We start from the raw sequence: 130,443 nt of genomic DNA on the forward strand, positions 1-130,443 counted from the left end.
TTTTAATGGCATCCCACTGCTAATATCAACAGAAAAGTGCACTGATGTATGTTATAATGCTTTAATCTAACAGCATCTTCAGCACTACTTAGAAAACAGTGGCTCTTCTAGCACAAACTGGCCGCTGACAGCTCTGCGTTTTCTCCGCTCAAGGTGACGACTCTTGAGAACATAAAGGACTGTACAAATATAATCTGACTTCTCTTCAACTAAATTTCCTCCATGTTTTTACCAACCTCGGTTCATTTATCAGCCACTTTTACGACGGCGTTTGTGCTTGCAGACAATGAGACAATACAGACAATACATGTAGAAGAAGCGAGTTCAACGAACGAGTCAAACTCTGAAAAAAACAACAACGAGGAACGTATGTGACTGCACACCTACACATGTGAGCAACCATGAGAGCGGCGGCCGGGAAACGCTGGGTGAATGACAGACGGCAGGACTGCAGACAAAGAAATGAAAATGGCTGATGAGGTGGGAGTTAAGGTGGGCTGTAGGCGGTGCTGAAGGAACCGCTCAAGACTCTGATAGAAAATCTGCATTGCTGCTCGTCAGTTTAAAGGAATATTTACCACTCCTTGAATCTGCTGTAGTGGATAAACAAAGCCTGATTCTGTGGAGACAGTAGGATCAGAGGCTAATCAGATAGATAATGACTGATCAGTGAGGATCAGTCATCCTTTTCTCACTTTTTAAAGCATATATGTGGAAATTTGTACAATCAATAAAATACGGCACAAATACAATGAAAAGGCCAGAACACACAGTGAGTATGTCCTTGTGTGTATTTAAAGCCTTGTGTAGAAACAATTAAAAACACATCAGTGATGCTAGTTACATGTCAGTTCATTACCATAGACACACACACAGACGCTGTGGTTTACTTTAACTCGTCCTGCTGGTAGAAATACTCACTACAGCACCAACTGTGTATTAATCCACGGCTGGAAATAATCCCCAACAGACGCACTGTTTCCCTCTGTTTTAATAATATTTGCTAAGAAGCACAGAGGCCGGCTGTTTTAGGGGGATTACTGGGCCGTTAAAAAAATATGTTCTTGGAGCATGAAGAGGTCAGATTATACCCACAGGCAGACCACAGCACTGCTGGTTTACATGGTTTGCTGGCAATTTACAAATTAAAAATGAACAAGAAACAAAAAGCAACATTATGCCTCAAGTGTCCACAAAGACACAAAACATTTATAGTCACAGGTATCTGGAACTGAATGATATAGTATTTTACTTCATGATCAAAACAACCAAAGTCAGACAAAAAAGGACAAAATACTGCAAAAATGAGACACAAAATGACAAAAAAAAATGAGAAATGACACAAAACAAAACAAAAAAACTGAGAAAAATTAGACAAAAAAGCTATAAAGTGACAAAAATGGACGAATGAAACATGTGAGACAAAAAAAGACACAAAAACGAGACAAAAACAACGAATAAAGCAAAACACAAAATTATAGAAATAAGACAAAAACACAAGCAAGACAAAAAGGCAACACAAAAACGAGTAACAAAACGACAAAAACACGAGACAAACGACAAAAATCAGACAAAAAAACAAAAACAAGACAAAATATTACAAAAATGAGACACAAAACAACAAAAGAACAATGAGGAATCTAAAACTTCTCATGGTTTAGAAATGGTTTTAAATTTATAATTTGCAGTTAATGTCTTTCTGTAATTTTTACACTTTACAAAGTCGTGCCGATTGGACCCTGTGAAAAGCCGGTTTTAGCCCATGGGCTGCATGTTTGACACCCCTGTTCTATATTATAAAGAGCTGGTTTGTTGGCGGTGTCCTTCAAGCTGGACTTCTGATTAAAAACTGTTTTTCTGTTTTGGCTTTTACAGAAATTGCAGAACAAAGAATCGACCTCTCATTGGCTGCCATGAATCACCTACGGTGGCCCACGGGGGACAGCAGCGCTGTTCACAGCTAATAAGTTGTGAGCAAGGTGAAAAAAAACAGCTTTTTGAAGCTATCAGGGTATTTAGTCTGCATTTTTTTTAATAACTTTGTTGTTTGACGAATTTTAAAAAGACCTTCGCCTCCAGAGCAAATTCAAACGTTCCCTTTATGTGGTGACTCTTTATGCATCACCTGCTCTCATTTACTATGAGAAATAAAATGACCTCGCTAGCTGCCCGTACAGGCTGAAATTCCTAACAATACACAGGTTTGTAACAGAAAATACTAATACTTTCACTTTCACCAGCAGGTTAAAAATGAACTACAAATGGAAAGTTCTTTGAGAGTGATTCGTTTCAGAAAGGTTTATCACCCAGCATGAATAAGCTTTGCAAATTTAAAGCCATTCTGGTAGTTACCGTACATTACCAAATAAATTGCTTGCAAGTTTAGTATTTTGACCTAAATGCCCCATAGGAAAAGAAATGTGCTGTCCATAATGCAAGCTTAGTTCAATAGAGGAGCATGAATGCAAAAGTAAAAAGTTCAAAGCATTTCATTAGTCCTTCAGCGATACATTTGATAACATTTTTTGTATCGCACTGTTAAAGAAAAATGCTATACAAATGTAGAAAATTACTGTCACATTTGTATTAGCCCATGAGCATGCTCCAAATGACAGCACAGACATTAGTCTCTGTTGGACAAGTTTTACATGTATTCTTGATTCAATATATATGGGTCAGACTCAAAAATCAAGTCAAGGTTGTGTTGATTTTGTTTAGAAGTGGACGTTTCAGTGCAGGAAAGATCAGGCGTTTGAAAATGAAAATCCACAGTAAATTTTATAGGAACCTATCGGTCATTCGCTCTAAAGGTTTTACAAATTTTAGTTACATGGTGAAACTGGAGCAAATATTATGGCATCACTAAACTCTGCAGAATGTTGCTGCTTACTATCATCTTCAACAGATTAAACTAGAAAAGCACTCAGAGAGCTCAGTACTCCTCCAAGGCTGTTCATTCTCTCATGACGTTGTCAGAAATGCAGCTTTTGTTTATTTATTAGTTATTAATCGTCAGCAGGCAGCTTATGTAGTGCTCACTTGTTGTCATGGTTACAGTGACGCAGTGCCCCCATCTCATAATGACACAGATATCTTTACCAAACAGTGGATCCAGACTATAAGCTGCATCACTGCCAAAATCTAACCACTTGGTCCTTGTGTCATTTCTGACCTTCTCTGAAAATTTCATCCAAATCTGTTAGTCAGTTTCTGAGTAATGTTGCTCACAGACAGACGGACAGACAAACCAATGTCGATCGTCATATAACTTAAAAGACTTTATCATCTTGAACAAGCTGCTTGGTTATATGTGTAAAATCTTCTTCAGTGCTCTTAAAAATGACAGTGGGACGGTAAAACAAAGGAGATTTCCAACCGTTGATGGTTTTTGCATAAAACTATTGCTCTGATTTTTTAAACTGAGGGGAAAAATGCTGAAAGACTTTTTCGCTGATTACTTTGTTCATTTATCTGTGACAGGCCAAAGTGAGTCGAGACTCTAGTGAGAAAGTGTATTTATTTAATCGGGATAGTCTTGTTTCAAAACATATTTAGATTTTATTTATCATTAAAATGTCATTGCGAAGTATAACTGCACCGCGTTCCTTGGTGGACTTATGAGTGGCTGTCCTAATCACAGACAACAAAAGTAATTTTGTGTCACTGCGACACTGTGAGCTCAACACTGACAGAAGTCTTGGTCCAAACAGTCGGTGGCCTGAACAAGCAGCCTTGACCCGTTGACAAAGAGGTCAGTCTTCCTCTGGCGATGTGAGTCAGAACCCAACACTGCCTGCAGCTTCAGAAGCCGCCGTACGCAATGATCTTCTGTTGTGTTCTTCACACCAAGACTGCTGTGTGCTTTTAATGGCATCGTCAAGACCCCTTCTATCTCTGTTCAGCGTGTCCTGAAAATTCTGGGTTTGTAACACCACTCGATGACAACATTCAGGTTAAGGTTATCTTCAGAGATATTTAACCATTGAGAGGAAAGAAGGAACCGTACAGAGAGGAAAAGAGCCAAAGAACACAATGAGCCCACAATGAAATTAAACACAAAGTGAGAAGTCGGCGCTGCGAGGGAACGTCTGTGCTTCTCCCCAGTCTTTTTTCAGTCTCTTTCTCTCGAGCCTTTACTCTCTGTGTTCGCCTTGACAGGTTGTCAGACTTAGGAAGACCAAAAAAGCGCTCAAACAAAAGGTAAAGTGAGCATACGGTGCCAGGTCTGTCACATTCGTTTTGATTTTTACACTGCGAGACATTTAGCAAATGTTCTTATTCACAGAGACTCTGAGCAGGAGGTGAGTCTGACTGGAGCAAAAACACATCCATGGAGGGGAAACGAGATCCAACACACGACGATTTGTGTTTTCACAAGGTGACCGTGATGCATATTTCTGTGTCACTCTTTGGGTTTCTCCCCTGAATCCCACACACGTCTGTACATCTCAGCTTTCTGCTCTTATCTAGGCATTTTTAGGGGACTGCCCTTTGAAAGGCTTCAGAACAGTATCTCTTTCGAACATGGCTGTTAATAATTCTCCTGTTGAATTTGTTTACGTGAGGACTAATACACACACAGACCTCCTTCTACCTGTAAAATTTACAGTCTGAGTTGTTGATTAAAGGGCAATCACAGTCGGTTATATGGTGACTGAACAGGTTTACGAGGGTTCTGGTGCAAAAGGTTTACAGTATCTCTGTAGCAGACTGAACGTCAACACTTTAGGTGCTACCTCCTTTCAGCAGGTTCTATACTGTTTGAGTTATGTGACGATCGGCATTGGTTGGTTTGTCTGTTAGCAACATCACTCAAAAACAGACTAATGGATGTGGGTGACATTTTCAGGGAAGGTCAGAAATGACACAAGGACCACGTGATTAGATTTTGGCAGTGATGTGGCTTATCGTCTGGATCCAGAGATTTGCTAAAGATTTCTGCATCACTGCAAGATAGCAGCCTTGGCAGAGTACTGCGCTCTCTGAATGATTTTTTAGTTTATTCTGTGATTACTTTCCTTTACCTACTTGAACTCTGCAGGTTTAAAGAAAACAGATTTCATGAAAATCTGGATGGAATCTGGATGAATAACCAGGAATGTACAGAGAGTTTCGCCAAACATCACTGATCCACAGTAAATACATTTTCTGCAGTTTTGCTCATTTGTTTCGCTAAACTAATGTGTAAATTTATTATTGTTTCCTGAATATGATTCACCACAAATGCAATTTAATGTGAGACTTAGCTCAGCCAGTCTAGTGAAATTACAGGCACCAAATATGATCCTCCTTTGAATCTACACGTTTTCATAAAATTACTTCATTTTACCAAAACTGTATAACTGCATAGACATCTAAATATGTTTTTAATTGTTTATATTTGAAAGCTTTTCATTACACTAAAGTAGGGATCAACCAATTATTGGCAATCTGATCGGATATGTTTTTTTTTTTAACCCATTTCTACTTAACTAAATTAGTCTGAAGATGTGTTACTGTTGCTCTGATGCAGCCGCCTCTTTCTATCTGCAGTCACTCTGTGATCTTGAGCGACGTCCATCTATCTGATTGGTTACACTTCATGAGTAATAGTCCATCAACACCGAAGGATAAATGTTGAAAAGATCTGTTTTAATTAAACAGATGTGACACACAAACAAAATGAAGCTCTACGCTGAAGATTGCTATATTCTAAATTTTGATATTAAGGCTTTAATTTTTTTTACTGTAAATGTATATTTATTCAAAATACCGGTTATAAGTCCACTTAATCAGTATTAGCTCTGAGAAAATCTTTATCTGTCAGCCCCAATAATGAAGCTCATTTATCATCTGAGCACTAGTATTAAAGCTGCCCAACTACACTCGGCCTCAACATGTTCTAAGTCTTTTTATATAGAAATCTGTGACTTCAGCTACAGAAAAGGTTAATTGACTTTGATTCCTCCACAAATTAATGTAGATCTGATGAAAATAAAAGATACTGCTTTAAAGCCCACAGTGGTTCCAAAACACTATTTTCCTCTTTGAGTCAGCAGTGGAGGTTTTACCTGAGTCTCCGAGAGCAATCTCATGTCCAAGGCCAAATCATAATGAAGTCCCTTTCAGTCTTTGAATTGCAAATAATTGCCCATTGTTTCCGTGTCATTTGTTGTGCAAACCTCATCCGTCATGTGTCCTCTCAGGGTTTGTTGTATGAAAGCAGCATACTTTGCTGAACACTCCCTCCTCCTACCCTCTCCCTCACCGTCGCTTTATTGTTCCAACTCGACCATCTGTCTCTCTGTGAGGAACTGCATTTCCCAGGGTGCACCTGTGGGCGGCGGCTGCAGCGGCCTGGCGTGCTGCCAAGCCCGGTAGGTATGGAGTCTTTAAACGAACACGGCCACGTTAAACCGCACTTGAACGCGCACACGTAAACTACACTCTTACCTCAAGGCGCTGCTCAACAACAACTGATACACAGAACGCACAACCTAAGCAGGGTAGCTGTAATTAACACACTGTCAATTTGCATTTAATACGACGCCAAAGAACATGGCAGAGTTATGCGATGATCAGCCTTGGTGTGTCTGTCTGTCTGTCCATCTGTCTGTTAGCAACATTAATCAAAAACAGACTTGGATGGAATTTTCAGGGAAGCTCCGAAATGACACAAAAACCAAGTGATCAGATTTTGATAGTGATGCAGCTTATAGTCTGGATCCACGGATTTGTGAAAGATTTCCACATCATTGCGAGATAGCAGCACGGCGTCACTATAACTATGACAACAAGTGAACACGATGTCAGCTGCCTGCTGACTATCGCATGATTGCGATGCTACTACAAATCCACCGCTGTGGACTTATCTGGACCTCCACCTTGGAAATGATACAAGGACTGAACAGCCTTGGTGGAGTACTGCGCCCTCTTGAGTGCTTTTTAGTTTTTAACCTTTGACTCTTCAGAATGGTAAAAAAATAAGCCAAAGACGATTGATTTAGGAGTAAGACTAGAGTTGTGACTAACTATTCATCGAAGTAACAATCCCATCAGATTCATATTTTTATGGTTATTTGATTAATTGTTTAGGCTATAAAAGTGGTAAATTGAATGGCATTACCTTGTGTTTATTTTTCTCTTATGGAGTATTTCTGTTTTTGGGTTTTAATTCTGAGTAACATCAGTGATCTTAATGCAATGCAGTATTGTCAAATTCAGCGAGTACGATCTAGCAGGATGTCCTTTTCTGAAAAAAATCTGGAGTTGGCACACGGTCGTGGCTCTCCAAATGGGAAATAAATTTCAATCTCGCACACCGGATGACGGAGGGAAAGGGAGATGAGGAGGATGAAGGAGGCTGAGTAGAAGCTCGAAAGCTTTGGAACTACCTCCTCCAGTGACGCTCGTTTTCAATGGCTTTTGACGGCGCTTGATAGCATCGATATTTTTTTATTCCTCACAAATTGATTCTACAAGCTGTCCTGTCTGTCTTGTTCTTGTGTGTTGCATCTTTCTCGATTGTACCGATTGCTTTTCTGCACACATTTTTCTCGCTGCCCGTCTTACACACATGTAACGGCTGGTTTATTTTTTTCTCTCTTTCTTACTCTTCTCCACTTGCATTGCTGATATATTTAATGTTTTACACTGAATAATAAAACCAGCATTACTGTCACTCGCAGCCACAGAAGCTACTGTTCAGCAAAAACGTATCTAGCCTTGCATTAAGTTAATGAATTACTATTGTTTATCAAATTGAATGATAAGATTACCAATATTACCGTGGAATTGTTATCCTTAGTAGAAGGGATCCCAACTTTTATCTGATTTAATAAGTGCAGTAAATTCATTTCCCTTTGGTCAAATTCAAAACCAAATACGCAGGATTTTGCTGTATGTGAATAATTCTTTTAATACTCAGATATGTTTTCTTGATTAATACACTCCATATTTTCAAGATGCTGGCAAATAAAATCAGTACTCCCAAGGATTTTCAAATAATCTGTTCATGGTTACATCTGTAATAACAAGCAGTGTAATTAAAAGTGTAATTAAAAAATCTGTCAGCTTCTTTGTCTCGCATAAAATACTTTCCGTTGTGCCTGTAAACATCATTTCTTATCGCAGTAGAGGAGTCTGATTTGGAAGTAGTTTAGACATCAGGAAAAAACCTGCAAATTATTCCTTCAGTGACTCAGAGCAGACTGTCCCTTTAACTGTGAGCCATGACAGCTTACCACTGCTTAACCGACGGCTCAGCCCCATTATTATCTCATTAGCTGGTTCCTCTTGTTCACGAATACTGAGGTGCTACTTAATATTAATTAATTGTTAATGACAGTCAGAATGACACACTTTAATTCCATTAATGCTGAATTCTCAGGGAGAACATGAGATTTGAGACTCGGCTCATTAAAATAATAAGGCATTCCTGAGGCTTAATCAGCGCTGCTACGCCATTAACCCCGAGTCTTAACCCTCGCATGGCTCTTACAAGAGGTGAAGAACGAACAAAATGCCCTCACATTCCAAAAATGTCCTTAATTTCAAAGCTCAAGTTTGCTTTAAACAAAGCAGAGGTGCAGCGGTGCACACGCTTCGACTCCTCCGTGTCATTAATCAAATACCCTGAAAGGCAGATTGCTCAAATATGACCTTCTGCACAAAAGCATTGAAGAATGAAGAGGAATTCAGTAAAGGCGGGTCCAAGTAAACATTCCTGCTACTCTAAAGTCTCAACACCTCTCCCAAGTCCTGTGTGTGTGTGTGTGTGTGTGTGTGTGTGTGTGTGTGTGTGTGTGTGTGTGTGTGTGTGTGTGTGTGTGTGTGTGTGTGTGTGTACTTCAAACACAAACTCCAAACCGTGCATGAGCCCACATGGCGTCAGCTTCCAAAGAACTGTACCGAGGAGGTCAGGTAGCTCACATAACAAAAGCAACACACACACAATGGAACACTTACATAAATTTTTGGTGTCAGGGACGCCGTGTACAAAGTTTAAGGAAATGGAGGACTTTGGTCGCTGGTGAGACCAAAAGGAAGAAAAGAGACAAAGACAGGGAGCTTGTACGCGACCATACGAGCAGCATGGACCTTCAATAAAGGGGTAAACAATACGACAACACAGGGGAAGTGAAGATAAAATAAAACAAGAAAAGCACTGAGAGAGCGCAGAAGTTCACCAAGGCTGTTCAGTTCCCCATATGGCATTGTCAGAAATGCAGCATTTTATTAAATAAGAGAAATGTCCTTATTTTAAAAAGAAAAGCAATTTTTTCAATGTGGATAACATTAAATAAATCAGAAATCCAGTCCAGACATTGTTAATGTGGTAAATGACTATTCTAGCTGGAAACAGCTAAGTTTTAATGGAATATCTCCATAGAGGTACAGAGGAACATTTCCAGCAACCATCACTCCTGTGTTCTAATGCTACATTGTGTTAGCTAATGCTGTTGAAAGGCTCATTGATGACTAGAAAACCTTGTGCAGTTATGTTAGCACATGAATAAAAGTGTGAGTTTTCATGGAAAACATGAAATTATCTGGATGACCCCAAACTTTGAGCCATAGTGCTAATATCTAACTTCAGGTTGAAGATTCTTCTAAACATTCATTAGCGCATTATAAACCCTGTTTTTATCATTCATGTCTTTTTAAAATTAGCATTTTGATGTAAAGCGAATTTAAAAAATAAGGGCAAAGAATCAAAGAAAATGTTTTTCTTAATACAGGTTTCAGACGTTTAGAGACTTTCTGAACGGGAATGAAGGCCACAGGACTGAACTGCATCGAGCTGTTTTTCATAATGAACCAGCAAATGGAATCTTAAACTATCTGATCCTTGGATGTCTGAATGCAGCGCTGATGAATGTGACCGTGAACGGGGGAACTTGAGCTGCAGCCTGCAGGTACTTTCATTTGTGATTCATCTGCATCAAAAGCTCCAAGGCGACATTTTCAAACTGCTTCTTTGAGGAAAAAAAAAAATCTAAGAAAAATCTGTGAAAATTAACTTTTCAGAAACTGGAATCAGATAAATGACCGATTGTTTGCTCAAAACGTAGATGGAACCATTAACTGAATTAAACAAAATTGACAAATTGAGGATTTTAGCTCTAAATGAACCAATTTAAACAACAGAAAAGGACTGTTTAGGAGTTAATCCGATAGGCTGCACGGTTTTATCTAATTACCCACAGAGTACCCACAACAACAAGCCTTTCAGCCTCTTGTGCTGTTTTTAAGGAACAAACATTTCTGCTGAAGGTGGTCCAATGCAGATAATAATTAGCCTCTCCAGCATTACGTTATATTTTCATGCATAAGATCTCAGGGGAGCAAAACAACAGAGCAGTGATTTTATCTTTAGGATTAAAAAAAACAGAATAACATCCACACAAAATATGTTTGGTTTTTTTGGAAGTCAGCTGTCTTCCTCCTCTCCAGAGACTAAAAAATAGCTTAAAGCTGTCACATTTTCTAAATGCACTGCAAAACAAAAGCAAGATGAATAGTTTTGTCTTTAGATACAAATTCGGGCTGTCGGATAAAAAGAAGAAACCAGAATGACGGCAGTTTGAATCCTGCTGGCACTTCAGATTAATGTGTTTGAATGCGATGCTGGACGCACATCGCTCAGTGGACGTCTTCTGGATAAATAAAGGCTCTCACACACACATGCATACATGCCTTCTGTCGATGTTCACTTAGTGCCACTGGTGTATTTTGCTTTTCCACAGATTGCAGTCAACCCCCAACCCCAAAGAGAGGCTCCTGATTGGCATGGATCGGCCCCTGAGACCGCTTCACACACACATATTACTGCAGCAAAAGGTGTGTGTGTGTGTGTGTGTGTGTGTGTGTGGGTGTGTGTGTGTGTGTGTGTGTGTGTGTGTGTGTGTGCATGCATGTGTAATGAAGAGTGTATGGAGAGATTTACAGTGCTGGCATCCGGTCTGGTCAAACGGGTGGGATCGCTGCCACGCTCCACCACCAGCTCCAGATAAATGTGCCATGTTTTGTTTTCCTTTTCAGAAAGCCCATGAAAAGAATTAGCAAGATGAGAAAGTAGCAGGCAGATCTCTCGGGGCGTCCATCTGTCCATTACTGAAATAAAAGCTGTCTGCTCTGAGAGGGAGGCGTGATGGAGGGATGGAGGGATTTTGTCGACTTGATAAGACAAGGATTTGACACCGAGTACAGTGAGTAATCGAGGCACCAGATAGAGGAGCAGGCAGATAAATAGATAGACAGATAAATGGAAAGAAATCAGGAGGACCTGTTCATTTATTGACACATGAAACCAAAATTAACTAGAGATGCACTCAGAGAGCGCAGTACTCCGCCAAGGCTGCTCATTCCCCCATATGGCATTGTCAGAAATGCAGCATTTTCTAATTGAAATGCAGCTGTTGTTTCTTAGTTATTGATGTGCAGAAATCACAACAACATAGGATGTGGTCATTTAATATAGATATAGCCACAAACAAAATGGCCTAACACTGAAACACAGGCACGTGTACATTATGTATGGAAACTGAATCGCATGACCTAAATTTGTAGGTGGTGGAGAGAATTGATGGGACTCGGAAACACCCCCACAATTTAATCAGTTCTTCCTTATATCATTTTGGACGGATAAGTCCCAATTAGTCCGCAGCGGTGGATTTGTAGTAGGATCACAATCATGTGATCGTCAGCAGTTAACTGATGTCGTGTTCACTTGTTGTCATAGTTACGGTGACACCGTGTCACTATCTCACAATAATATAGAAATCTGTAAAAAAAATCCGTCGATCCAGACTACAAGTCGGAACACTGTCAAAATCTAATCAGTTGGTCCTTGTGTCATTTCTGACCTTCCCTGAAAATTTCATCCAAATTCGTTCATCTTTTTTTGAGTAATGTTGCTAACAGACAGACAGACAAACCAACAGCAATCATCAACAATCTTGCACATCATGCATTAACTGTAACCATAGGATATGTCTGCTGACTTTATAACCTATGCTGTCAAATCATCTCACAAAATCACCACAACTCCCTCCCCCCAACTCATCCATTAATCAGCAACAAACAAAAGGAAAGCGACTGGAAACGCACAGATCAAAGCACCAGCGCAACTAATCTTGTGACAGAGATAAGGCTTGCTAATTATAGAGCCGAAACAATTAGTCCATTATTGAATTAGTCAATCCACAGAATATTAATCAGCAACTACTTCACAAATGGATTCATTAAGAAAAAATGTTGTCAATGCAAATGTAAATCATTCTTATTCTTTCATTTTTGTCACACGTATATCTGTTTTTTCCATAATACTGACAGTTATTCTATTTGGTTGTGTTTTGTTTGTGCGCCTGATGCTGTGTTGATGTGGGTTTTGGGTAAAGCTTCCATCCTGGCCAGGTCACTCTTAAATAAAAAGAGGTTACTACCCTCTGACCAGCGATGACATGTTTAGCCGCATGTCGTCGTTTCGCCGCTGGTTGTCTATGTGGTGTCCATCAAACGACGTGGGCTTTATTGATAATTGGAGCTCTTTTTGGGGAAAACCTGGTCTGATTAGGAGAGACGGCATCCATCCCACTTTGGCTGGTGCAGCTCTCATTTCTAGGAATATGGCTGATTTTATTAGTACTCCTAAAGCATGACAACCCAGAGTTAAGACCAGGATGCAGAGCTGTAGTCTTACACACCTCTCTGCAGTTTCCTCACAGCTGTCACCCTCCAGTAATTCAGTTAATTTTATTGAGACTGTGTCTGTCCCCCGACCACCAAAATTCAATAAATTAATCAAATCAAAAATATACAAAAGAAATAGTAACCACAAAAATTTAATAAAAATTAATACCTCTATTTCAACAGAGCAAAGAGACAGGAAAATTAAATGTGGTCTGTTAAATATTAGATCTCTCTTGTCTAAATCTCTGCTAGTAAATGAGTTGATAACTGATCACCAGATTGATTTGTTCTGTTTGACTGAAACCTGGTTGCAGCAGGAAGAATTTGTTAGCCTAAACGAATCAACTCCCCCTAGTCATATTAACTGTCATATTCCTCGAATCACAGGCCGAGGAGGAGGAGTAGCAGCAATCTACCATTCTAGTTTAAAATTGAACCAGAGGCCTAAACCTGATTACAGCTCATTTGAAAATCTCACTCTTAGTCTCTCTCATCCAAATTTGAAAGCTCAGAAACCAGTTTTATTTGTTGTTATATATCGTCCTCCTGCTCCTTATTCTGAGTTTTTATCTCAATTCTCAGACTTTTTATCTGAATTAGTGCTCAGTTCAGACAAAGTTATTATTGTGGGTGACTTTAACATTCATGTTGACGTAGACAGTGACAGCCTTACAACAGCTTTTAATTCATTATTAGACTCAATTGGGTTTTCTCAACATGTAAATAAACCAACTCATAGTTTTAATCACACTCTTGACCTTGTCCTGACTTATGGCTTAGAAATTGAAGAGTTAACAGTATTTCCCCAGAACCCTCTTCTTTCTGACCATTTTATGATAACATTTCAATTTAAAGTAAAGGATTGTTTAGCAGCTGAGAACAAATATCATTACAGTAGGTGTTTGTCTGACAATTCAGTATCTAAATTTAAGGAAATAATACCCTCACTGTTTACTTCAGCAACATTTACTGATAAATCAGAAGGCAAATATTATTATTTTACCCCCACAGAAGTGGATTATTATGTTAATAATGCTTCAGCCTCACTGCGTACAACTCTTGATAGTGTTGCACCTGTAAAAAAGAAAGTTATATCTCAGAGAAGACTTGCTCCTTGGTATAATTCCCAGCTGCGGACTTTAAAGCAGGCATCCCGAAAGCTGGAAAGAAAGTGGTATTCCACTAATTCAGAGGTAGTGTATGTGGCTTGGAAAAATAGTCTAGTAATCTATAAAAAAGCTCTTCATAATGCCCGGACAACTTATTATTCATCTTTAATAGATGAGAACAAGAACAACCCTAGGTTTCTCTTTAGCACTGTAGCCAGGCTGACAAAGAGTCAGAGCTCTGTTGAACCTTGTATTCCTTTAGTTTTAACCAGTAACGACTTCATGAGCTTCTTTACACATAAAATAGTTATGATTAGAGATAAAATTAATCTGGCCCTTCCTACAAATGTCACAGATGCTTTTGAATTGGCTGTTAGACCTGATGAATCTTTAGAATTCTTCACTCCTATATGTCTCTCTGAACTAATTTCAACAGTTTCTACATCCAAACCATCAACATGTCTTTTAGATCCTATCCCAACTAGACTCTTCAAGGAGATTTTACCTTTAATTAATTCTTCAATGTTAGATCTGATTAATCTCTCTCTAGTAACAGGCTATGTACCACAGGCTTTTAAGGTTGCTGTCATCAAACCTTTGCTTAAAAAGCCCACTTTAGATCCAGATGTGTTAGCTAACTATAGACCGATATCCAACCTACCATTTCTCTCTAAAATTCTGGAAAGAACAGTTGCAAATCAATTGTGTGAACACCTACAAAGGAATAATTTGTTTGAAATGTTTCAGTCAGGCTTCAGAGTGCATCATAGCACAGAAACAGCTCTAGTGAAAGTTACTAATGACCTTCTCATAGCATCAGATAATGGACTAGTCTCTATACTTGTTTTGTTAGATCTTAGTGCAGCGTTTGACACAATCGACCACAAAATTTTATTACAGCGTCTAGAATATTCAATTGGCATTAAAGGGACAGCACTGGATTGGTTTAAATCCTACTTATCAGATAGGTTCCAGTTTGTGCATGTCAACAATAACTCTTCTGAGCAGACTAAAGTTAATCACGGAGTTCCTCAGGGTTCTGTCTTAGGACCGATACTTTTCACATTATACATGCTTCCTTTAGGCAATATTATTAGGAAGCATTGTATTAACTTCCATTGTTATGCAGATGACACACAATTGTATTTATCTATGAAGCCAGATGAAACTGATCAGTTAGCTAGACTGCAAGATTGTCTTAAGGACATTAAAACCTGGATGACTTTTAACTTCCTACTGCTAAATTCAGACAAAACTGAAGTCATTGTATTTGGCCCCAAACATCTTAGAAACTCGCTTTCAAAGCAAATAGTTACTCTGGATGGCATCACATTGGCCTCCAGTACTACTGTGAGGAATCTTGGAGTTATTTTTGACCAGGACATGTCCTTTAACTCACACATAAAGCAAGTCTGTAGGACTTCCTTTTTTCACCTGCGTAATATTGTAAAAATCAGGAACATTCTGTCTCAGAGTGATGCAGAAAAATTAGTTCATGCTTTTGTTACTTCCAGGCTTGACTATTGCAATTCCTTATTATCGGGTTGTCCAAATAGCTCTCTCAAACATCTACAGTTGATCCAAAACGCTGCTGCGAGAGTACTGACAGGAGTTAGCAAAAGAGATCATATTTCCCCTATACTTGCTTCTCTTCACTGGCTTCCTGTTAAATCCAGAATAGAATTTAAAATCCTTCTTCTGACATATAAAGCTCTTAATAACCAATCTCCATCATATCTTAAAGATCTGATAGTACCTTATTATCCTAGTAGAACTCTTCGCTCTCAAACTGCAGGCTTACTTGTTGTTCCTAGAATTTCTAAAAGTAGAATGGGAGGCAGAGCCTTCAGTTATCAGGCGCCTCTCCTGTGGAACCTGCTCCCAGTTTGGGTTCGGGAGGCAGACACCCTCTCTATTTTTAAGACCAGGCTTAAAGCGTTCCTTTTTGACAAATCTTATAGTTGGGGCTGACTGGGTGACCCACAGAGGTTCGGCTTGTGTCTTCATTGTACAGCTGACCCCCTCTTGGACGTCCCTTCGTTCTGCCCCTAGTCATGCTGCTATAGGCCTAGGCTGCTGGGGGACTTTTCTTGACGCACTGAGCCCTTCTCTATCTACCTTTACATTTAATATGTATACCGTTATTGCAGTACATTCACTCTGTTTCCCCCTGTGCTATTTCTCCGAGTGTCCCTGGTCCCAGAGCTGGATGCTTCAGATCTGCGGTCGATGTTCCACCAGCTGGTCCAGTCTCCACCATGTCCACTGTGGGATGCTGCTACTGACCTTCCACCAGCCCTCTGCTTCCAATTCCCTTTTTCCACGAGTCAACTCTGCATCGCCTTCAATATACTGTTATGCTAACTTACATACTGTTTGAATTTTACTGCTAGCTATATAAGGAGTATGTTTAATGTCAGAGCCGTACATCATAAGAGTAAACTATGAGTCAGTTTTCAATGTTAGCTTATACTTTGTCTGTGTCACATATCCTGTCATGCATGTATTCAAATGTGTGTTGTGTTTTCCTTGCTTTCTCACCCCTCCCTCTTCTCCCATCCCTCCCCCTTGCCCTCTTCTGTCCTTCTCAACCCGCCCGGCCAGCAGGCAGATGGGTCCCCCCTATTTAGAGCCGGGTTCTGCTCGAGGTTTCTTCCCTGTTAAAAGGGTGTTTTTCCTTGCCACTGTCGCCTTTGGGCTTGCTCTGGGGGTCAGGCATATGGGTTCTGTAAAGCGTCTTGAGACGATTTGACTGTAATTGACGCTATATAAATAAAATTGAATTGAATTGAATTGATTTATCTGGTGAAATAAAGGTTGAATCAATATTCTTTTGTGTTTTGTGTAACGTATTTCTGAAACTAGTTTGCAACAAGACAAAGCTAGACTCCGCACCACTGTCTGCTCAGCTACATGTGCTGCTTTGCTGGACAAACTGTGTGATGACAGTCTTTCTAAACTACCCCATTTTCTGTAACATGCTCTATGAAATCATTTGTTCATGCTTGTACGTGCCACACCAATATGCATGATATTGCAAAATCAATGACTGTTGACCAGTTTCTATTGTCTCATTGTACAGTACATGTGAGCAGCCCAACCCTGCCAGGGATCATTCTTAACCAGTGACTAACAACTTCAGATCAACAGGGCACCGTGTGCTTTATTTCCACCTCTCTAGATGAGCGTCGTATTCAAAACTTTACACGATGAATCTGCAGCTGACGAACTCAGGCAACAGCATTAGCGCTGCGTTTAGAGGAGTGCTGGAAGTAAAAAAGCAATCTGCTGCTCAGACTCACACCTCTCCCTCTGTCTCCATCGCAGTCTGTCTCTCTCCAGCACTGCCACAACCTTCCAGCAATCAAATTAGCTCCACTCTCTTGCCCAGAATACGTGCCAAAGGAATCAGCAGTTGGGCTATAATTGCTACCAACTAATAATGTTAACCTTTCTCTGGCATATAGGCCCTACTTTATTATCAGTGCAGCACAGGCCATGAGGATGAGGCTCACTGGGTCCACAAGGTCCATGCATGCACATCACTGTGAACTGTAATAAAGTGGAAAATGTCCATCTTTTTCACTCAACATTCTTCAACTAAATGTCACAAGCACGGTTAACGATATGTTCCAAATAACAGGTTGCCTGGTAAAGGCACGAATTTTCACGCCAGCACACGTTTGTTCTTACACTGTTGTCCTTTTTTTGGAGTTTGGAAGTTCTTTACCGTTATTGTAAGGAGACTGAATTAGAACTTGACCTTTCCAACTTTCACACACTAACGTTACCTAGCAACCTGAGCTATAGCGTGCCATACAGTCAGAAACAAAAGACAGATATAGTTGTTGACATTGTGGCTGAACACTGGAGGAGACACTGACATGAAGAGACTGCTCCACCAAGTCAACAAGATTAACTCAGTCTGAGCTTACCGGTGGTCAGCCCATCTATGGTAAGTTATCTCAGAACTCAGGACAGATGCTAGACGACACAAACATTTACAGGAATGGCCCCCTAATCTGCCCTTTCAGCCTTTTTCCATTGAAGTGTAGGATCCAAAGATTACCTCCGGGTGCACCAAAGCAACAACAAATCGTAGTTACTGGACTTAACCCTAGTTGTATCGCAAATTAAATAGAACAATGGAAGGTTTGTTATGTTTGCCTCTGTGGTAAATTTGACATTGTTGATGGTGATGATACAAAGGAGAAGAATGCAACTGGATGAGGGCATCAAGAGGTCCTCTCACTATTTGTCTTCTATGAGTTTAACCAATTAGCGCCAAGACCTGCAGAGTCAATCTGAAGTATCTACCCTGGTAGAATCCCTTTTCCCTCCAAAGGACAACCCAAAAAACGGTTCTACAGTGGCAGTTCTTGCAATCGAAGCCTGCACAAAGATTCAGACTGGAAACAAGTTTGTGCAGTCGAAAATGTTTAAAAGACATTTGATTATTGGATAAACTATAACAAATCCTGGTGTGTCTCAATGTCCACAAAATCCGTACAGTTTGGTGCTGTGTGCCACTCAGGGCGACCATCAGAATCCACAAAATAACTTTTGTGCCCTTAATATCTGTCATTTAACAAAAGTGACAAAAACATAGCAATCCTTAATCATTTAGCAGCCTTATCAATCCTTGCCCAAGTCTCTGTGTGGGTCAGTCAAGTCTTTCCAAAGCAAACTGGGTAAACTATGTCTTTGTGAACCTTCTTTTTTGCACTTACTTTCCCAAATTGTTGGCACAAGAGAAAACTGTGGTAGTGCTGCATGTGGTGCTAAGATTTATTCTAAGTGGAAGTGTGTAGATAATGTGGTGCGAAGATCAACATTAAAAACCATCCATCCATCATCGATACACCACTTAGTCCTCATTAGGGTCGTGGGGAGCTGTAGTCTATTCCTGCTGACTTTATGTGAAGGTAGAGGACACCTGGACAGGTCACCAGTCTATCACAGGGCTACATATGAAGACGGACAATCACCTTCACATTCACACCTACGGACAATTTAGAATCACCAATTCACCTCAGCATGTTTTTGGACCGGAGAACCCAGAGAAAATCCACACAGAAAGATCCTGGGAAGGTCGGGACGCGAACCGGGGGTCTTCAAGCTGCAAGGTGAAAGTGCTAACCACCAAGCCACTGTGTAGCCGGATCATCAATATATTAGAGTTTGTTTGTTTTTGTTTGACTCAGTAATTTGGAAGAAATTCTCCCACTTCAAATGTTCCAATTCTCACAGTTTCTTCCTTCAAACACACAAACATGTCGGCTTCAATCTGAGAGCTGATGGCCACCGCTGCGCTCGGCCCTAGAACTCGTCACGCATTGCAAACCAATGAATGTCAGCAACCAGTAATGAAGAAATATGCTGAACTAAAGACACACACACACACACACACACACACACACACACACACACACACACACACACACACACACACACACACACACACACACACACACACACACACACACACACACACACACACACACACACACAGAGCTAAAGCAAGCTGTAGCATCCAACTGTGAGTTCATTGTTGGGCTTTCTGGTGTTTGCATCCACCGTGGTTTCATTGTGAGCTCGCTATGTGGATTCTAGGCACACGTTAGCGAGCTTGCGTTGTGTTTATCATACTTAGGCCATCTCTGGCTAATTTACTGTCATTACTGTATCCCTGCAGGGACTTACGGTCGCAGTGAATGATCTGAACAACATTTTTTTCCAGCCGCATTACAGGTACCCTCCAAACTGTGTTACATTTTCAGGGAGGGGCCAATATCATCCTCTGCTGCTTTTAACTGGAACCCAGTGACCCACTAAATCATTTATACAGCACTAATTATACTATAAATATGGATGGAGGCAGAACCCAAAGCAGCAGCGCTATCATTACTAACATGTACAACTAGAGATTGAAGCTCACAAAACATATTTTTGAGCAAAAAGAAAAAGATAATTTAGATGTAGAACAAATGAAGGAAGGGGAGGATAAGCCTTGCCTTCTTTTGTGATGGTTTTATGCTCATCACATCAGCTGAAGGTCAGAGATGACCAACCTGTTCATTCCCATCCCTTCTCTCTCTCTTTTTTTTTTTTTTTCACTTTTTGCTTCACTAAAAAGCTCTGCTGGCTCTCTGGGAATCAGGCCATGTGAGTTATTATAATGCGGACGGATAGGTAAGTAGGTGACAGGTCAACGTGCAACATCTAGATGCATCCAAAAACAAGTGGAGCAGCAACACCCCGACCGACCAGTGCTGCTGCTGCTGCTGCTTCACACCGACGATTAAAGGCAGATTAGGAGGCCCGGCAGAGAGCCGAGGAAACCCGGGGAGGTTAGGAGATCAGAGGCGAAGAGTGGATGATAATCTTGCCATAACATCAGGATAGGTCGATGTAATCGGATTAAACTGAGCTAATGAAATACACCACAAATGGAGGGTTGCAGAGAGGGAGGGGGTGAAACAGATACATGGATGAGAAATCCAAAATAAAACACCAAGTAAATCAGGAAGAGGTGAACAGCTGATCCAGCCAGACAAAGACTGACACATGCCGCTGCAGGTAACTGTCCCTGCAGTGACGGATGCTTACATGTCTTTTTTCCCTTTTTTAAAAAAAAAAAATCTGAAATATGTTTTTAAATGCAAACAGCGGCAGGGCAAATCTCAAGAGTTCTCCGCAGCATCCTGGGGCGCAGTTTCAACAAGTACAGAACAGGACTTGGAGGCGAGCGGCGAGGTTTTTCTTTCCTCCCTACCTTCCCCCTAAAATACAAAAATGATTTCCACTGACATTTCCCCCAATGCAGCAAAGCGCGCTCCCAAAAGCCGATTTCCAGGGAAGAGGGAGGAGGAGGGGGCGTCATGTTTGGAGACAGAGAGCGCGCACTGCCCTCCCCCCATTAAAAAAAGAGGAAAAAAACTCAATCCGGAGGCGCGCACACGGGCACGGGCCGGCCTATAGCGGGGAAGCAGATTGGCCGATGCGCAGCTCCATCTGCACACGTGACCTGCCCTGCTTACAATAAATAAACAGCTATGGAATAATGTATAAAACAGCCCCGGTGGCAACAAACCAGCGACCCTGTGGATGAAACACTCCTCAACAGTCACACAGCTCACACACAAAAGTGCCCAGGTGAGAAACATTCCCGACACCGGAGCAGAAACTTGGAGCAGGAATTTTTTTTGGACACGTCCGGTGGGAGGCGGGCAGCGCCAGGCAACAGCCGTGCGCAACAAAAAAAAATGACAGCTTCACGGAGACCCTATAGGCGCTCCGGTGGACATTACAACCTCGGCTCTTTACACTTCCCAAAAACTGAGCGAAAACACGGCGTTACCGGCGCCCACCGGGCCCCCGCACCACGCCACACACACGCACACACACAATGCCAAGCGAGCTTACCTACACAGTGAATGAGTTTGTGCCTCCAAGAGTCAAGTTCCTGCCGAAAGCCGCGCCTCTCTATCGTGCATTGCTGCCTTTTGCACAGACTCGCCATTTTCTATCGGCCCCTCCCGTGGGCGCGCACATACTGCTGGGTGCTTCCCTGCGCGCACGTCACCGGTGGATTTTATTCTAGGGCTGGGTGGAGAGCGATATGAAGGGGACTGGGCTGCAGCATCCCCCTTTCTATAGCGCTCAGTTCGTCCCACCCACCAGAAGCAGCCCCCTCCCCTGCATTTCTCCCAGCATCTCCGAGGATGAGCCGTCATTGGTCGATTAATGGGATGTTTGTGTGTTTTAATGTTGTGTAGAAGTGCAGCGCGCATGGCGCCTGTGCTCCAAATTTACCATGGCTTAAAGCAGTGGTTCCCAATCTGGGGGGGGGGAGTTATGCCAGGGGGGGCTCAGTGACAAGATGGCCAGGTCTGTGTGTGTGTGTGCACATATGTACTGATCTGGAGTTTGGTATTGTTTAAGTAGAAATAAATGATCTCACTTAAATTGTGGATGTGTATTTATGTATATTATTGATACAATCTGGGCTGCACAGTGGGTAGTGGTTAGCACCTTTGCCTTGCAGCAAGAAGATCCCGGTTCAAATCCCGGGCTGGGCCTGGGATCTTTCTGCATGGAGTTTGCATGTTTTCTCTGTGCGTGCGTGGGTTTTCTCCGGGCACTCCGGCTTCCTCCCACAGTCCAAAAATATGCTGAGGTTAATTGATTACTCTAAATTGCCCGTAGGTGTGAATGTAAGAGTGTTTGTCTGTATATGTAGCCCTGCAACAGACTGGTGACCTGTCCAGGGTGTCCCTTGCCTTCACCCGAGTCAGCTGGGATAGGCTCCAGCCCCCCCCCCCCGACCCCAGTGAGGATAAAGCGGTGTATAGACAATGGATGGATGGATGATCTGAAATGGGAGGCTGTGTGGGGATCTGCACTGATGGGGCTCAGGCTATGTCTGGGAAACGTGGAGGGCTGCAAGTGTTCATCAGGCGCGTCTTCCCCAATGTGCAGTGGACACATTATGATACATCGAGAGGCGCTGGTGTCTAAACAGCTGAGTCCCGAGCTGAACGACGTAATGACAGACATCACTGCCACAGTGAACAACATCAAAACAAGACCCGTCAAAGCTCGGATTTTTGCAGCTCTCTGCGAGGAAATGGGATCCGACCATACAGCTGTTTTGTTTCACAGTGAGTCCCGATGGGTGTCACGTGGGAAGGTTCTTTCCAGGGTGTTTGAATTGCGCGATGAAATCAGAATCTTTTTGGAGGAGGAAGGTAATGAACTTGCTCACAAGTTTAGGAATAACAACTTCCTCACGAACTTTGCATACATCAGTGACATGTTTCAGAAACTCAATGAACTAAATCTCCAGATGCAGGGCACTAAAACACACCTTCCACAGCTGGCAGATAAAATCACATCGTTTACAAGAAAACTGGAGATGTGGGAGAAACGAGTGGAAAAAAAGGGAATGTAGACCCATTTGAGAGCCTGAAATCATTCATTGAGGACAACAAGCTGCAGAACACATTCATGACATGCATGATGAGCCACATCTCTGCCCTACAGAAACAGTTTGAGGGATTTCCCAGTGGAGGATCCTACTGAATATGACTGGATCCATGACCCCTTCAGTTCAGCACCAGCAGCTGACTTCAGCGCTGCAGAAGACCAACAGTTCATTGATGTCACCTCTGATTCAACAATGAGACTGCACTTTAACTCAAAGACACTGGCTGCATTTTGGATTAGAGTGAAAAAGGACTACTCACTGCTGGACAGGAGAGCCCTGACCACATTTCTTCCTTTTGCCACATCTTACCTGTGTGAGATAGGTTTCTCTGCAGTTGCCTCAATCAAGACAAAATACAGATCAAAGCTGGACATTGAAAATGAGCTAAGAGTGGCGGTCTCACAGCTGCCGCCTGGATTTGAGAAAATCTGCAGCACAAAGCAAGCCCACATCAGTCACTGAAAGGATTGTGGGACTTGAAGTGTGACTAGAAATGTTGTTTTTGCAGAGAATATTTGCAAGTTTTTGTTTATTACCAGAGAATTGTTAACGTGCCATTTTTGAGCAGAAAGTAAATTCTGAGTCTTGAAAGGAATTAATACTGACAGTAAAAATATGAGATTCATGTTCCAAAGTCACTGCTTCCATTCCAGTGACTTATTCGTTTATTTTTTTAGGAAGATGTCACATTTTTGCAGTTTTCTCTGTTAAGTTCAAATACAAAATTGAGATACGTTTGCTGCTAAGTCACTTTTAATGCTTCAGCTCTTAAAAATGATGTGTTCCTTTTAAGAGTTTTCAGTAAGAAGTCACAAACTAAACTTCACATAAATTCTACAGGAATTTTCAAGCAAAAAATGTGTCTGAGAGTGTGTTGACGTGGCTGCATACAGGCAGGTGGGGGGCAGAAAATATTTTTTTCTTCCAAAGGGGGGTCCTGCAGAAAAAGTTTGGGAACCACTGGCAGCTATGTTTGTCAAAGGGCGAGGGTGTGTCGGGGATTTAAAAATCCGCATAAAGACATTGCATTGTTTAAATCAACAGATGTGAACTGGGGCCCATATGTAAAGACGCACTGGGTCGTTCCAGAAGTGGAGGACATTTTACCCATCAAATTTCATGTACAAAATACAAAAACATGCAGTTGTGGCGTAAATGTACTTGTCCTGAGATCAATTCTGAAGAAAACTACTAGGAGGAAAGAATGTTTGAAGAGGTTTTAAAAAATACCAATTAAGTCTGGAGTTTCTCCTAAAATACCATTTTCACTTGTCTCACCTCCCTGATGACCAAATTGAATCTCAAAACAGTTAAAATGAAATTTGAATCTCCTTTTTTGGGAATATTTTTTTCCATTGATGTATCTTGTAATTGTGGAAACATTAAAAAAAATCAGCATAATATTTTCAATAATAATTATTATAAATGCTACCCTGTCAGCATAACCTTTTTAGATGGTAGAAGAAGAAGAAAACAGTGAATCACATGAAACGATGGAATTAACATCATCAGATTTAAAAAAAAATGTGTAGAGCAAAGTTATGTTCTTTCTTCTATTTTATTTTTTCATAACATTCTCAGCCTTGATTTGAATGTCTCACTCTACCTCATATTATCAGGATCAGACTAATTCTTTCTGACTGTTTTCCATCAGTCAGTTTGTCCTCTTGGTCAGCAGTAACAGCTAGCTAAATATCTAGCTTCTACTGCTGAGAAAAAGCTAACATTAGCATGGATTAGCAACCCTGTTACTGTGGTTAGAGCAGGGTTAGCAAACAACAAATAAAACATGGAATAAAAATTGATGTGTAAGCTGAGCCAATCAAGCTGTTGATAGTTTATTGCTTATTATTGATGAATATGGAGCAGAAAACTGTAAAAGAGAAGGGTTATTTCTGAAAGATTTTGAAGTCCAAATGTCCTCCAATTCTAAAACGGTAACTGTTAACAAAAACTGAGGAGTCATGAGAATAAAAGCAGCTGCTTAACAAAATAAGACTAGAGCTGAAAAATCCAGAGAATCACAATCAGAATCAGCTTTAATGGCCACACAACACACAAGGAATTTGGATTCGGCTGTTGGTGTCACTCTAGGGACAAGAAAAGAGAATGATAAAATAACTATAGAAAGAAGAAAATAAGAAGAGAGACAAATAACAATATTAGTAACAAATATAAAGATAGATATTTACACATAAAAAATGTATAAACACGGTAATGCAGAATGATAATTGCTACAGTGATAATACAGTGCAAAAAGCAGAGAATGCTAGCCTAGCCGCGCTACACAACCCACGGCAACGAATTTAATTCTCTGCCAGGGTGGGTCTAGTTACCCTCCATAAGGCTCGAGGCTGGATTCTCCTAAAACTGGCCGGACGAATCACCATGAAGTGTAGAGTCAGAAGGCGGGCGTAACTAAGTGACGATAGAGGCGCGACGATTCTGACAGAAACAACCAGAAACAACTAGCCTAGCCAGTGCTCTCCTTGCCGTGCTAGACAACCCACGGCAATGAATTTAATTCTCTGCCAGGGTTGACAACAAAAACGACAACAGTCGTTGAGCTCCATTAGCACCGACTCTGAATAATCTTTCTGTTAACTTGTCTGTAATATACTTGAGCTTCACCCATTGACTGTATAAATAAGGCTTCACTGAACTACCGCATCCTCTGATTTCCGGCGCTCTAGGAGCCTATTCGTTGCGCTGATTGGTTGTATACCTACCCAATTGCTGCAGAGGGATTTGATAGACAACCTTTTAGCCCGCCTCCCTCCCTGTCGAGCGTGCCTAGACCCTTGTGCCTTCAGAACATGGGTCTAGCGTGGCTAGGCTAAGAGAATGCTGTTCTTAGTGCAAAAACAACACACATATACAGTGGTATACTGTACAGGTGTAGAGGAATGGCTCAGCCGTCTATTAGGAAAGAAACTGTTTCTGTGAAAAGCAGTAAACTCTGACCCCGGTAATGTGCTCGTATTCTTTTTTTTAATTTAACCTTTATTCAACCGGTTAAGTTAGCTGTGAACTGATTCTCATTCTCATTAATGACCTGGCCAAGACGCTGCACACAAACAAGATAAATAACAAAACAGATTACATGTGCAGTAAATCACACGATATTACAAAACAAATTATGCAATGACTTGTAAAATAGAAAGGCTGAAAACAGGTGCAAGTTGTCCTGAAGTGTACTGACTTCACTTCTGCTTCTTCTTCACTGTTCTGACTGGATTCTCCTCTAAAATATTAGGTTGACTTTTATAATAATAACTTTATTTAAATAGCACCTTGAAGAACAGTGTTCACAAGGTGCTTTGACAGTTAAAACATGCAACACAGACAATCAAGCAAGACACAAGGAGACAAGGCAGAGCATCCAATTAAAATAAATAGAACAAATGATAATAAATGAATAATTAGCTAGATTAGCGCTCACATCAAACAAGGGAACTAGGCAGAATGAAGGTTAAATTTTAAAAATAAAAATAAATTAGAGAATTAAAGAATTGGAGAGATGACATTACATCAAAGAACCAGCTAAAATTAAAATAAAACAAGAGAGAACATCTAAACAGGACATAATACAGAATAAAACACTGAAACTAATTAAAGCTAAACGTAAACTTCACATAAAAGCAAGTCTATGAAAGTGGGTTTTAAGAAGTGATTTAAAGGAAGTTACTGACTCTGCAAGCCTCATCTCCTCAGGCAGGTCGTTCCAAAGTTGAGGTCCTGATGGAGAACGCTCGGTCACCCTTAGGTTTAAGGCTGAGGAGGGATCCAGAGACTTTTTTTACGGAGTGATTTCAAATGAATAAACACTCAGCTATCAGGCTATTTCCACCCATCCATTGTATCTTGAATCATTTGAACAGTCGTGTAGGTTCAGGGCTTCATTGTCCTGTTTCACTGTGTTAGCGCAGAAAAGTGTGTGAAACAGCAATCGCCTCATAACGTAGTGTGAGCGAACACGCTTGTCATTTACAGAACGCTTTAAACTCGTAATTATCTGGATATTGTGTGAACTATTCTTCGTGGGAAGTGTGAGGGCAAGTAGGTTGCATATGGAGAGTTTGGACTCAAGACCTCAGTGTTTGTAGAGGCTTTTCCATCAATGTTCCAAGACTGGTCACACTTGTTTTATGTGACCCTTTTAACAAAACGTTAATTACTCAGTTCACAGTCTTTTCATTAAGCCAATCTCATGACTCCATTTTGGTTTCTCGTGTGAAATGTAATACTTAACAGAAAATATACACAAAAACACAAACAAAGCAAACAAATGGTTTTCTTTCCTGACTGACCGCAGTGAAGTCTGGTGAGGCTTTAAAGCAGGGGTGTCAAACTCATCTAAGTTCAGGGGCCACATTCAGCCCAATTTGATCTCAAGTGACCAGTGAAATATCCTCAGTTTCTCATTTACACATTACAACTTACACACCACACAAAGGCACAAAACATTTAGTTATCTGTAACTGAACAATATAGTATTTTACGACTTTACAACATCTAGAAATTTCCACATCTTTGTAGCATTCCTGATCACATGAACTGACCCACCACACAAACTGAAGTGGGAACTCTTTAGAAAGAAGGTTAATTTATTCCCCTGCTTTATAAATGTATAAAATTTCTCTATATAAAAAAATGCATGAAAGTTGTGGCAGTGCATCAACAATAGGGTTCCACCAAACCAAACTCTGTCCCACTGAAGCTGCTAACTGACCTTATGGTTTGTGATCCAGTCAAGTTTCATTATGAAATGTAAACGGTAGACACGCTATCTACGGATCCACTCTCCATCTGAAAGCTATCATTTCTAATATAATCATCCTTGGTTGCTTCCTGTTGTCTTCTCTGCTGTAGAGATGCTCTGTGTAAATAATGTATACTTATGGGTCATTCGAAGATTGGGGGGCATTTGGGCTTCAATATTTTTGAAAAATAAACCTTCTCTTTTACAATTTTCTGCTCCATATTCATCAATAATAGGTAATAAACTATCCAAGGCATGACTAGCTCAGCTTACACATCAATGGTACCATTTTTATTCCATGTTTTATTTGTTGTTTGCTAACCCTACTACAATCACAGTAACAGGGTTGCTAATCCATGCTAATGTTAGCTTTTTCTCAGCAGTAGAAGCTAGATATTTAGCTAGCTGCTACTGCTGACCAAGAGGACAAACTGACTGATGGAAAACAGTAAAAAGAATGAGTGTGATCCTGATGACATGAGGTAGACTGAGACATTCAATGAAGGCTGACAATGTTGTGAAAATATGAAAGAAGGAGAGAGGACATAACTTTGCTCTATGCATTCTTTTGGAATTATTTGGGATTATGCAGATTTTTTTTTAAAAATGTTCCCACAATTACAAGATACATCAATGGAAAAAAAATAATCCCAAAAAAGAGATTCAAATTTCCTTTTAAGTGTTTTATTTGAGATTCAGTTTGGTCATCAGGGGGTGGGACAAGAGAAAAATGACATTTTAGGAGGAACTCCTGACTTATTTGGTATTTTAAAAAATATTTTCAAACATTCTTTTCTCTTAGGTTTTTTTTTTTTTAGATTTGGTCTCAGGACAAGTACATTCACACAACAACTGCATATTTTAGCATTTCATACATGGAGTTTTTGAAATTTGATGAATGGGATGTAAAATGTCCTCCAATTCTGGAATAACTCTCATTCACCTACCGTAAGGAGAATGGATAGACTTAATGAAATATTGCAAGCTGCCTTTATATTTTTGTCTTCGATATCTTGAAGGATTCAAATTTGTGGGCCTAGTCTTGTATTCTGTTGATCTATAACTGCTCCTCAGTTTTATTTGCAATAGCCTACCTATGTTCATTGTTGGCTATGGGTTTAATAGTATTCAAAGTTAGCTAGGCTATAGGTTAATCCCAGTCCCAGATTCCCTCCAGAGGAACAAAAATGAGGACAGCTGAGTTTTGTTTCATTTGGGTCACCTTGACAGTTTTCCCCCCACTTCTTAGCTTTTTACTGAATTAAAGCCTTATTCGCTCTGAATCCATATCACCTCATTTAACAAACCCTCAGCACCTCAGTACAGCTGTTTTAGCACATCAATCAAGTTCCATAAAACTCACCAAAACGCGGGTCTAATCACCAAATTGAAACATGAAATGACACAGAATCATTAAAAGGAACCTCGCTGCCATTTTATAATCCTGCAGAGACGGTGGGCAGCACATAAAAAAGGCAAGGGCAAATGCTTTAACGGAGGAGCACTCCGGTTAAGTCGTTGAACCCGTTGCCCTCGACAAAGATGTCTCCTGCGGGAGGGCTGGGCAGCCAATGGGAGGACGCGTTGAGCCGAGGTGGTGGAATTTGAGCCAATCGTGTTGCGCCGCTTTGGAGAGACGCTGAGGCAGCTCTGCCGGGATACTAACAGCTACGGAAAAAGGGCTAAATAGTCGCTGAGAGAAGAAGAAATCCTCCAACTGCCGTGTTGTTTTCAGCGATGTAGAGAAAAGGGACTGTAAGAAAGCAGGTAAAGCGTTTCTTTTGTTCCTCCGGGCCTGCTCTCCGGGTGTACGAGTGTGTTTTGGAGGCTGGCAGCGTCATGCCGGCAGGATGAAAGGGATTAGGGCGCCGTTACTGTGGCAACATTAGATGGAGGGATACACACTCCTCCTCCCGTCTAATCTGACAGTGTGCCTGATGGCATTTGAGCAATTATTCAGCCTGCTGAAAGGGCCTTGGATGTTTTCTGTCTTACTCAGTCGCCTAAATGCGTCTTTGATGCTTCTGTCGGCGGCTGTTTGTCTACAACCTCATTCTGAAACAAAAGAAAGAAGAAGACACACCACAGAGAGCCACAGTAAACACACCTGTTTAATATATAATATATTGGAATGGTGATAATATTTCTATGATAAGCACAGTCTGGAGGGAAATTACACTTGTCTTCACAACAAAGAAGCCAGAATAACAATAATGAAAAAAAAGAAACACTGGATTGCAATTAGCAAAGGTGAGGAGTCAAACAAACAGGCACTAATTAGTCACCTGTCTTCTCCAGTTTATGGTCAGAAGTCTGTTCACACCATTAGGGTTGGCTAACAATAAATAAAAAGGTCACGGGCTAATATATTTTTGGTGCAGCAGAGAGCAAAATAAATGCATAAAATACCATTTTTTAAATTTTACTTTGAAAAACAACATGGACCTTAGAGCTGCAACAGTCAAAATTTTAAATTTTTAATGTGGTAGTGTACGTCTGCTTTTCACCTGAATAGGAGAAAATTCCTGTGGCCAAATTCAAAAATCTGATGGAAATTCTGACTGCACAACAATGAGAGCTCATAAAGCAACAGATAAACACCCTCAGATTTGGAATGAGATGTTCGACAATCACATAAGAGTGTAACATTAGGGTGTCTACACGCTTTATGCCGTGTAGTATATTTCAGCTATCATCCGAGGCTGGTAGTGTGAAGTTTCACTGAAGCTCCTGGCCACATAATCTCAGCTTGATTGCTTTTCAGGCCAAAAGGGGTATTTAAAAACTAGTAATTAGCCCACAGTGGACTGAAAGGTGGGCGTTATTTAATGAACTCCTAGCTCCGTCTGTGTGTGTGTCAGAATGTCACCGCTACAGTTGAAAAGCTCTAGGATGTGACGATGGTTTTCATTCTGCAGGACCCATGACCCTGACACGAGGATCCTTCACCTACTCCAACGGCGAGGAGTACCACGGGGAATGGAAAGAAGGCAAGACTCACCTGCTCAGTCACCTGCCCATCCTCCATCACTGGCCACATTTGCATGAACAGCAGACGTGTTGTAATGTGATTAAGGCAATAATGCACAGGCGTAGCAGAGACGAAGCAAATGCCACATAATAATAGAATAATGCTCTTAAATGTAGGAAGTGTAATCTGCAGTAACATATGTGGAGTACTCAGACCTCATTTGAATCAGCATATATCAGTTTGAATATTTGTACAGCTTAGTGTGGACATTTTTTGATCCACCAAGGAACGCGGCGGAGTTATTTGGCGATCGGCGTTGGCTTGTCTGTTTGTCTGTCTGTGAGCAACATTATTCAAAAATGGACAAATGGTTTTGTATGAAATTTTCCGGGAAGCTCAGAAATGACGCAAGTCCAAGTGAGTAAATTTTGGCAGTGATGCAGCTTATAGTCTGGATCCACGGATTTGTTAAAGATTTCATCCGTCGGAAATCATACAAAGACTGACCAGCCTTGGCAGACTACTGCGCTCACTAAGCGTTTTTTTTTTTGTATTATGTACACTACCGTTCAAAAGTTTGGGGTCGCCCAGACAATTTCATGTTTTCCATGAAAACTCACACTTTTATTCATGTGCTAACATAACTACACAAGGGTTATTAGCTAACACAATGTAGCATTAGAACACAGGAGTGATGGTTGCTGGAAATATTTCTCTGTACCCCTATGGAGATATTCCATAAAAATCAGCCATTTCCAGCTAAAATAGTCATTTACGTAGAAAAGACATTTGCCTTTCTTTCAAAAATAAGGACATTTCTATGTGACCCTAAACTTTTGAACAGTGGTGCAGATGCTCAGCTCACTTCTCTGAGAGCTGGACTATCACCACTATCATTGTCATGGGAGTCAAGACTCAAGGCAATGCTGTAAGATATGAATATCTTCCACAGTCATGTTATAACATAGAATCCATGGAAATTGTTTGCTTATTTGACATACTGTATCTGGACAAACAAACATTAGATCGTCTTTGAAGCATAAAGGAGGTAAACTGAACAATGCTACAGGGAAAATTGTAATTTTCAATAAATATGAAAATATACTCTCATTCAGAAGTTTGCAGTCACTTAGAAATGTCCTTATTTTGAAAGAAAAACATGTTTTTCAATGAAAATAACATTACATGAATGTGAAATACAGTCTAGACATTGTTAATGTGGTAAATGACTATTCTAGCTGGAAACAACTGATTTTTATTGGAATATCTCCATAGGAGTACAGAGGAACATTTCCAGCAACCATCACTCCTGTGTTCTAATGCTACATTGTGTTAACTAATGGTGTTGAAAGGCTCATTGATGATTAGAAAACCCTTGTACAATTATGTTAGCACATGAATAAAGTGTGAATTTTCATGGAAAGCATGAAATTGTCTGGGTGACCCCAAACTTTGAGCAGTAGTGTAAATCTGATGTACCGTATTATTCTTCTGTGGAAAAAGTAAGTGCTAAACATGACTGCAAAAGTTAGCATTGCACCCTTTAGCAAGACTAAACTTTTCGAGCCACTGTGCATTATTGTCTACTACCCTCCAACATTGGCTTACTAAAATCTTTGATCACTCTTCAGGCAAAATTTCTTTGGCTGCAAGGTGTGTGAAGGTTTGCTTCCATGTACTGTTTCATATCCCCCTCCTCCACATCATTTCAATGGGGTTCAAACCTGAATATTTGAATCCATGCCATTTTTCTTTATGATTTATTTCAAAGCATTTGGAGATCTTTTAAAATCCTTTGCCAGACTCATGGGCATGCACAACCTTTTTACTGAAGGCCTCGGAGAGTTCATTAGATTTTGGCAAGATGACACCCAGCACTTCAATAGCAAAGACAGCAGCAGACCCTAGATGTTGGCTGTCTGAATAAGACAAGCTCCACCTGTCACTCCCTAACAAGGTTCTAATCTTTGGCACCTAATGTGGAACCCCTGCTTCTATCTCTATTTTAAGCTGTGATCAATGCCGGGATGGACTTATTTTTCCCACATGATCTTTGTTATTTTGTAATGAAAATATAAAAATTGACTAACAAATTTTTCATCTTACCTTATTTGCTTGGAAGTGTTTTGAAGAGGATCACATTTGCTGGTTCAAATACACCACTGTTTAAAAGTTTGAGGTCACCCAGACAATTTCATGTTTTCCATGAAAAGTCACACTTTTATTCATGTGCTAACATAACAGCACAAAGGTTTTCTAATCATCATTTAGCCTTTCAACACCATTAGCTAACACAATGTAGCATTAGAACATAGGAGTGATGGTTGCTGGAAATGTTCCTCTGCACTCCTATGTAGATATTCCATTAAAAATCGGCTGTTTCCAGCTAGAATAGTCATTTACCACATTAACAATGTCTAGACTGGATTTCTGATTCATTTAATGTTATCTTCATTGAAAAATACTGCTTTTCTTTCAAAAATAAGCACTTTTCAAAGTGACCCCAAACAGCAGTGTATGTTGAAAAAGCCGTCAGTTTCCATGTGGTGCACTTTATTATACATGTCCAAGCTTTATGCAAATGCAGACAGGGTGTATTTTTCAGAACATTTCATTTTTGGGTCAGCTGAATAAATAATATGTGGATATAACATAAATAAATCTGCATTAAATAATTAAGGGAAAGGTCAACTGCAGAGCACGCACGCAAAGGAAGGACTTAGAAATGATATTTTTCTTGCTGATGCACAGACTTGGATTTATTTTTTTCTTCAAAAATCACTAATGATGAGCTCTGATTGTCAGTAAAAACAACCATCCTGCCGTACATGTCCAAAGTTTAATGGTGTGTTGGAGCTTTTTCTCCAGTCAGCAGGCTTTCCCAGGAAAGTTGAGCAGTGTGATACTTAAATAATTGGAGAACACCCTCGGTTTTATGGTTTAAACTGAAAACTACTGTAGCATCTCTGGGCAACTCTCCACCCCTGGTGCTTTGAATTATCTCTGTGATGTCCTGCAGAGATACAGTACTGTGCCATTGTTTCAGAAGTTTCTAGAAGTTTAGATTCTTTTCCATCATGCAGTTAAAACTGCATAAAGCTTTCGTTCAATTCAGCTGTCTTTGTTCCATCATCGTTGTAGTTCACTGGGAAAATGTAGAGTTCCTGAACAGCAGACTTCAGTGACAGTGGAGAATCTTTCAGCTTGAGTTTATCTGTTAAAGACTCACAAGAAAATTCCACACATGCAGTGCCTCCCTTTGGTTGGTGTGTTTTAATCCATATAACAAAACTTTTCATTACAAATATGTGTACTGTTAGACCTGTAACTGCTAAGTATGTTACAAAGATGTGTTCAAATGTATATAAAGGAACTGGTGTTATTTCAGGGGCAGGAACAAATATTTATTTAGTTTTTTGTGTGTGTTTGCTGCACTGATTAATACAAACAGTAAATGGTATTATTTCACATTTACACAGGCAAGTGTTGATCAGATTTCATCATTACACCTAACACCTCTGAGCTGAACCCAAAGCCCCGCGGTCTAAACTCCTCTTCCTGGCCTGTATTCACCCACTCCCACAGATACCGGTCCACCGAAGGCTGTGAATCTCTCCATAATGATGGTGCTAGATTTAGGTGCTTTTCAGATATGGATGTGAGCACAATTGTTCTCACAGCAGGATAGCGATTTGTTTGTCAGACATTTTTCTGAAACCCGACTGATGCTAGTCCTATCATGAAGTGGGTGTTTGGCTTTTAAGTGGCAGACGGTGGTGATCGGTTGTTTCATTCACTTGAACGTAGCCAGTCTGGTGGCACAGCAGGGGTGCTAACACACAAGACAAAAAATGTGCTGTGTCGTACAACTAAAAAGCTCCTGGTGGATTACTTTGTGAACACCATATTAATGCAATTACTTTGCAATCAGTTCATGAGAACAACAAAACAAGAAAAGCACTCAGAGAGAGCTGTGTTCCACCAAAGCTGCTCATTCCCCCGTATGACACTGTCAGAAATGCAGCATTTCTTTAGAAAAGTTTATTTGTTGATGATGATCAAAAATCGCGGCAACATAGAATGTGTCCATTTAATGTACAAACAGAATGACCTTACACTGAGCACAGGCATGTGTTATGCATGTGTACGTTATGTATGGCTATCGAATCGCATGACTTAAATATGTAGCGGCAGGAATTGATGGGACTCAAACACCCCCACAATTTAATGACTTGTTCCTTGTATCATTTCTGAAGGAAAAGTCCCAAAAAGTCCACAGAGGTGGATTCAGTGTTTGGACTCTCTGGGAGCCATGGCACGTAAACAAATGACACTTGACTGCAGATTTAACTTGTACAACCTATTTATTGAATGGCCAGCTGAAAATAGCTTTTTAAAGGCCGAATGTAAAAAAAATAAACATATATATGTTTGAACAAGATAATCTGAAAACCCAGTCAGCAGGTACATCATAGAGTGTAGATATTAGCTTAATGCTATCAATAATTTACTCACATTAGTGATGCTGAGTTGGCACCGGGCCCAGTTAACTGAAGCTATTGATATGCTACATAACGTTAGCTGGCCATCAATATTTCGCAAATGTCTATTTAACTTGTAAAATATATATAATTATCTTAAGATTATAACTTTTCTCCAGTAAGTTGCTGCCCTATTTTCCAAGACAACACTCCCCTGACTCTCTGACCTGGTGCCTGGGTGGTTGACATGACGTCACTTTCAAGGCTGCGTTCTGGCAACACCAACGTCATATTATCCAGACAATTCAAAGAGTAGATACTGAACAAGATAGTTTTCTGTAGTTTACCTTAGTCCTCGTGAGTACCCAACACAGTGCAGGACTCTGGTGTGAAGGGGTAGACATGCAGCGGCGGTGGTATATTTGTGACATTAACAAAAAAAAATTTAAAAAATAAATTTTAAGGAGAGGCAGCTAGGATTTAGGAATGATGGCCCGCCGCTGCTGAATGAATGTAGAGGAAACACTGGGTGGATTTGTAGTAGGATCACAATCATGATCGTCAGCAGGCAGCTGATGTAGTGTTCACTTGTTGTCATAGTTACAGTGACACTGTGCTGCTATCTCACAGTGATACAGAAACCTTTAACAAATCTGTGGCATCACTGCCTAAATCTAGTCAGTTGGTCCTTGTGTCTTTTCTGACCTTCCATGAAAATTCCATCCAAATCCATTAGTCTGTTTTTTAGTAATGTTGCTGACAGACTGACAGACAAATGCCGATCTTCACATGAACTCCACCGTGTTCCTTGGCAGAGTAATAATGGTCTTATGATAATTTCTAAACTTATCTCTCTGAGTAATACCAACTATGCTGCACCTGTTCTGGTGTAGGATGCGCCTTTAAACACATTATTCTGTTGCTCCTTCTGGATTTCCTGGAGTGTATTTGATTGTCTCACTGGCACCTTTAACAACACCCCCACCACCACCGCTACTGCAGCACGCTATCTTGCTTTCATGCAGGGCTGTTTGCAAACTGAATCCTCACTTGAGGATACCTAGTAGGATAAATGGATAATGGGAACGCCGGTAAATATGATACAAGAAAGTTAACTCCGATGGCTTTTAATTAATGTGAGATTTCATGTCAGGAGAGAGGTGGGTGTACTGTAAATGATTTCCAGCAGCAAAAGTAGCTTTTAAATGAACATGCACTCTCATACAAACAGATTGTATTTAATAGGCAAATAATTAATTAAACACAGAAAAAGGTGTCAAACTGAAGTCTGTAACTACTCTAGACATGCATACGCGCACACAGACCATCTGGTGCCAGTGAGCCTGCTGAGACAGGATATCACACTACCTAAACCAGTATTTGCACTTTGACAAAAACACTTAGACAACCTTTAGGGCAAGGTTAAACAAAGAACAAAAGTCTGGCACAGAAGGGGGCGTGAGGCTGCGGAGAGAGGCATATGGTCTCTGCATGACTAGCAAAAAACTGTTAAACTGGTTTGGCTGTGATGCTCTGATACGCTCAGGTTTTACAACACAGCAGTGTGGGGATTTTTTTTTTCTCAGTGAGGAAAATTAGTCTATTAATACATGCAGCTTTGCGTTGGCTGTTTGGAACTGCCAGCATTTTTTTTCTGGCAGTTTGTTGTTTTTATCAAACTTATTTGCATTATCTTTTAAAATTTATTTAAAGATACACACATACTACCGTTCAAAAGTTTGGAGTCACTTACAAATGTGCTTGTTTTTGAAGAAAAACATTTTTTTCAAAGAGGATAACATTAAAATAATGAGAAATAAAGTCTAGACATTGTTAATGTGCTAAATGACTATTCTAGCTGGAAATGACTGATTTTTAATGGAATATCTCCATAGAGGTACAGAGGAACATTTCCAGCAACCATCACTCCTGTGTTCTAATGCTACATTGTGTTAGCTAATGGTGTTGAAAGGCTAATAGATGATTAGAAAACCCTTGTGCAGTTATGCTAGCACATGGATAAAAGTGTGAATTTTGGTGGAAAACATGAAATTGCATGGATGACCCTAAACTTTTAACGGTAGTCCATTCAACATAAATCTTCAAAACAGAGTAGATGTTGTGGATGTTTTGATCACTTCAGACAATCTACAGACAGACAGTGCAAAGTTCAATTGTGTACAGAATTGCTGTTCTTCACATTTATTGTTGACTTAACTTGATTTGTTTTCTTTTAGTCAGCTTTTGTCTCTAGCTCAAGACCCTTTCATCTGTCTAAGCAGAAAGACCGACAAATATAGTCGACCAATCCAACAAAAAGCAACAACCTTGAGTTTTAGCTCCTATAACACATCTTGAACAGTGTTAATTGTTCAAGGTGTACTTCTTACAATCTTAACCCTGCTGTTATCTTTGGGGTCAATTTGACCTCATTCAATGCTTAATGTCTCGAAATAAATGGCTGATATAATTTTTTTCTTCATATTTAATGACTTTTCTTAATTTAATGGGGACAACTGGGTAACAATCAAATAAATGTGATGTAGTACCAGAGTTCTTTGGGGTCAGTTTGACTCCAGGCTTTTATCTACAGAAAACACAAAATAAATATCCACATTTTACACAGTTTAGTTTTGGTTCTTTGGATGATATTGAGGCTATTATAACATGCAATTTTAGAATCTTCCAAAAACTTTAGGGCTCTAAACTTTTTGAAATTGTGTTTTTCTTGGGGTCAAATTGACCCCGAACATAATAAATGTTACGATACTATTCCTCATAACAGAAATTGGTTTTCATTATATGTTATAGAGAACAAAAATATGTACTTTGAAATAGTGTAAAGCCATTAAAGCAAAAAGATTTTTCTTTCTAATTTTAGGTCAGTCAGTGAGATTTTATTGTGATCTGCAAATTTCTGGTATTCTGGATGAATAAGGGGAGTGGATGGGAGTTTTTCTTTTCTTTTTTTTTAAAGGGCTACTTTGTCAACAAAAAGACATTATAGTACCTGACACATAAACCTGGGGAACAATTTCAATTATAATAATTTTCTGGAGGTTTAAATTCCTAGAGTCAAATTGACCCCATGGATAAAAGATGATTTGAATGTTATAGGAGGGTTAAAATGTGCCAGTTTTTACCACAGCAAAGATTTGTTTCTGCATCTACTGTGTCTACATATTAGATCTGTTCAGATACATTTCGATTTTCCTTCCCCACCTTTTACACTTTGACAGTTCCATGTGCAAACAGAGCTGAAGTACTGCAGGGAACTGTTGTGTAACACCTTTTTTTCTAAGACACCATCATTTTTTTTCCCAAAATATGTGTGATTACACATTCTGTTGAAGATTTGAGGTAACAGCTGCTGATTTGGTGAAGTAATGTGTAAGTGTGAGTGAGCGTGTTGTCATGAACACAGACTGATGCATGTCGTGCTTCGGGCCTCTGCGTCCATGCATGCAAAGTCACTGTTTGCACACAAACATGTAGGTGTGTGTCGGACAGAGGTCTACGGTGTCACATGAATAATTCAGCGGATCGCTGGTTGAAGACAGGCCCGGGGGCTATCATGTTACAGGAAGTAGGTTGGCTACATCCACAACAGCCCAAGGAACAGCCAGAAGCCATTTACTACTGTACTTTGCCCATGCGGTCATTTAACATCTATGCATTACCGCTATTGATTGACATAAAAGCCGGACAAATTCAGCTAAACCGTAATTAGTCAGAGACCGTGACCCGACACGTGATTGGAGAGAGGCGTTACAAAGAAGCTGAACGACAGATTAGAGTCTGTCTGGAGGGATCAAACCCAAGAGGACGGAGAGGAAATGACTGTCCCTCGCTGCAGCGGTCTGCTGATAATCCGTACCTTCAGTAAAAAGTACACTGTTAGCTTCACCACCATCTGTGAAATACTTCCACTGCTACATCTTGATTTAATTGTATTTAGTAACACTTTTAATGCACTTAAAAATGGTTGTGGGTCATTCCAGAATAGGAGGACATTTGGGCTTCAATTTTTTTGAAAAATAAACCTTCTCTTTTACAGTTTTCTGCTCCACATTCATCAATAATAGGTAATAAACTATCAAAGGCTTGATTGGCTCAGCTTACACATCAATGGTACCATTTTTATTCCATGTTTTATTTGTTGTTTGCTAACCCTACTCTAATCACAGTAACAGGGTTGCTAATCCATGCTAATGTTAGCTTTTTCTCAGCAGTAAAAGCTAGATATTTAGCTAGCTGTTACTGCTGACCAAGAGGACAAACTGACTGATGGAAAAAAATCAAGAAAAAAGGGAAAAAGAATTTGTCTGATCTTGATAATATGCATAACAGGGTCTAGCCAGTCTTCAGGAAAACTGTTTGATGATGTTAATTCCAGTATTTCATGTGATTCACTGTTTTCTTCTTCCTCTAAAAAGGTCTCGCTACCAGCGTTAAAACAAAAAAAAAGAGGTTTGAATTTAATTTTAACTGCTTTATTTGATATTCATTTTGTTCATCAAGGGGTGGGACAAGAGAAAAATGGCATTTTAGGGGGAACTCCAGACTTATTTGGTATTTTTTTAATGATATTTTTCAAACATTCTTTTCTCCTAGTTTTTTTTAGATTTGTTGTCAGGACAAGTAAATTCACACAACAACTGCATGTTTTAGTATTTTGTACATGGATTATTTGAAATGTGATGGTAAAATGTCCTCCTATTCTGGAGTGACTTGTAAAGTTTGGTGGAAGACGCTGCTTTTGGCCTTTGTTGCCTCTTTTGACACTTAACAGATTGCTACAGATCAGAGGCTAGTCCATGAAATTTGTGCCTCGGGCTGTTGCTTCCTTGTCAGGGCTGCTGCAGGCTAAAGAGTCGGATTTAAGCTGCCGTTGGCCCTCTTTTCTTTATGTACTCCTACACCCTTAATTGAGCTTGCACACATAAACACACATCAGCACATGTGGAAGAATCGACTTTGAAAATGGAATGCAGAGCTCCAGATTTAGTTTTGGCCAAATCTCCTCTCCAAATCTCATGTGAAAACCCTGCTGAGATTAGACAGAGAGCAGCACTTTAAGCAGCCCTGACAGATGGCCTGCCTAATTTACTTTGCCATGAGCCGGGAGCGAGGGACAACACTCACTAGCCCCACCCAGCCTCACCCCCTACCAAGCAACCCGTTTCCCCTCCAGTACATCCTCGCCTGCAAATCTCCCACTCTTCTCTCCACTCCAACAGTTTCATGGCACTTGGTGAGCATCCAGTAAATCCAATTCCTCTGCCACGAGGATAGCGGGACCTCTTCAGCCCGTGTTCAACTGTGCTTCACATCCACTTATTTTCCAATTTCCCGCCGGGCCCGCTAATAGAGGCTGGCAAGAAGAAGCGCTCACTTCTTTCCGTCCCTGTTTCTGTCGACTCCCATCCTCCTTATGCTAGAAATTAGTCGCAGAATTAGAGGGAAAACTGGGTCTCACCTCTCTGGCAGCCTTTGAAGAGGTGCAAAAAGAAAGAGAGCAGCACACATTTTGTTGTCAGCACTAATGAGCTAGATCTGAATTAAAATCTAAGAATATTGCACGTCTGACTTCTTCCTGGGCAAAATGACTTCTACTGTCCCCAGAAAATTTGCACACCCACCTATGAGGTTATAAAAATCTATAGCATGGCATAGTCTGCCTACCAGTTTGTCTTATTCAGTGCTATACTGGCTTGTTTTTGGATTAATAGTAGGTATCTTAACCCTAACCAAGTACCTTATGAACAACAGAAAACCATGAACACAGTATTTCCTTCACACATTCCTGAAGGCACATTTTATCATTTGCAGTTTACCTTTTCCCAACATCTTGTCAGTTGTTTTGAGCCCGAATATCCAATGTGACTGATTGCGACACTAATACTGTAATAATACATTTGCACATTTCTGTATCACTTTGTGGATTTTTTTCAATATCATGTTTTATACATTACCGTTCAAATGTTTGGGGTCACTTAAAAATGTCCATATTTTTGAAAGAAAAACGGGTTTTTTTTCTAATGTAATATCTCCATAGGGGTACAGAGGAACATTTCCAGCAACCATCACTCCTGTGTTCTAATGCTACATTGTGTTAGCTAATGGTGTTGAAAGGCTAACTGATGATTAGAAAACCCTTGTACAGTTATGTTAGCACATGAATAAAAGTGTGAGTTTTGGTTGAAAACATGACATTGTTTTGGTGACGCCAAACTTTTGAATGGTAGCATATATTTTATTTTATTTTATTTTAATTTACCTTCACTTCCTTTGTGTTGCTGTATTGTTTACCTCTCTATTGAATATCCATGCTGCTGTAACAACTTATTTTCCCTCCGGGAACTAATAAAATCATTTAAGTCTGGGCAGGTGGCATGGCTCAGTGGGTAGAGCGGCTGTCTTGCAACCGGAAGGTTGCTGGTTTGATCTTTGCCCTGAAGAACTCATGTCAAGATGTCCCTGCATGGCAGCTTCCACCATCAGTGTGTGAATGTGTGTGTGAATCATGTGACATGTAATGTAAAGCACTTTGGGTATCTTTCAGGTATAGTAAAGCGCTATATAAATACAGACCATTTAGCATTAAGTAGTAGTACATAGATTTATATAACATTGTTTTCATGTTTTGGTGTTTATACAGAGTGTTGAATCTTCAGAGGTTCAGTCTTTCTGGCAAAGGGAAGTCCAAAGAAACCTTAGAATCGTAGGATTTCTCTATAGCATCGATAATTGATCTCTGTGAAACTGATTTGAACAGAGCCAGAGCTCCTTTAGACTAGCAGTTTCTTCGCCTCTAGTCCTTGTGCTGAGGAATTTTATTCATCTTCTCAAGTCTCTCTTGGCAACAAAGCAGATTTCCCAAAATGTTGATTCTCCCCTACTGCCACACGTCGTGCCATTAACTTTATCTTTTTTGAAACAGATGTGTTTGCATTTAAAATGGCGATCTACCTCATCTAGAAAGTTTTCTTGTGCTTTTCATGTGAAAGTTCTGTATTCCAAAATTGGATGAAGGCTCAAGGCTGTCCATCATTAACATGAGGAAATGCCTAAATCATGACATCAGAAAGCAGCAAGCTTTGGATGCTGAAATGAGGGCTCTGCTATGCACTAATGTTGATCTGGATAAATATGTAGTTACACTGAGAAAGTGCCATTGCAGATGTAAAGCATTAACCCTCCTGTTAGGTTCATTTATCAGAATGTTACTGTGGCATGTTGAATTATTCAAAAATGTCAGAAACCAAAAAATCCCAATAAACATTGTTTGTATCTCATTGTTAACACCATTATTAACCATTTCTATCATAGATCATGGTTCGATGAGGATAATTCACAAAAATATATTGGAAAGATCAGCATATAAAATACAATAGTTTTTGATGACATTGTTTTTTAAATGTATTTTACATATTTTATTTTATTTTATCTTATTGACTTTTAAAATGGGTCAAATTGATCCACAGCAAAGCAGGAGGGTTGACGTCAAGCATGTAGCTTTTCAGGTGATATTAGGTCATGAAATTAGCCAAATTGTTCTGGAAACTGCTGCATATCCACATAATCTGACTCAAAGTCTTGATTTGTCAGTGGTTAAGCTTTGCAGACAGACGTTTCACTGATAAATGTCTCATTGACACCAATATATTTGCGTCTTTTAACAGCCAGAATTATGCAGTCAATAGAGGAAATGTGTGTTTCCTTACACAAAGCTCACATCATGTTTTGTCGGTATCCCTGTCTTCTATTGTTCCAGTTAATCTTGCCACAGAGGTGTCAACTTAACAATAAGAGAGAAAACAAGACAGAAGAAAAACATTGGATGTAATCGCTTCATGTAAACCATGTGAGAGAGAAGAAACTTCAAAATTGTCCCGTTTTCAAGGATTGAATTAACTGTGCTTTTATATATTGATGGACTTCACAAAGCATCTTATTCCAGCTCAGACGGTAACCTGTCATTTCTTACATTGAAGCAATACAACAATGGGAGCACAGACCCTGAGCATATCAGTTAACATGACATTGAATGCAACATCCTTATTTCTCCAATCTGATAGTGTCCTTGGGAAGTAAAACCACTGGCTGAAACCTTGTGTGTAACATAGAAACAGGATATTTTCAAACATCGTATCATCCATTCATATACAAACTGTAAGTTCTTAAAAGACCATAAAGACTTATTTATTTCCAAGGTTTCCATAATCTATTCAGTATTATTCTGTTTTTCAACAGAACTGCTTAGTGGAGATTCCATTTAGCCTTCTTTAATACACATTTGAGTCTTCAGATTCAGCACGGTAGCTGTTTGAATCTTTTTAATTCAGGAACAGACAAACAGCAACAGATGTACAACAGATTGCGGCGCAGCTCTGCTTCATGAGCCTTCTGATGGTGTGAAGTAGACGATCCTCACATCGGAAACCTTTACCAACAACCAGAGAAGATTTAAGATCCAATGCATTTGGACTAACACATAAACAAAAAAGCTCCACAACAGGTATCATTAAACTATCAAACTCCACAAGTATTGGGTTCAAGACTGAGTTTTAAACGCGTAAATAAAAATTCAGCTGTTAAACCAATAAAGGAGTGACATAAAGGTCAGTTTGGTGTAAATCTGATAGTAATCAATGGAAATTTCAAATTCTTTGTACCTGTTAGTGACAGACATGTTCAATTTGTACTTCTGTGTATTTTTTTTTAAATGTGTGTGATTTATTTGGTTTTTACTGGGATTACACCTTGACTATAATGTCTGAATGACTACATGACTAGAGAGAAGTTAGCGGCTCCTGCACACATTCCAGTTCAACCTAATACGATTAATGTTTTGTCTTCTAATAATTTTGTGACAGTCGGTATCACATACCCTCACAACTTGCTTTCTGTGCTGTCATCTTTTTGCTTTGGACCTTTTAATTCCATCAGAACTTTATGATATCATCGGGATGCTTGTTCCATTTTTCTTGTATCTTAGCTTTGAATCTCTCTGGAGCTGTTTCAATGATTTTACGAGCCTCTTGCTGCCGTTGCAGGTCTGCGTCATGGCCTCGGTCAGCTGACCTTCAGCGACGGGACGTGCTACACCGGACAGTTTGAGAACGGCCTCTTCAATGGCTGTGGGGTGCTGGTGTTTCCTGATGGCTCCAGGTTTGTACCTCCTTCCCTGCATACTTCAACTTTGAATTCTTGAAAGAGTCAGACAGTTTGGCCAGTTTGGAGACGTGTTGTTGCATCTGTTAATCGGCAGATTACTTTTTGTTGATGTCCCCAAATACATTTTTTTTTGTTCCAGTCGAACCCAAGTCTTTTAATATTTACTTTATCCCCCAACTAAGTCGTAATCAGATTTTTCTAGATAACACATGCACAAGTTTTTACAGATATTCTTAACAAATTACATACACTACCATTCAAAAGTTTGGGGTCACTTAGAAATGTCTTTATTTTTGAACAAAAAAATTAAAAAAAATTCTCCAATGAAGACAACATTAACTCCTTGACACCTGAATGTATTTACAATTAAAGAAAAAAAATTGTGTGTTTTTCCTTTCCAGCTGATGCTAAAATAAATGGAGATTGTTAGTTTGTTGGTTACACATAGAGCAGATATATAATAACAATAACAGAGCTACATAAAAATTGGGTCACACTCTGACCGGTCCTACGAGAAACCAGTGCTTGCAAAAGGTTCTGAGGAACGTATTGAATATGCACAAACCAGCACTGGGGGAATGGATACTCTATCTCGGCTGCAGTCTGAATGAGTGGTATGATGCAAATTCACAACAATAGGTGTCAAGGGATTAGATTAATCAGAAATCCAGGTTAGACATTGTTAATGTGGTAAATGACTATTCTAGCTTGTAACGGCTGATTTTTAATGGAATATCTACATAGGGGTACAGAGGAACATTTCCAGTGATGGTTGCAGAAGACATTTACTAAAAACAAGCAGAAACAATGCAGAGATTTGGAGGCAAACAGGGAGTAAGGCAAGGACCAAAGGAGAAAGAGTGAGATACGCTCATCTCATTTCCCTACTTTGAGCCTCCTCGTCTCCTCTATCCTCCTGCCTGTGACCCTACAATCTGATCTTAGTGAATCCAGAAGTATGTCTCATTTCCTGAAATGCTTCTTGAGGAGAGAGGAAGGCTGCTGGAGGAGCAGTCAGAAAGGAAGCACAGTTGTACATGAGATGTGATGTAGAAAAGAGGCATGACATCCAGTTGGAACATATAACCATGTCAAGAGCAGGCCTGACAGATGTGTGTCTACAATATACTGTATGTCTCTCTATCATCATATACAATGCAGTGAAAAAGTATTTGCTCCCTTCTTAAGCGTTAGTTTTTTTTTGCATATTTTCCTCACTTTAATGTATAAGATCATCAAAAAACGTAAAGGTGTGTTTACTTGGGTTACAAAGATAACCCAAGACAACACAAAATGCAGTTATTAAATGATGATTTCATTTATTAAGGAAAATAAAACTATTCAAAGCTAACTGGCCCTGTGTGAAAAAGTAATTGCCTCCGAAATCTAATATCTGGTTGGGCCACCCTCAGCAGCAACAACTGAAATCAAATGTTTTCTAAAACTGGCAATGAGTCTTTCACGTGTCTGTGGAGATATTTTGGTTCACTCTTCTTGCGGAATTGTTTTAAATCAGCAACACTGGAGGGTTTTCCAGCATGAACAGCCTTTTTAAGGTCACACCAGCATTTAAATCAGATTCAAGTCCAGACATTGACTGATCTTCATTTAGTTTTTTTTTAAAGCCGTTCAGGAGTCGAGATGCTGGTGTGTTTTGGAACGTTGTTCTGCTGCAAAACCCACATGTGTTTCAGTTTGAGGTCACAAACTGATGGCAGAACGTTCTCCTTCAGGATTTTCTGGGAGAGAGCAGAATTCATTAACCTGGCAATAGCCAGATTAATAATTGTGTAGTACTTGATAGTACTCCACAATATCAATCTGGGACCGCTCCATGTAAATCCGTTCAGAGGAAAGAGGCACGGATTGGACAATGCAACAGTATGTCCCGCCTCTGACAGGTTTGTTTTTAGCCAATCGCGGGATCTTCACAACGAGCGGAGCCAATTGGTAGATTAAACTCTTACCAAAACCCGTAGGTAAAAAAGCACAAACATCTTTACCATCCAGAAATGCGCAAAGCGCCTCTCGTTGTTCTTCCTCCTTAGGAGATTCGGCTAAAACTAACTTAATAGCAGCATCTACACGATCGTTGTCCTCCTGCCATGTTTGTTTTGATCTACTGGCGCTTGGTGTCGTCTTCACACCCGGATATCCCGCCCCACACACGAATACTGCTGCGTGATTGGCCCGTGCCAACTTGGCTCTGTACGAACAGTGAATGCGGGAGCGGTGCAAGATGGTTTCTTGAGAGACTTGTGAACTCACAAATATCGCGAGAAATCAACTTGCTGGCAAGGTTAAGAATTCATGGTTCCATCACTCACAGCTCGTCGTCCAGGTCCTGAAGCAGCAAAGCAGCCTAAGACCACACTATCACCACCATGCTTGACTGTTACTATGCTGTTCTTTTTACTGAAATACAGATGTAATGAGACACACACCTTCTAAAAGTTCAACTTTGGTCTCGTCAGTCCATAGAATATTATCTCAAAAGTCTTGGGGATCATTCAGATGTTTGACGAGCCTTTATGTTGTTTTTGGTCAGCAGTGGTTTTGACTTAGAACTCTGCCATGGATCCATTTCTGTCCAGTCTCTTCCTTATTGTTAAGTCATGAACACTGACCTTAACTGAGGCAAAGGAGGCCTGCAGTTCTTTAGATGTTGTCCTGGGTTCCTCTGTGACCTCCTGGATGAGTCGTTACTGTGCTCTTGGGGTAATTTTGATCGTTGGTCCACTCCTGGGAAGGTTCTCCACTGTTCCATGGTTTCTCCATTTGTGGATGATGGTCCTCACCATAAGGATTGTAAGCCTTTCCAGACTGATAGATGTCAGTGACTTTATTTCTCATCTCTTCTTGAATTTCTTTGGATCATTTTGTTGCAGCTTTTTGAGATCTTTTGGCCGACTTCATTTAGTTAGACGGATTCTATTTAAGTGATTTCTTGATTGAGGTCTGGATGTCATCAGGTTTGGGTGTGGTCAGTGAAATTAAACTTGCTTTCCAAAAAATATGATTAGCCACAGTTCTTGATTTAACAAGGGGGGCATTTACTTTTTCACACAGAGCCAGATAGGTTTGGATGGCTTTTTTCTCTTAAAACATTAAATCACCGTTTAAAAACTGCATTTTGTGTTTACTTTGGTTATCTTTGTCTAATATTTAAATTTGTTTGATGATTTTAAACATGTAGGTGGGGGAAACATTCAAGAAAATAAGAATTTGAGAAGGGGGTAAATACTTTTTCACGGCACTGTATTTGAAATCTCTGCACAAGAGTTTTCTCTTTCTTGCTCTCAGCCTTTTGTTAATTTGTGGCCGTTTGACACGTAAGTAATGGCGCTAATGCTGTGTGTTAGGAAGGCTGACATTCTGCACTTTGATTCACACCAAGCTCTTAACAAAGTTGTGAATACAACACAGTGCAGGTCTGTTTTCTGCTCTCAGTGAAATATTGTCTGGTTTGCTCACACACATACCGCCTGTATTGTACTGTTGCTATCACTGAATTATGTCTTTGTCTGGTTTTAATTTCTGTCTAAACATTTGTCTTCCCCACCGTTTCTTTCAACGCATTTTTTTAACAAGTAATATTTGTGATTCCAAAAACACAGAAAATAAAAACATGCATTTTTGATTCTTAGAAGAGACTGGTGTGAAACTATGCGCTGAATTTTTTTTATCACCTTTTTAAAGTTTAGATGATAAATGTTGAAGGAAAGCTTTTATACTTTTCACATTTAAATTTAAAGGTTTTTCCATCTGTCACATCTACACCCAAAGTCCCTAATCTTCAAGGCCGATTTTTCTACATTGTTACAGTCAAACATTTGTTTGTGTACCAAAAGAAAGATTCTTCTTCACTCTTTTTCTGTCAGTTCTTGCATTTTTTACATGAATTGCTGCAGAGTTCTGTTATTCCAAACTAAGAATGCACTTTTTCATGCTTGTAAATGTGTTTGTGTGTGAATGGTTTTTAGGTATGAGGGTGACTTTGTGCAGGGAAAGTTCCAAGGAGCCGGCGTCTTCACTCGCTTCGATGGCATGAGGTTTGAGGGCGAGTTTAAAGGCGGATGTGTGGACGGCTACGGTAAGACTTCAACTACTCAACACTATGGCATAGCTTTGACTGAACTGGGATGGATGTTTTAGTGCGCCAATATTTAAAAATGACTCGTGGTGGGTTGCCATAAAGAAAATAATCAAATTAATTAGAGGCTTTGCAATTAATAAATCGCGATTAATCACATTTTTGTCAAATAGCAATATTATGTATATACATTCCTCGTTTTTTTCAGTTTGTGACACATTTGCTGAACTTGCTTCTTCTACATGTATATTCCATTGTCTGCAAGCACAAGTGCGTCACTAAAGCGGCTGATAAATGAACCAAGGTTGGTAAAAACATAGAGAAAATTTAGATGAAGAGAAGAAAGATTTTCCCTCTACTCGCTTTTATGTTCTCAAGAGTCGTCACCTTAAAAGGAGAAAACACAGAGTTATCAGCGGCCAGTTTGTGCCTAAAAGAGCTACTGTTTTCTAAGTAGTGCTAAAGATGCTGTTAAAGTATTATAACATACATCAGTGCAGTTTTGATTTTATATTAGTGATGGGACACGATTAAAACAATGAATCCAATTAATTCAAGGCTTTGTAATTAATTCATCGTGACTAATGACATTTTTGACAATATTGGACACAATAAGTAAAGTTTTTCAGTTCAAATACAGTGCCTATCATAAGTATTCACCCCCTTTGATGGTTTACCCTTTTATTGCTTTCATAAATCAATCATGGTCAATAAAATTTAGCTTTTTTAACAAAAACTTTATTGGAAAAAACTCTTTAATGTCAAAGTGAAAACAGATTTCTATAAAGTAATGTTAATGAAAGAAAATTATATAAATGAAAATAATTGTTTGCATAATTATTCACCCCCTTCAAGTCAGTATTTAGTAGATGCACCTTTGGCTGCAATCACAGCAGTGAGTCTGTGTGGATAGGTCTCAGTCAGTCTTGCACATCTGCCCACTGCAATTTTGCTCCATTCTTCTTTGCAAAACTGCTCAAGCTCTGTCAGGTTGCGCGGGTATCGGGCATGAACAGCCCTTTTCAAGTCCAGCCACAAATTCTCTATAGGATTGAGGTCTGGGCTTTGACTCGGCCACTCCAGAACATTTACCTGGTTCTTTTTTTAACCATTCCTGTGTAGCTTTTGCAGTATGTTTTGGATCATTGTCTTGCTGGAAAATAAATCTTCTCCCAAGACGTAGTTCTCTTGCAGGCTGAAAAAGATTGTCCCCCAGGATTTCAGTGTATTTTGCAGCATTCATTCTGTCCTCTACCTTTACAAGCCTTCCAGGTCCAGTTGCTGAGAAACATCCCCACAGCATGATGCTGCCACCACCATGCTTCACAGTGGGGATGGTGTGTTTTTGGTGATGTGCAGTGTTTGGTTTCCGCCAAACATGACGTCTTGTCTGATGGCCAAAAAGCTCAGTTTTGGTCTCATCAGACCAAAGAATCTTCTTCCACTTGACCATGGAGTCTTCCACTTGCTTTTTGGCAAACTCTAGTCGAGATCTAATATGGCTTTTCTTCAACAGTGGCTTCCTCATTGCCACTCTCCCATAAAGCTTTGACCGCTGAAGAACCCAGGCAGCAGTTGCTACATGCACAGTCTCTCCCATCTCAGCAGCTGAAGCTTGTAACTCCTTCAGAGTAGTTGTAGGGGTCTTGGTGGCTTCTCTCACTAGTCTCCTACTTGCACGGTCACTCAGTTTACGAGGGCGGCCTGATCTAGGCAGATTCACGCAAGTGCCATATTCCTTCCATTTCTTGATAATTGATTTCACTGAACTCCGAGGGATGTTCAGTGCCTTGGAAATTTTTTTGTAACCATCCCCTGAATTGTACTTCTCAATAACCCTTTCCCTGAGTTGCTTAGAGTGTTCTTCTGTCTTCATGGTGTAATGGTAGCCAGGAATACTGATCAACCACTCTCTGGACCCTTCAGACAGGTGTTTTACAACTCAATCACTTGAAACACACCCACACCACTCAGGTGATCTTCATTTCACTAATTGTGAGACTACTGGCAACAATTTGATGGACCTCTATTGAATTAGACCATTAAATTAAAAAGGGGGTGAATAATTATGCAAACAATTATTTTCATTTATATAATTGTCTTTCATTAACATTACTTTATAGAAATCTGTTTTCACTTTGACATTAAAGAGTTTTTTCCAATTTTTTTGTTAAAAAATCAAAATTTTATTGACCATGATTGATTTATGAAAGCAATAAAAGGGTAAAACATCAAAGGGAGTGAATACTTATGATAGGCACTGTAAGTGTTGATTGACGACTGAATCGATGAATAGACATATGCATGAACTTATACAACCAAAATGTTTGTTTCATTTTTATTTATCTGCATTTTTCTTCTGTCTACTATATTCAGCATTTTAAGACTGTAAGTAAGTAAAATTGTTGTATCCTTTCATAGATACAAAATCACAAAGTGCTTTCCAACAATAATAAAGCGAGGATAAAAAGAAAAACAATCATGATAAAGGTAATAAAATGTTAAAACAGGGGAGCTACAGCTAAAGTACAGTGCATCAAAAACAATAAATAAAAAGAATTAAGCGGCTACAGGTCAACCAAAAGTCTGTCTGAAGAAAAAAGAGTTCAGCTGCTTCATACAAGTATAAAAGCCACGGGATTTATACTTGGTTTGAGGGACAACAAGTCATTTTTGTTGGTCTGACCTGAGAACTTTTTTCAGGACTTCAGGGTGAAGCCTTAAACGTTAGCACCAGTATTTTAAAATGAACACGAGAACTGATTAGGATCCAGTGAAGAGAGGGCGGGACTGGGGTGATGTAGGATCATGAGTTGTAAATTTAAGCACTTCCTGTGTCTTCTAAAGTGATGTCTACACCGTTTGCTGTTACCAGGACTGTCGTAGCTAACGTTAGCTCTGGTGCTAACAGCAACATGTTTTACATTGAAGTGATACCGTCAGCTTGAAGTGCTGCTGTGATCAGAAAACTCTTTGTTGCACAGTTGGCTCACAACCACACTGTTATCCAAGCTGACATCAGGAAGATTTTAAAAGAAAACTTTCCGCCCAACAAGCTCAATTCTTCACACCAGGGAAGAAACCTTAGAGGAGTTCTTGCCTCAGTAGTGTTTGAATGGAACTTCTTGCTTCGTCTCCTCGTTTTTGTGATTTGGTGTCTTGTTTTTCTTGTCTTTTGCTTTTTTTTCCTCATCTAGTCTACATTCCAGACACAAAGAAAACCTTCTTTACTTGAACACCACTGATGAAGTCGACATAAAACGCTATTTTTGTACTGCTTTGTTTAGAAAAAGCACCAGAAACTCCAGCTTTTTGTCTTGTTTGTGTTTTGCTTTATTTGTTGTTTTGTTTATCATTTTGCCGTTTCATGTTTTTCTTGTCTCATTTGCGTTGTTTGTCTGTTATTTTGTTGTTTTGTTTCTCGCTTTAGTACATTTTTTGTCTGATTTGTGTCATTTCTTTACTTTTTTGCCCCGTTTTGTCATCTCTCCATTTTTTTTGTCGCTTTGTCACTTTTTTGCCTAATTTTTGGTCTCTTGTTTTTGTTTGGTTTTGCATCGTTTGTCTCTGTTTTCACCATTTTGTTGTTTCTCATTTTTGTCTTGTTTTTGTTGTTTTTATCTTTTTTTACAGTCCGGACATGAAAAAAAACATTCTTTACTTGAACAGTACTGATAAAATCAACATAAAACTCTATTTTTGTACCATTTTGTTCAGAAAAAGCATCAGAAACACTAGCCAAAATGGAGTCCCAAGTGCATCAGAACTACCACCACGGCCATCAACTGGTTGGTCAGCATGGCGATGTTTGCGTCTTGCATCACCAAACTTACTTGTGCGCTGACAGTACGTCCTGTGCATCTTCTTCACGGTGGCAAACAGACTTTAGGGTCATTACTGCCACCTACTGGGCTGGAGTTTGCATCAATTTAACCGGTGTGGCAGAAATTAGGGAACTGAGAAAGGTGTAATTAAATGCGATTTTTTTAACGTGTTATTTTTTCTGTAATTAATTCATTGAAATTAACACGTTAAAGTTACATTAATCCTCTATAATCTTGTTACTGAAAGTAAACATTAAAAGGTTTAACATTGTGATGTGACTTGTGTTACTTGCTAAGCTTCCTGCTGTAAAGTCTAACCTGCTAATTTTTATTTTTACATAAGACTAAATACCCGACTGGTTAGCTACTGTATCTCTCTGTGCTCTTTGTTTTGTTTCCAAAAGTAGTTTTTAATTATATTAAACTGTGAAATGTGCTAATTGTCTGGTCTGAAGCTCCTGTGAGTCTGGCCTCAGAGTCTCTGGAGGCAATCAACACGTTTTTCATTTGAAGGCTGCTGGGTGGAGAGGGCGGATCAATGTGTCGCCGTGACAACTGGCTGATTTTTGTGCTCATACAAATAGAGATGGAGCACAAATATTAACCATAGTTAAGGTAGCGGTTATGGGGGTGGGCCAAATATTCGGGTACCAAAATTAATATCTGGATACCGCCGTAGCGAACGAATATTCGGATATTCGGGTCCAGCCCAACACACTCAGTCTCTTGTTTAGCCACTGAGAGTGTAACAAAAGGAAAACTCAGGCTGCTGCCAAAGGAAACAAAAATCTACCCACCAACACCTTTAAGAGCCCAAGCTAACTCTTTCTATCTTGTTTGTTAAATATGTACAAAGTGCATTGTTTTAAGGAGCCTTATGGCAGAGGAACCTGTTGATTAATTTCCTCTTGTTGCCGCGCAACTTGTCCTAAAGATGTGTATGCAGCCTTCACTGTGTACATCAGGGGTGTCAAACATGCGGCCTGCGGGCCAAAATCGGCCCTTCAGAGGGTCCGATCCGACCCGTGGGACAACTTTGTAAAGTGTAAAAATTACAGAGAAGACATTAACTGCAATTTGTAAAATTGTAAATTTAAAATAATTTCTAGACTGTGACAAGTTGTTTTGATCATAAAGTAAAATACTGCATCATTCACTTCCAGATAGCTGTGACTAAATGTTTTGTCCCCTGTACACACTCTGTGACCTGTAAGTTGTAATGAGTAAATGATAAACTGAGGCAGAATGTTGTTGAAATGTAACTTATTTTTCTTAAGAAATTTTAGGTTGTTCATGATGTGTTGTAAAAAGATAATTCTTGAAATGTGAACATTTTCAGAGTTCTACTTTTTTTGCACTAAATCAAAGGAAATAACTGAAGTTGTGGTTATTTATAGGTTAGTATGTTCTGATTTTACTGGTCCGTTCCACTCAAGATCAAATTGGGCCCCTGAACTAACATGAGTTTGACACCCGTGGTGTACATGAACCATCCAGTCTTTCTCCCTCTGCCTTCTGTGAACAACATCACACAATGCAGACAGCAATTACAGTTACTTTTGAGGTGAGAAAATTCAGGTAACTCGGTTACAAACCATCAATAACTGCAGCCCTCCTTTGCACGACACAATATGTGTCCTTGTGTTTGATGGAGTGCGTCGCGGTGTGAACGTGTCTTTTAGTCACGTTACTGTGTCGCTGTTTTCTTTGATGAAACCTGTGATGAGCCGTCTGTCTGGTGCAGGAGTGCTGATGTTTGTGGACGGCGGCCCCGGAGGAGGAAGAGGAGGAAGAGGAGGAGGAGGAGGAGGAGGAGGAGGAGGAGGAGGAGGAGGAGGAGGAGGAGGAGGAGGAGGAGGAGGAGGAGGAGGAGGAGGAGGAGGAGGAGGAGGAGGAGGAGGCAGCCATGAGGGCCTGTTTGAGACCAACCAGCTGATGAGGAGAGAGAGCAGCCAGGGAGCCGTGCAGAGGGCCCAGGCAGCTGCCACCAAAGCCCGAGCCCTGGCCATGTGACCTGGACTACATCACCCCCAGAGCCCCAGTACCAGGATCACCCTCCCACCATCCTGCTCTTGGTTTGAGCTGCTGACGATGTTATCTTCTCATCGAGTCTCCTTGACTGCTGTAGTTTAACATTTTTGTTCTTTTACATCTACACTACCGTTCAAAAGGGTTAGGGTCACTTAGAAATGTCCTTATTTTTGAAAGAATGAGTGAAGATAACATTAAATGAATCAGAAATCCAGTCTAGACATTGTTAATGTGGTAAATGACTATTCTAGCTGGAAACGGCTGATTTCAATGGAATATCTCCACAGGGGTACAGAGGAACATTTCCAGCAACCATCACTCCTGTGTTCTAATGCTACATTGTGTTAGCTAATGGTGTTGAAAGGCTAACTGATGATTAGAAAACCCTTGTGCAGTTATGTTAGCACATGAATAAAAGTGTGGGCTTTCATGGAAAACATGAAATTGTCTGAGTGACCCCAAACTTTTGAACGGTGGTGTATTTTTCCTTTCCTTTTCTCATACCCGCAGCTTGCCGTATTCTACAGTAAGCTAATGTGCGCTAACACGACCACTGATTCAGGATCGGCTGAGCCAAACACAGATTTCAGCCAACAAACTGGTGCTAAATCTGCTTCAGGTTCAGCTAACTTGACGAAACTCTGGATTCAAAAGTGCATCTGGAAAACACTGATTTGGTGATTTTCATGTCAAAGAACAACTGGACTAGATGTGGATTTCAAATGGGATAGATTTAGTTTAAAAGTTTGTTAGAAATCTAAGTAAGTGTTTTTATAAAATCAGACTCTTGTTATTGCTGCTCATCAAATCCAGTCAAACTCCTCATTGGATCCATTAGTGAATCCGATCCATTTCAGTTCAAAGCAGCTAAAAGAAATGAATTACAGAAGAGTAAAGCAGAGAACACAAACCATCTTGTTGGACCATAAAATCAGTCCAGTGGTGACTGGAGTGATGCCCGGTAGCTTCCCTCTGGCCTACAGAGAGCAGATTTAGCAGACAAAGTGAGATTTTTGGGCCTTTATTGATAGTTTATTTCTCCGCCAAGGAAGAGTTATGTGATGTTCAGCGTTGGTTTGTCTGTCTGTCTGTTAGCAACATTATTCAAAACCGGACTAACGGATTTAGATCAATTTTTTAGGGAAGGTCAGAAATGACACAAAGACCAAGTAATTAGATTTTGGCAGTGATGCAGCTTATAGTCTGAATTCACAGATTTGTTAAAGATTTCTGTATCATGGTGAGATAGCGACACAGCGCCACTGTAACTATGACAACAAGTGAACAGTACATCAGCTGCCTGCTGATGATCAAATGATTGCGATGCTACTACAAAACCACAACTGTGGACTCATTGGGACTCATCTGTTGGAAATGATACGACTGAGCAGCCTCGGCAGAGTACTGCGCTCTCTGACTACTTTTCTAGTTGAATTAATGTTTTAGCTCAGTGCTGGCAATGAATGATACGACAGCTAATGTCACCTGAATGATTTGTACACAGAAAACAGAATATAGTGGCTATTATAATGCATATAGTAAATGGAATGCAAGCAGGAAGCAGCCTCCAAAATGGGACCAACATTCAGTATCCAAACTCTGGACATGGATGTTTCATATTAAAATATATTCTTTAAATTGCTGTTAAAACAAAATGTATAAGAACTGTTGGAAACAATTTACAGGTCCATAATAAGATCCTGATCATTTCCAAGGTAGTTTTCCACAAAGAACTATGTCATTTGGTACTAATTATACAGAACATGGAGACCGTGCTGAAGTGGAACACCTTCAGTTAATTCATTCCAATGAACTAGTTAATTGCTTTAGACAGTGCAGCAGAGGTCAGCTGATACTGCAGAAATGTAAAATTTGTCCACATGCAAGTGTACAATTCAACATATGGTCTGTGGCAATTAGATTTCCACTAATTACTGAATGATGAAAAAAATGTAATTGTCCTGTTTTTTTGAGAAAAATCCTCCAGAAATCTGCTTAAAAACTCGGCCCAGTTTAGCTCTAATTAAAATACCTGAAGTAGCAATGATTTGCCTTCACTGTTCCTGTATCTTGAAACAATAAATATAGGAAAAACACCTCTTTTCCACTACATTTGAACTAAATCCCAGTTTTAATTTACACATCAACACATACTTTGATCATCAAATCACCAAATCAGGGTTTCCATCCTTCCCTTTAAGATACGCGCTTGTTGTGACTTCTTAGTGGTGCTCTAATCAGAATATAAATTGTTTACTGTTAGTTAGAAATGTAAGAAGGATGTACTGTCGGTCTTGGCTGAAGAAAATGTGAGCAATTTTATCTTTTCACTCAGTGCCGTTACAGCTCAGTCTGATTTCCAATCAGCGGGAACATCCTCCTCAGTGCCAACCACACAGTGCCAACAGGCTGCAGCTGATCCAGAGTCAGTGGCTCTCCATCACAGAAGGGTGGACGGTGGGGGATGAGCAGCAGAAGGGAATAGAAGTGGCCGTCATTGTGGCAGGCGGCAGTAATGAGTGCAATTTCTGTTTTGGAGGTGCAATTTGATAATAGCGTGCAATTTCTGCCTGATAGCAAGATTTCCCTTCCACCGGCTTTTACATTACGAGACAGGGAGTGGGCCGTTTTGTCTGCAAAAGAGCCCAGAGAGAGGCTCATCTGATGAAGCAGAGGCAGCATGTCAAACGACTCAGCACGACCGGCTTCATCACAGAAATACATGCATGCTTCCTGACGTGAAATTTGAGATGTTTCAGAACCCGTCTCGTAAGCAAAAGCGTTTATATCAGGGGTGTCAAACTGATGAAGCCCAATTTGATCACCAGTGGGCTGAACCAGTCAGGTCAAAGCATAGAAACCTGTAAATAACCACAACACCAAATGTTTCCTTTTTTTGAGTGCAGAAAAGGTTCACATTTAAGGAGTCTACAAAGACACAAAATATTTAATCACAGGTATCTGGAAGTGAACGATGTAGTATTTTACTGTATAATCAAAAGGACAAGTCAGCAAAAAAGAGTCAAAAGAGAAGACAAAAATTTACAGAAATCAGACACAAAACGACAAAAAATTTGACAAAAAAATGGACAAACGACAAAAACAAGACAAAAAAGCGAGAAATAAAATGACCAAAAACTAGACAAACAACACAAGCAAGCCAAAAAAAACATAAAACGACCAAAACAATACACAAAAATGAAAAAAACATGATACAAAATGACAAAAACATGAGACAAATGACAAAAGTCAGACAAAAAAAACAAGACAAAATGTTACAAAAATTAGACAGAAAGTGACAAAAATGAGACTTAAGTGGGCAAAAACTAGAAACAAAATGACAAAAATGTGAAACAAATGACAAGTCCGACAAAAAGACAAAAAAGCTACAAAAAAACGACAAAATATTACAAAAATGAGAAACAAAAGGACAAAAAATGAGACAAACGACCCAAAACAAAACAAAGAGACAAAAAAATGAGACAAAACAGTTACAAAGTGACAAAAAAATTACACAAATGACACAAACAAGACAAAAAATGGCAAAAAATGAGTAGAAAAACACAAGCGAGACATTAAGGAAACAAAATGACAAAAATATAAGACAAACGACACAACTCAGACAAAACGTAACCAAAGAAAAGACAAAATATTACAAAAACGAGACATAAAGCGACAACAGAACAATGAATAATTTAGTATTTTACTTTATGATCAAAACTTGTTATGATTTAGAAATTATTTTAAATTCATAGTTTTACAAATTTACAATTGTCAGTTAATGTCTGCTCTATAATTTTTACACTTTACAAAATCGTCCTACCGGCTGGATTGGACCCTCAGGAGGGCCGCTTTTGGTCCGCGGGCCGCATGTTTGACACCCCTGGTTTATATCATTTGTCACTTTTATCATAAACCTATAGCGTTGTTTATCTGACTGTGAAGATTTGTTCACCAGACGACACTTATTTCTGATGGTTTTTGTGTGTTTTTAAAATGAAACTCTTCACTCAGTGCATTTCTTTCCAGGGAGGTAAAAGATTCTCGGCTGCCGTCTGCAGCTTTTTATTCTACTCTTCACAACCCCTAATCAAGGATGTCACTTTTGATGTTTACTGTTTGTGTGTAATTCATCAACCCCCCCTCCCATCCCAAAAGAGAAAAAAGAAGAAAAAAAAGCATCATTGTTGTGAATTTAACAGCGCTTGTGAAAAGCTCTAACACATACTTCACGCGTGCGTCGTGCCTGCTGGGATTCAGCGTCTGTCCGTGTAATGAGACTGCTGTAGATGTGTGTCGTCGTACTGCTGGGGGGTGGGGTATTAAATGGGAAAAGGACTTAATTGTCAGTTATGTGAATATCTTAGAGTGCTGTTAATTTTGGTTGTGGATTTGGGGGCTGATGCCTTCATCTGCTGACCCGTTTGACAGCGACATCGAAAACAACTGAACTGGCATCTCACACCTTTTAATTGGCTCTGGGATGTGAGCAGACACTGTTAAACGACTGCTGCCTGCGGCAGAGCTGGTGTTCAGCGGGAGAGCATCCACTGAAATCATCCGTCTGTCTTAGACACTGTGATTTTTTTTTGGTGGAAATCTTGTGATCTGTGCTTTAAGTGATTTTATTTTTTACCTTGTCGTGTACAGTGGTGGAAAAACGTTTTCAGACACTCTTAAAATTTGACCCAATCTCAAATATTATCGTGAAATATTTGTGGGGAAAATCTTTTTTGTGTTTCAAAAGGTGTGGCTCTATTGGACAGACACGAACAAATACAAATGATTTTTCTTTAGTTGTTGGATGTGATTAAAAAATGAATCTAATTAATTAGAGCCATTGTAATGAATTCATCGCAATATTGACATATTTGTCAGATAGCCATATTTGACAAAATAAGCAAATTTTTTTCACTTAAAATAATTTTTTGTTGACGACTGAATTGATAAATGGACATATACGTGAACTCAAACAACAGAAATGTTTGTTTCATTGATATTTATCTGTATCTTTCATCTGTCTGCTACATTCACAGATTACTACAAACTAAAAGTGCAATTATAGCGATTATATTCAACATTTCAACCCTGTAAAACCCAAATATAGAAGAAAACAATAGCAGAAAGTATATATATATTTACAGTGTTAAGAATTTTTGTAAACTCAAAACATTTTCAGCGTGTTGAAAAGATGTCTATTATGGGATGGCTACACTGTTTGCCGGTACCAGGACTGTTGTAGCTAATGTTGGTTTGACTCGGAGCTCCTTTGTGTGAAATAGTGTCATTTTTGCAAATGTGGCGCAGGGAGCAAAGGTCCGACGCATCTCCAAACTTTCATTAAACGTCTGAACTCGCAGTCGTTGAACTAAAACGAGGACAGATTCAGCAGATTATTTCTGACTTCAAATGCTTTCAGAAATGCTTTTTGCTGAAAGTTTGCAACTGAGACGCCATGTTGAAAACAGACTTTAGGCTCATTACCGCCACCTACTGGGCTGGAGTGTTCATCAGTGTTACTGTGTGCCAGAAATGAGAAAACTGAGGGGCCGTTTACACGAGGACGCTTGCTGGTAAAAACGTCAAAATATTTCAACAAAACACCCTATCGTTTATACGAGGACGGCATTTTGGGGGCATAAAAACGCAAAAATTTGAAACCGGCCTCCAGAGTGGAAAAGTTGAAAACTCTCCGCCGTTACATTTCCGTCTAAACAGCAAAACGCAAAACTTTGCCGAGATCTGACCACGCGATTACGTCACATACGTGTGCCGGTGCTTTGGTTTGCCGGCCGGTACAATGACGTAAACAAGGATGTGTGATTATTTCCATCCTTCGTACCTTCAAGCAACTCTGGCAGCTCTATGTACACTACAGGAGTCGTACCAACAAACGTACAGAATCTGTACAGATTCCATTCATGAACATTTACCGCGGCGGAGAGCCAAAAAAGGGAGATAGTACGCATGCGCGTAGACATGGCGGAGTTTTATCACAGCGCCACCCAGCTGCCTGGCATGCATATCCAATCGAATTCCACACACTATAGAGTCACCATATTTATGCAGATTTCCTTCAAAACCGCTTGTCTAAACGTGAAATGACAAGACGCCACTTTTGCGTTTTCTGTTAAGATGGTCCTCGTGTAAACGTAGCCTGAGAAAGGTGTGATTAAATGCGTTTTCTTTTTTACACGTCATTTTGTCTGCAATAAAACCACAGGCCTTTTTTTGTTTTTTTTTGTTTATTACTTAAAAGAAAAACTAACAAAACTAAATTCTTGACATTTTCAATATGTCAGTTCTCAACATTGTGGGTGTCAAAGTCAACAAATAACAGAATATGTTCAAAACTGAACAAAAAATAAACAAACCATCACATTAATATTTAGTAGTCCTGCCATTAGCAGCAGTAGAGCTCTAATCCTGGCTGCTGTGTTCCCCATTAGCCTTTCACACTGTTAAGGGGTAATCTTGTCCCAGTCTTCTTGAATTACTGCTTTTAATTCTTCTAAATTCTTTGGTTGACACTTTGAAATGGCTTCAACCAAAGAATTTAGTATTGTTATTGTGACTGTACTAAAATAAACTGCTCTTGAAGACCTAACAGTGGTTCTTAATGCAATATTTCATAAATGCATTGGGTGTCCAAAAACTGTTTTCCACCACCGTATTTCACTGAATGATCCTGTGCTCCTTCATCATGAAAACCCTTTAAAACGCACCTTAAAAGCTCGACTTGAACAGTTGCCATTTGATATTAACATAAACTGTTGTGAGTTATTCTGTCCCACGTTGATGTGACTGAATTCACTGTTTCACTGTGATGAGTGTCCATGAGGAAGGCAAAATCCACCCTTCAACTAAACTCACAGGTTTCCTTCCACCTCGGACAGCTGTTGAAAAGTGCAAACAGGATCTGAAGAGAACTGCAGTGAAGGAGAAAGATCACTTAAACTGAATGTCAGGTAGTGATTTTCTTCTCTGAAATGTGGAAAGAAACTATGTAAGTTTAGTTATAGGGGGTGTCAATATAAGGAGACTTGATGCCTTTAAAATGGGTTATTTTAGCAAAACACGTCAGTGTCGAGGTTGTTCTGATCTACCGTTATCACCTGAGGCTCTATGACTGTTTCATTTGCATCTAAACTCTGTTGTTGTTGTCGTCTTCAGTTGAATGGAAAGTTGGATTTTTTTCTGTTCATATACACTACCAGTCAAAAGTTTGGATGCACCTTCTCATTTAGTGGTTTTTCTTTATTTCCATGACTATTTACATTGTAGATTCTCACTGAAGGCATCAAAACTATGAATGAACACATATGGAATTATGTAGTGAATAAAAAAAAAAAGTGAAAAAAGTCAAAACATGTTTTATATTTTAGATTCTTCAAAATAGCCACCCTGTGCTTTGGTTGCTGCTTTACACACTCTTGGCATTCTCTCCATGAGCTTCATGAGGTAGAACCTGAAATGGTTTTCCAACAGTCTTGAAGGAGTTCCCAGAGATGCTGAGCACTTGTTGGTCCTTTTGTCTTCACTCTGTGGTCCATCTCATCCCAAACCATCTGGATTGGGTTTAGGTCAGGTGACTGTGGAGGCCAGGTCATCTGATGCAGCACTCCATCACTCTCCTTCTTGGTCAAATAGTCTTTCCACAGCCTGGAGGTGTGTTTGGGGTCATTGTCCTGTTGAAAAATAAATGATGGTCCAACTAAACACAAACTGGATGGGATGATATGTCGCTGCAGGATGCTGTGGTAGCCATGCTGGTTCAGTGTTCCTTCAATTTTGAATAATCCCCAACAGTGTCACCAGCAAATCACCCCCACACCATCACACCTCCTCCTCCATGCTTCATGGTGGGAACCATGCATGTAGAGACCATCCATTCAGCTTTTCTGGCGGGTGGAACCAAAGATCTGAAATGTGGACTCCTCAGACCAAAGCACAGATTTCCACTGGTCTAATGTCCATTCCTTGTGTTTCTTGGCTCAAACGAATCTCTTCTGCTTGTTGCTTTTCCTTAGTCGTGGTTTCTTCGCAGCTGTTTGACCATAAATGTCTGATTGGTCAGTCTCCTCTGAACAGTTGATGTAGAGATGTGTCTGCTACTAGAACTCTGTGTGACATTTATCTGGGCTCTAATCTGAGCTGCTGTTAACTTTCCATTTCTGAGGCTGGTGACTGGGATGAACTTCTCCTCAGCAGCAGAGGTGACTCTTGGTCTTCCTTTCCTGGGGCGGTCCTCATGTGAACCAGTTTGGTCGTAGCGCCTGATGGTTTTTGTGATTTAACGTTCAGAGTTTTTGCAATTTTCCAGACTCACAGACCTTCAGTTCTTAAAGTAATATTGGACTGTGGTTTCTCTTTACTTAGCTGATTGGTTCTTGCCATAATATGGATTCTAACAGTTATCAAATAGGGCTGTCAGCTGTGTACCAACCTGACTTCTGCACAACACAGCTGATGGTCCCACCCCCATTAAGAAGGAAAGAAATTCCACAAATGAACCTTGACAAGACTGTTGGAAAACCATTTCAGGTTCTACCTCATGAAGCTCATGGAGAGAATGCCAAGAGTATGCAAAGCAGTAATCAAAGCAAAGGGTGGTTATTTTGAAGAATCTAAAATATAAAACATGTCGTGACTTAGTTCACACTTCTTTCTTTACTACATAATTCCATATGTGTTCATTCATAGTTTTGAGGCCTTTAGTGAGAATCTACAATGCAAATAGTCAAGGAAATAAAGAAAAAAACATTAAATGAGAAGGTATGTCCAAACTTTTCAATGGTAGTGTATATAAAGAGGCAAAGCATGTATCTGTATTATGAAACTGTCACTTAATTCATCCTCGTGTGATGACTGAAGGTGTAATCAGTGTCTTAATGTCATTAATTCCACAATCTTCACTTCTCACACTCTTTCACACACTCAATCTTGTGCTGTCCTCCTGTGTGGCACAAAAATCAAATCTGAATCAAAAAAAAAAACACACAACAAAAGAGTTTATTGAGTGCCTGAACAAAAACCTTCTTCTACTGTGCTTTGAATACTTTGAATATTGCCTGACTGTTTTACTAACTTTTTCTTAAGCGTCACCACTTTTTTAAACGCTCTTTGTCTTTTTAGTGGAGAAAAGTTTAAACATTCATTTTGGGCTCAGTTTTAGACAGAACAGTTTCAAAAAGCTTGAAGATGAAAAGTCAAGCAGTAGATGTAACTGTGTTCACATGATAAAATAATAAAGGGAAGCAGGAAATATGATTTTGAACTTTCAGAGGAAAACTAATCAAATGTCTGAGGTCCCACATTATCTAGCTGTTGTTATATTTTGAAACGCCGTGAAAATGCAGTGTTTTTGCTCAAATAAATCAGTATAGTATCGAGCAATTTAGCATTTGAGGTAAATTTGGTTTCTAAATTGCAATAAAAGATTCTACTGAGCTGCATTATGGGAAATGTAGGATTCACAGAGTTGTTACATGTCTGCACAGGTCATTCCAGAGTTGTAGGACATCTGGACTTCAACATATTTGAAAAATAAAACTTCTCTTTTACAGATTTCTGCTACATATTCATCAATAATAGGTTAAAAAAATATGGAAGGCTTGATTGTCTCAGCTTACACATCAATGGTACCATTTCTATTCCATGTTTTATTTGTTGTTTGCTAACCCTACTCTAATCACAGTAACAGGGTTGCTAATCCATGCTAATGTTAGCTTTTTGGGGTGGGACAAGAGAAAAATGCCATTTTAGGGGGAACTCCAGACTTATTTTTTATTTTTAATATATTTTCACACATTTTTTTCTGCTACATTTTCAGATTTGGTCTCAGGATAAGCACATTTACACAGCAAATGCATGTTTTAATATTTTGTACATGGATTATTTGAAATTTGATGAGTGGGATGTAAAATGTTCTCTAATTCTGGAATGACCCATGCAGAGAGTGTTTTAGCTACGTGTTTGGCATGGATCTGCCTCTGTTTTAGTCAATGCAGGCATCTACAAATTTTGCAAAATGGCTGGAGTTTTCTTCGTGCTACATGCCTCGTCTGTATTCTCCCATTTTACACATAAAACTGAAGTGATCATGCTCTGGGCTCTGAGTAGCGCTGAAACACTGGTGACCTACACCTCAAAGCTATGCATGTGGTGCAGAAACAGTCGTAGCTCGACGTGGTGACGCTAACACCAGGACATCTGGGCTCATCTCTGCTGAATGAATTGTGATTATTGAAGTAAAATGTGGATCTACTGGAGTTTCCCGTTAAAAGGGAATAAATGTGAAGCCGTTAAACGACCAAAGGCCTCACAGTGTTGATCTTTGAGCTGCTGATTGGATGCATTTGAGTCCTTCTTGATTAAAGGATCCAATCAGCACCAAGTAAATGATAAGTTTGACTTAAAGAAGGATTGTTTCATTAAATGAACAAATATCCCAAAAGAAAATTCATACCAACCTTATTAATGTACACTACCTTTGAATAGTTTGGAGTCACTCATAAATGTCCTTATTTCTGAAAGAAAGGCAGTTTTTTTTCAATGAAGATAACATTAAATGAATGATAAGTACAGTCTAGACATTGTTAATGTGGTAAATGACTATTCTAGCTGGAAATGACAGATTTTTAATGGAATATCTCCATAGAGGTACAGAGGAACATTTCCAGCAACCATCACTCCTGTGTTCTAATGCTACATTGTGTTAGCTAATGGTGCTGAAAGGCTACTTGATGATTAGAAAACCCTTGTGCAGTTATGCTAGCACATGAATAAAAGTGTGAGTTTTCATGGAAAACATGAAATTGTCTGAGTGACCCCAAACTTTTGAACGGTAGTGGAAGTTCAAAATGAAGAAATGAATTAAAATCCAGGTCTACGTACTAGCTTTTCTCTCAGCTGTGATCGTTATTCTAACATTATTTTTGGTCAGATTTCTTTTTTTACAGACTAAATTTGATTTTCCTCGACCAGAACGCCTTCAGTTGTGAAATCAGTTCACAGTATGGTAAACACAATCTCAGATCCACTTCAGAGCTGTGTAACAACGGACACGGCATTTTAGAGCTTTATGAAAATAAAGGGAAAAAATACAAAATGTTAGGTTGTCATTGAGCTTAATTCTACTTCTTGACCAAGCAGTAAGGATGCATTCTGGTCTGAAACACCAAAATGCCTCCTTATAATCTTTATGTCCTCTTATTTGTGAATCAAATCTAAATAACGTGGGACCTCATGTGAGAAATCCTCTGACATGTGCATGGTATGTTTCACACAGGGGCTCCCTCCCTGTTTTTCTTCACCTTTAAACACTGAAAAGGCATCTGAGAGCCTGAGGCCCGTTGTTGTTGTCACAAAGCCATAGCTGTCACTTTTGTCGTTATGCGGTGAATCTGTTGCGAGACGACGATGTCACGGAGAAATATTTGGTATTTACAATAAAGAAAAAAAATAAAATGCACGAAGCTCAACCGGATCACGAGCCGTTTGTGTGTTTTCACCGAGCAGAGGTGTGAGAGGCATGAAACACTGAAACATCTGAACAATGAGCAGCACACACACACACACACACACACACACACACACACACACACACACACACACACACACACAAAGGCAGGCAGACATATGGAAGGATTCTGAACTCTGATCACACATCTCGGCAGGTCTAACGATTATTTGTGGAGCTCGGCTGTCAGAAGCCCACCTCCCCTCCCCCTCACCTCACCCACTCTCTGCTGTCACTAAAATAGCTTTAAGGTGTGTTTAGGTTGGACTCTAACCCCTCCGCCTGTTCCGTCTCCCTGGCAACCGTCCAGAGTTCCCTTAATTTGTACCATCTCAATCCCAAGTGCTGCAGCAGTTTCGCCTGTTTGCCCCTAATCATAGAGCCTGTTGCCATGGCGAAGTATTTAAATATGCTCTGCGGATCATCTTCACCTAACGCAACCAGGAAAGGCAGCTGTGTCTGTTTCCTTTTGTTCCTGCGCTAAAAGTGAATTCCTTCGTCCCCCTAAGCGCACATCTGACTTGTTTTTTTGTTTGTTTTTTTTTTTCATTTTCCACACACGTGCTTTCTCATCGCTCCACTCTGTCCCTCTGATTCCACGGGGAGGGATCTCCTATTTTCTATTTCATGCATTCCTTAAAGAGAGAAGGCTTTGTCTCTTATCTTATCAGTGAAGCTTCACGGGTCCCAAAAGCTTTGGCCGTGTTTAGAGAGGAAGTTGCACACGGCATACTGATAAGAGGGGCCTGGCACTGCAGGGACGCCGCTGCACACACGGCTGCAAGAAATAAAAACCCAGAGTGGGAAAAATGAAAAGGCAAAAACACCCGTCGTGGATTTTTGCCTGCTTTTAATTGCTCTGGGTTCCCATCGCTCGTGGCAGCACATTTGGGAGTTCCTGCATGCGCGAGTGCGTTGGGGGAGGTATGTAAGAGGTGTGTTCATTTGACAAATCAAAATTTCAGCAGCTCTTTTCTTCCAGATCAAGAGAAAGAGGACAAAAAAGACAGAAAGGTTGGACAGGAGCGACCCATGCTGGTGTCTTCTTATCAAAATCGTATATCAGCTGCTGAAATAGAAAGAAAACACAAGTCTGAGAGGATTCCAGGGAGAAACTTGTCATTTGTCGTCAGATGATGTGAAAACACTGAAGGGAGGCGAGAAACATCCCATCCCAACACACGAACATTCACATCAAACACACGAAGCAGCCGGATTTTATCCTGCTGCCATCAGGTCAATCAGAATCAAGTGACTTCACAACAGAACTTTTTGGAGAACAACAACCTATTAAGCTCTAAAGATCCCCGTTATTGATTACACCTAGAGGTAAATTAGCTAAAATAATAATAATAATAATAACATCAAGAAATTCATTCATTATAATTCTTTATCTGGAGATCTTCTGGATCATTCCACTCATCAAATTTCAAATAATTCATGTAAAAAATACTAAAACATGCAGATGTTGTTAAAATGGATTTGTCCAGAGACCAAATCTAAAAACAAAACCAAATTAGGAGAAGAGAATGTCTAAAAAATATTTTTTTAAACACCAAATAAGTCTGGAGTTCCCCCTAAAATGTCATTTTTCTCTTGTCCCACCCTCCTGATGACCAAATTGAATCTCAAATAAAACAGTTAAAATAAATTTTATATCTTATTTTTTTGGTGTTATTTTTTCATTTATGTCTCTTGTATTTGTAGGAATATTCTTATTAATCAACATAATATTTTAAATAATAATTATTATGCATGAACCTTGTCAGCATAACCTTTTTATCTGGTAGAAGAAGACGAAAACAGTGAATCAAATGAAACACTGGAATTAACATCATCAAACAGTTTTCCTGAAGAATGTGTAGAGCAAAGCTATGTCCTCTCTTCTATTTTTTTCATATTTTCATAACATTGCCAGAACTTCATTGAATGTCTCACTCTATCTCATATTATCAGGGTGATCATTCTTTTTGACTTCTTGATTTTTTTCCATCATTCAGTTTGTCCTCTTGGTCAGCAGTAACAGCTAGCTAAACATCTAGCTTCTACTGCTGAGAAAAAGCTAACATTAGCATGGATTAGCAACCCTGTTACTGTGATTGTAGTAGGGTTAACAAACAACAAATAAAACATGGAATAAAAATGGTACCATTGATGTGTAAGCTGAGCCAATCAAGCTTTTCATAGTTTATTACCTATTATTTGATGAATATGGAGCAGGAAATTGAAAAAGACGTTTTGAAGCCCAAATGTCCTCCAGTTCTAGAACGACCCTTGTGTTATTTTCCACTGAACCCTGAACTTCTCTACAATTCCACAGTTTCATTTAGCTTTCATCCAAAGCGACATACATCCCAGCTACGTTTTTGATTATAGAAAGAACTGAGACTGTTGATCAGACAAGACGAGATGCTGAGGACGTCATTTGGGCTCTGGGATCTTTTTGGCTGTTTTAAAGATTCTGTAATTAAATGGTAGTTTTTCAAAATGCCTGATTTTCTCAAAATGTTTAGATCGTGTCGAAACCTGTTCGAACATATTTCCTTTTGTCGTGTTGCAGAGATGTCTACTGACTCATATTGTCCATCCATCCATCATCCACACCCCGCTTAATCCTCATCAGAGTCGTGGGGCTACATATAGACACAAACAATCACACTCACATTCACACCTGCACACCATTTAGATTCACCAGTTAACCTCAGTGTGTTTCTTTGCATACACATGGGAGAACATGCAAAGTCCATGCAGAAAGATCCCAGGAAGGCCGGGACACGAACCAGGGACCTTCTAATTGCAAGACAAAGGTGCTAAAAACCAAGCGACTGTGCAGCTCTGCATGTATTGTGATGATAGGAAATGAAAGATTAAATGAAGTGACTGAAAGTTAAAAGAATGGCCTGAACGATGTCTGAAAGTGCCTCATATTCTGCAGTCTGACACCACTGACTTCGCTGACTCTGAACATTTGCATTCTAAATTATGTTTGAACGACGATATCTCAGGATCTTTTTTTGGATGAAAGCCTGACATTGTCACTTATTCTTCTTTTCCTCCAGTAAGCACAAGAATTCAAAAAGCATAATATGTGATTTAAAAGTTCACTCTGTTTCTCCAGACTCCAAATTGAGGACAGAATATAAAAAAATATGGCCATGATAAATTAAATCTTTAGTCTTATATGGACACCCATTGGATTCGACTATCTGCCAGTATCTTAGTTTTCTATCAGACAGAAGAATTCCTAAAATCCTGACCGTTCTGCCTCCGTTCATTTTGTTCTCTACATGATGAAGTCTTTATTATAGTTCTCCCCCGGGCTACTCATCACTGCACATCTTGATTTTAAGACCAGGACACATTAATTTTACGGTTGTATTTTCGCTCTGAACGACGCCTTCTCCCTGCAGGTGCTTCAGGCACAAGAAGAAGAAAAAATGAAAATAACAGAAGAGCAGAAGCAGAAGGAGGGAAGGAGAGGATGAAAAACACTTGGGCTTAGCTGAGACACCAGAGGAAAAGTTGAGAAGGGGGTGGGGGGTTGACGTACCGAGGGACATGAAGACATGATATACATATTCAACATTTGAGTCTCATCAAGGAAAACTCTGCACTTGGAGAGCTCATTCCAGCAGCGATTTTACAACTTTAGCAGAAGAAGAAGAAGATGAGGAGGCTGCCTGAACTTCAGCGTTCAGACTGAAGGTGCCGTGTAGCAAGAGGGGGGAATGTGTGTCTTGATGGATTCACTCAAGAGAAAGTGAGAGCAGAAAATAAAAGCCCAGCTCGTACTGTGGCTGCTTTGAATTCTGAGTTCTGCAATGTCCATCTTTATGCGCGGGAGAAAAGTCTGACTGCACCTCATTATCAACCTGAATAAACGAGGGAGAAGTAGAATGATGTAACCCAGAAACAATCTGAGCTGAGTTTTATATCATTTCTGTAACATTTTATGGTCTATGTTTGAGCCTCAAAGTGGTCTAACCAGCAACCCAAACATAGCGTTACAGTGGATGTTAGACTGTACGTGAAAACACAAAACTCTGAACCCATTTTTCTCAAAAGCTACAGAAAGATGATTAGACTACTCTGCTTCTAAACCCTTTAAATCAGGGGTGTCAAACTCATTTTAGTTCAAGGGCCAAATTCAACCAGTTTGATCTGCAGTGACCTGTAAAATCGCAGCATGAAAACCTATAAATAACAACAACTCCACATTTTTCCTTTGTTTTATTGCAAAAATGATCACATTCAAGGAATTATCTTTTTACAGAACATCATGAACAACCTGAAATTTCTTAAGAAAAGTAAATGAAACTTCAATAACATTATGCCTCAGTTTATCACTTATACATTACAACTTACAGCAAGACAAAAAAAATGCACAAATGAACACAAATGAGACAAAAAAACACAAACCAACAAATGATACAAAAAACAATGAATAAAGCAAAACAGAAAATGACAAAAAAAAAATAAGACAAAAACACAAGTGAGACAAAAAATTAGACACAAAACGACGGAAACGAAGGAAAATGACAAAAAATGAGAACTGAAAATGAGTCAAAAAAAGTCACAAAGCAACAAAACAAATGGACAAAGGACAAAAACAAGACAAAAACATTACACAAATGACACAAACGAGACAAGAAAACGATAAAACCGAGAAACAAAATGCCAAATAAGTAGACAAGCAACAGAAGCGAGAAAAAGAGGAAACAAAAAAATGACAAAAACGAGAAACAAACAACAAATAAAGCAAAACAGAAAATGACAAAATAAGACAAAAACAGAAGCGAGACAAAAAGGAAACACAAAATGACAAAAACATGAAACAAACGACAAAAATGAGACAAATAACAACAAAAAACAACGAAAACAAAACACAAAATGACAAAAATGAAACACAAAACAAAAAAAAGAACAATGAACAACCTAGTATTTTACTTTAGAATGAAAACAGCTTGTCATGGTCTACAAACAAATTTACATTTTGCAGTTAATGTCTTCGCTGTCATTTTGTCGTACCGCTGGATTGGACCCTCTGGAGGGCCGCTTTTGGCCCGCGGGCCGCATGTTTGACACCCCTGCTGTATAGTATGCATTAAGAGCTTTCTCAGAACAGCCTGGAAACGCCGCCATGACAACATTTGTGCACATAAAGGATATTTACAGGTTTAGCTGGCGTAGCTTAGACATGGCCTTATTATTTTCTCTCTGTTTCCTACCTCCAGTCCAGCGTCGCTCCGTCGCTGAGCCACACAGATGTGAGAGAGGGACAGAAGGAAGGAAAGCATGGGAAGAGAAACACAGAGGAGTCAGGGGGAAGAAAAAGCATGCAGCAGATGGAAGGAGATCAAAGATGATGAGACCTATGTGCCAGTCAAAGAGAGAGAGAAAAAAAGAGAGTTTTTTTTAATCAAAAGACAGTAACAGAAAGAGATATTTAAATGAACAGAATATGTTCAGAAACAGACTGATGTGGTGCACAAACTGATCTCAGCCCAGTTGTTACAGTTCCATATTTTAGTGTGGATTGGGTTCAGAAACTGGATCCAATCAGGGAGCGGCAGCCTGATTAACAACTAGTTAAACTGGGCGTTGTAGATCTAAAATTAAGCATAATTAAGCAGCTGCATGACCTATTTCTTGGCTCAGATGGAGTCTGTCCTCAGCCGAGCAACGATAAATCGGCAGCGACTGCTCAGACGCTTCAAACAGCCTCTGCTTTCATGACAAATAACCTTCTCTTTAGAAAGCAAAAGCTGCAGTAGTGTCACATTGTCACAGAATATCAATTATTCACCAGACTTGGCGTGTTAAGTGGCTCGGAAAATTTCCTAGTTGCTCCTTCGTAAACATAATCGTGAAATGTGCAACAAACATCACCCCGAGGAACTTTAGGATCAAGTGTAAGAAGGAGGTGACAAATAAAGCGGCGTGTTTCTCTGAATGGTGATGCTGGCGTGTCAGACAGTCGGTCCAGCACTCTGAGGTGTCACTCAGCAGACCGCAGGGGAAAGCCTCACGTTTCACACATGCTCTGGAAGCTGCTGGTCTCAAAACTCCTTTTACTACAGGAAACAACAACCTTCAATGGAAGATTTGTCATGGAACAAGGCTTGGTTCTTCCAGTAAAGGAACAATGTAATGCCTACCTCTGCATGTGAAAAATGAGTTTCCCCAACATCACTTTGCAGGAACGTTGTCATCCTGGGTAACATGATTGTAACGGATCATAAAGACTTACAGACAAGCTGGAGCATTGAAGGGTTTGGAAGCAGAGTGGTTTAAGAGAAGAAGAGTCCATTTCAACACCAACATTCTGCCTCAGTTTATCATTTACACGTTACAACTTCCAGATCACAGAGTGTTCATAAAGACACACAACATTCAGTCACAAGTGTCTGAAACTCAGTGATGTAGTGTCTAACTTTATGATCAAAACGACAAAAGTCGGACAACAAAAAAGACAAGAACAGGACAAATATTGCAAAAATGAGACACAAAGTGACAAAAAATACACAAAATGACAAAAATGAGACAAAAAACAATGAATAAAGTCCAACACAAAATGTTAAAAATAAGACAAAAAACACAAGTGAGCCAAAAAGGAAACACAAAATGACAAAAACATGAGACAAATGACAAAAGTCAGACAAAAAAAGACAAAAATAAGACAAAGTCTTACAAAAATGAGGCACAAAATGGCAAAAGAACAATGAACAATCTGTTATTTTACTTTACGATCAAAACAACTTGTCAAGGTCTAGAAATTATTTTAAATTTATAGTTTTACAAATTTACAATCTGCAGTTAATGTCTTCTTTGTAATTTTTACACTTTCCACTTTTTGCATATTTTCCCCATTTTAATGTTTAAAATCTTAAAAAAAAATGTAAATATCAGTCAAAAACAACCCAAGTAAACACAAAATGGAACTTTTAAATGATGAAAATAAACAATTCAAACTACCTGGTCCTGTGTGAAGAAGTAATTGCCCCCTAAAGCTAATAACATGTTGGGCCATCCTCAGCAGCAACAACTGAAATCAAGCATTTTCTAGAACTGGCAATGAGTCTTTCACATCTCTGTGGAGATGTTTGGTTGTCTTTGTCGAATATTTAAATTTGTTTGATGGTCTGAAGCATTTAAATGTGGGAAATATTAAAAGAAATAAAAATTTGAGAAGAGGGCAAATATTTTTTCACGGCACTATATACAATACCGTTCAAATGTTTGGGGTCACTCAGACAACTTCATGTTTTCCATGAAAACTCACACTTTTATTCATGTGCTAACATAATTGCACAAAGGTTTTCTAATCATCAATTAGCCTTTCAACACCATTAGCTAACACAATGTAGCATTAGAACACAGGAGTGATGGTTGCTGGAAATGTTCCTCTGTACCTCTATGGAGATACAGGAGGTCCTCGGTTTACGACGTCCTCCAACTACGGCATTTCGTCATTATGTTTGAACTGGTTACATGGAACTAGTTGGTGAGTGGAGCGGACGAATACGTCGTCACGCGGTGCTAAATGATGGCTTTGTTTACATTCACCGGTTGTACTCCATTTTGGATTGTGATACATTTGCTCACTTGTAACTTGTAAAATGACTCATACATGCATGAAAGTCAATGGTATTCATGACTTTCCCAAAGAATTGATTGGTATGGTGACGGCTTTGTTTTCATTTTCACTGGAGTTCCGACTGTTGTCGATCCATTTGAACGTAACTCCAGGAACACAGAACCCCCTGGATTCCATTAAAAATCAGTCATTTCCAGCTAGAATAATCATTTACCACATTAACAATGTCTAGACTGGATTTATGATTCATTTAATGTCATCTTCATTGAAAAAAAGCAGTTTTTCTTTCAACAAAAAGGACATTTCTAAGGGAGCCCAAACTTTTAACAATAGTGTACATCCTGAAAGCAGGTTTTAACTTTAACGCAGACCGATTGATCATAGTGTGGGATTGAGAGCGCAGAAAGTTTCGTGGCCGGTGATTCCAAACGTGAGGAAGACCAAAACGAAGAGCGCTGGATATTTCCTGGGAAGTCGTCTTAGTGGCAGCGAAGGAGAGAGTGTGGTGTCAGTCAGGCGGCAGCTAACCACGGGGAAGGAAAGACGAGAGGATGGGGGAGGAGGGAAGGATGGGAAAAGAGGGGAGGAGGAGGAGGAGGAGGAGGATGGTGTCTGGGAGTCTTTTAAGCTTGGTTTGAATCTGGGGCGCAGCCAGGATGGGAGAGCGATGGGAATGAGGCAGAGAGGGACCGGGCATTACATGCTACACTACACAGGGAGGTAACCACACCACCTGGAGGGCAGGGAGGCAGGGAGGGGGGAGAAAGTGAGAGTGCAGAGAGAGACTGAGGAGGGAGGGAGGAGGACGACAAACTGTCAGGTGTGGAGGGCTGACAGGAAGCAGGAGGAGGGAGATTTGGACGCCATGTCCTCCCGTGTCATCCTCAGCCTCCTCATGGTGACGCTGCAGAGCAGAGGGCAGCTTCTGCTGACTCGCCTCTCGCTCACCCCGGGAGCAGGAGTGAGATACAGCCTGCCCTCCCCCCTACTGTGTGGCCACCGGGAGAGCAGCCATCACAGGCCTCTGGGGTCCAAGATCCTCTAATTGAGATCAAAGGGATGCCCTTGACGCAGAGCAGCAGCACGGTGGGACGCGTCGCCTCCGTGTGGTCACCTGACGTCACTGCAGCTCTCACAAAGACCCAGGAAGACAGGAAGACATTACCTACAGTCTGCCTGAATAAAAGCCAAAGAGCAGAGGGGTCAAACTCATCTTAGTTCAGGTGTCACATCCAGCACAATTTGATCTCCAGTGACCAGTAAAATCAGAACATAAGAACCTATAAATTACCACAACTCCAATTATTTCCATTATTTTCGTGCAAAAAAGTACGTTCTGAAAATGTTTACATTTAAGGAATTATCTTTTTACAAAACATCATTTTGAAAAATAAGTTCAATTTCAACAACGTTATGCCTCAGTTTATCATTTACTTATTACAACTTACAGACACAGAGAGTCTACAAAGACGCACAACATTTAGTCACAGCTATCTGGAACTGAATAATATAGTATTTTATTTTATGATCAAAATGACAAAAGTAAAAAAACAAAAGAGAAAATATTTGAAAAACGAGACACAAAGCGACAAACAAATGGTCAAACGAGACAAAAAAGACACAAATGATAAAAATGAGACATAAAACCATGAATAAAGCAAAACATAAAATGAATAAGACAAAAAACACAAGACAAAGACAAAAAGGAAACAAAACGACAAAAATGTAAGACAAATGACAAAAGTCAGACAAAAAACAACAAAACAAGACAAAATATTACTGAAATGAGACACAAAATGAGAAAAATTAGACACAAAATGACAAAAAATGAGACAAACGACACGAAACAAAACAAAAAAGCTACAAAGCAACAAAATATAGACAAACAACACAAGCAAGACAAAAAACAGTAATAACAAGACAAAATATTACCAAATCAAGACAAAAAATAAAGACTAAAGCGAAATACAAAATGATAAAAATAATACAAAAATGGAAATGAGACAAAGAGGAAACACACAACAACAAAAATGAGAAACAAAATGACAAAAATCAGACAAAAAAACTACAAAAACAAGACAAAATATTACAAAAATGAGACACAAAAAAAGAATAAAGCGAAACACAAAAGGATAAAAGGACAAAAAACTCAACTAAGACAAAAACGAAATGCAAAAAGCAAACATCGGATAATTGACAAAAGCCAGGCAACAAAAATGACAAAACAAACAACAAAAACAGGACAAAGTATTACAGAAATGAAACAAAAGAACAATCTAGTATTTTACTTTATGATCAAAACAACTTGTCATGGTCTAGAAATTATTTTAATTTATAGTTCTATAAGTTTAAAATCTGCAGTTAATATCTTCTCTTTAATTTTTACACTTTATGAAGTCGTCCCACAGACCGGATTGGACCCTCTGGAGGACCGGTTTTGGCCCGCGGGCCGCATGTTTGACACCGGCTTTAGATACACTAGTGATTGGACCTGACATTCTTCTGTAAGTGGATTAAAAAATGACCCAGTGAGGTCGTTTTCTTGCAGCGTCTTTGGAATTAAAAGCTTTTATCATTTCATTTCTCAGCTATTCCTAAAAGCAAAAGTGTTTCTGATGTCATTCTATTTACATCTTTTAATTCTGTGTTATACCTTTAAAGAAACTGTAATATTTGTGTTACTACCTGAAGCTCTTTATCCCTGATAATATCACACAAGAGGTGACGCTCAAACTTGGAGGAAACAAGTGGAAAAATGTCAACAAAATGGACGTTGACCTTCTTCTTTTGCTGTTCTGTGTAAAATTATTCTTTTTTAACGATCAAAATCTGTTAAAAAGTGAAAAATAAACACATTTCAAACATGAAATCATTCCTGTGTGGACAAAAATATAATACAAGCACATGATAGAAATAATTATTCCCAACTAAAATGAAATGAAACACACTGATCCTCACAGATTTATTCACTTATGGAAGAGTGTAGGGTCCAATCACTGGAGCATCTAAGAGTTAAAGAGCAAAACACTTCAAATAGCGACTCTGTGGAAGGTTGGACAGTAAAATTATATCAATTAAGGCTTCATAGTGTCAAACAGACCACTTATTATAAAGACACTAATTAGGAAATTTGTCCAGGATTCAGTTTTATTGTGCTTCAGTCTGTGAAAAAAATGAAAGGTTAAAACCTGAGAGTCATGCAGGGACGTCTCGAGTCTTTAAAATCCTGTTGAACATTCCTCTTTATTTAGTTGCAGCACTTTTATAGAAAAGAATTCACCTCATAGTATCAGAAATCCTTGACAGGTTAATTAACATAAACTTGGAAGCGGAAGGCTTTTCAAACTCCACAAGATGGAGCTTTAAACAGTCGTGATCTTTAAAATACAGACGTCTTTATTTTGTGGAACCACTTCAGAGCCCCGCTAACCAGGATGTTTGCTGTGAACTGGTTCCATAAAGGGGGTCACTGGAAACCACAAGAGAAGCACCAGCAACCCTGCAGCTCCACCGAACTTCTTTACCTCTTTTCATGAACAGTTCTGTTTCTTGGCTTTCGTTTCTTTTAAAAGCACACTGAGAGGAAGCCGCTCTACAGGACCTGCTCAGACAGAGGTAGTGGCTAAAGAAAGTCAATGGGAAATACGAGTGTGGATAAACTTCAAAGTAATGTTAAGGTTGCTCCGTGCATTCTGTTTCTGTCTCGTCTTTGTCATTTTGTGTCTTCTTTTTGTCATTTTATGTTTTGTTTTTATCATTTTGTGCCTTGTTTTGTTGTTTTATATATTGTTACTTTCATTTTAGTTATTGTTTTTGTCATTGTGTCTTTTTGTCATTTTATGTTTTGTTTTTGTCATTTTGCGTCTTGTTTTTGTCATTTTTATATCATCTTTTGTCATTTTGTGTCTAGTTTTTGTCATTTTTATATCATCTTTTGTCATTTTGTGTCTAGTTTTTGTCATTTTGTCTTGTTTGTCATTCTGTGTCTTATTTATGTCATTTGGTGTCTTGTTTTTGTTGTTTTGTGTCTTGTTATTGTCATTTTAGTTCTTGTTTTTGTCATTTTGTGTCTTGTCATTGTCATTTTATGTTTTGTTTTTGTCATTTTGTTTCTTGTTTTTCTTGTTTTATGTCTTGTTTTTGTAATTTTATGTTTTGTTTTTGTAATTTTGTGTCTTGTTTTTCTTGTTTTGTGTCACCAGTTAGCCTGATTGTCAGTTAAACTAGAACAGCGGTCACCAGAGTTCTTGACATTTTAAAACTTAAAAATACTTACTTGGACCATTAAAGCAATTTTGTTCACACAGAGATCATGAGTTCTCAGAGTGATGTGTCTACTCGATCTAAATAAGACAAACAGGTCTTGTTTTCACAGTACGTGGTGCAGAGTTTGAGACAGAGAAGTGAAGTCAAGTCATCACGAGTTCTCACTTTGACTTCTGGTTCTGATAGCTTCCAAATGGGAAATGTTTTTTTTTGTTTGTTTAAACCTTAAAATTGGTAAAAACGCAGTGATTTTTTCTTTCTTTATTTTTCGTTTTTCGAATTCAATTTTTAAAACAAAAAACAAAAAAACAAACCCACTCCAGCCCTGCGTCCATCCATTATCTGTACATCCTCAGAGTTGTATGGGGCTGGAGTCTATCCCAGCTGACTGAGGGTGAATGCAGGGAACATCCTGGACAGGTCACCAGTCTATCACAGAACTACATATAGAGACAAATAATCACACTCACATTCACACCTACGGGCAATTTAGAATCACCCATTAACACTCAGCATGTTTTTGGGCTGTGGGAGGAAGCCGGAGAACCTTGAGAAAACCCACGATGCACAAGGAGAACATGCAAACTCCATGCAGAAAGATCCCAGGAAGGCCGGAACATGAACCAGGGATCTTCTAGCTGCAAGGCGACGATGCTAACTATCCAGTGTGCAGCTAATAGCACTTGACATTGATAAAGTACAAGAATACTATTACTGTTATTTATTATTTAAAAAACAACAACTACTACTTACTTAAATATTACTCTTAACATTCATCAGAAATTCTACATACAGTCACATCCGTCTGTTCTGCCTACCTGACAGCAACATCAGTAGTAAATCAAATATAGGCTGATTTAAAGAACATATTGTCATTTCTCTTACAATTAATTTTTCTTACCTGCACAATGCATGCAAGCTAGACGTGACACCTTCTGCTTCCTATTCAGACCTTTGTATTTCCCAGCGACCTTGTAGGTTCTGGTATTACTCAGAGCTAGCAAGCGGTACTGCTGGTTGCACTGTAGTATTTTTGAAGGTCTTGGCCTCGTCTTAAATCGACTTCATATTTACTCGGCCTTGTCTCCGTCTCAGACAAAGAACTCAGGAATGTAATGGCACCGACGTACTTTTGAGACCACAGTTGCAGGGATTTCACCACATTGTCTGTGCATCTTTCCATGTTTCTGTTCACATCAGTATTGTGATTGGATGTAAAATTTTCTGCTTTAAACACAGCAAAAAGGCTGATTGATTTCCAATGTGAACTTCCAGGAAAGTGAATGTGGGAAAAAGGGGAAAGAGCTGTGGCTTCCTGGGATGTCAATCAAACCTGCTGCAATAACCTTTGCTGCATTTTAATTTACAAAATCAACACCATGAAGAATTCGAGGAGACTTGAAACCAGAGACAGTAAAACAACTTGGAAAATCAAGTGGAAGGAGACTTGTTTTCTCATCGACTTGTATAAATTTGAACATTTTTCTTGCAGCGAGACATGTTGCCCCCTGGTGGCCGTTAGAAAGAATGCCGGATTAAGGCACTTCCATAATGACTTCATTTTTCAGACTTGGGTACGTCCATCTTCTGTACAAATATCTTTAGTACTTACAATAGAAGTGTAATGAAAGGTAAGATGAGTGGAACCGAACTCTTCACGCCTCACCGAAAGAGAAATCGCAAATATGAGCTATAAATATTAGCTATCTGTGGACTGTATATAAGGGTTACTAGTTTCAGCAGTATAATGCAATGGTATGCATGTTTCACATTTTACCATACAGGTGTTATGCAAAGTGAAATGGGTCTTATCCTGGTCTTGGCTAGGTCCTGACATGGCCAGTGGTTGGCTTCTACTTGCAACCTACATCCACTGAATCAGACTAATGTCAAGGTGGAGCTGCAAGGTTTCTGTGATTTTGTCAATTCAAACAAAAAATCAACAGACTCATGACTCAAGTCCACACCGCTGACAGAATGGCCTCAAAATGTCCCACGTTTTCATGGCATTTACACAGTGAGTAGGTGTCTCTCAATTTTTTAGCATTTTTAGCAAGCCCCCATGGCCTGCAGAGTGTAGGGAAACACCTGTTGATGTTTGTGGGGCACTAGCTACATGCAGAGGCCTTGTTTACCAACTCACAGCTCTCTGGTACGTCTAGAGGCTGAGAAATAACCACTTAAAGATGCAAAAAACGCTGGCGAGGCTTTTTATAGCCCAAATTCTGAAAATTTCAGACCCCCACAACTCAGAAACTGTTTGAGCTACAGGCCTACAATTTTGCATAGAAAGTAATTTTGTGACTATCTAATGGCATACAAATTTAGGACTAATTTGAAGATGGTGCAGCAACCACCATCTGGTGAAACCACACGGAATGACCCCTGTTCTAGTTGGCAAAACAGCCAATCAGAGTCCTCTCTTAACACCTCTGTCAAGAAAGAAAGAAAGAAAGAAAGAAAAAGTTGCCTGCATAAGGATAATGAACTCTTCAAAAACACAAACCCATTTTTTTTGTTGTTGCAGTGCAGTTAAACACATTAAGTGAAATTATTATTGCTAATATGAGCATAAATGCAGTTTTGTTCAGTAACATCTCATACATGCCGGAGACAAATCCTGACAGCAACTGAATGAACTCCAATGAAAAATCATGGAAGCATTCAATAAATCCTAATTTCATGGTGCTTTGACGATTGCAAACACTTTAGAATTTGTATTTATTTTAAAATTTATTCAAAAATCTGGCTTAAATATCAACAGATGTTCCACATGACCTAAAAGTAGACGACAAGAACCCAACAAATGGCGAAAAAATACAACTTAATAGCATGATAATGATTTATTTTAGTGTAAATTACAAAAAAAAAAAATACAAAAAAGGGTAACTTTTGAGACAGAGAAGCAGTTTTTTTTTCAGTTTCTACAATTTTCAACAACTGACAAATGTTTTTGTTTTTTTCTATCGGTGGCTCATTACCAGTAAAAACTGTCTGTATGACGGATGTGTTGCGATCCTCAAATAATGACCCATCAACTGTATCTTCATAACATCGTTAACTGCACACTTAGGGGTGTAACAATTCACCGATACAAACCGGACATCGATTTTAACTTTAAAGATATGAATACATGGATCGGCGGGCCTCTGGATCAATTTCAACTGTGGAGCGGTCGATGTCCGGTTGTGAAGTTATGAATCAGTTGATTGGAGCTCTGCTTCTAAATACGACAGCTCCAGTCTCCCTCTGTGACGGATTATGACAGTAGCGTTCGCTTAACGTGTTTGCTAGCAACGACAACACAACAGCATGGCCGACAGCACAGACACAGTTTACTACACACCTTCAAATCTGAATCTAAAGCGTGGATGGCTTTTGTATCTTTAAGGAAGGATGGAAATTTGGATAAAAGACTGGCCATTTGTAAAGTGTGGAAAGCTGCGATTAAGTAGAGCGGTGGCATGACTAATCTGAGCACTCACCTGTTGAGACGGCATGGAGACAAGAATGGAGGCAAGAATGAGTAAAACAAAGACATTGGCGTTAAAAATTTCTTCCAACTTAGCCACAACTCCACGAGGTCCAAGGTAATCGCAGCATCTAGAGCTCGTTTCATTGCCAAGGACTAAAGCACAGCGTCGTTAAAACTGATGGATTGGACTGAAGGGGTTAATGTAAATATTTTCTCATATTTAATAGAGCAACAATCTGTCTTGTCTGTGCATATTTGACAAACAAACACAATGACATTGTTTTGACCTGATTTATTTCTCTTTTTTTCACCACACAAATACATTCAAGCTGCATCGAATCGCATCGTCATGTATTAAAATGCATCGTTAGTGAATCGTATCGTAACCCATCCATCTAGATTTGTATCGGATCGCCTCTTCACGTATAGATGCACACCTCTGTGCGCTCTGCATCGCTGCGTTGTCTTTAGCCCGTTAAATGTCATTAGCAACAAGTGAAACAAACGGACGTGTAAATTTGACTCAAATGAGACAAAGCTTTCATCACAGGGAGTCATGAAGAAGCAACACTCTCTAACTGTGTGTAGTGAGGACAGGCAGACAGGCAGACAGACAGACAGACAGACAGACAGACAGACAGACAGACAGACAGACAGACTGATCACAGCCAGCCGTTGGAGGAGAAGTCCTGCCTCAGCTGCTGAGTCTCGGCCTCCGTGAGCGGCTGAAGAGGTGATCGACAGGCGCCGCCATGGAAACCAAACCACTCCATCGCCTGTTTGAGGGCGGGAACTCCCAACTTCCTGGTTACCTAGCAACACAGGGGTCCAATCAATCTCCCGCATCCCCAACATATACTGCTCCGTGCGTTCACAGCCTCGCGAATAATGACAGTTAAATTCAGACAGGCTGTATTTGTGATTAACAGCCGGCTGCTGAACTGCATCGGCTCTGGAGTGATGCTGTCTCCAGGACGCGGCGTGTGCGTAGGCGGTGCTGTGGTAGATTGATGCTGGTAGTTCAGTGACATTTAACACACCTTAACGGACACGTTTGTAGCCCGAAGCACACTCACAGCAACTCACCCGGGCTCAGAACAACTCTGAGCTACGTGCAGCATAAACTCTGACATTTCACTCTGAGGTGTCGCTCAGCACAAACCATCGCCGTCTGTTTCAGTTTCATACTGCAGAAGTTAACTCAGGGCTCAATACCAAAACACACTTTTTTAACTTGAAGAAAACTTTCATTTTATTCTCAACTTGCTCTTTCCAGGATTTACAGGATCCACTAGATGAAAGGCAAAACTATTTTCTACTAAAGAAATACATCTAGTCACTGTCTTTTGAGAAAATTGAAATTAAATATTTGAAGAAAAGCAGAGATACTGATTTTAAAACAGATTTACATTTACAGTGGATATAAAAAGTCCACAGACATCTGTTAAAATGCAAAGTTTTTGTGATATTGAAAAACGAGACCAAGATAAGATAATTTCAGAACTTTTCCCACATTTACTTTGACCCAGACCTCAACTGAAAAACAAACTGAAGTCTTCGAGAGGGGAGAACACCCTTAAACTTGTTGTAGTAGTACTAGTCTTTTTGGGCAGGAGTCCATCAGCATGGCACATCTTGTCTTGGCACTATTTGGCAATAGATTAGTTTAATTTGTTTGAGAGAGGGAAGGTAAAATCTTTGTTGAGTTTATTATCAAAATAAGAACAGCAGACAAAAAAAATTAAAGCTGCAAGCAGTTGGTCGGGTCCTCGCGAATCCAAGCATGTCCACCAGGTGGCACTGCGACTGAGACTGTATTTCAGCCTTTGACCTGTTTGACGGGGAACTAATAAAATTGTTTATCACAGTGACTGTATACTGGTCTATGGAACTGATCTGGGACTCTGATCAAACATATAAAGTTTGAGGCAGATTGGAGCACGTACAGGCCAGTTTTACATCACTTCCTGTTTCATGGTGAGCCATCAAAAATGTCTGCCAGGTGCTGCTATCACTGTGACTCTACATTGGTCTGTGAATGTTATCAAGGCCAGGCTCTGATCACACATACAAAGTTTTGAGGCCGACTGGAGTTTTTTAAAATGTGCAAAAAATGGGTCCAAACTCAACCAAAATATGACACGTATTTCAAAACAGCCGACTTCCTGTTCTGTTTTATTTACAGCTGTCAATTACATTTTTGTGCGTCTTGAGATACATATATGCATCAAATTTCATAGTAGAGATGGGATTTATGGCTGTTTGAAGGGAGCCAGACCTTGAGGAGCCGTTCCTTTCAAAAGACTGGTTCATTGTTATATTCATTTATTTTAGAAGTCAACCAGGGGTCACTGGTTTTTATCAATGAAACAATATATATATATATATATATATATATATTCTGTATTGTTAAAATGTTCTTGTGCAGTATACATTGTTTTTGTCATTGTTTATATATAAATATATACGCAGGGTGGGCCATAAGTTTTCACACAGAGTATAATGTATAATGTATATTTTTTTATGTTTCAAATACCCCATAAGATGCATTTGACGCTATCTTTGGGGGCACTTGAGGGCCATGGTGTATCAGGTGAAGATACAAGATGTAAATCATCTCAAGGAACGCATCACAAACACCATTTCAAGCAGAACTTCAGCTGTAATTAAAGTTCATCAACAGTGGAAAACACGTATTAGTATGTGTTTTCAAAACAATGGCAATCATATACAGGGTGGGGAAGCAAAAATGTCCTATTGATAAATTTGAATGTCCTGCCCAAACGGTGAGGGTAATCAAAACAATAATTAAAATCAAAGTTCCTTACCTTTAACAAATCTTTTTAGTATTTGTCAGACGTTGGTGCATTGTGAAGTGAGCAAGCAACAAGCAAAACGCAGTAGGGTTTGTGGTCTCCTGGATGCCCAAATCCCTCAGAAGGACATTGCCAAGATTGTTGGCATCAGTGAGAGGACCATTCACTGCATCCAGCATGCCAGACAATCCAGTTTGGGCACCAAGAGATCTCCAGATGGTCCTGGGAGTCTTGGGCTCAGATGGCAATAAGATGCCCCCTACTTCTTCAAGCCAGATCAGAAAATTGGGGCTGATGTGGACTACAAAGTTCTGAGATACACCGTTTTGCCCTGGCTGAAGGCCACCTACCCTGACAACAACTATGTGTGGCAGCAAGATGGGGCTCCTGCTCACACATCAATCAAGGTCCAAAAGTTCTGTGAGTAGAATATGGCGAACTTCTGGCCCAAAGGCATTTGGCCCCCGAGCTCACCTGATCTAAACCCCCTGGATTTTTTCTGATGGGGCACCATTGAGTTGAGGACTAATGCCACCCCTCATGCCAATATGGATTTACTTAAGGCTGCATTCTCCAGGGAATGGGAGGCCTACCCCATGGAGGATATCAGGAGGGCCTGTGCCTCTTTCAGAGGCTGTATTGAGGCCTTCATCATGGCTCATAGAGGACATATTCAATAAACATGTTCTGAAGGATTTAAATGTGTGTTCTTCAAGAAATCATTTCAAAATTCAAAAGAATAAAAAAGTGATACCCATTTATAGTTGTTTTTACCTGATAGGACATTTTTGCTTCCCCACCCTGTAGAGAATATTACGTAAATAAAAACAGCTGTCCAACATAAAATGTTTATTTTTCCCATGTATGGAAACTTATGGCCCACCCTGTATATATTCTATGATATATATTAGTGTAAGTTGTTTGCTGACCCAGACTTGAAGAGAAGTTTTTCTGGCAAATATTGCATTGTACTTTACGTTGCGTGTCATCCCCAGAAAAGTGCATCCAAATGCTGCCAAGTTTCCGTTGGCTCTGGCTCATTTTATCGCTAATATCTCCTCCTCCCTGATAAAGTGTAAATGTGGCTTGACTTCATTCTCCAGTCGGACTCAGGCGGCGCTCACACTCTAAGTTAGCTGCACAAAGAGCTACATTCACATGAATGAGCATGCTGTGGACAACTCAAACTCAGAGATGTCATCAGTCCTTCATGTGAAGACAGCGTGGACAGCTCAGACTCATGGGGCACACAGGTGATCATCGTTCACTAAAAAGAGCCGTTCAAACGACTGACCCGTTCACCAAAGTCACATCTCTGGTTTCATAGCTGTGGGTGACACTTACTGGTCACAGCTCCTGGCGCTATTGAGCCATTTTGGGACACGTGCAATTTCCCTAAAATATAAAACGTCAGTCCTGATGTGTGTGCAAATTTTCACGCATTTTCAAGTATTTTTAGGATTTGAAAAGTCTGATTCAAAAGCCGTAGAAAAAAGAAAAAGAAACCCATTCGGTGCTCGGACCCTAATAATCTGGGTTTCTTTCTAGGCCCTAAGTTTAATGAGTGACAGTGTTTCAGGCTTCTGTTGAAATGTGACTAAACCTCCAGTCTGGCGCTGGTTAGTGGGAGTCTGAGGACGGGTTGTTTGGTGGATGAAAGCGTGCAGCAGATGGTACTCACGGCGGCGTTGGGCTCGATGAAGCGCTGCTGCAGGACTCTGGCTTCCTCCCAACGCCCGGACACACACAGACGCTCCAACTCACACAGCTCCGGGCCCAGAACATTAGCCAGCGCACACACCCCACCGACAGCACCTAGAGACACAGCATCGACCAGAGACGCTTATACAATTTGGTATGTTTGGGACATTCTGAGCTTAAACATTCTTGCAGTGCCACTTGTCTGCATGAAAGGCAAGAAAAGAATGATAGGAACTTTTTTGTTAAATGCAATGTTTTTGCTGACCTTGATCACAAAACAGTCAAAGAAAGAACCTGCTGGGAAAGACAGCAAGCGAGAAAACAAGCTTCATATTCTGAGCATTTCGTTAAAAATGTCCCATTCACCGTGTTGTTTCCAGAGCATTCTCTGTGTTTACTAAACACGCAGTTTTTAAGAAAGAACTTTCAGACTGTCTCTACACTTTAAGCACTTTTTTTCACATTGGAATCCGAGGCTATGCTGAATGAGAATATCTCAAAAACTTTTAAAGATAAAATACTGAGATTGGAACTTTCATTTATAATCACGCCATTAAACCAGAATCTAAAATATTGGAAACACAGATGGAAAAAGTTTCTGATTATGGGAAAGTTGAAATATGAAAAAAATGAAAGACATCATGAGAAGTCCCATTTTTGGGGACGCATCATTCAGAAGTCAACTGGGGATATTTTGTGAACCACATGTAGCTGCATTCCACAGCAACATATAGAATACTTCTTAATATGTAATACTTTATCACAAATTGTTTTACAAAAGTTATTTTGGTTTAACTTTCATAAATGACTGAGCAGGTAAAACAACAGTTTTGCTAGGTATGTTTCAAAATGGTTGTTCTAATTAAACCACAGACGTTTATGTTTTTAATATGGGTATATGAATCCTTTTGGGACCTCACATTTTAGACATCAACCCTGGTTTGGAGGAGACTTTTCTTATAGTTTTGTGTAATTTCTACATGAATTATCACTGTATTAGGTCGTTACAATGACAGCAGTGTGACATAATATAAATAATTTTTTTCTAGTGGGAAACTTTCATGCTTTGACATGTTTCTTAGTAATCTGATGTACTTCTGTGAACAAGACATTAGTGATAAATGTATTCTCACTTTCCCAAAGAACTGATCAATATCGTGATGCACGTAACGCTTTGTTTACATTTTCGCTGTAGTTCTGACTCACGGTGAAAATCAACATGCGTTTGGCCCTAAGAACGTAAATCAAAGACCTCCTGTATAGATCTCAGAGAGCATTTGACATATCAATCCAAACTTACTGACACAAACACAGTGTAACTGATAGTCAACCTTCACTGGTGCCAGGATTGAAGCCGTCTGAGCCATCCTACGGTCTCTGTGGACTTTGTTGCCATTCACAGATCTCACCTGGTCTGAGTGAAAAGACCTGTGATTGGCTAAAATCTCCTGTCACCAGTTGTATTTTCTAAGCCTGAGAGTGAAGCCAGGAGGAGGTGCAGAGGTCTAGTTTCCTTTCAGATTACTTGAAGTACTTTATGCTAAAGGTCGGTATGGAAATCTTGAAGCTAAAAAAACCCCAGCCTACCAACCTTTAAACCATCTGAGAAAAAATCCTTTCATGGTTGGTCACAGCTCAAACCCACAGTAAGGCCAAGTACATGTTTGTGTTTTTAAGAGCCACAAGCAGCTACTGCTAAAAGGTTTAAAGTCATCTTTCAGGATTTCTGTGCACTGAAGTAGAAGTTTCTCTAAACAATCCAGGGGGTTTGTTTTACTCACAGCTAAGTTCGAACATTCTTATTTTAAGACGCTAAAGAAGGTGATGTGAGAAATCCCAAAGGTTCACTGATCTGTGTGCAATCACTCCACCTAGCACTCAGTATCTGTACATCGACTAAGGAGAGACGGTGGTATATTTCCTTGCTGATTTTATGCTGATCATACAGCAGGTTGTCTTTGAATAAAACCATCCGTCACTGTCCTGGTTTTGCATTTCAATTGTCAACACAAAGACACACAAATGTCATTTTAGAGACAGCGGTCCAGCCTTCCCTTTCTCCATCCTCCTCTTTTCTCTGCTGTCAGATCAGTCGGCAGCAGTGCTTCATAAGATGCCTGTGTTAGTTTTTTTTGTATTTACGGAGCTAGATACACATCCATTTTCCCAGATATCATGGCTTTTCAGTGTGACATCTCATTGTCTGTGTCTGTCGGAGAAGAAAAGCAGAGAGACAGCCTCCGCCCGCGGTCTCAGAGTTGTTGCTGCTGGGCGGACTTTCTGTCTGATTTATGTTTCTGTGGCCTGCCACCACTCAGATCACACGGTTGACAGCAGCTTTCCGACGCTGCTGACTGGCAGACAAGCAGCCCGGCCTCCTTACAGTGGCAGCTCGTGAACAGAGAAACTCCAGGTTAGACACATAAGCACCGAGATCTTTGCAGATAGACTGCCTAAAAAATGCAATATCTCTTTTTGATTGTTATTTTTTTCAGATTAATGTGCTTTTGTACACACTTGATTGAGTGTGAAATTGGTGAAGAACAACCAATAAGACGAGGACTCAGACAGGGATGTGTGCTGCCACCTGAGCTGTTCTAGTTGTACAGTTAGAAAAACATGAGGCTTACCTGGAGTATCTATCGGAGGTTATAACATAAATATCATACATTATGCAGATGACACAGTGCTGATAGTATCTATAATGAATACAGAGCGCCAAAAACTTGGTCTGTCTCTAAACAAAAAGAAAACTGAAGTAAAACAAGAAAAGCGCTGAGAGAGCGCAGTACTCCGCCCAGGCTGCTCAATTGTATCATTTCTGACTGCTGAAATCTTTAACAAAAAATGACTTTACACTGATCACATTTGTGTGTTATGCATGTGTACTTTATGAATGAATACCGAATCACATGACCTAAATATGTAGTGGGTGGCGGGAATTGAGAGGACTTTAAAACAACCCCACAATTTAATCAATTGTTCCTTGTATCATTTCTGACGGATAAGTTCTTAAAAGTCTGCAGCAGTGGAATCAATTACAGTGACAAAGTGCCGCTATCTCACAATGATACAGAAATCTTGAACAAATCCATGGATCCTGACTATAAGCCACATCACTGCCAAAATCTAATCACTCGGTCCTTGTGTCATTTCTGACAATTTCATCCAAATCTGGTTGTCCATTTTTGAGTAATGTAGCTAACGGAGAGACAGACAGACAAACCAACGCCGATCATCACATAACTTTTCCTTGGCGGAGAAATAAACTAGAAGGGTCCAAAAATCTCACTTTGTCTGCTAAATATGCTCTCTGTACGCCAGAGAGAAGCTACCCAGCATCACTCCAGTCACCACTGGACTGATTTTATGGTCCAACAAGACGGTTTGTGTTCTCTGCTTTACTCTTTTCTGTAATTCAATTCCCCGACTGTCATCTAATTCCGCCGAGTCTCCACCTCCTTGGGGGAGTAAAAATATCATCCCAAACTTTAACACAGAATTAGATCAAGAAATACTGAAGCAGGATCATCATTTCAAAGATCTCTGTTCATGGATGACATCAGAAGTAGAGTAGTGATGGCAAGGACAGCATTTATGAAAATGAAAAAAATGTACTGACAAATAAGAAAATAGCAATTAGCATCCACATAAGGACTCTCAGCTGCTACATCCTACCAGCTCTGATGAACGGATGTGAGTCTTGGAACGTTAATAATAAAATGTCAAACAAAATTACAGCAGCAGAGAAATGGTTTCACACGCAACGTACATCTGATATGGAAAGAATAAGCTATGAAGACGTTTTTAAATTCCTAAACACAAATTGTACACTGTTGGGAAATTGTACACACTTGGGAAAACGAATGGGAAGAGATGACGAAATGATGGATGAACTTGCATCATGATGACACATGGAACGATCAACAGACACAGTTCTGAAAGGAAAAGATCGGATTGGAAGAAGAGAAATGATCGCCTACGCTGAATGGAATGGGACTTGACTGACTGACTAACTGACTGATTGTGGATCTCAATCTGAAACCAAAACAGAGTAGAACAAAAGGCTCTCTGCCCAAAGATCTGCATCAAAATTGTGTCATAAAATTGCTCAGTGAACAGCTGCTCAACACATTGGAAGTTGTAAAGTCATAGAAGAATACAAGAAAGCACTGGGGTGTACGGTCTGGAGTCTCGTACATGGTCACTGTGGTAACAGAGGGACGGATATGAACAGCGTCTAAGACGTCTCATGAGAAGTCCCTGGGTGTGTAGAGCAGATTTAACCCTGCTACATGGAATCACTCTTCACAGCAATCTGACCAGAGTGGCACCATTTGTTGTTAATTAAATCAGCAAGCCCTCCATCCTCTCTCTGTGTCACTCAGATTTATTTGTGTTGGCCCAAACCATCTGAAAGCTGTCGATGGCAACGACGGGATCTGCAGTAATTCCTGTAGCCATGACTTTGTGAAATACGCCAGAGCCGCTCACAGAATTGGATTTCTCACCACGGCTGTTTGCTTGGACGTTTTGTTGTCCAGCGATATCACATCGTCTATGACATTAGAAAGGAGATGCACCTTACATCTCCTCTTCTATCAGTCTCTGTTGGTCTCTTTTCCCTCGTCTCCATATTCCTCCTCTGCATGTCCTTCTCCTGAGTTCTGTATGGATGCCCACAACAAACTGCGTTCCACTTGCACCACTGCTATTCATAAAATCACAACTCTACGCTGCCAACTATGTAGCTGAATATCCATGTTTAGTTGTTAGCCTTTTCAGACATATGATACATAGCATTGCTGCTTTATCAATCTGTTAAGGTCACTGCTACAGTAATGTACCTCCCGGCTTCAGACATACCCACCACAGTACTGACTACACATGTGAGACTGGGCAGTACATTCAGTGGCTTAAAACACATTAATGAACACAATACTTAATCCAACATAACAGCAGTTTGTCATCATGTCCAAATAACTAACAGCTTTGTTTATTTATCATTTCCTAAACACTAAAAATTCTGCCAATGTGTGAAGATAATCTAATTTTAACGACATTAACATAAAAACAGCCTGCTACGGTGATGAGCTGTGTGACAGCTAACCTGTCTGAGGTGAAGAGAAGCTCACCCGTTAGATCCTTTAAACATCTGGAAGCACAAAACAATTCATCGGAAGCAAATTAAACAATGAAATAAAAACTCAGTATTTGCTGACATTTAATCACTGACATTATTACTCCACCAATGAATGCGGTGGAATTTTGTGACAATCAGCGTTGGTTTGTCTGTCTGTCTGTTAGCAACATTACTCAAAAATAGACTAACGAATTTGGATGGAATTTTCAGGGAAGGTCAGAAATGACACAAAGACCAAGTGATTAGATTTTGTCAGTGATGCGGCTTTTAGTCTGGATCCATGGATTTGTTAAAGATTTCTGCATCACTGCGAGATAGCAGCATGGCATCACTGTAACCATGACAACAAGTGAACACTACGTCAGCTGCCTGCTGATGATCACATGATTGTGATCCTACTACAAATCAACCGCTGTGGACTTATCGGGACTTATCTGTCGGAAATGATACAAGGAACATTTGATTAAATTGTGGGGGTGGTTCTGAGTCCCATCAATTCCCGCCACCTGCGACGTATGTAGATCATGTGATTCGGTATCCATACATAACGTACACCTGTGCTCAGTGAAAGGTCATTATGTTTGTGGGTACATCTGTATTAATGGACACATTCTATGATGCCTTGATTTCTGATTATCAATAACTAATAAATAATTGGTGCATTTCTTTAAAAAAACGCATTTCTGAAACACCATATGGGGGAATGAACAGCCTTTGTCTCAGAGTGCTTTTCTTGTCTATCATGTCATACAGCTGTTATCAATTATTACTGACAGCAGCTAACAAGGGATAAATGGCAAAGTGTTTCTGGAAAAATGAAAAATATTAATAGTGCTTATTAACTAAACTAGCACGTACTGCAGCAGCAAGTTGAACAATTATTTTGCAGACAGCGCAAAACGCATGCTTGCAGAAAGCTTCAACAGCACGTCATGTAGTACGGAAGTGTAACGGTTAGTTTTGCCCTCATCCATTAATGCTCCCCTCTACTGATATATTCTTTATTGAACTGTCATCCCAAAAAGCATCTGGAACGTCTTGCTCTCAGCTTTAAGCACATCACTATTTGTTAAGCTGAGAAGGTATCAAATGAACTGAATGTTGGCAACAGAGTTGACCGCAAAGATGTCAACATCTCCAACATCTCTAAACAAGGTGCAGTGTGCCAAGTTCAATCAAACAGCAGAGATTTTAGCTTGAATCGGAGACCTTCCCTTTAACAACCCGGCAACACTGGCAAAGATGAAGTCTGCAGGCTCTCATCAAAGCTCAAAACTCTGCGAGGTTCTGACTGACATCCAGAATCATTGTGGGGGCTGCTGAAAACGAGAATTCGGACATCAAAACTTGGAGACACACTCCCAGCATGAACACATTATTATGTCAATCAGTGTGTGTTACCGTGCACTGGTTGTCTCTCTCTCTCACACACACACACACACACACACACACACACACACACACACACACACACACACACACACACACACACACACACACACACACACACACACACACACACACACACACACACACACACACACACACACACACACACACGTTTGTACTTCTATCTTAGTGAGGACATCCATAGGCGTAATGCATTTCCTAGAGCCTTACCCTAACCTTAACTATCACAACTGATTGCCTAAACTTAATCCTTACCCTAACCCTAACCAAACCTCAATTCATACCTGTTCTCTAAAAACAAGTCTTCACCCTCAAACATGGCAGTTTCAAAGTGAGGACCGGCCAAAATGTCCTCACTTTGTAAAAATGTCCTCACTTTGATAGTTAAATGCAGAAAATGGTACTCACCATGTAGCAAGTACAAGAACACACACACACACACACACACACACACACACACACACACACACACACACACACACACACACACACACACACACACACACACACACACACACACACACACACACACACACACACACACACACACACACACACACACACACACACACACACACAGCTCTCTGATCTTTGATCCCTGACATGTTCTCATCTCCATAACTAAAATATACAAGTAACTGGTCTTGGTGTGTGTGTGTGTGTGTGTGTGTGTGTGTGTGTGTGTGTGTGTGTGTGTGTGTGTGAGAGACAGTGACTTTGGCAGGGCTGGCAGTGGGAGAACATGACTCATTAGGTTCTTGAGCATCATACTGATGCCTATTCCCAGACGTGTTATCTAATCCTAGCTTACAGTACGCCGTACGTGACCGACATACCAAACAGGTAGAAGACACCGCTTCATATTGCTGTGGTGGAAGACTGCTCATGTTTCATAATTTACTGTAACTTCAAATTAACGACTACATGCTTCCCCACAGGATGAGAAGAGTCCACTGAACCGCTGAAAATACACAACAGGGAAGCTGGACAGGCTGATGAGGCCGGACTGTAATTAAAATCTGGCTGTTTCTCATGCACGGGTGGCACAAAACACAGATAAGAAGCAAAATTTCTCAGAGCTTGCTGGCTTCGATGCTAGAGGCAGATAACCACAGCGGGGGCACATAATAGTCCTTAAAGTCGTCATTTCTGCTCCTGTCATCAGTTCAGGTGTATCTCCAGGTAAACTCACATTTTACTTTGATGGTTTTTGCGTCTTAATGCTTCTATTTTTTGTCATTACTTGTCACAGCTCATCTGATAACCTCCTGAAGATCAATAATTCTCAGAATAAACTTCAGCTTCACCTACGTTTTATTAGATCTAATTTCACTTCCATGGAGATGGCTTTCCTTTTCTCTGGGGGCCATAATGAATTGCAAACAGTTTCCAAAAAACAATCACAAACAAAAGAAAGCGCATGTAGCACAATCCAATACAACGTACAACCGGCGAATGTAAACAAAACAGTCATCCTTGTATAGCGCTGTGTGACAACGTATTCGTCAGCGACTCTCGCCAACTAGTTCCCTGCACAAAATTAGTTTTAATGTCGCAAATGCCGTACGTTGGAATGACAGAGCAAGACTTTCTTAATACATGTATAGGAGATGATGACATAACCACAAAACGCCGTAGGTTTACCAGCAGGTCCAGGTAAACCGAGGACCTGCTGTATTTGTATTTAAAACCGTGAGCCTGAGAAATATGGTTTTAGCTTCAAAAATTATACTCAATCTTCTGACCTTGTGCTAACTCTGTCTGCTGCATGGGGCTGGAAGTGTAGCACGATGCCACTGTGCTGTCTGAGTTTATCTTTCAGAGACAGTTACAGAAGGTGAAAGTCAAGACACTCACCTATAGAGTAAGAAGTGAGAGTCAGAACCTATTTTAAGGACAATATAAATAAAATAATATCTTATTGCCTGATATAGACACACAGACGGCTAATTTCAGTTGATAATCTGCCATTTTATCACGGCATACAGCACAACACAACTGATGGTCCCAACCTCATTAAGAAGGCAAGAAGTTTCACAAATGAACCACCATTTTCAGTGACGACCTCATGAAGCTCATGGAGAGAATGCCAAGAGTGTGTAAAGCAGTAATCAAAGCAAAGAGTGGCTATTTTGAAGAATCTAAAATATGAAACATGTTTTGACTTATTTCACACTGTTTTGTTTGATACATAATTCCACATGTGTTCATTCATAGTTTTGATGCTGTCAGTGAGAATCTACAATGTAAATAGTCATGGAAATAAAGAAAAAACGTCAAATTAGAACCAAACTTTTGACTGGTAGTGTACATGAACTTTACCTCATCAAGCCTGTGGGTCTGAGGATAGGGGGTGTTAACTGTTAAACAGACTGTAAATTATAAGGCAAGGCAGCTGTATTTGTACAGCACATTTCATACACAAGGGCAACTCACTGTGCTTTACAATAAAACATTAAAAAACATTGGAAACATTCAGACAAGCATAAAAAAGTGCATTTAAAATGCTGAGTATAATAAAACATAGAAAAGAACAGGAAAATTAGAAATATATTCAAAAAATTACAATTTGCATTTAAAAAAATAAACCTATAATAGGAAAGCAGCGGCACACAGAAAAATTCTGAGCTGTGATATAAAGGAAGTGAGGCAAAGTTTTGATCTGTGGGATTGGACAGTATCAAAAAACGTCAAGGTACCTCTACGTTTTAGTTTTTTTCTTGAGTTATGTTTGCTAGTTCAGTTACTTGATGTTGATTTTCCACTGATGATGCTGTGGTTCTGACCAATCTAACTAATTTGACAATTAATTTCTAGTTTTGTGAGTCCAATTTTCTAATTCACCCAATAATGTTGGACCTAATCCTTTGTAGCGTGACTCCTAGTCACTATGACTGATTTAGTTTCATCCTGCACCATTTTCACGGCTTCCCTTTCTGTTTCCAGAGGAGAGAGTAAGAACCTCTATCAGAGGTGTGTATGCATAGCTATGCAGCTACACCCACAGGGAGAACAGAAAAGTGCAGTCTTATCAGCTGCATCATAATCAAAACAGAACTGAAGCAAAATAGTATTCTAATTGTTCTCTTTGTTGGATTTACCAGATCAAGTCCTTTTCATGCTTTTGCTCATTGCTTATGCAGTGAAATGAAACCATAACCTGGGAGCAAAAAATGTTCAACAAACGTAAAGTATGAAATCTGAGACCACAACAGGAAGTGACCCCAGAATGTAAGGCTTTATGTTAATATCTGGATAGCGCTTTCTTGTTAAGGGCCGCAGGTTTAATTCATATTTGATTATTAATGACGGCTCAGGTCCATTTAAGTGTCCAGGTAGTTCCATCTGTGAGCAAATATCCACATCACAAAGGCCACAGATCTGCTCTAACACAGCCGTGATTAATGTTGTCAGCTACAATGAACTTTTCTGAAAGTTTCTGCTGTGAAAAAGCTCCACGAACAAAACTTGACTGAATTAAAAAGCTAGTTCAAGAACGATTTTAGGAGAGCAATGGTAAGAAAAATAATAACTAGGTAAATTACATTCTGGTACAAGAGAAATGTTCCATCCAAGTTTTAAGAAATGTATGATGAAGCTCTATAGGCTTCATAATGGCCATTGATCATAGAAATGAGGACTGCATGGAGCTTTAATCTGAACTTTTATAAGTCAATGAAGACTACTGAGATAGAAAATAAACCATTGTGGTTTCAGGAGCATTTATTTAAGAGTCTCGACTGTCATGTTGACCCTTTAAAGGCATTATGGAGGATGTTTTTTTTTGTTTGTCTGATTCACATAAAATGAATATACTGACCTTTAGTGGACTTGTATGTATGGTTTCTAAAAAAATAAAAAAATAAAAAATAAAAATAACTGTGGAAATGACAGGACCTGAGAAACATCAGCCAATCAATGCGCTCGGACCGAGGCGTTTGGTTTGCTCCCTTTCCTGTCAATCAAAAATCTTCCGGCTCAGGCCTAGTTAGGTAGATTACGTACGCCTTGGACTTCCATGTTTTCTGTACGTGTTGCTTTGGTATAGCTTCGTAGTTAGCTGGCGACTTGTTTTGCTCATCTTTTTTTACATAATGGCAGATAAAGATCCAGGGGGACCCAGCCGTAAAAGACAACTTCACGAGTCCTACGCAAGTTTCTGGAGGGGGGCGTTTCTTCGTAAATGTTAAGAGGGGGGAGGTTAGAGGGGAGTGAGGGAGAGGTTGTATGTGCGCATGCGCATGCTACGTTCAAAGTCGTAGGAAATTAAATCTCCTCTAATGCCTTTAATGCTGATCTAAGCTCTAAAAATTCCATTAATTACCTAATGTCATCTATGAAAAGGTGAACTGAATATTTAGTTTTGGACTCAGATGGATTCAAAATGGTTCTTTGCACTTCTCAGCTCATTCACCACATGGGAACATCATAGTTTACTGCATAGGAAGCAGTAAAAAGAGATTCTGGATATTTACTATTCATGCATTAGCTTCCGGTTCATGTCTCGGCCTTCCCGCCATCTTTCTGAATGGAAAATGCATGTTCTCCCTGTCCATGCGTGGGTTCTCCGACTTCCTCCCACAGTCCAAAAACATGCTGAGGTTAATTGGTAACTCTAAATTGTCTGTAAGTGTGAATGTGAGTGTGAGTGTTTGTCTCTATATGTAGCCCTGTGACAGACTGGTGACCCTACAGAGGATTAAGCGTTGTATAGATAATAGATGAATGGATGGACTTCCTTGTTCATGATAAGCTACCAAAATGGAAAACATACAAAAACAAACCCAGCATGATGAACTTCTTCACTTTGGTTCTGCTCCTACAGCAGCCCTGTTAGTCCAGTTTTTAGAGCTTCTTACCAACACAATAGGCAGCCATTAGGAACCCTGCCGAGCCGGCTAAGACCTGGAAATCCTGCGTCTTGGTTTTGTGAACAATCAGGCCGATCCGTGTTATCTGAGGAAGGTGCAAAAAAGAAACAGAGAAACGGAGAAGAAAGTCAAACACAGGAGTGTTTCATTGTCGTCACTCTTCCCTGCCGTCAGGACTAATATCTGGGAAAATATTTTTAATCCCAGGAGAGGCTGTCACCAGAGACGACAACAAACCCAACATCTCACAGGGTAAACAAATCGCTCAAATGGAGACAAGCATCGTGTCTTCACATGGAGGAGGTTTTGGGAGGAGGGGATCGTTCAAGATCCAAAACAGAAGGAGGAGGAGGAGGAGGAGGAGGAGGGAAGAGAGAAGAAACAGTCAAGTCCCAAATGAGAATAAAAAAAAAAGAGGAATCAACTTCAAAAGACAAGGAGTGGAGACTCATGAATAACTGATGAGCGCGCTATTTTGTTTTGCCTCTTTAAATTCTCTTTTGTCAATCCAGATATGAAGCTCAGAATCCAAATAAACCTGAAATGCTCAAAGAGAGCATGAGACGACTCCACGGCTGCTCTGCACATGAAGCTGAACGCTCCGCAGGGAAAACCCACAGCTTCCTGTTTCAGGCTCTATCAGTGGTTCCAAGGAGGGTCTATTTTTAACCACCGACTGTCAGTCAGTTTACCCATATCAGTCATTTCAAACATGCAGGGCTGTAATTGATCAGTCAGTCAATCAGGTTACAGGAGCTCCTGCTGGTCTCCTGAAAGCTTGAGCGCTCCGGCTATTCAAATACAGCTCCCCAGTGGGAAAAATAACATCGTAGCAAGACTACCGCCTGCCCCAGTGACAGAAACACTCATTAGCTTTTTTTTTTTTTTTTTAAAGTCTCATTATTGCTTTTAGCATGCAATGTACAACTTGAGGCTATGAGCATAACCCCCTATGAATTACACAGATAAGTGTGAGGGGGTTCTGCTCCACTCTTTGGGATCTTATGATATTATATAACAAAAAAAAAAATCACTCCCAACTATACACTTTACTTTCACTGCACGATGTGCCATATGAGTACAAAACAGGAAAATCTGAATTCTGTGGTTTGAGTGAGACGAAACTATTTCAAGCCTTCTACATTGCTGTGAAAAAGTATTTGCCCCCTTCCTAAATTCTTATTTTTTGCACATTTTCCCCATTTTACTGTTTAAGATCATCAAACAAATGGAAATATCAGACAAAGATAACCCACGTAAACACAACTATATGGCCCTGTGTGAAGAAGTAATTGCCCCCTAAACCTAATAACTGGTTGGGTCACCCACAGCAGCAACAACTGAAATCAAGTGTTTTCTAAAACTGGCAATGAGTCTTTCACATCTCTGTGGAGATATTTTGACCCCATCTGAGGAAGATATTGTCAGTTGCTGGGACACTGTGCCCCATTACCCCATAAAAACGTTCAGGAATGAATACAACAAAAAAACCAAACCCAGCCCTTAAACTCCCCAGATCCTAATCCAATCTGGCATCAGCAAGATGGACAATCTGTTATTTTATTCATTTAATTTAAAAAATGACTTTAAAATGTCATTTTGATTTGTAATTTGTTTTAGTACATCACCTTTATCTCTGTTGACATCATTTCAAAGTCTTAGTCTTGGCAAGACAGGTAATTAAAGGGGAACTTCGTTTTTTTTCTTTTTGGTGTCTGTACAGAAATAATGCTGATCTTTTACTGTTCAGCCACTGAATCCATACTTAGGTACAAGATCAACTGCTGGTTTGGGGCTCTCACTGTCAAGTCAAAAAGCATAAATTCATAACCTGGTGAAGATGGCCAGTAAGATCATGGGTACTCCTGTTCCACACAGCCACAAGACTTATTTATAAAGGCTACCATCAGGCAAGCAAACAATATTCTTGCTGATCCATCACATGTCCTGTTCACAGAGTATGAGCTGTTGATGTTCAGACAGGAAGTGCAGAGTCCCTTTGTGTAGGCTCAACCGTTTTAACTCTTTCATCCCCTCTCAGTAAAGCTCTTTACTGAGCAGTTAGCTGAGTGGGGATGTGTGACACGCATATGTGGGGGTATGCGTGTTTTTTGAGTTTTGTTCTTACATTATTTTAACTTATTACTCCACCAAGGAACACGGCGGCGTTAAGTTGATGATCGGCGTACGTTTGTCTGTGAATCTGTCTGTCTGTGTGCAACATCACTCAAAAACAGACCAATGGATTTGGATGAAACTTACAGGGAAGATCAGAAATGATACAAGGACCAAGTGATTAGATTTTGGCAGTGATGCGGCTTATAGTCTGGATCCACGGATCCATCCATCCATTCTCTATACACCGCTTTATCCTCATGGGGGTCGCAGGGGGTGCTAGAGCCTATCTCAGCTGACTCAGCATCTTGACCAGTTACATATGACTACAAATTTCATAGCTGTACTGACATGTACTGGCCTTAGTCTGTGGTTGAAATTTTCCAGGTGGCGCTACTGAGCTATGTTAGCACACACATAGAACTCCCCTAAAATATCAAATTTTTCAAAATTTTTCTGATGTGTGTGCAAGTTTTCACGGGTTTGAGTATTTTTAAGACCTTTAAAATTGCTATTTGGTGCTCAGACTCTATAATATTTCATCTTTAATCCAACAATTGTGCTTCCCTGCAGATTCATACATGCTTATGTTTACTTCTAGTTCTTTCGATTTAAAGTGTCAGATCTATCTGACCCGGTTCTATACCCAGGTTGAGGTGTTGATGTCTTTAACGTTGACAGATTACTGTGATGTGGATCCTTTCTTCACAAATACTGCAGTTGTAACGCTGGCAATTCTTGAGTTTTTAAAAAACGTTAGGAATTCTGACAGCACACATTGTGAATGTGGAGGTAGTAACTTTCAACTCATTGAATTTGTGATCTTTTATGTTTTTTGTGATGAAAAAATAGCAGCATTTATTTGAGTCTCATGGTGTCATAGTTAAGTGTTCTTGGCCTTCTCCTGATGTGAGCTGTTAAGACGCAAATATAAAAGCTCCCAGCTCTCTAGCAGGGATAAATAATAGCATTGTCGTTGTAATTACTCTGGAGTGGATAATTGTTTGGACTGAAGAGAAAGGTTGAACTTAGCGAGTGTGCAAGGCGACGATGCCTCCTCATCGCGCTCTGTGAATTCACACGTCTTGCACATGCAGGAGGAGGAAGAACACCCACAGCGTAGGAGGAATCAGATTAGAGGAGATGAAATGAAACCTTAATGATTCCTGAGGGGAGAATTGTTAAACCAACAAAAACCTTAACTACATGACAGGAATAATAAAAGCAGATGAGAAGGGTGTCTTGCTGGAATATTTCTTTGTTGTTTTCATCTTTCAGAGAGTTCAGAACGGAGGTAATGAGGAAAGAGAATGACAAATGTCTAAAGCAGGATTCACAGCAGCAGAGTCTCACACTGAAATGAAACTAATGCACATCAGTGAGGCAAACATGAGACGAAAAGAGAAGCTCAGAGTCCAACACAGACGGATCGTGGCCATTGCTCCATTGTCTTCACACAACAGCTCGTTTCTGCTGCACAAACCTTTTATATCATTTTGTGACTTCAAGTAAAAGCTTCACACACTTGACAGACACTACTCTGATGGCCCCTGTGTGTCCGCCTATTAGGTGAACTAATGACAGCTGTTCTCTTTAAGGTGCTGGGATTGGCCAGGGATAATCATTGGGATGTGGAGCACCTGGGCCCGCTGCTCCACTTCTACTATACATACTTGCTTCCTGTGATTTGCTGGGGGCTGGGCTCTTTCTGCTCCTGGTTCCAGCTGTCGACGCCACATGCACCATTTACGTTAGCTTCTTTTGGTAGTGCACTTTCCAACACCTTGCACCACATCATTTCCACACAGCCACATACACACTACTGATAGTACAGACGAAACACACTTCATGCTTGCATTTATCCATTGTTTATTTTACTTTAACTTGTAATAAATCGCTTGATTATTTTGGAAAAAGCACTCCTCTTGTCCTTTTGTCATGGCCTTGGAGCCGGGTTATGACACTACATTTATGATAAGTGATCTTACATGACCACTGCAGCACAATTACTAACCCTTAGATGCACGAGTGATTGGACCTTACACTCAAATACAAAAAAGACCCATATAAGAATCAGTGTGTTTTTATACCATCTTTGTCATTTTAGTTAAGCCTGTATTATTGTTTCTATTATATTTTTGTCCACACAAGAATGATTTCATGTTTAAAATGTGTTTTTTTTCACTTTATAACCATTTCAGGTTCTACCTCATGAAGCTCATGGAGAGAATGCCAAGAGTGTGTAAAACAGTAATCAAAGCAAAGAGTGGCTACTTTGAAGAATCTAAAATATAAAACATGTTTTGACTTATTTACCACTTTTTTCATTTACTGCATAACTCAAATGTGTTCATTCATAGTTTTGATGCCTTCAGTGAGAATCTACAATGTAAATAGTCATTAAAAAACATTAAATGAGAAGGTGTGTCCAAACTTTTCAACGGTAGTGTTTGTAAAATATTGCAGCATCTCTGAAGGTAAAAGGGGATCCAATACTTTTCTGGCATGGTGTAAAATAACAAAGTGGCCAGTGAGTGCAGCATTACAGTTTGGTTCTTGTTAAAGGCACTCAGGTTGTCATGCTGCCTATTTTTCCTGCTTCTAACACGTCGACTTCAAGAACAGACTGTCCACCTGCTGCCTAATATATCCCATCATTTGACAGGTGTCACTGTAGCGAGATAATCGATGTTATTCCCTTCACTTGTCAGAGGTTTAATGTGCTGACTGATTGGTGTACATATATATAATAACAACGGTTTGATGGCTTGGCTGTTGCGCTGACCTTTCTGGAGAAGCTGAAACTTTTATCTGTGTGGCAAAGATACAAGCAGCAAGTTATTTGCAGAACACTTCAACGAGGTAAAGTTTCACCAAGACGCTGCGGACACGAGGCAGCGAAAAGAAAAGAGTTTGTCCATTTGAGTGCATGCAATTTTAAACCAATCAGAAGCGATTGTTCAATAATAGGCCAGTCTCCCGGAAACACCCTTTTTTGGAAATGTGTCCTCGACTCGCTGGCCGGAAAACGCCAAAATTAAATTCCACCTTAAACCATCTGTGCTGAAAAGAAGACCGTTCTGGTGGAGTCATCTGCCAAAAAGCAGGAGCCGGCTGATGTGGGAAATCTGTTCGCCTCTCGTGTTCGAATTCATCTTTCTGCAACTTGTCTGCTTTCCTCAAACTGACCCCTCACCCCTTGTTTTCTGTGTTTGTCCTCATCACGCCTACAGCTGAGCAGGGCTGCTCCGTACTTGAACTACGCCCACGCTCCCGTCTCCCAGCAAGTGGACAAACATCTTATTTCCCAAATCAGAAATCCATTTGCAACTTCCAGCAAACGCTTCCCACACAGACAAAAAGGTATGAAAGAGCTCGACAAGCGCTGACTGTAACTCTGCCATCGACCCGGTGGGATTTAGTTTTAGGTTCTTCAACAGCAAACACTCTCTTATTACTGAAAATCAACTGAAAAAATAGGGATTATTCAGCATTACAAAAATACGAACATAGCTAGCTGTGTGAAATAAAAAAGTGTTGGCTTTGTTGTCTTTTTACATCATTTTTTTGTGGTAAAAAAATCTAAGATTCAGTCTAGATCAGAGGTGTCAAACTCATCTTAGTTCTGAGGCCACATTCAGCCCAATTTTATCTCCAGTGACCAGTAAAATCAGAGAATAATAACCTGTAAATAACCACAGCTCTGAATGTTTCCTTTGTTTCAGTGCGCAAAAGCACGTTCTGAAAATGTTCACATTTAAGTAATTATCTTGATACAAGACATCAAGAACAACCTGGAATTTCTGAGGAAAAATAAGTTACATTTCAACAACATGTTGCATCAGTTTATCATTTGCACACGAAAACTTACAGATCAGAGTGTCTACAAAGGAACAAAACATTTAGTCACACATATCTGTGACTGAACGATTTAGTATTTTACTTTATGATCAAAATGACAAAAGTCAGACAAAAAAAGACACAAAACAATAAAAACAAGACAAAATGTTACAAAAATTAGACAATAAATGACAAAAAAACGAGACAAATGACACAAAACAGACCAAAAATAACAAAAGCGAGAAACAAAATGACATAAACGTAGACAAAGAACAGGAGCGAGACAAAAACATGAGACAAATGACAATGGTGTGATAAAAAAAAAAAAACAAGATAAAATATGACAAAAATTAGACACAAACTGACAAAAGAAGAATGAACAATCTAGTATTTTACTTTATTTTCAAAACAACTTGTCATGGTCTAGAAATTATTTAAAATGTATAGTTTTACAAATGTACAATCTGCAGTTCATGTCTTCTCTGTCATTTTTGCAAAGTTGTCCCATGGGCCAGATTGGACCCTATAGAGCTCCGGACGTCACGTGACTCCGTTTGTTTACGCCGCCATGTTGGCAGGAAACTCCGCTTCAAAATGAATGGCGCTGGTAGAAAATTTACGCCGTCTGATTTTACTTTTCATTTTAAATCAGACGATATTATAAAATATACAAACAAACTGGACAAACTAAACATTATCCGATCCATATCATGCCCCCGGTATCTTATTTAAGAATCTTGAGACGGTCGGAGCGGACCTTTTACCGGACCTGCGGTACCCTGACATCTACAATTACCTGATAAATTTTCCTTCATCCTACTCCGGTGAATCTCTTAACCCTTTAAGCTGCAGTCAATTCCAGCCATTTTCAGTACAAAAAAATCGCTAATATTCTATTTGTAAATAAAAATATGACGAGAAATACAGGGAATATTGGACGCATCGCGAGGTGCATTTCCTCGAAAACGACCTATTCGTGGATAATATGCCAACTTCAAGACATGTTTTGGACAAAATATTTTACAGGCTTGTGTCGTCTGGATGTCCAAGGTCGGATTATGGCCGTTTTTTTGTGGAATATTTTCATCTGTGTGTAATAATGAACCCGGAAATGTGAGTCGCGCTGTGTACGTTGAAGCCGTGTATAGAGAACAGATGGATGGATATTCGTTGTTTGTTGGACAAATGTGTTTTTCTCACCCGCTGTGGTAATCACATCTGAAAGTGGTTTATACCGGCGGATTCATGAGAATCTAAGCTTTCCATCGGCGTATAGTGTTTGTATAATCGCGTTTCAGACATTTAGCAAATTGCTTATGCAGATCTCAAAGTGTACCGCGGGCGGGACACTGAAGCGCAATTGAAGCGGAACAGCGTATAAAAGCCTTGAGGGGTAAGAGAAATTACGCGATCAGATATAAAGCTTAGGAAACGGATTCTGTACCTGATACAAAGTGGTCGCTACATAAGCGGAATCCGTTGCCTGTGGGTTCCCACCGCTCCGTTTTCTTCTGCTCGCTTCTTGCGCGTTTTATGGCAGTGATCCACCTCTGTCGTCTTTCAGGATCTTTGGGAATCCGATAAAATGCTCTCCCCTTTGCTCGTCCTCGGCTGTTCTGGCATCCCGGGGCGCAACAACTGTCCACCATATGGTGGAATTCTCTGATGTCGACGCTGAAGAACGTTTAGGAGTTAGCTGGCAGTAGTTTAAACAGCGCGCCTTCCTGCCAATATGGCGGTGTTTTGATTTCGACTGTTGCATGCCGGGATTGTGTGACGTCATCTCCCGGAGCTCTATCGACGGCTGGTTTTTGTTTGTCTGTTTTTGTTGTTTTGGTTCTCGTTTTTTTTATAGGTTATTATGCTGTGATTTTACTGGTCATTTGAGATCAAGTTGGGTTGAATGTGGCCCCTGAGCTAGCATGACTTTTGTATTTACATGAAGACCTGCAGCTCTGTCAGGTCACCTAACACCAGAGCAGCTGCCTAACAGGTGATCAAGACTTCTTCACAGATCACGTGTAAAAATGAAAGTGTTTCTTACGTCTCCTCCGCTGTCTTTGATGCCCAGGATGTTTGGGTGCTTAGAAAGCTGCAGCACGGCGTCCAGCGGCAGCTCCAGCCCCGTGTTGGCCGGAACGCTGTACAGAACCACCGGCACCGGGCTGCTGTCGGCCACCTGCAGGCAACAAACACACACAAGTGAGTAGACAAAGTGCTCTCACCATATAGAAACACTTCATTCTATAGGCGGAGAGGTGTTTTTTTACAGCAGCTCTTAGTGAGTCCTCCCATGGCATCCATCCATGCAGCTCTGCATGTTTACCAGGCTTTAAACACTGATTTACATGCTGATGCTGTTGCTTGGATACATTCCAATAAGAACGATGCAGTAAAATGAAAAGAACTCCTGCGGCACCCTTGACCTGTCCTCAACGCATCGCTGTGGGAACCACTGCTGCTGATGTTTCTGCATCTTTTTATCCACAGACTTAACAATAAATTTTTAAAAAAACAACCTCAGTTTGTGTCGACAGCATGTGATGACGTTTAGGTTGACAATGTGTGTGCTCCTGTCCGTAGGTCCACTTTAACTCATTTTAGAGCAACTTCAACTAATATAGAGCAACTTTAATATAGAACAATTTTAACTAATATGGAGCGATTTTAAATAATTTAGAGCAACTTTAACTTCTTTAGAGAAATTTTAAATAATATAGAAGAATTTTAGCTCATATAGAGTAACTTTAATATAGAGCAGCTTTAATTTGAACTTAAACTCATGTTAGAGCAATTTTAAATAATTTAGAGTAATTTTAATTCATGTTCACCGTTCAAAAGTTCGGGGTCACTTAGAAATGTCCTTATTTTTGAAAGAAAAGCAATTTTTAAATGAAGATAACGTTAAATGAATCAGAAATCCAGTCTAGACATTGTTAATGTGGTAAATGACTATTCTTGCTGGAAACAGCTGATTTTTAATGGAATATCTACATTTCCAGCAAGCATCACTCCTGTGTTCTATTTATTTTTTTATTCAACCTTTATTTTACCTTGTAAGTTAGTTGAGAACTCATTTTTGAAAACGACCTAGTCAAGAGGCAGCATACAGCAAGGTGAACAACAGGTTACATCTACAGCAAATCGAACAGCATTACAAAAACAAACTACACTTTTTTTTAATAGAAAGGCTAAAAAAGGCTACAAACAGGTACAGAGGTCCTGAAGCATTTCTCTACCTGATTTGTTCTAATGCTACATTGTGTTAGCTAATGGTGTTGAAAGGCTGATTGATGATTAGAAAACCTTTGTGCAGTTATGTTAGCACATGGATAAAAGTGTGAGTTTTCATGGAAAACATGATTGTCTGGGTGTATGTCTGAGAAAATCTCTTCAAAGAGTTGTTTCGGAGTTAAACTTGCTTTGAGGATTTAGGGTGAAGGTCAGGAGAATGTCTAGTTAAAGGATTGTGTGAGGATTTGGTCAGTTGTGGTTATGTCATTAGTACCTAGATACAAAGGTGTGTGTGTGTGTGTGTGTGTGTGTGTGTGTGTGTGTGTGTGTGTGTGTGTGTGTGTGTGTGTGTGTGTGTGTGTGCGCTCTCTGCTGACCTTGGTGAAGTGGTGGATCAGAGCGCGGCTGTCCATCTTGCCCTTGTAGAAGCAGGGCGTTACCACGAGGACGGCGTCGGCTCCGGCTGCCGCCATCTTCTCCGTGAGCCGGACTGTGGCTCCGGTGGCTGAACAGAAACAGGAAACAGCCTCACTAACAAACAGGGCTCTAAATGTTTTCATTGTGCATTTGCTGTGGCTGTTCCTGACCTGTGCAGTTCTATAAAGCATCTTGTTTTTTACGTAAACACTCACTGCACACATAAACACACATGGAAGGAATCCATGTTTTCTTAACAACCCAACCATTAACCTTCAAGCTCAGAGTGAACACAGAGGAGGACAAACAGACAAACTGAATGTCTGTGAGACAAAGACGATGTGGCCGGAAAATGGCCTGGATTAGAAACCAGTTTCTAATATTCATGTAACAAATGCACCCATGTCCCTGGAAAGCTTCTTGAATATGCTGTACACTCAGTGTGTGAAATAATTGGATGAAGCACAAACCCAGGAGGTTCATACATCTGTGGTGGATGGAGGAAGAAGAGAGGAGGAACTGTACAGAGAATTAATGTGCACCTCTCCTCTCTGAATGGTCTTTATCCGCTATAGAACTGAACAACCAGGAAAACTCTCACAGACTCCATTTGACTTCAATTATCAGCCCATAAAACTCGATGACACCGCTTAGCTTTAAATCAACACCACAAAAATCCATATTGGAAAGATGTGAGGAGGCCATTTAGAGCTTTCAGTGCTCCTCAGACAAAAAGTCAGCGTTAGCAAGGAAATCTTTACCTGTTAATCATTCAAATGCAAACAGCTCTGAACGAAATGAATTAAAGCAGTTTGAGGAAATAAACACCGTTTAAATGTTTTCATCCTTCTGTGACAAAAACTCTGAAAAATTAAATGGAAAAACAAAGAACGCATTCCAGAGAAGTTAGTTCAATGAGTTTTCAAATCATTTTTGATGGTTTTCAATGCAAAAGATGAGAAATTGACTTTAGGAAAACCTTAAATAAGATAAATGTATGTTTCCATGATTTTCTGTGAAGAGTTTAACTTGCATGTCGGGGACTGTTTTGCCGGCACGGAATTAAAAGTGGAAAAATTAAACATCTTAACACAGCATGACACTATAGATCATTACTTCAAATTTCAAATAATCCATGAATAAAATACTAAAACATGCAGTTGTTGTGTAATTTTACTTGTCCTGAGACCAAATCTTAAAAAAAAAAATCTAAATTACCAAATAAGTGAAGTTTCTCCTAAAATGACATCTTTTTCTTGCCCCACCCCATAATGACCAAATTGAATCTCAAATAAAACTGTTAAAATTTTTAATTTAAATCTCTTTTAGTTGGTATTCCTTTTTTTCACTGATGTCTCTTGTAATTGTGGGGGAAAAAATTTAATTCAACATAGTATTTTAAATAGTAATTATTATTCATGTGTCGCACAACAACCCTGTCAGCATAACCTTTTTATCTGGTAGAAGAAGAAAACTGAATCACATGAAACGCTGGAATTAACATCAAACAGTTTTCCTAAAGAATGAGCAGAGCAAAGCTATGTCCTCTCTTCTATTTTTCATATTTTCATAACATTATCAGCCTTCATTGAATGTCTCACTCTACCTCATATTATCAGGATCAGACTCATTCTTTCTACTTTTTCCATCAGTCAGTTTGTCCTCTTGGTCAGCAGTAGCAGCTAGCTAAATATCTAGCTTCTACTGCTGAGAAAAAGATAACATTAGCATGGATTAGCTACTCTGTTACTGTGATTAGAGTAGGGTTAGCAAACAACAAATAAAACATGGAATAAAAATGGTAACATTGATGTGTAAGCTGAGCCAATCAAGCCTTTGATAGTTTATTACCTATTATTGATGAATATAGAGCAGAAAACTGTAAAAAAAAAAAAATTCTAAACGTGTGAAGCCCAAATGTCCTCCAATTCTGGAATGATGGACGTTTACCACTGAACCCTGAACTCCTCTACAATTCTACAATTTCATTTAGCAGACACTTTTATCCAAAGCGTCATACATCTGAGAGTAGATCCAACACCAAGGATCTAATGATGAGAACACGACCTGGATAAGAACCATATAACAAGTTCAAGTGTGGTAATAGGACTTTGGTGTCTACAGGCAGTGCGGGAGGAAACAGGAATTATTGTTTTATTTTCTGAGCTGGATTTCTAGTCTTTTCTTAAAGACTGAGAGAAACTCTGCAGATGGAGCAGAGTCTGGGAACTCGTTGCACCACGTTTAAGTTCATTAAAGTTCATTTACAGATCCATACGTCACTCGGGCTCACATTCACAGCCTGATCCGGCCATCAGCAGCTTCCCCGTCGGCAGAGATCTTCTGACCGTCCTCACCACCTCCACCCGCTCCTCCTCCGTCAGGTAGGGATACTCGCCATTGGAGCCCTGAACCACCAGACCTGCAACACACAAACACTTCACTTTTGCTGCCTCTGTGAACAGGGTTATGTGAGCTTCACCTCATGACTTATTGTCAGTCTGTCTGGCCTACTGTGCTCCAAAACCTGACATTTATCAGTCCTGTGGATACTCGGTCATCCATCCACAACAACACTGATGCTGAACATGGAACCCAGTGTGCAGGAAAAGGCAGAGGTGTCAAACTCATGTTAGTTCAGGAGCCACATTCAGCCCAATTTGATCAAGTTACCAGTAAAATCACAGCATAATAACCTATAAGTAACCACAACTCCAAATGTTTGTTCTAGAGCAAAAGAGTAGGTTCTGAAAATGTTCACATTTCAGGAATTATCTTTGTACAAACCATTATGAACAACCTAAATTTTTTAAAGAAAAATAAGTTCAATATCGACATTATGTCTCACTATCATTTATACATTATAACTTCCAGCTTACAGAGGATCTACAAAGACACATTTAGTCACAGGTATCTGGAACTGAATAATATAGTATTTTACTTTATGATCAAAGTGACAAAAATCACACAAAAAACAAGACAAAATATTACAAAAACAAGATAGGAAATGACAAAAGCGAGAAACAATGTGACAAAAAAATAAGACAAATGACACAAAACAAGAGAAAACAGTTGCAAAAAAATTGACAGAACGAGACAAAAAATTACAAAAAACCATTACGCAAGCGAGATTAAAAAAAACACAAAATGACAAAAACTACGCTCAAAACAACAAATAAAGCAAAACACAAAATGAGAAAATAAGACAAGAAACAAGAGAGACAAAAGGAAACACAAGATGACAAAAACGTGACAAATGACAAAAGTCAGACAAAAACAATACATTACAAAAACGAGTCAGAAATCAATAAAAAAATGACAAAAATTAGACAATAAACAATAAAGTGAAACATAAAATAATGAAAATAAGACAAAAAAGACAAGTGAGACAAAAAGGAAACACAAAGGGAGAAACAGAATGACAAAAACATGAGACAAACAACAAAAATTTGACAAAAAAAACAACAAAAACATGAGACAAACGACAAAAAATCAGACAAAAACAACAAAAACATGAGACAAACGACAAAAAAAAACAAAAACATGAGACAGACGACAAAAATCTGACAAAAAAACAACAAAACATGAGACAAACGACAAAAAAACAACAAAAACATGAGACAAATAACAAAAAAACAACAAAAACATGAGACAAACGACAAAAACAACAAAAACATGAGACAAAGGACAAGAAAAAAACAACAAAAACATGTGACAAACGACAAAAAACAACAAAAACATGAGACAAACGACAAAAATCAGACAAAAACAACAAAAACATGAGACAAAAGACAAAAAAAAAAAACATGAGACAAACAACAAAAAAACAACAAAACTTGAGCCAAACGACAAAAAAAAAAAAAAAACATGAGACAAACAACAACAAAAAGACAACAAAAACATGAGCCAAACGACAAAAATCAGACAAAAAACAACAAAAACACGAGACAAACAACAAATAGACAAAAAACAACAAAAGCAAGACAATATATGACAAAAATGAGACACAAAATCACAAAAGAAGAATGAACAATCTAGTATTTTCCTTTATGATCAAAACAACTCGTCATGTTTTAGAAATTACTTTAAATTTATCATTTTACAAATTTACAGTCTGCAGTTTAATTTTCACACTTTACAAAGTCGTCCTTCAGGCTGGATTGGACCCTCAGGAGGGCCGGTTTTGGCCCACGGGCTTCATGTTTGACACCCCTGGTCTAGACTGTATCTGATTCATTTAATGCTTTTAAAGGCTTTGGTCTTCAACTTTTGATGAGTGACTAAAGCCTGTTTGAGTTTATGTGCAGTTTTCACTAAATTATTTGCTCACATTTTTTCTCTCTTACTCCCATTTCTTCTTCTTGCATTTTAAAAATCTTTCCATTTTTCAGCTGGCCTTAAGATTTTGATCGGGAGTGTTGACAATTTAATCATTACTAGCCTAAGCTGTGTATAAGTTAGTAATTATGTAAGTAGCAGCAGGAGGACGTCAGCAGTGACAGAGTGAGTCTTAACCTTCGTGTTGTCCTGCAGGTCAAAACTGACCTGTTTTAAAGTTTGAAAATGTGGAAAAAAATAAATATTTTTACAGTGAAACTTCTGATGTTCACACTTTCAACATTTTTGGAAAATCTTTAAGTATTTTTTGGTGGAAAAAAAGAAATGTTAAAAATGTCTCTTAGGAACATTCACATAAAAGTCAACAAAATCCAACGAAGTTCGCTGGGTTTTGTTGCTTTTTATGTGAATGTTCTTAAAGAAAATATTAGAAGTTTTACTGATATATATGTAATCACTTTAATATTTTAGGATTATTTTTTGGAAGATTTTTACTCATCTTTTGAAAATATTTACAAGAATTTTCTTGCCAAATTTGGGGGATTTTTTTTTTCAATAGAACTTTTAAGGGAAACTTAAGGAATTATTGGAATTTTCTTCCTGAAGGTTTTGCAAATTTTCAGAAATGTGGGGATTTTTTTTGCAGAATTTTTGGATTTTCTCCAGACAAGGAAACAATATTTTTGGTGGCCATAAATAAAGACAACAGGAGGGTTAAACTGATGATAAAGTACCAGTAGGGCTGCAGTCTAACCATAGAGGTAGTGACACTGAATGAACACCAGGGGAGGACAAAACACCACCAGCTTCAGGGTGAGTTTGCGTTTTTTCCTCCGTCCTGAACTTTGTCCTGAGCGATGATCCCTAAACTGACAGCAGACACAAAACCGAGTTAACGTTTTGCCAAAGGGGGGAAAACTCTCCAGTAGTTTCTCAAGACTGATGCAAACTAAATATTTCTCTGGATGCTTTCAGACTGCTTTCTGTCTATATCTCCCCTGCCTGTTTAAAGCTCTCCCTCTGCTGGTATCAGTGTGTTGTTCTGCCACCCAGCAGCTTTTACTCATGAGCTCTGACCTTTAAACGGTATCTTGGCATATCTGCGCAGGTTTTCCTCCAGTTTCTGATAGTCCACGTCCTCCTTGGCGGTGAAGGGAGTGGCGATGGGCGGATAGATCCCGCTGAGGTCCAGCCTGGCCGCTGCTGCGTGGCTCTGGGTTCGTGTCCACGCTGCCCGGTGAGCTGCCCGGCGCAGGGAGCTCCAGACCCGGACGCACTGCATGGTGAAGCGGGCAGAGTGACGGAGCTGCTGGGAGTCTGTGCAGCTGCTGCGGACAGTTAATCACTAACCTGCTTCTTCAAATATTGACCAGAAACAATCATCTATGAACAACTTTACTTGAAAGCACTCGGGGTTTTACTTGTCTAGTCACGTATTGCGCAGCGCTGTGCATAAAAGCTGCTTCTCCTGTTAACTTTCCCCAAATATCCGCATGACTGAAACATTCGTTCACCTGGAACTTTTTTAATTATCGACACACACTTAATTCACAGCGACTTCTCCAGACATGGCAGACATTGCCACACATCCAGAGCTCCTCCCAGAATCAATAAGGGCTCATCCGCCACAAGCAAGCTTCAGAATGAACGCAAACTGGAGGTTCCTGCTCCTGTTGGTTCTAATTCCAAACAAATTCTGCTGCTGTCACCCAAACCACGTGACCAGCTCTGTGTGAAAGACAGCAAAAACACTTAATACACCTCTGTTGAGTGGTTTCTCCTTTTACAAAGACTTGTGACTGTGGCTTAAATAATAGACTGTCATTCAAATGTTTGGGGTCATCCAGATAGTTTCATGTTTTCCATGAAAACTCACACTTTTATTCATGTGCTAACATAATTGCACAAGGGTTTTCTAATCATCAATAAGCCTTTCAACACCATTAGCTAACACAATGTAGCATTAGAACACAGGAGTGATGGTTGCTGGAAATGTTCCTCTGTACCCCTATGGAGATATTCCAGTAAAAATCAGCTGTTTCCAGCTAGAATAGTCATTTACCACATTAACAATGTCTAGAATTTATTTCTGATTCATTTAATGTTATCTGCATTGGAGAAAATGCTTGTCTTTCATAAATGAAGACATTTGTAAGTGACCCCAAACTTTTGAATGATAATGTACATAACATAAATGGATGTTTTTATTTTTGAATTTGTCATGTTCCTTCTTTATTTAAGCACTTCATTTAAATCCTTTGAACCTGTGAGGTGTTTTTGTGGTGCTGCTCTTGATATAATTTCGTGATTTGTGGAAGGTTTACCTTTCTCCGTGCATTCCAAAATACAAATTGGTTATTTAAAACTCATGAAATGCATTTTTTCCTCTCCTTCTTGTAGGACCATTTCCCCCTGATTGCTCAGGGAAAAAATGGTCCTACAAGAGGTAAAGGAAGCTTTCAAAAGATAAGGACATTTCTGAATGACCCCAAACCTTTGAACGGCAGTGTATGTCCAATAATATGATATATTAAGATAGGTTCATCATTTTTAGTCACATCTACCAAACAAATGATTAAAAAGTTACAGAAACTACACTTAAATATTCACACATCTACAGATTTATTTTGACCCCTTCAGACCTGCACTTACTGGAATGGACAGGACATATTTTACCAATAAAAATTTGTGACTTCAATAATGATTTGTTACTGATTGGTTTCAGATTATCCAATCACATGAGGTTATGACCAGTAGTTTGATGTGACAGAGTTCCAGACACCAGACAAGCATGACTCTGATGCTGTCTGATACATTGGTGAACAAACTAACGTGCATAAATACCGTGAGCAAAGACTGCCCTCTACTGTCTGATGAACTTACTGCAGTTATCAGATGTTCTGTTGACATGGTACTGATAGTGTGTCATCAGTTTGTAGAAGTAAAAGTGAACCCTTAATTTAACACTGAACTGAATAAACACGTTTTGTTTCAGATTGTTATACTTCTCTGTTTAGAAACACTCCAGGAGAAGAACTTCCACCACTTCTGGATCAAAGGTATGTCCATCTGAATGTAGTTTGACAGTGGAAAGAAGAATTATGAGTTCAAAATGTGTCCTTTCTGTTCAAAATGTATCTTATGTGGCAACAACAGAAGCATTTGTAGAGGAGAGTTTCTTCTTGGTTTAAATGTGTTTTTAAAACTACGCCTGGAATACAAACTATGATAATGGAAAGCATTTACTGTAACAGATCTCAGAATCACAGAAAAAAAACTGTGAGGAGAAGATTAACGATGAGGACAATGTAGTTTCACTGTTGAACCTTTTTCACAGCAGACATCTGGACTGCTCACAGGTGGAATAACTGATGGCTGAGGTCCATAAAGGTTCTTCTAAGCTATGGCAGAGAACCAGTAGAACAACAGCAGCTTTAAGAGGAATCTAGCATTAATAATGAGATCTGATTTAAACTGGGACCAGTTCAGATACCTGCAGCTTTATTAGCATCATTAAAGCTGTAAAACTCTGAGAGTTAAACATTCAGTCTGGAAGTTGTTGCTGCTTAACGTAGCGACAGACAGAGATCATTTCATGCTTCTATCACCTGATGAAGGATTCATTCACATGCTGGATGGAGTTAATTATCATGATAAAACTGTGCTCTGAGTCACTGAAAGGAATCAGCAAACAGTTCAGAGTTGTTTTACAGCAGCTGTCATCAGAATAAAAGTGACAGTTTGCAGGTTTAATGACGACTTCAAACATAGCTTATTTTACCAGGTTAACAACAGCTTTGCTGCACAAATGAAGACGTGAGAAATTTGTATAACATTAAAAACAAATACATCTATCCATCAATTCATACATTATCTAAACACCACTAGTCTATCCCAGCTGACTGAGGGTGAAGGCAGGAGACACCCGGACAGGTCAACAGTCTATCACAGGACTACACTTTGAGACAAACAATCACACTCACATTCACATTTAGAGTTACCAATTAGCCTCAGCTGTGGGAGGAAGCCAGAGAACCCGCAGAAAACCAACTCATTCAAAGGGAGAACAAGGAAACTCCATGCAGAAAGATCCTGGGAAAGCGCTAACCGAGAATCTTCTAGCTGCAAGGCAAAAGTGCTAAAATACTCAAAGACACTTTACATAGCTACATATAAAATCAGCAAACATTAAAATAGAGGAGCATCATAAAACAAGTCAAATACACATCATCAAAATAAGTTAGTATTTATATATTAAAAGCAGCTGTGAACTGGTGGGTCTTGAGGAATGACTTGAAAGTGGTCAGGTCTGTGCAGTCATGGACGTGTTGGGGTAGGAAGTTCCACAGTGTGGGGGCAGAGAAGGCTCTGTCCTCCCGGGTTCCCAGGTTCGGTGCTTGGTTCTGGACGAGGGGGAGAGAAGGTTTGCATCAGAGGAACGAAGGCTGTGAGAGGAAGCGTGGAGGAGGTCTCTCTGGTATGGAGGGGCTTGGTTATTTACTTGATGTGTTGCTGTTATCTGCTCCAGTGTTTGTAAAATATCACGCCCTCAGTGACTTGAACCACATATATGCAGTGGCGGATTTAGCAATTTGGGGGCCCAAGGCGAATTTAGCTAGGGGGGCCCTTCAAATCCTTACTTTTAACAAGGACCTTTTAAAATGTGAGAAATACGATTCAGATTCCATCCCATTGTATGCCAAAATGCGAAATATTAATTTTTTTAAATAGTTAAGCAGCGTGACAGAGTATTTGTGTGAGTGAGTCAATAAGTCCCATTTTATCGATAACCGTAACTGTAACTGAACAATAAATAATAATAATAAAATAATCATAACACAATATTGTAATAATAAAATAATAATATCAATAATATCAATCACAGCAATGTGTAGAGAGAGAGAGAGATCGAGAGAGACACAGAGACTGAGAGTGTGTGAATGAATGTATGTGTATGAGAGAGAAAATGTGTTGGAGTCAAAGAGAGAAAACAAGGGTGTGTGAATGAAGGGGTGGAGGAAAGTGTCTCTATCCTTACTGCTACTGTCTCCCTGCTGCTTTCAGTGGCACCTGCAGAAATTTTTCATAGGGGTGGCCAGGTGGGGCCACTTAAAATCTTGGGGTGGCGCACCAAAACTGAAAAGTCATAATTTCAGGAATTTTATTTTACTAGTACTATTATTACTGTCTTTTTAAAAAATAATAATACTGCAGTATGTAGGCTAGCAGAAAACTATCAGAAAGACTTGAGGAAGCGCCTATTGATAAACTTGTCGTATGTTATATTTAATGTTAATGATCTAATGTGCATAGACTAATAACAGTACAGTTAACATTTTGAGTTAATTTGCTCCCTTCCTTCCTCCTCATCACTATACCTCTGCTGCTCGACCGTTGGCTCTCTCTCACCTCCTGTGCTAATTTTCTTCTTGAAGGAAGAAGAGATGTCTTGACTTCTCTTCATGGTCTGCAAATTTAAAATAGAAAAACACTCAGAGCGCAGTACTCCACCAAGGCTGCTGAGTTAATGTATTATTTACAACAGATGAAATCTGTAATAAAAAATGACCTTGTGCTGAGCTCAGGCATGTGTTATGCATGTGCATGTTATATATGGATATGAAACTGCGTGTAAATTACACTTATGAAGGTGTTCATCACTTTTGGCAAGCTAATGTTAAAAATCAGAGGGTATCTTTTTACCTCACTGATGGCATAGCTAGGTCTTTAGTGGAAACTGAACTTTGGTAGAATCGCTGTAGCTGCGCTGACAGTGACCGATGCAAGCTGCGTGTTTACATAGCCAAGAGGAGCCCTGATATTTTTGACAATTATCTACACAAGCCAAGGATAATCATGACGCTATCATTTACATTGTTTATTATCCCAACTCTAATTGCAACGGCTATTATTTAACATATAATTCATTACCTGTGTGTCTCTCAAGCTTCCGTCGTGGCTTCTTTAACACAGCCTTGTAGCCCAGCCACTTCTCTGGATAGGGATGGAGTGGTGTGGGATGTAGGTCCACAAAATGAAAGGAGCACACATACGGACGCTTTGGTGGCTTTTTTAAATTGAGTGCCTTGAGCCAGCAGCAGAGGTCTTCTTCTTTAGACAGAGGCGGGTATAGTTTAAAAGCTGGTCCGCAGCATTCAGATCTAACCTTTCCGTGCTCTAAACAATTCTGAGAGAGAGAAAGCTTGATCTTTCCCTAGTTGTTGTGGCACCCACGGACAGCGCAATTGATGCCAAACATGTTAAAATCGCTTAAAAGAACAGTTAAAAGTAGCTACAGTAGCGAGAGGACTCGATGTTGTTGTAGTGCGAAGACGGTCAACCGGAAGTCGCTCTCCTGAATAAGGTGAATAGGCTGTCGAGAGACGTGCTTACAGCGCCGCCATCTTGAAACGGGACCAGCGGAGGCAGCGGTGCATAGACATCTATGGGGGCAAGAAGTACTGCTGAATCTCAAAGTGGAATTATTGGCTGAATTTTGAACCGATTGCCAAACTGTTTGATTTTTTAGAAACGTCACACGTGTAGCTACTATACAAGCTGCTTGGATATTTTTTACAATGCTGTTTTTGCCACTCAACACTTAAGCTACACACTATCTCCCTCTGACTCCAGCATAGTTATTTAAAGATGCCAGACTTCTGTTCAGCCTATGGATGCTCTAATGAGCGCTGTAAGGAAACAAGAGCTCGTGGGATTACTTTTCACATGTAAGATGTATGTAAGGAATAATATATTGTTAGCAGGCTGTCATAGCTAGAGTGAAATAAAAGCCGACAAGACGGATAGAACCCATCCACTCCGTGTCTGGCTTCAACCCATGATCTAACCAGCTCTCTACATCATCCTGTGTATTACACAGCTGCTTACCGGTGAAATAAATAATCTGAGACAATTTTTTGTTTAAAATTCGATGTTATGAATCTAGCCTTCCTAGCAACATCCTGTTACAAAGAAAAAAAACAGACTTACTGCAGTAATTGGTGGGTTAGAATACAGCATCTGATAGATCTAATAATAGCCCTGATTTATGATGGAATTATTTTTGTTGTAGACAATTCTTTATCTTTGGCTACTTTTCTCACATGTTTAAGCTTTCCCAAAGAACGTGATTTATACACGTGATATAATAGTAATAGTAGTAGTAATAATAACAGTAATAATAATAATAACGATAAAAATAATAGTAATAATAGCAGTAATAATAGTAATAATAATAATAATTGATATAATAGTAATAGTAGTAGTAGTAGTAGTAGTAGTAATAGCAGTAATAATAGTAAGAGTAATTATAATAGTAGTAGTAATAATAATAATAATAATAGAAGTAATAGTAATAATTATAATAATAATACCAGTAACTGTAATATAAAAAATAATAAACAATAATCATATAATATTATAGGAATATAATGATAATTATATGAATAGCAATAACAGTAATACAGTAGTAGTACAATAATACAAAAATAATAATTGTACTCCAATGCAATGTAAAGCTAGCCTAGCCGTGCTAGACAACCCACGGCAACGAATTTAATTCTCTGCCAGGGTGGGTCTAGTTACCCTCCATAAGGCTCAAGGCTGGATTCTCCTAAAACTGGCCGGACGAATCACCATGAAGTGTAGAGTCAGAAGGCGGGCGTAACGAAGTGACGACAGAGGCGCGACGATTCTGACAGAAACAACCGGCGCACAATAAACAGTTATCTTTCGACTCGGCTTTGGCCACAGCCCTTAAAGATTTGAAGCTAAAATTCAACTTGAAAGATAAACAAAGGACGGCACTGAAGTGTTTCATTGAGAAGAAAGACGTATTTGGACTTATGCCGACGGGATATGGCAAATCCTTATTATACCAGTTGGCTCCGCGGCTCTGCTGGTTGGGAAGCTAATGGGACTTAGCCACAATCCGCCGGTGCTCTCGGAACTATGTCAGCCTACTCGTTGCGCTGATTGGTTGTATACCTACCCAATTGCTGCAGAGGGATTTGATAGACAACCTTTTAGCCCGCCTCCCTCCCTGTCGAGCGGCCCTAGACCCTTGTGCCGTCAGAAACATGGGTGTAGCATGGCTAGGCTAATGCAAAGCTGTAAAGTCAATAAAAACCAGAGCACATCTAAACGTTTTCTGTTTGTATTTTTTTGTTTGTTTTTTGTTTGTTTTTTCTATTTATATCTGTCTGTCTCTCTATCTATCTATCTATCTATCTATCTATCTATCTATCTATCTATCTATCTATCTATCTATCTATCTATCTATCTATCTATCTATCTATCTATCTAGCGTGTCAGGCGTTTATTACAAGCAAACCCCATCAAAATTGCTTGAGAATTGAGCAATTTATGACAACTTTAATTGTATAAGCACGTCATTCCTCTATGGAAGTAATGCATTGTAGGAGCGAGTGGCCCCGATCCAAGATGGCAGCGCTGCAGGCACATCGCTCAAGTGGGCGGCTGCAGTCAATGAGGCGTCTACGTATAGATGTCTATGACAGCAACACTGTGCAGGCTGCTATCATGTCCGCGTCCGTCTTTCACTTTTGAAGCTCTCGCGATCATGGTCTGGATGGAATAGTCCATTATTAAAAGAAATGGGAGGGGTGTACACGGATACTTTATTACTTTGTATTTTAGTTTGTTGTCTTTGTTTCCCATTTAAACATACAAATTTACTATTTAAAAACGCTATGGCTGGGGATCACTGTCCACAGGGCCCCGATTCCCAGCTGAATGGAGAGTGGGATGCCGGTCTGGGGGTCCTTGCAGTTGGAGGGGCCCCAGGCAGCTGCCTACCTTGCCTCTATTGTAAAACCGCCACTGCATATATGTCATTATGTTTATTGTAAGTCAGGAAGAATTTCAATGAATAAAGATGATAAATTTTCACTTCAGTAAATATTTTAACTTCCTCAGAGCCAGAGCTGTTGTCCCTTTACCGAAGCAGAGTGAGCTAACAGCAAACATAGACTGTACCGGCACAGTGGTTGGATACATTTGCTTCTTGAGCTACTGAGTCTGTCAGAGGACCATCACTACATGCCTCATTTATATCTGTGAAGATCAATAAAGTTGATCTTTAAAACCCACCAAAGAAAATCAAAATGGAGTCATTTATCTTTCAAGCAGGTGTCAACTTAAAGATGTTTCTGAAATTATTGTAACTTTCTTCATGGCCACAGAGGCAGGTGAAACGGGCGTTTATTCTTCACAATCCTTGGAGTGACTTCATCTTTAACACACGGCAGCCTAATGGCAGGCTAACTGTAGGCTAACGTCAGGCTAACGGCATGCTAACGTCAGGCTAACATTGTGAGAACTGCAATGTGCATGAACAGTGGAGTATTTTAAGAACAGAATTAACAATAACAACTGTTCAGACCTAAAAGAAAACATGTACACAAATAAACGATATCAGTGTCCTCCTTCAAGTACTTTGAAGTCCATAAAAGTCTCCCAAACAAGTCAGTTCATGAAGCAAAACTGTTCTTTTGTCTATTCTGATTTGACCATCACTCAAATCCGTAGCGGAACCAAAACCTGCAAACTTAGTTCCTACATGGAATCTTAACCCTTTCAACTATTTTTAACTTATTGTACAGTTTCATAAGTTGTTTATTAACTTATTTAAATTATAACCATAACAAATTATTTAGTACATGAACATAGACCGGGCTGCTCAGTGGCGTAGTGGTTGGCACTTTCACCTTGCAGCAAGAAGATCCCTGGTTTGAATCCCAGGGTGGGCCTGGGATCTTTCTGCATGGAGTTTGCATGTTCTCCCTGTGCATGCGTGGGTTTTCTCCGGGTACTCCGGCTTCCTCCCACAGTCCAAAAATATGCTGAGGTTAATTGAGTACTCTTAATTGCCCGTAGGTGTGAATGTGAGTGTGATTGTTCGTCTGTATGTACCGTGATGTGACAGCGATACCGAAGGTTATTCACCTGTGAAACCGTGTAACATCAGTATCTAAATCTAGATTCATAAAGGAGGATTAATAAGTAAAACAAGACCAGGATTCGTTTGAAAGAACTGGGTGCATTTAATAACAAAGGATGTCTCTCTTAGTGCTGATTCACCTGCTACGTTCAGCTTTAACAGAAAGAAAATAAGAAAAAAATAAAGTACTGTGCATCACATTCAGCAAGGAAATAAATTCATCTCTGTTCCTCCAGAGAGGTTTGAGCACATAGGAATAAAGATAATTAGCAAAATAAAATTTACTGTACCCGGGTACAACTGTAACTTTTTTCTCTTTACTACACAGTAGGTTTTATAAACAAAATAAACAAATTCCACAGTTATATTTCCTTTCCCCAAAGAAGCTTCTTAAGTTGTTTAGTCAAGTCAAAAGAAATAAAAAGTCAGTCAGAATTTCTTCCACAGTAGTTCAGTTTCAGTTTTCCCATATGTGTTTCTTTTCTTGTGTGGAAATCTTATCTGTCCTCCAATCGAAGTTCAGATCCAGTCCACAGAGCGGCTCTTCCCGTAGTTATGGCAACGACCGGAACACCTCCAACGCCTTGAAAACCGCCCTGTCGCCGTTTCCTCCACGTAGATATCAGGCACAAAAAAACAACCTACACGGCATATAATTAGGCTTGTTAAGTCCATATATTCCCTCAATACATTCAACATCAGTAAATTTCCGCTATTTTCTCTCCAGTAACACAATCACGACACAATGCACATGCTCTTAAAAGAAGTACAACATAAAAGACAGTTCGCTTATCATAACAGCATTTTAGATTACTTGCACATAAAAACAGTGATAAGCATTTTTCAACATCACTCATTTCTTATTTCTCCGATTGTTTTTTTCCTTTACCCGTCAGTCACATCGTTGCAGTGAACAAAAGCTAGCAAAGTTTCAAGCTAACTCTGAGCTAACAGAAGTAACTCACCGGAGAATAGACACATAGACACATCAAATATCCATCTGCTTCCATCCTCTGATAACAGGCGTAGCTTCAAAAATATCAACTTCTGAACCAAAAGAACAAAAAATAGTGAATTTCGTCGACTTATTCAGTTTCCCCACACAGAAAACTAGTGATGTTACGCTCGAGCCAGTTTGCTCGACACAGTGCCGAGCTTTTGAAGCGAAAGTGTTCCGAGACGGTGTTTCGATCCCTGCTTCAGCACGCCCACAATCACGTGACGATCAAGAACGAGGCCTCGTTACGTCACATCGCGTGTCGCGGTGCTTCGCGCGAACTTTGAAGGAGTGCGACATTTCAATCTGTCCAGGTCTTAAAAGGCAAAGGGGTCTGATTCACTCCTCAAATTGTGGGTTTTTGAGAGGAGGAGATTACCCTACTGCATTTGCCATTTGTCATTTTGAGAGAAGTTAGAGAGAGTATACATTTAGTTAGAATTTAGTTTAGATATATCTAGTTGCATTTCATACATTAAATAACACACAGATACATACGCATAGATTCACTCATACACAACACACATTCATTCATAGAAACACACTATACATATATGCACACAAACATACATATATAACGTTTTAAAACATTGATTGCAAGTACAAAGCAGTGTGAGACAAGCAGTCCTGAGGCTTTCTCTTTTTTTTCCACTTGGATGCAGTTCTGACACAGGACCAGCAGATGTCACTCTTCTGGTTGTGTCAAATGCTTTGAAGCAATGTGTCATTCTTGAAGCAGATGTGTCAAAGTGGTTCATTGCTTCATGAAGCTTCGATTTCACCATCACTACAGAAAACAATGAGCTTTTCTTGCTTCTTGTAACGTTCGTCTTGTTTTTCTTCTCCTACTTCCTGTTTCTCCCTCGTCTGTCACAGTCCTCCCAGACTCATCAGAGAGTGACAGGCGCCACCTTGTGGTGAATATGACACCATTACAAGCAAAAGCACAACTCCTGAACAATTACAATATGTGTTACATTTATGGGTGCTACATGTATATGTAGCCCTGCGACAGACTGGTGACCTGTCCAGGGTGTCCCCTGTCTTCGCCTGAGTCAGCTGGGATAGGCTCCAGCACCCCCGCTACCCTAATGAGGATAAAGCGGTGTATAGAGAATGGATGGATGGATGGATGGATGAACATAGACCTTAAATAGCAACATTTACAATTATTTTTCATTAAGTACATAACATCTCCACAATTTGAAACAAATTCATCTTTTCAAATTTTCAACTGAAAAATGTTAAAAACTGTGCTCCAATTATGAGGTACATGGTATTTAAAAATACCTTCAGGCTGAGGAGAATCAAGAGATCCACATCATGTTTGTGCTGTGAGGTTATTTGGATTTAAGTTGAGCTGATTTTTTTCAGTTGGTGGTCATGAAGCAAACAGTAGCAAAAAGAGAAGTTCCTGTTTCTCATGTCAAAATTTCCCAATCAAATCAAAAGTAAATGCTGTGGATAAAGCACACAGCCTTCTGTGGACACTCCTTAAGATGTTATATGTGGCAAGATATTCCATTTCCGCATATTTGCTTCCCTTTTCAGCTGCTGATCACACAACTGGTAAGAAAAACTGGACCAATTCTCTGTATACAGAATGTTTAATATGTTGTTTTTTGTGAAGGCTGCTTGTGTTTTGTGTGTGAAGTGTTTGTTGGTCTGTAGCGGTTTTCTGAATGTTTGTCTGGTTTGTAGTTATCAGAGGTTCATTCAGAGTAGCCAAAAACTGCACTCAAGTAAGAGTAACGTAACTTCATAATAATATCACTCAAGTAGAAGTAAAAAGTAGTCATCCAAACAAAATGACTCAAATAAGAGTAAAAAAGTATTTGGTGAAAAGACTACTCAAGTACTGAAAGTACTGAGTAAGTGTTTGATTGTAATGTCTGATTTATTTTTTAGAAATGATGTGATCAGAGAGACAAAACTGTAAAATAATGAGCAAATTCTGGTATTTCCAAATAATAAAATAAAAAAATAGCAAAAATAAATAACATCTTTACAAAATTACAATTGAAGGCACTAGAAACCCAAAATTCCAAATCTCGGTTTTTCACAACATAAAGCTTTTGAAACAAATACCTGTAGTAAGGTAACGTTTTTATGTTTGAACAGTGCAAACTATTTCCAGTGACAAGATACACTGAATTTTACTGCCCTCCAAATGGCACAGGCTCAGTAGATAGAAAAAAACATTATGGCTGGACATGGTGATTTGTTTCATATTCCATGAAATGAACATTGTAAAACAGTGTTAGATTTCAAGCCAAACATCAGTTTTTAAAGGCGGACATTACTTTTCTTAATGTTGTATTTTTTGTGCTTCCAATTAGTTTTAATGATCATATAAATTCAAACATTTATGAAATGATGAAAGTAATGTATTTCTCAAGTGCAACAGTCAAACGGACCTAAAGTGTCACATCACCCAGAGAGTTCCTGTTTTTACTTGGTGTCTTGTGTTTCTGAGTTCATCTGCCTTTGCCTTGAGTTGTGACTTTCCTTCAAACACAGAATAACCACAGCTATTTAACTGGATTTGGGTGTTATCTATTTTCCTAATATTTTCCCAAGATGTCAGTTATTTTGGTATTAAAATATAGAAAAGCACTGTTATCTATGTATGACCCTATACTAGACTCCAGTGCTGTCTAATACCAGCTACTTGAACATGTGATCACATTTTGATTTTGTGTTAGTTTAGTTGTTAAACTTTAAATTGTATTGACATTCACAGTGTAAAATAATGAGGTTGCCATCATTTCTTCCCCTAACTTTGTTTTCTGTTATCTGTCATGGATCTCTGTGACTCTGAGATTTGCTTTGAGGCATCCTTCAGTTTTTCCCATAAATGAAGTTCAGAATGTTGTGCAAGCAAGAACATCAGAAAAAGTCAGGCAGGAGTTTCAGCTGAGCAAGATAACAAGCCTGATGGCATTTATCTCTGTCAGTGGTTTTACAAATAAGATGAGTGAACAGATAAGTGAACGGTATTGGGGTAGAAGACAGTGTAAGGGAGATATCAATAATATGCTTGGTTTCAGCGCTGGTTCTGGGGTGTCACCGGATTCACACAGGGAGTGTCGCCAGAACACCATTTTAGGCCAGTTACTCCAGAGTATGCAATAGAGAGGCACAGAGATTTTGTTGAATGGTTTTCACTTGAACTTTAGTTGTGGTTGTGGTTTTCTACAAGAAATAATAATAATGAACATATCTTAGTGACTTATATCTAAATACAAAAGCAATAGGAACAGAAATGTAAACTAATGCTCTGTAATCATAAACGTATCCAGAATCATATACTTCCGCTCTTTCGTATATATTAACGAGCAACTTCCTCTTTGGCCTTTCAAAATAAAATATTCTCTATCTATAAACATAGACATGCTCTTATTTTGTAATCGGAAGTACTATGGAATACTGTCAAAAGTATTCATCCACAATTCTAACCATTCGTATTCGTAATGTTAAACATTTGTATGTTAATAAAAAAACTTGTACACAAAATTCTGCTGTCATATGCATGAGTTTGATAAATTAAGGGTTAGGATTGTTTTTACGAGTATGAACCTAAAAGTTGTGAGTGCAACACTAATTTCTACGACTACGAAGTCTTCCCTGTGAGGACGAATTCAAGTTTATGGGTACGAGTAGAAAAATACTGGAATGACGTCACACAGGTCACAGGGGAAGGTAATCGAACACCGATTGCTCCAAACGCGCATGCGCCATTTATAAAGAGTAGACGCCGGGTGGACCCGGTGGACCTACCGGGGCAGGTGACGCCTCACAGGTCAAGTAAATAACACATCCAACTTCTTGTAATTTATTTATTTCATGAAACTGTACTGTTTTAATTGATATACAGTTTATGGACGAAAGACGGTACTGCTTAGCTTGCACGCTAACGAGCCGGGCCGGTGGCACATTAGCCTTCTAATGCAAGGAGGCTAATGAGGAGGCTTAATAACAAAACAAACATAATTTGAGATTATGAATCGTGGCAATTGGCGTATGAATCAGCCCATTGTACAGCATAAATTGCTGTAAATTAAGTCCAGTTTTAGTTCTTTGCAAACTCAGACACGTGCATTAGTTTAGTTTGCAATGAATCTGGCGGAGTTCGGTAAAGTTGGAAAGATATTCACAGATTCGGACTTCCGGCATCAATAACTCATGAGATATATGTTGTCAAAACATGAACGATGCCTCTTTCAAATCGTTGTAAGGTAGACAATGTGCTACAAGGCCAATTTTATCAAAAGTCGCTGTATTTCAAGCTACAGAAATAACATTGGCGTCTATGAGCAGCCGGCCGTGCAACGAGTGAACAGGGACCGTCTGCAAATAGCAAAACCGCTGCAACAGCGAAAAGAGACACTACACATTTATTCAATAACTTTACTCTTGTACCCTGTAGAGCCACTAAAATCACTGGAGCCATGAATCAGCTGCGGCTGGTCATACTACAACTCTTTGTTTGGTGCTAAATGAAAAATTGAATTTTAAGGATTTTTTATGATTATTTTATGAGTATTAAAATTCAGTAACTTCACTCTTACACACTGTGCAGTCACCAAAATCACTGGAGCCATCAATTGTCTCCTGCTGGTCATACTACAACTCTTGCTTTGGCGCTAAATGAAAAATCTGAATTTTAAGGAATTTGTATTTTTTATAATTATCATTTTATTAGTAATAAAATTCAATAACTTCACTCTTACACACTGTACAATCACCAAAATCACTGGAGCCATCAATTGTCTCCTGCTGGTCATACTACAACTCTTTGTTTCGTGCTAAATTAAAAATCTGAATTTTAAGGAATTTTTATGTTTTGTATGATTATTTTATGAGTATTAAAATGGCACTTTTCTTGATGTATGTGGTATATTTTATATAACACACAGGAAAAATGGCATAAGGGCATAATGTACTTGTTTGTCCAAACACATAATTCTGTATAGTAATGGAATTTACAATCCTTACCAAAGAGAGTATCAGATAACACCAATATACCAAACAAACTGTTTAGACTGTCACCTCAAGTACTGATGATTGAGAAGAAAGACGATAAGACACTTTATTGCAAAGTTTCAGTGTCAATTGATTCATTTATACCATAATGTTAAACTGAGAGTAATATTTTTCTAGTTAAGGGCTGTACAGACAATACTTGGAGGTAATAAACCTGACGGTCTGACCAGGACAGGTCACAGCAAGTACACTATGCCCTTATGCCATTTTCCCTGTGTGTTATATAAAATATACCACATACATGAAGAAAAGTGCCATTTTAATACTCATAAAATAATCATACAAAACATAAAAATTCCTTAAAATTCACATTTTTGATTTAGCGCCAAAGCAAGAGTTGTAGTTTGGCCAGCAAGAGCCCATTCATGGCTCCAGTGATTTTGGTGGCTCTACAGTGAAGTTATTGAATATATGTGTAGTGTCTCTTTTCGCTGTTGCAGCGGTTTTGCTATTTGCAGACGGTCCCTGTTCACTCGTTGCACGGCCGGCTGCTCATAGACGCCAATGTTATTTCTGTAGCTTGAAATACAGCGACTTTTGATAAAATTGGCCTTGTAGCACATTGTCTACCTTACAACGATTTGAAAGAGGCATCGTTCATGTTTTGACAACATATATCTCATGAGTTATTGATGCCGGAAGTCCGAATCTGTGAATATCTTTCCAACTTTACCGAACTCCGCCAGATTCATTGCAAACTAAACTAATGGGTAATGGGTAATGGTAAGCTCTCTACTAGAGAGTGACACGGGAGTGGATTTTCACTCCTGTCCCATCCCACTCCCACAGAAAAAAATCTTGTCCCATCCCAATCCCAGGCCAGAGTAAAAAAAAATCCTGTCCCATCCCACTCCTGGTAAAATGACTCCCACTCCCATCCCACTCAGAATGACTCCCACTTCTGTACCGCTCCCTTTTTGACACTTGAGACCCGAAGGTAATTTGCGTTTGACGAATAAAGAGATCTGTTGCTGATTCTTTACGGACTTTGCCTTGCAAGTGTGTCTCTTGAGACCACTCCTCCCTGACTCACTGCTGTACTTAACTATGGTTAAACACATTTTGCAGCTCGTGAAGCTGAGCAATATTTCCGACTTCCCTGCCATTTCTGTCAGCTTAATAGATAGGTCCTTACTTCTTACTTTGAGTTGCAAATCAGTTTTTAGCACATCAGATTCTACGCCAGTGTTAACTCCCTCCATTGCTGTTCTTCTTCTTTGAATTACGGCGGAGCAGCGGCCGGAAGCACTGTTGGCTTCTGGGCCGTGTAGTTCTTTTCACTTCCATTACAGTGTAGGCTTATTGGCAAAAAAACTACAAAATAGCGGCGCATGTCATAAATTATATTTTGTCTTATTGATTGGTTCCCGCTCCCGTCTGCTCCCGTTAACTTTTTATCCTGTACCGTCCCAATCACGTGATCAATAGTAAAGCTGACTCCCATCCCGCGGGAATCCCACGGGAATCCCGTGACCTGCGGGAATCCCGAAAAAATGTCAGTCTCTACTCTCTACCTAAAATATTAATGCCAATTATCTCGCTGGATTTGATATGATCAGCCAACAGCTGAGCCACCAGAAAAAAGAGGTATGGAGAAGCTGGGCACCCTTGTCTAATGCCTCTAGAGACGTCAAATCTAGGAGACATACCACCTGTTAATTTAATCGAGCTATTACTTTTGTAGTACAGAGTTTTAATAGCTGAGAAAAAAACTCACCAAAACCAAATTTCTTAAGAGACTGTAGAATGAATGGATGTTCAACAGTGTCGAATGCTTTGTAGAAATCTACAAAAAGCATAAGACCACCGTCCTCCACAAGCTCTGGATAATCTAAAATATCTAAGACAAGCCGAATATTATTAGTTATGTGCCTCTTATTCATAAAACCTGATTGTGTTTCTTCTATGATGGAGTCCAAAACTGACCTCAATCTTTTGGCCAGTAAAAGAGACAATACTTTATAATCATTGTTAAGTAGGGATATCGGGCGCCAATTATCTGAAAGTAATTTGTTTTTGTTTGATTTAGGGATTAAAACAGTAATTCCTTGGGTCAGAGTAGTGGGAAGACATTCATTATTAATACATTCTTCAAAAACTCAATAAGAAGGGAGACAATTCAGTGACAAAGCACTTATAGAATTCAGAGGACAGTCCATCAGAGCCAGGATATTTGTTGTTTTTCAGTTGATGTATAGCATGCTGTATTTCTAGGTTAGATAAAGGTCTGTCACAGAGCTCTCTATCTACTTCACTTATCGTCTTAACCGGAATGGAGTTTAAAAAGCTCTCAGTATCAGTTGGATTAAATTTAGAGCTATACAGCTCTTTGTAGAAGCTTGAGCAAAAGTCTGCTATTTTACGTTGATCATCAGTAATAACTCCATTAATGTTTAATTTACTAATATTGTTAACAGTGGAATGACGTTTCTCTAGACTGAAGAAATAATGAGAGTTTTGCTCTCCTTCCTCTAGCCACTTAGCTTGAGACCTAATGAAGGCACCCTTTGCTTTTTGGCAATAAATTTCATCCAACTTAATTTGTGAGTTAGAAAGTTCTTCTTTTTCTTCCTCTGTTAGGGAGTCAGGGTCTTTGCAGGATAAGTTGGATATGCTAGAGATAATCTTACACTCTTGCGCTTTCCTAGCTTTGACTGTTTCCACTCCATTCTTTCTTAGGGATTTCCCTATCTCACATTTGAGAAGTTCCCAGTTCAGACCAAAACAGTTTTCTTTGTTTGCTTTGGACCAATAAAATTAAATCATATCCCTAATTTTGTTTTGAACTTCATCCCTTTGGAGTAAAGAACAATTAAGCTTCCAATAGCTTGAATGTGTGGTGAGTGTATGACCAGCAGAGTTATTAATAGATATGCATATAGCTTTATGATCAGTTAAAGGTGTGGGGAAAATGCGAACATCAATATTATTCTTGTTTAAATTATCCGATATTAACCAATAATCTAATTGTGACTGTCTAGATCCAGTTTCATTGCTCCAAGTATACAATCTGCTATTAGGGTTCTTCTCTCTCCATATATCTACCAACTTAAATCTTCTTATAAAGGCAGTTAAATAAGACTCTGTTCTATTTGGTTGAGAGGATGGAAATTTATCCAAAGAACCGTCCAGAATACTGTTAAAATCCCCTCCTAACAGTATAAATGCATTTGGGAATCTAAGGAGCCAATCTTCAAGAATACTTTCAATGGTCAGCAGAAGGTTAGTGTTTTCTATCTTCGTATTACAGCCGTAAATATTGGACATTAAATAGATTGAGTGATTGTGTTCAATAACTTGGCAAATGAAGTGACCATCCGGATCACATTTTGTGGTTAAGACATTTCCTTTAAACCTGTCATTCATTGAGGCTACCCCAGCTGAACGCTCTGACCCATGGGAGAGCCATATAGTATTACCCCATTGAGATCTCCAGAAGTTAGTATTGTCCTTTGTAGAGTGAGATTCTTGAAAGTAGAAAAAAATCTGATTTAAATTGTTTTGCAAATAAAAAAAGCGCTTTTCTCTTAATGTTATTACGTAACCCCCTGGCATTCAGTGAACCAAATGACAACATTAGAAA

General features: G+C 39.5%; 3 protein-coding genes and 1 long non-coding RNA gene across 5 annotated transcripts in view; 1 reads left to right on the forward strand and 3 right to left on the reverse strand.

Moving 5' to 3' along the window:
* Window positions 1-21,517, reverse strand: part of lcor (ligand dependent nuclear receptor corepressor) — a 143,511-nt gene extending 121,994 nt beyond the window's left edge. The window contains exon 1 of the mRNA XM_051946208.1: window positions 21,207-21,517. Coding sequence (XP_051802168.1) covers window positions 21,207-21,303 — 97 coding nt within the window. The 5' untranslated portion in view covers window positions 21,304-21,517. The remainder of the gene's footprint in view (window positions 1-21,206) is intronic.
* A 7,581-nt stretch (window positions 21,518-29,098) lies between these two features.
* On the forward strand, window positions 29,099-100,891 carry LOC110963005 (MORN repeat-containing protein 4-like). 2 transcript variants are annotated; one of them, XM_051946241.1, is made up of 5 exons: window positions 29,099-29,299; window positions 30,451-30,522; window positions 44,044-44,158; window positions 48,148-48,257; window positions 51,975-52,517. In XM_051946241.1, the coding sequence occupies exons 2-5, from the start codon at window positions 30,456-30,458 to the stop codon at window positions 52,226-52,228; spliced, it is 546 nt and encodes a 181-aa protein (XP_051802201.1). In that variant the 5' UTR covers window positions 29,099-29,299; window positions 30,451-30,455; the 3' UTR covers window positions 52,229-52,517. The 2 variants fall into 2 exon arrangements, with proteins under 2 accessions (XP_051802201.1, XP_051802202.1); XM_051946242.1 differs by lacking the exon at window positions 51,975-52,517 and adding an exon at window positions 100,626-100,891 and having other exon boundaries at window positions 29,120-29,299.
* On the reverse strand, window positions 81,249-112,465 carry hoga1 (4-hydroxy-2-oxoglutarate aldolase 1). Its single transcript, XM_051946225.1, has 7 exons — window positions 111,934-112,465; window positions 108,812-108,940; window positions 106,479-106,606; window positions 104,912-105,046; window positions 96,901-96,997; window positions 85,469-85,602; window positions 81,249-81,783 (listed from the first exon to the last, which is right to left on the reverse strand). The coding sequence occupies exons 1-7, from the start codon at window positions 112,136-112,138 to the stop codon at window positions 81,634-81,636; spliced, it is 978 nt and encodes a 325-aa protein (XP_051802185.1). The 5' UTR covers window positions 112,139-112,465; the 3' UTR covers window positions 81,249-81,633.
* A 1,875-nt stretch (window positions 112,466-114,340) lies between these two features.
* On the reverse strand, window positions 114,341-117,201 carry LOC127533389 (uncharacterized). The gene is made up of 3 exons (XR_007941128.1): window positions 116,788-117,201; window positions 116,266-116,323; window positions 114,341-115,259 (listed from the first exon to the last, which is right to left on the reverse strand). It is a non-coding gene; the product is annotated as an uncharacterized LOC127533389 (long non-coding RNA).
* Window positions 117,202-130,443: the final 13,242 nt, after the last annotated feature.

This window comes from Acanthochromis polyacanthus, chromosome 3 (genome assembly GCF_021347895.1).
Source record: "Acanthochromis polyacanthus isolate Apoly-LR-REF ecotype Palm Island chromosome 3, KAUST_Apoly_ChrSc, whole genome shotgun sequence".
Lineage (NCBI taxonomy): Eukaryota > Metazoa > Chordata > Actinopteri > Pomacentridae > Acanthochromis > Acanthochromis polyacanthus.

Coding starts and splice junctions, on each gene's coding strand:
- LOC110963005 (XM_051946241.1), top strand. CDS start 30,456: ATGACCCTGACACGAGGATCCTTCACCTACTCCAACGGCGAGGAGTAC. Junction 30,523..44,043: donor CCACGGGGAATGGAAAGAAG/GCAAGACTCACC, acceptor CTGCCGTTGCAG/GTCTGCGTCATGGCCTCGGT. Junction 44,159..48,147: donor GTGTTTCCTGATGGCTCCAG/GTTTGTACCTCC, acceptor AATGGTTTTTAG/GTATGAGGGTGACTTTGTGC.
- hoga1 (XM_051946225.1), bottom strand. CDS start 112,138: ATGCAGTGCGTCCGGGTCTGGAGCTCCCTGCGCCGGGCAGCTCACCGG. Junction 96,998..104,911: donor TCAAAGACAGCGGAGGAGAC/GTAAGAAACACT, acceptor CACCTTCCTCAG/ATAACACGGATCGGCCTGAT. Junction 85,603..96,900: donor AATGGCTGCCTATTGTGTTG/GTAAGAAGCTCT, acceptor CTGTGTCTCTAG/GTGCTGTCGGTGGGGTGTGT.